Raw genomic sequence first — 144179 nt, 5'->3', positions numbered from 1 at the left:
GTAGAGTTCCTCGCCGAAGGAGAAAATGGTCCTGTCTTATCTCTTAACAAAATTCAAGTTGCCCCGGCCGAGCTCGAAGACAATCAGCCCTAAGTCAAGGACCCGTTGGACGAAATTAATGTTGGGACGGCCAATGACCCACGACCTTTATTTATTAGTGCTTTGCTCCCCCAACCTATGAAAGCTGAACTTCGTGCTTTGCTTAAGGAGTTCAAAGATTGTTTTGCTTGGAGCTACCATGAGATGCCTGGCTTAGATCGCACTCTCGTCGAGCATGAGTTACGTATTAAACCTGGGTGTAAACCTTTCCGTCAACCACCTCGACGATTCTCGACCGAAGTGCAACTCGGCATCAAGGATGAACTTGTTCGTCTCTTGAAAGCAAGATTCATTCGGACAGCTCGATACGTCGAATGGTTGGCAAATATCGTTCCTGTTTTAAAGAAAAGTGGTGCATTGCGCATTTACATCGACTTCAGAAATCTGAATCTGGCAACTCCTAAAGATGAGTATACAATGTCGATTTCAGATTTGTTAATCGATGCTGCAGTGAATCATGTGATCTTGTCTTTTATGGATGGACATGCCGGGTACAACCAAATTTTCATTGCTGAAGCCGATGTGCATAAGACCGCTTTTCGCTGCCCGGAGGCACTCGGTACATACGAATGGGTTGTCATGCCATTCAGCCTCAAGAACGCCGGTGCCACGTACCAACGAGCAATGAACACCATATTCCATGATTTAATTGGAACCATCGTCGAAGTCTACATCGACGATGTTGTAATCAAATCTAAATGCCGGCAGACACATCTGGATGATCTCCGACAGGCTTTCCTCCGCATGTGTCAACACAACCTCAAAATGAATCCTGCCAAATGTACCTTCGGTGTGTCAGCCGGTAATTTTCTCGGTTTCCTCGTGCACCACCGTGGGATTGAAGTGGATGAAAATAAAGCACGCACAATCATCAATGCCCCACCCCCGACGACGAAGAAACAATTACAGTCCTTACTTGGTAAGATAAATTTTCTCCGCCGATTTATAGCTAACTCGGTGGGTAAAATGAAAGTGTTCTCTACACTTTTGAAACTCAAGGACTCAGATAAATTTGAGTGGAAAAACGAGCATCAGGCGGCGTTTACGCAAATCAAAGTCTCCCTCACGACGCCACCTGTCCTTGTCCCACCTCGGTTTGATAAGCCTCTCAAGCTATATATCTCGGCGGCCGAAGAGTCCATTGGCTGCCTCCTCGCGCAAGACAACGACACCGGATGAGAGTAGGCTATTTTTTACCTAAGTCGAAATCTCAATCAACCGGAGATCAATTATTCCGCCGTCGAGAAGCTCTGTCTAGCCGTATTTTTCACCGCCTCTAAGCTTTGACATTACATGCTCCCATCGGTCACCCAAGTCATTGCCCAGACCGACGTCATCCGCTACATGCTCACCCAACCAATCGTAAAAGGCCGAATTGGGAAGTGGAAAATGGCGTTGTCCGAGTTTAGCTTGCAATACGTGCCCCAGAAAGCTGTCAAAGGTCAGGCACTGGCTGATTTCCTTGCTCAACACCCTTCCCCATATGGTTTTAGGGGCACCGACGTCGAAATCAGCATGGTTGAAACGCGCGATAACTACTGGACGATGTACTTTGACGGCTCAAGTACTTCATCCTCGGATGGCGTTGGAAATGTCATTCAATCCCCAAACCACGATTGTTGGTATTTTTCGCTCAAGCTGGATTTTGAATGCACAAATAATCACGCCGAATACGAAGCCCTTATCATCGGCCTTGGAATCCTTCATGACTTGCGGGCAACCCGTGCCCTCATCCTCGACGACTCCAAACTTGTGATTAACCAACTTAATGGTTCTTTTTGATGCATGAGTTGTACCCTGGCACCCTACCACATGGTCGCCAGCTATTTGGCCGAATCCTTCGACGGTATTACATTTGAACATATTTCCCGAATCCATAATACCGACGCAGACGAATTGGCTCAAATCGCCTCCGATGCATAACTTTTGGGGGGCAAGCTAGGCCGAGAAATACTCGTGTTACGACAGCTATACCCGGCCTTGGTTAACCAGCAAGTCCTCCGACGCGACAACGTGATACGCACAAGAGTCATGTCCTTACCTTCGTTGTTAGACCGACAAGACCTTATAGATGTTTGCGCTGTCGAGGCAATACCAGATGATTGGAGAAAGCCCATTATGCAGTATCTTGACAATCCCAATGGCAAACACAGTCGCAAGACAAAAGTTCACGCCACAAACTATGTCACGTATCAAAACAAGTTATACCGAAAGGGTGAGGATGGTCTATTACTGCTATGCCTCAGCCCCCAAGAGGGTGCTCAAGCAATCACAGAAGTCCATGAAAGGGTTTGCGGAGCTCATCAGTTCGGATGTAAAATGCGGTGGTTGCTTCGACGACACGGCTATTTTTGGCCAAGAATATTAAAGGATTGTATCGAGTTTGCATGATGGTGCATATAGTGTCAGATTCATGGTCCTATACAATGGGTCCCGGTCGAGTCATTACATTCGATCACTAAACCATGGCCGTTTAGAGGATGGGCCATGGACGTAATCGGCAAAATCACACCATCTTTCGGGGCTGCCAAGCACGCATGGATACTGGTAGCAACCAATTACTTCACTAAGTGGGGCAAAGCAAAATCGTATGTCAAGCTAACGTCTAAAGAAGTTTGCGACTTTGTGGAAGAACACATTGTGACCAGATTCGGCGTACCAGAAACGATCATAACTGACAATGGCACAATCTTTACAGCCGAGAGGTTTAAAGAATATATGGCAAGTTTGAATATTCAGCTTGAATAGTCTACACCGTATTATCCACAAGCAAATGGGCAGGCCGAGGCAAGTAACAAAATGTTGATCAGCATTCTCGAGATTGCTCCGATCGGAGACTGGGACAACCCCGTATGCACTAACCTACAGACACGATGCAATGTTACCAGTCGAGTTAAGCATAAATTCGTTACGAATAATTGAACAAAGTAGTCTGTTTAGCGCCGAATATAATCAGTCCATGAGACAGGAGTTAGAAGACTTAGAAGAAGCGCGACTTGATGCTTATAACTTGCTGGTGGCACAAAAATAGATTGCCGAGCAAGCCTATAATCAAAAGGTCCGACAAAAAACATTTGGCGAAGGAGAATTAGTTTGGAAAATGGTGTTGCCCATAGGAATTAAAGACCCCAAGTTCGGAAAATGGTCGCCAAATTGGGAAGGGCCGTTTGTCATACATAAGGTTCTCGGCAAAGGCACATATCATCTTAGAGACCGAACCGGTTTAGTTCACAGATTACCAATCAATGGGAAGTTTTTAAAGAAGTACTATCCGGTCACATGGGAAATGCGGGAATAGAAATTCATTTCATTAAGGTCGATAAAAGAATACACAAATTGAGTGGGTCGATCAGTTTACATTTAAATAAAGTCAGGGCGAAGAAGGAAGAAGAGTGCCGAGAAGGGCCTTCAGCTCTAACCACCGCACCTCGCCCATTATGACCTTGGCCTGCCGGTTCTTCTTGTCCATCTTCAACTGCTCGATTTGTTTCGCGCTCGCCGCATACTCGGTTAAACAATCTTTACCGCCCGACTCGAAGTCTTTCGCAAGCTCAGAAACAATAACCGACCTTCGTTTTGCCAATTCGGCTATTTGACAGTCGAGGTCGGCCAAGGCTTCCCCTTTCGCCTTTAAAGCATCAATCTTTGGACAAAGAGTGTCTTAGACGGCCATGGCAGCTTTCAGATCTTGTTCAGCCCGAAGAGCGTTCTCAAGGACACTAAAAGTTTTCCGAACTCGCTCTAAGGTGGACGACGGCTGAACGATGGCTTCGGCGCTCATTTGACAATCTGCGCCGAGGTCGTTTAGGCATGCACCCAATAAATCGAGGCTTTTACGTTCAAAAACTTGCGACGCAGAGAGGGACAAAACTTCTTGCACCCGAACCAGAGCAGTTGAATCAGCGGGGTCAGTTGTAGTGGCCGAAGGGCCAGCCGCTCCAGTAGTGCTTGACATGAGGGCTTTAAACTCGACTTCCTATGAGGGCTGCACACAAAAATTAGCTTAAGCTCAAGGATATCACGAAAGAACATAACAAGAAGGTTTTGTTTTAAACCTGCCTAGATGAGACTTCGGCCATGTCTTTAGGTTCATTGCTCGAACCTAAAGAACTTAATGGCCGAGCCCAGTGCCTTAGACTGCTCTTCAATTCACGCGGCCGATTAAGGTTATCTACGTTCGATGGCCACGGAGGCGGCCAAGAAATATAGATAACACTCTTCGACACATAGAATTTTCGATGAAAAGAATGGGTAGGCACCTAACATTTAGTATCTTCCTGGTTTAGAATTCTAAGGTAGAAAAGTAACCAAAAGAGAAGCAGTTGGGGTATTTACGAAAGCCGAAGAGGCTTCTTGGGGAGGAATGTTGAAGTCCTAGTCCTACGGGTAAACGGGCATTTTCGCCGTCGCTTCTAGCTCTACGGCAGGACGTTTGCCAAGGTCGGTTGCAGAAAGGCCGACTTGGACAGCTGCCTCGGACGCAGGGGAAGGTTGATTGCGGGGTTGAAGGTGACCCGCCAGCGGAATCTCATCGCTTCCATCACTCCTCTGGCTCTACGACAGGTCGTTTGCCACGGTCGGCCGCAGAAAGGCCGACTTGGACAGCCGCCTCGGATGCAGGGGGACCCGCCAGCGGAATCTCGTTGCTCCCGTCGCTCTCTTCTAGAATGACTGCCGCGTGTTTTGGATTTTTAGAAGGAGTTCTCTCGGCTAGGGGGACCACCTCTTCCACAACAGGTGCAGCGGTCGACCCTGAAACTACAGACGGTTTGACCAATGGAGCAGTCATTGGCCCAGTCACGACTAGAGGGTCAGGACGAGCTTTGGGCACCTGACTTATCGGAGCCGACTGCACGACCGTCGGGATGTGTACAGTTGGGGTGGAAGGAGAAACATCGGGAGTGGCTATTCCCGACGTTTGGCTAGAGATGACATGAATTTCTCGTTGCCTTTTGTTTGCCAATTTTTTGACGCGTTTTGTAGGACGGGGGACTGCAGCGACCGTCTCAGTCTTCTGTCGGGGTCGTTTGCTCGGCTTGGAAGAGGGGATTGTCTTTTTCTTGGCTGCAATTACAGCCACCGCTTTTACCTTTTTCGACACTCGGCTACCTGAAAATTGAGAGCCAAGTCAATAACAGTAAGGATATATATATATATATATATATATATATATATATCTCTCTCTAAATATGTAAAGGAAGCTATATACCATGGGTAGCCTCTTTAGGTTGGGGAGCAGGAGCCTTATGGGGACGATCGCCGAAGATTTTGTTAATGACGTCTTCAACCGGTGTGCTGAAGAAGCTATGAGTGTATTCTTCCCACCAATCGCCGAAGGTATCGGTGCTAAGAGATTCTAGAATGACCGGTCGAAGGCGGAATTTTTGGCATCGCTCCTGGAACTCCTTTTTAGCGTCATTACATTCCTTTTTTGAATAACCGAGTTCGCGTCCGCAGCTTAGGAAGGACCATGAGGAGAGAAGGGGGACCGGGCAACCTTAAAGGTAGCCAAGCTGCCGAGCGAGGAAGTTGGGATGATACACTTCCCAACCCGTTCGGTGACCATAACAGCCGAGAGGCAGGTCGTGGGTAAGCACGAAAGACCCCCAGGATTGACGAAGGTCAGCATCTTCATCCGCGCCCCACGCTGATGAAGGAAGCCTGATCGACGAAGGGTATTCTCGACGACGACAGATCAAGAACTCGTCATTAGAAAGATCGTCGAGAGCAAAAAAGTATCTGAACACCTCTTCAGCTTGGTGATGAGGTGTTGGCCGAGAAGCTAGCTGAGGGTCGAATGCTTCCATAGGCGAGAAATCGGCAATCTTTGGCCGAAGAGAGGCAAATTACACTTGCAACCAGAGTTGGAAGACCCAGAGGGGACCAATCTGGTACAAGTCAACCTTATCTAGGGTCGTTTCGGCCAATGAGCGTAGGAGATGGGCTAGAATGGCCGGGCTGAGTGCCAAAGTGTGACTGCTAGCTAGGGCTTCAGCCACTGGCATGTTCTCGACTAGACACTTGTTGGATTTGGCACAACAGATAAATTTGTTGTACCAATAAAAAAGGAAAGCCTCGTGTTCCCCTTCTCGCAGAGCATCTTCTCCTCAACCAGCAAAATGGAGATAGAGGGTGTTATAGTTGAAGAAGTTCTTGTAAAGTTTGTGAACCTCTTCTTTTGAGGGTGATTGGCCTTCACCGCTCAGCGTCTCAAGGGCCCGTTTGTCGAAAAGCACCTTCGGGTCAAGGTTCGACGGGTACCCAGAAAGGGCGGCGTCGATTGGGATTCCGGTCGGGGAAGTCCCCAAGATGGCAGTAATGTCAAGGATGGTGGGACCAATGGGGCCAAGAGGGAGGACCATGGTGTTGGTGGCCGAAAACCAGAAGCATAAGGCCGCTAAGAGGAGCTCATTGTCTAGGATGACTTCCATGGATGAGAGGTGAATGGCGTTGTAGATGCCTAGGGCTTTCTATTGCTCGCCGAAGATTTTTTCCATTCGTACGACCTAAGCTGCCCAGGTTGTAGTGGTCGAGGGCCATAAACCTTGAGGCCTTGCCAAGTCCCACTTCGACCATTCAAACCCTTGCAGCAAGGGTGATAGGCAGTGCTCCTTGAGAAGTCCAATGATGGTTGGTGGTACTACCGCTTTGAAGAGAGGACCCAGGATTTGATGAGGGGTGCTCATGTCGCTTTCAAAACGTATGGTTTTAATAGAACTTCGATCAATAATTTTCTGGCATTGGTCACATTCCTTGGAAAGCTTGGAGAAGAAGGAGGCCATTGTAAGTGGGTTGAAGATGCGACACGAGAGGAATTTTCTGGGTTAGGGGGTTTAAAGACGAAGATCTGGAAGAAGGGGATTCACTGGAGAGCGATGGCAAGAATTTCAGAGAATTTGAAAGCGTAAAGTACAAATAAGAGAATTTCGGTATTTATAAAATTGTGGAAGGAAGGGCAATCGTTCGAAATTCAAAATGAAGGGTAAAATCGACCGAGGAATTCGCTAATCATTATGAACATTCAGAAAATCCAGTTGAGATGATCAAGGGTTTCGTGTTTTGGGGGCGCACGATTACGTGTGGCGGCGAGATTTATGGTGAAAGACGTTTTGGCGTCTGCACGATGTTGAATGGTTCGCGGATTAAGGTGGCATGGGTTGTGCTCAGCAACAAGGTCATGATGGTATGACAGTTCAAGGAGCCGCACACTTTAAACGTCATTATTAGGGATTAGCCGTGTTAAAGGATGCCACGTGGTGTTTTGGTCAGCAGGATCAAGATCGTGCAATCGTGCTTAATAAGTGCGCCTTGGAAATAGAGTATTTGGATTCTGAGTATTAGTTTCGCTTCTTCAAGGTCGGAGCTCAACCAGAGAATTCAGGTCGAGGCCCTCAGAAGCGAGGGGGCAATGTTTGGGCCTAAAATATTAGTTTGGGCCGAGTATAGAATCATTCTCGGCTCGGAAGGCCTTACGACAAGGGCACCATGGATCGTTTAGTTCGTGGACTTCCGAACCTAGGTCGGTAAAGTCATGCTACAAGACGGGTTGAATCCTTGTGCAATAAGGAGTCTCGGCAAGATTAATAACTCGGAAGTGAATCCGGCTCGATGAAAGGATAGGTTCAAAATCCTGATAGGAGTAGGAGTACTTGAGATGGTGTTTGATTAGAAGAAGAAGTCCCAATCCGAGTAGGGTTTTAACTCGACCTAGAAGGTATCCGGTGCTATAAATAGAGGAGGCTGTGTATCGTTCAAACGCCCTCCAATTCAACACACAACTACCCTGCGCAAACTCTCTCAACAACTTTGAGATTTTTATTTTCTCTTTTCGCTGACACATCTTCCGTTGGCATCAACAGCACTGTGAAAGCAACCGGTGATATCTTCAGTCAGCATAGATAGCTCTGTCGTCGTAGAATCAGCCGATCTCACAGCATCTTCCATTAGCATCAACAGCACTGCGGCAAGGACGGTTGGTTACCTATCCAAGTCTCGGTCAAGAAGAGTTTCCGAATCCTTAGTGATTGAGGTCATCTCATTAGCCTTCTCGGCGAAGTGAGGTGTTACAGCTTACTGAGCTCGGCGTATTGCACGCCGAGTTATTTTATGATTGGATACTCTCAAGTGGGATTTAGAGTTCGGCATTCAAACGGCTGAACCACGTTCACTATTAAGACTTATATCCGCTTTGAGTATTTGTGCCCTTACACTTTGGTGTCGATTCGGCGTGAGTTTACTCTGACGAATACCATCACTGTGACCGAATCCGACGACGACGATTCGTGAACTTCGTAAGAATAGTAGCCTTGTCTTCAAATGAACCCAAGAGGCCCAGACGTGTTCCTTCCTCGATCGCAATCGCAAGACGCAAAAGTCAGCTGCACACCCAACGCAACATCAACAAATTTACTCCTTGACCAGGCTCGGCCGACGAGTTGGCACGCCCCGCATTCACCGAAGGACGTAGTTAGCTTATAGATTACTCGGCCTGCGCGCCACGTAGGCTGGGTAGTTTTTAGGGTCAACAACAACACTCAAGGGTGATCCTACATTTATGATGTTCTGTCAGAACCCCCGTCGAAATCCTCGTGATCCACCAAAGCACTTCTACCTAAACCCTGGAGGGGCGCAGAAAGTGTGAGTGGGCAAAAACAAAACTTTTCAAAATCATTTCATTTCTCAAAAGTTCTAACCCCTAGCCATAAAACCTATATAATTTCCCAGAAAATAATAATAATAATAATAATAATAATAATAAGCTGTATCAAAAATCATACTCAAGATGAAAATCCATAGAAGTATACCATGTCAAAGTATCTCAATGCAATGTTATAAGTAATCCAGGCAAAATATATCAATGTCAAATATCACATCAGCCAAATCCCTCTAACTCAATCTGCACAGCTGAGTATAAAGCTCATAACCAATCTCAATCATATCAAATCAAATCATGCACATGAGTCGGAACCACCTAAAGTGGTATGTATGACAAGACTAGGTGTAAAATAAATATGCTCTAGTGCTACGATCACGTGAAGGCTGTGCGAATAATCGCGGGTCACCTACGAGTCGGAACCACCTAAAGTGGTCAGCACGACAAGCTTGTGCACCTAACTTGTATCCAAGGTGAGCATATGGTGCGGGAGGTGAACATCACGTGAAGGATTGTGCCCTAACTCTGGGCGGGAGCACTAACACCGGGGTGCATGTTTATAAGCTCTCAAAACATCACATTATCTCTCGCATAATTGAAGCAATCTTAAATCTTTAATTTATGAACTTACCTGTGCGTCCGCAGCACCAATCATAAATATATGCAACTACTAATGCATAATTAAAATATGTAGATACTTTGCATGGCATTTCAAAACATATAATCATTCAAATTCATTTTCTGGGAAAAATCTCAAGTATATAGGTATATACGGAAAACCAAAAACCCACTCACTGATATGTCGAAGGGTCGTAGCCCCTGAGCCTCGATTAATGGCGCTCATCCTCAGGATAGGTCTCACCTATATGCAAAATAACTGAATAAACGTTATTTAAAGCACATACACAAAACTAGGAAATAACTTCTCATACATTGCTCAGATAGGGTATTTGAATATACCACCATGATCCATTCTACCTCAGGAACATCCCCATATTTTCAGAAAAAAATTTCATGACCCCACGCACCTTCACGCACCAGCCAAGGCACGGCCAAACGCGTGGCTCACGCGCAGGCACGTGCTTGGCACACCAAATGGATTCCCTAACGGCGTTATGGAATATTCCGTCAAAAATCAGAACATGTCGTTAAAGTTACCTGACGGCGTCAGAATATTTTGTCAACTTTGACGGAATATTCTCCTCCTTCTTCCTTCGTTTGCCGGTGTCCGGCGCTGGCCACCGCTGGGATCGTCGAAAATTGGGGAAGTTTAAAACTTCAATATCTCGCTCATTTTTCCACCAAAACTCATGAAATTTGTACCAAAATGAAGCTTAGGACTAGAAGAACAAAACCTTACCACTTTCAAGCCTTGAAATCCACAGGATTTCGCCGAAGAAACCTCGATATTCCGACCAAACTTGAAACTTGTCAAACTCAACTTCCCAATGTCCAAAACACTTCGTTTTTCTTCTCCGAGCTTCACGAAGACGTCCTAAAGATTCCTAGCAGCTTAAAATCTCCTAAAAACTTCGAAATCACGAGTGCAAGAACAGTAACCCAAAACTGGGTTCTCGGGAAAATAAGGTCTTCACGATCTAAAAACGATATAAATGTGCTCCTGAGCTCACAAGGAACACGAAGGTGACTTCAAAAACCTCGATCCATGAAGAAATTGCTTGGTTTGAGGTTTGTCCGTACATATTGTACGGAAAATGGAGAAAAACTGAGGAGAGAGAGAAAGGGTCAACAAGATTGGGTGTGTGGTCCTACTTGCCACCAACCAAAACTAGGAAAAATTTTAGTTCTAGTTGGGTCCAAAAATTTAGGAAAGAAAATAATTGGTCATCAACACAACACCACAAACGTTTAAGGGTAAATTATACACTTCAGACCAACAAAGAAAATCTTTCAGGACAGGCTATAACAACGTAAATTTACTTGTTCAAAGAAAAAAAAAATTAGTGTATTTTAACATCTTCAGCGAATGCTAAAGACCTATACATAACGTAAATTTACTTGTTCAAAGAAAAAAAAAAGTGAATTAAGTGTTTTAGACTTGAAAAGTACAAAAGCAAACGAGAACCATTGTGGAAGTGGGATTCCACTAGAAGAAATATGATAAATTAGGACGGCTGAAGCACTATATATATCCATCCTCCAGATCCAAACGTTACAAACCCATCAAAAGCTTGGACATACATATCAAAAATCAAAATCATGACAGGCAAATACAGCTTAGTATCCAAAAATGAATTGGACAAGGAAAAAAAAAAAGAGGAAAAAAAAAATTCTACGAGCAGAAAGAAAAATTGAATCGACAAATATATGATAAATGTTTTCAAGTAAGCCTTGAACCCATCCTCGTAATACTCGGGAAAGCTGTAAGAAGCTGATAGGAATGTAAACTTGTATGTACACACCCTCTCTCCTCGCCTAAAGGATATTCTACTAGAAAAATCATTAAGTGGGGCGGCGCCGCCCTCACCCACCAATAATGCATGCAAAGTAAAATATAAATCATCAATTAATATCAGTCTAGTAGCGCATCTAAAAGTATCTGCTGCCTGAAGAACCTGGCGGTGCAGGTGGCAACCGATTTGGAGTACGACGGCTACCAGAGTTTGGACCAGAGTTCACATCACCATTTTGTGCTGGATCACTATAATGTCGGCTGTGACCATTGGATGAAGATCTAGATAATGAAGAACTACGGTCAACTGGGCCATTAGCGGCGGCATCAAAGGCGGATCTCCAGTCATCACCTGATGCACCACTGGATGAAGATCTTGGGCTGCTTTCTGCAAAATTAACAACAGTGTCCATAAATTACCAAGCAAATAAAAGTCAAAAGAACAGAGGTAAAAGTTTAGATCAATTTTAAGGTCCCCCATTGTTGGGAAAAACAAGATGCATTTGCATAAGAATTCCCTGGCCGAACACCATCTGGGGTCTTCCCAAGTGACAAGAAAAGCAAAGAAATCTAAAATTACAAAGGTAATATTCGCAATATATGTTGCAAATTACAAGCACTTTCTATTATTTATATATTAATAAGCAAGTCTCGAGATTATATAATTTTATAATCACATCAAAACAAAACGATAACATTTCCTATTGCATACCTGGTGCACCACTACCACCATTGGACCAGCTGGATGCAGCAGCTGCTCGGTTGTCATGAATGCTCAGTTGGCGTGTTAGTTTGGAAAGGAGTGATGACTGTTTCTGGTAGCGCTCCCTCCTCCGCTTCACATTCTGATCCTCCTGAAGCAGCTCTTCAATCTTTGCTGTGCTTTGAGCACTACCCACAGAAAAATGAAAATACTTATCAAACATAATTATTGTTTGACACAAATAACATGAGAAAAGCAGCCTAACAAGTCCATATTTAAAAATAAATATATAGATGGAAAGAAGGAAAGAAAATATCAAGTTAACCTGACAGAGCTATATAGCTGATTTAACATGTCTTCCTTGGCCTTTTCAACTTGGCAAAGAACAACTGCCTGCTCAACCGATAACAAAATGCATTAAAGAATTTTCCAAGTGTCCAATCATAAGGACAACAAATACAAAGCTGATCTTCCAAGCTTACCTTAGGGACATTAGCAGCCAAACTATTCAAAACAGCTTCAACATAACCACGAACTTCTTGAGACATCCACCGGAGTTCTTCCTCAGGGTCAGCCGGTCTTCGAGTCATTGTATCCTAAAAAGAGGTTACATGACAACTTGACACTTCAGAAATACAAAGCTAAGGCTACACGTCTTAATAATTCGTTAAATTGCACGTTTTTTAAAACTCCAACGTATGATACACGTACTAACGTACTTTTCATGTTTAATACATGTTATTTAGACTCATATTTCAATAACACACATAAATTTTTCGTATTTTTAACATATTATTGAAAAAATAAATATTTTATATAAATAAATATTAAATTTTCAAAAAAAATGGCCGAATTTTTTGAAGTGCATTTCTAACAAAGTTGCCTAATAATACTCCCATTCCATATTTTACTATGTGCATAATTGTAGTGTGGCAAATTCATACATAGGCTATGTGTGAGCGAAAAAAAATTCCTAGCCCAAAGGAATTGAGGTCAAGTTACCAAGGAATGGATCACAAAAAATTAGATGAGAAGGATTAGAAACTCCCTCCACGAGCATTACAAAGGTTTGTTAGAAGGAAATGCAAAACCCTACTTGGAAGGTGTCATTTGCAAATCCCTCCTACATGCCTTTGTTATGCTGATGGAGGGCTTTTCTAATCCCTCCTATCTAATTTTTTGCGATCCATTGAGCTCTATCCCTTGGAACCTAGAGATCCCTCACCCACACATAGCCATAAAGAATCCCAACTACAAAGAAATAGGTAAGCCTCAGAAGATACTGAAAGAATAAATATCAAAATGCACAAAGGACACTCACACACATACACAAGCATCCATTCATAGTATCACAATTATAAAAGTTATCGAAGTCAACAACTCACAAGAGAACCATCAGAAAGACTTTGTCGCATTGTAGGACCGCCTTCAGTTGAAGCACCCCTCATTAGTCCTTTAGAAGGTTGAATAACCTTTCCAATCTTATTTATCCACTCTAGCTTGTCAGCCACAGTCTCTGCCTTTAGCACAACGGCACTGTGCGCTGCAAGGAAAAACAGATTTTAGAAAGATGATAATGAACTCATGTGGGAGACCGGGTGAAGCCACTGGCAGACAACTACAACAACCAAAAATGAGAATATACCTTTCAGAACAGTTTTATATGGAACTTTGCTAGTTATCTTAAACACAAGACTCGGTGATTTTTCTGGTCCATTTGACTTTTTGTCCTTTGAGCTCTTTGATGGAGGTGGTTCATCCTCATCTGAAGCCTCTTCAATATTACACTCCTGCAATACAATTATGGGCTTGGTCATTGACGCCACTGGCATAATTGCTGTTAACATGCACATACATGCTGTTTTGACATGTTTAATATGCTAATCTCAAGTCCAGTCAAAACAGTAGTATATAACATCATGGAAACACATTCACCCAAAAAAAAAACCATCAAAACATTACTTTCTAGTCATCAGGTTACACTATATATTCCTTCCAGGGGACATCCTATGCAAGTATAACAGATGGGTAGTATGATAATTAAATTATATGAATTTTAACGAGGTAAGGCATTGAAGGATTCCAATACCTCCAAAGTGATGACACCACGGAAGTGTCTCTCCTCTTGCTTTTTGGTGTAACCAAGCTGTGAAATAAAGGAAGGGTGGCCAAGATATATCAACATAACAATTTGCAAGTGTAAAAGCAGCATCAATAATATAAACACATTCATAATCTAGAGTTCAGAAGTGAAATAAAGATAAATAATGTAAGAAGCAAACAAAAGACACCATTTCCAACATCTTGCGACACGTATATAATCTGCAAGCTAGCAATTGCTGTCTAGCAATGAGAAAGTTGAAAGAGACGCAAGAACATTAAAGGCATAGAATAATTTATGATGGAGATCAAGACTCAAACAAATCACAACTCTTGTTATCTTCTTCATTAAGACGAGGCACACTCTTCACCCAAAAAAAGATGAGGCATGACTAACTCCTAAACTTTATTTTGCTCTTTATTTCTTTGAAAAAGATGTAAACTGGTACGGGGCATTTTAAAGATGATTGCTTATTTTTACAACGAATTCAACATATTGTCACGAAATTGTATATCTTTGATTTACAATGCACCAAACTTGTACAAACCACACACACCAACAAAAGAAAATAATAATAGTTTAAACAAACTCAAAATGATCACTGCCTTAAACTTCATGCATATCAAAATATACAAAGATCACACCACCATGTGTCACCTATTTGATGCGTCATATCCATCGGAACACAATAATCCATAAGCGTTATGTACACCTGGATTTCTCAGGCGTATGAGTAATTTTACAAACCTTTCCAGTCTTTTCATTCAAAACAAACCATCGCTTGCTCCATCCATTAGTTTTGGCACTTTTTTTATACAAGAAACCTGCAGATATTTGAAACTACAACATTAATACATGCAATTTATAAAACTTAGGAAATCTACATGGTTAAGCAAACCCCTGTTAAACCAACCCAAGATGGTTTCAAAATTAAAAGTTGTTTAAGTTGCCAGGTTCTTTCAAGAATTCAAAGTTCTCACGCCTAGCATACTAATGTAAAATTGTAAAAGAAAAAGCAATAACAAATAAATGACCAGAATCGCACATTACAGTTCCTTGATTAATTACACTGAGTTCAAAATCTCAGAGTTAATATCATCATCTTATTAATTACGAATCAGGGGACGGGTGATTGAATTAGAACATAAAAGACCTGCCATGTTTGTTTCAACATTTCTTGAGTGACCCTCAAAGGTCTCTAAAGAATATGTTCATGCATTTTTTGCAAAACTTTATACAAAAAATGACGTAATTGCCAAATATTTTTCAAGGATTCTAAGTTCAGGATAATGCACTAACAACATGCATACGAAAAGAAAAACCTCCATGGAATGTTGTTTAGGTAATTCTAAGTTACAAGATAAAATAGAACTGTTTCACATACAATAAGTATTGGTGTTTAGCTAAATGAAAAATTAAATACCACTTAAAGGGCATTCAATTAGGAAAACTAAAGAAAAAAATGGCAGCAGCAGACCTGTTTCCCAAATATATCAATAAAATAGAACTGTTTCACATAAACCCTGTTCCAAGAAGTCAATATTGCAAGCATTTGCATACAAACCTGCTGTTATTTCTCCTTCAGGACCTGCGGTCTTCAAACCAGTTGCCTCCTGTACTTCTTTGCCGTCCTTACCAGATTTATCCTTATCCTTCATTGATTTCATGCTTCCACCAGCTTGCTCCCCCCCTGTTTGAGGACTCGTTGCCTAAAAAAAAGCGGATAATGAACAGTAAGAACAAGCAGCTTAGATAATTAAAGGTCAAGAGAAATTAGCTCTGTATGCAAACGAAATTCATGTCTACATAATATTTTCATTTTCATTAATTTTGGTTAACATAACTACAAAGAGTCAGTCCATACCCGATTCATTATTGATTGCTCTGCCTCTTGTCCTTTCTTTGAAGATCGATTTTTCACTTCTTCCTCTCTACGCTGCCTCTCCATCCTGTAATAGACCAGGAATTAATATATTGTATAACAAGCTGCATAAACACACATCAGAATACTGACTCAAAACAAAGAATTTTAATAAACTAGCCCACAGGGACGAAATGTGTTGCGAGCATGAGCGGGCAGACATTCTATGAACTCTCATAAACCATATGACATTAAGGTATCCACTTCTTGATTATCCATCTGCACATGCAAAAATCAACTACACATGCCATAATGCTGCAATTAAAAGGAATTGACAGCACATGCAAGAAAAGCAGCTTAAACATTTTGTGCCTGGAACCGGTATTATGTGTCAACAGTCAAACAGAAAAATAGAGACTACCTCCTTTGCACCAAGCGAATGAAGTGTTGGGGAGGCACAAAAGCACGCTCCATATCTACCAGTGCAACCACCATTTTCTTTGCTTCATTCTTAAACGCATCCAATGCAGCACTTGCAATGGCCACAACCTTGAAAGAGTTGAAGAAATGAAATTAAGAAGTACAGAATCTATTCATTGGATTAACTGCTGTAAAATACAGAGCTAAATGCAAAAAGACTACAATATTTAAGGTATCTTACCTCCCTCTTGAAAGGAGGGTATCTTCCAAGACCTGACGTAGCATTTGCAGCAGCAGAAACTATATCTACCAGGACACGATGTACCTGTTTAATCAATCAACAAAAAAATGGGACTTCTTTATTACTTGATATTAGAATAAACCCAAGGAAGTTTAGAGCAAATAATGTCTAAAACAGAAAGCATACTGTAAATACAATCTTGAAGACTAAAAAAATAGATCAAAGTAAGCGATTTTCATCATTTCAATGGCTCCAGACACAGAAAATCAAATTATAATTAACTCAATAAGAAATGGAGGAAAGAATGAAAGGAAAGGTTAGCCTTCTGTAGAATCGAAAACGGAAAGGGTACATGGAATTCAAACAAGTGCAGATGCAAAGACATAGCTAGAATTACCTCATCCACACAGAGACGTGATGGCTCCTTTGCAAGCTCTAAGACCCCTTTTATTAAAGACCTCAACCCCTTTTCAGGGGATATGAGATAAGGTTGATAACCATCTGCTTCCAACACAATCTAAATAGAAAGATAGCAAAAGGTCATGCGAAGTTAAGAAATTTTAAACCTCAGAAAAACAAAACCAGGACAAAACATACCCTTTTCACATTATTGATATCAAAATGTCGGTCTAATGGGAGTTGTTTTATTCTATTTGGGAAATTTCCTTCAAAACTTCCAACAATTTTCCATCCAGAACCCTGCATAGAGTTTGAAAACCATATGAACTAATAATCCAAACAAATCCATGACAATCATGTACCAGAAACATTCTATTTCATCATAGGAAACTAAATAGTACTATATACCCTAAGAGATTCAACTATTCACAAAATCATAAAAAAATGTGATAAACCAGAGTACTAACAAACTGACCAGTTTAACTCCAGAAAAAAAAATTGAAGCTAATACGTTTACGATCCATTACAATGGAAAAAATAAATTGAATGTCCAACTGATAGAAGCTTGGGAATAGAACACAATATTATTCTTAGATACTTAAGACTAACTCTTCTATAAGTACAATATGGCCTACATCTATAAACCAAAAGCAAGGAGTGACTTATGAGATTGTAAGCCAACCTTCAAGAAGGTCTCAAAGTCCAACAATGATCGGACAAACTTCTTGATTAAAAAAGAAGGCCCAATACATTACAAGATTTTAAATTAAATATACACTTTTAAGGTGGGAAATTGACTTGGGAGGAATTTTATCTTGTTGCCACTCATCTACTTGTCATATATGAGGTTATGAACCATTCAATTTCCTGTTTTTTCACTTATAAAAAATTTAAAGGAAGTAAAAATATATATATACCAAAATACTTAGCACACACAAGTCGACCATTTAAAGAACTCACCTCACCAGTTGTAATGTGTTGGAGAAACTTATCCTCAAACTCACGGCAAAGCTCCAAAGCTAGTGATCTGGTACCCTCAGCACTCTGCACCATAGATGCACCAAGCTTTACTAACTCATCCTGAACTATTTGAGACTTCCCTTGTAACCTGGAAAAGAATAAAAATAACTATTAAGTTGAAACTGACCAATTAATGAAGGAAAAAAATTACCAAAGTTGAAGCAGGGATCGTATATTATTCAACGTAGCAGTTTGATCAGTAAGTTTTCATGTTCTACACTGACACTTACAGATATATTAAAGTGGTGATTGATCTAACTTTATTAGGTCAATGAAAGTGGAATGGCCAAGTGAGATCTGAGAAGCACTTAGAAATACATAACACTGTAAATTAATAAATTATCCTAAATCTTTTGAGGAATGTGTATCTCATAATTAGTAAAGGTACTAGAAAACAATCCCCCCACAAAACATCTGGGATGGAGTGGATCAATCCAGTAGAAAAACAAATCCACAACTCCAGATCTATCCCAAAAAGGAGAGCAAGGTAACAAGAAAAAAACCCTGACCAAACAGCAGCAAAAAGTCTCCAAACATAGAAATAATAGGAGGTATGATGTGACCATGACTGGGCCCATCTCCCTAGAAGCGGACAATGAAGGGAGCAGGTGGCAACTCATAGGTGGGCTAAGTTTTTCTTCATTTTTACTGAAGCCAAGGTTTTTTTCTTCTAGTGGAAGCTAGGTTCAAGGTTCAGATACTGGCACAATAGCCAGTTCATAAGGGACCATTTTGTGAAATGGCAACAAACATATTCTAAAGTTGAGTGTTTTGAATAATATGAGAAATGTATAAGAATATTATAAAACAAGTTAAACAGAATTCATGAAAAATTACCCAGAAAGGAGGTTTGGAAGTCGAACTTTCATACGGCTACGAATCTGCTGTGCCAGAGCATCCACCAACGCTATTCTTCCTAGCTTACTTTGAGGAGCTCCGGTCAAAATAGACTTCAGACTTTCACTTTCAGCCCTCCAGGCAGTTTCTAGAGAACTTTCAGAACCTCCAGACTGTGCAGAAGCAATTGAAACCGATTGACCTATTAAAGCAACCCAAGGGATATCAGATGCTCTTGATGGTCCTTGATTTAACAGAAGAGCCTGGACTGCAGCAAGTGCTTTCTGATCTGAAGCAGCTTGGTCTATCTTGCTAATAACACCAACAGTTCTGGTACCTGTCAACATTTGATTTGTCCTTTGAATCACTTCAAACAACACAACAACAACAAAACCTTTTCCCACTAAGTGGGGTGCAACAAAGCCTTTGTCCTTTGAATCACTTCAAACAACTAAACATAACACTAGAATAAAATAATGGGGGGATGAAGATGAATGATATTGGAGGGAGTCAATTAATCTACAGGAACTCTAACATGCAGCATTACTAACAGATCTGATAATTATTAAAACAATTAGAGATCAAAGAATAAGCAACCCACTCCCTAAAGTAGGGAAAGGGTCGTACAAACTAAATAGCAATGTTTTTACCATCTGCATCATACTCCTTGACGACTCTAAGGGCTCGATATGAAGCAACTTCAGGTGCTTGGGATGCAGGAACTATAACGAGCAAAATTGAATCATTGTGCTCAGCATATTCACTAATCTACAAAAGTTAAAGAATTTCATTTCAGTACCAAGTTGAAATTCAGTAATGGGAGTGGTGGCGCCACTGAGACATTAAATAGTCTAGAACTGCAAACAATCACATACCATAGACTCATCCATGATCCTTTGATCAAGCCCAGGTAAATCAATCAATTTGAGGGGTGGGGCTGCAATAAAAATCATGTTAGTAACCATAAAATTTCAATAACCACTTATCATTAATTACTCAGTGAAGATAGGTAATAACTAAACTAACCTGTACTTGTTCGTAGTTTCAAATTAATTTCATCACGGGTTTTTCCTGTGGCGTTTCCCAGCCTACCTTGCAGAGAATGCCGTAAAGCACCTGAACAGCAAGCACATTAAAGTTTAAAGTTGACACAATAAGAATGAGATTAGCATGGTTATGACACATTATGTATTCAATACATCATGAAGTATTTCTAGTATCACATAGGCTTCAGCTGAGTATAAGCCAGCATGAGTTAAAAGGCCATTCAAAAGGGGATTCCTAATGTTGACCAAAGATATCCAAACACAAGCAACAGTAAAACATGAACTTGAACTAATGTAAGAACACAAAAGTGTAGTGACTGACTTGCAGAAACTTGCTGAGATTTATTGTCAATCTGCAATATAATAGATTTGCTGCTCAAGGAGCCATCCCTCTGCAAATCAATGCTAATGGGAGCTCGAGTAGCACCATTTTCACCAGTTGGCTGAATGGAGAAGAGAAACATACTTTAGGACAAATTAGAGCTTTTATTAGGTCACATGCCACACAAACATTATATATTTTATCCTACTTACCAAAACAGGATGTCCAATCAAACTGTTCAAAACTGCTGATTTACCCGCACCCTAGCAATAACCATGAGAAAAGTAAATATATATCAGGATCTGCAAGTGAGCTCATTATGGATAAGTGGAAGATTAGTTCCAGACAAAGAAAAACAACATTCAAATTTAATATCTCAAAAGTAAATTCATCTCTTCGTTTCTTCTCAAAAAAGAAAATGTAAATTCATCTTCAAGCTGTTTATCGTGGCTTAAAAGAATAGATAACCATTGAATAAAACATATATAAACAATGAACAAACAAATGCACATATCCGGGCATGCCCGACAATGCACACTATAAGCACAGCTAGAGAACAAGTCAATTAAGAAAAAGTTTATTCCCTATATATAAGGAATTTATAAGAACAGAACCAGTGAAAACTGTTGAATGTAACTTTCTTCAGTTAATTCAGAGCAACAAAGTAAGGCGAATCGTGGAAGCAAAGTAGATGCAGATCGCCAAGAACTGCGCGAGACTGTGAAATCATTATCGCGTTTGGTGGTCATTCTCAAAGTTCGCAATTTCAAATCAAACTCCATTAACCGTTTAAATTTCAGATTCAACATATCTGTCTTCTGGGAGCTATGATTTTCAGTCATCAGTTAGTGAGACAAACGCACAGGGTATTCAGACTGTAACCCACATCGATTACGAAACATGAATTAGGAATCCAAAGACGCAGCGTGGATTCAAAGATCTCCGATTGAGACTGAGCAAGCCGATTCAAAGAGATCAAACTGCGAACGAATCGAATCGAAAGGGGATTGGTTGACTTACAACATTGCCGAGAGCGACGACGTTAAGGAAACTGGAAGCCCTGCGAGAGGAGGTTGTGTTCTCGTCAACATCTTCGTCGGCAAGGATAGCAGCGCCTTGCCGCATCGAGTCTGATAGCTGCAACAATTCCTCGATCGCCTCCATCGCAGCAGAGGGTTGAGGATCAAAGATCTGAGAGGGAGACCGACGGATCTGATTCAAACCCTAGGAATTGGGAATTCGGGAACCAAAACGATCTCGTTTGGTGTGGCTGGGTTTCTCGCTCGCTCTATCTCTCGTTTCTTTGGAGGAAACTGAAATTGAGGGATTAAGAGATATCGAGCGAACTGCGAGCGAACGAACGTAAGGAAAGGGGAAATGTGGGAGAAGCTCTCTCTCTCTCTCGACTCTCTCTCTCGACTCTCTCTCTCTATCTCTTTCTTTCTTCCCACTTTCTCTCTCTTGCGTTTTGAAATCTCATAGTCTTCTCGCCATTCTCTCTCTCCTCTCTCTCTCTCTCTCTCTCTCTCTCTCTGTCCTCTTTCTTTATTTTGAATCTTGTTTTCAAGTATTTAGCTCGGTTCCGGTTCCTTTTCAATGTTTTCAATTTGCTCCACTATTTTCTCTCTGTTGTTTCTTTCTTTTTCCCCTCAAATTCTCTCATCTTTTTCCTTTGTTTTTTTTGCAGATTTCTTTCGAGTAACACTAGCTAAATCTTGTTTTTATTATCACATTCACATTCACCGTATCATGTGAGATGTATTTATGACATTAATTATTACTAGCCTCTCCGCATGTGCATACGAGAATCATTTTTACTTCACGGGTGTTACGCGTCCTAAAAATGTGTTCTTTTATATATTCTTATATTTCTTAAGTTATTATTTTATAAATTGTGGGTGTGTGTCCATCACAATAATTTCTTATTATTTACAATTTCCTATTATTTTCAATCATCTAACTTAATCTTTTACACCCACTCATTATACAGAAAAAAATGAAATTTATTAATGGTACACTAACCATTCCACATTTTTTTTGCTTGCTGATTATTATGGTGTCATTTTTTTTTTTTTTTGAGAACATGAACATCAATGCATAAAGGGTGTTGTAATTTGAAGCTTTTGATGACAGGAGTAGGGGACCTTGGCCTTATACTTCTTCTAAAGCTTAATTTGCTGGGCCTTGATCCTTAATCTCACTTTCCTGAAATTCAAGACTGCTACTCAGCTGCAATGCAATAAATTTCTACTCCAATCCAAACAACAACAAACAAAATAACTCGAGTAAGGTTAAACCTAATAAGTTGCCACATTGCCTGTCGCATCCCAGTCTTGACTCCGCCATAGCACGATATTATCCACTTTGGGTCTCGGCCACGCCCTCACAATTTTGTTTTGTTTCTGGGAACTCACACAAGAATTTTCCAATGGGTCATCCATCCTAGGGATGCTTTTGCCCAAACTCGCTTAACTTCGAAGTTCTAATGGAATCCGAAGCCAGTGAGTTCCCAAAAGGCCTCGTGCTATATGGAGATGGGCATGTACATATAAGGAACATCACCCCCTCTCTGTTGGTCGATGTGAGATCTTACAATCCACCCCACTTAAGGGGAACCCAGCGTCATCGCCGGCACATTTGCACCGAACAGCAAAGTGTCTCTGATACTATTCGGTCACATCCCAGTCTTGACTCCGCCGTAGCATGATATTGTCTGCTTTGGGCTTACCATTCCCTCACGGTTTTGTTTTTGGAAACTCACGAGCAACTTCTGACTCCGCCGTAGCATGATATTGTCCGCTTTGAGCTTACCATTCCCTCACGATTTTGTTTATGGGAACTCATGAGCAACCTCACAGTGGGCCACCCATCCTAGGATTGCTCTCACCCAATCTCGCTTAACTTCGGAGTTCCTATAGAATCCGAAGCTAGTGAGTTCTCAAAAGGCCTCGTGTTATAGGAGGTGGGCATGTACATATAAGGCACATCACCCCATTTCCGTTGGTTGATGTAGGATGATCTACCCCCTTAGGGGCCCGACGTCCTCGTTGGCACACTCGCACCTAACGGCAGAGTGGCTCTGATACTATTCTGTCACATCCCAATCTCGACTCCGTCGTAGCACAATATTATCCGCTTTAGGCCTCGGCCATGCCCTCACGATTTTGTTTTGTTTTTGGGAACTTACATAAAAACTTCCCAGTGGGTCACCCATCCTGGGAATGCTCTTGCCCAAACTCGCTTAACTTCGGAGTTCCGATGAAATCTGAAGCCAATGAGTTCCCAAAAGACCTCGTGCTATATAAAGGTGGGCATGTACATATAAGGCACATCACCCCCTCTTCGTTGGTCGATGTGAGATCTTACAATCCACCCCACTTAAGGAGAACCTGGCGTCCTCACCAGCACATCCACACCAAACACCAGAGTGGCTCTAATACTATTCAGTCACATCCCAGTCTCAACTCCGTCGTAACACGATATTGTCCGTTTTGGGCTTACCATTCTCTCACGATTTTGTTTCTGGGAACTCACGAGCAACTTCCCAGTGGGTCACCCATTTTAAGATTGCTCTTGCTCAATCTCGCTTAACTTTGGAGTTCCTAAGGAATCTAAAGCCAGTGAGTTCCCAAAAGGCCTCGTGCTATAGAAGGTGGGCATGTACATATAAAGCACATCAACCCCTCTCCGTTGGTCAATGTGAGATGTTACATTGCCCATTCACTCTACTAAAGGATGAAATTTAAGGTATGAACATCATGAAGGTTGGACCCAATAAGTGAAAATTAAAGGAAAAACACAAAATGGAGAACATAATAAATCTCTCTTCTTCTCTCTCTGATGCAAAATGTCAAATATCTACCTATGTCCTTAAATCAAAATTTTCAGATTCATAAGTTTTCAGTCAAAGTTATAGGCTAGCTAGGGATGAACTCCTAATATATGAAGCAAAGCAAAATATGGACAACATGTACATATGTAAACATAACGTCTTCGTGTGAAATCAAAGGCATGATTGCCACTCATTTGCTTGCACTTGATGCTTTAGATTTTCATAGTTAATCTACAAGCAATAATGATAAAATAAGAAGTCTAACTATAATGCACAATCCCAAATATAAAGGTTATAAGCAATTTAACATAAATACCTTTAACTTTGACAATTTTCTCATGGCAATATTTTTACTCCAGTTACTTTTAGAATACTGAAAGATAAATAATTTGTCAAGTTTGAGGTAACAAACTGTAATCATGTTTACAAAATTGAATAATAAGAAAGGTTACCTTAATCTTGTACTTCAACCTTTGTACTTTGAGACGGGTGTGATGCTTGTAAAACTGACAAAAAATGCAATTTTATTTCTATTTGAAAATTGAATGCAATTTGAATTTATAGTATACTTCCGTATGAAAATAAGAGAAGACTTAACATATTTAGAAAAGTTGTTTGGTCACTATTAATCTTTTTCATGCACCCATAAATTATTATTTTTTAATAATTTGAGATAATTAATTTGTAGAATGATATAGAGAATTTAGAATACATACTGCTCATGTTTTTTCTTTTTCCACTCTTTGAGAATCAGTTGGCTTAGATAAGTAGTTTTTACTCCAACATATATCTCTAAACCATGTGTAAAAATAGAGACATGTTTGTTTGGGATCTTATCAATAGGTAGTTCCTTCTCCATTTTTTATCGGTATTCTTGTAAATATCATGAGAATGAAAACAAATAATTTTTTAAATTATCATAGCATACGTTTAGCACATTAAGATAATCAAAATTGAAACTCATAATCTGACCAAAATATAAAAAACGCACAATGAAGATTTCAAAGGAAGAAGTTAAAAAAAAACTAAAATTGACTTAGAAATACTAAATACAAACTCATATATACATCCTCAAAGTTGCAATAGAGCGTGTGGATGCAAATTTCCACCTCCTTCTTCTTGGACAAAATTGCACCTACAAAACAATTAACACCTTAGGGTTAAAGCCAAGAGCCTCACGCGCCCATGATGAATAGAAGGGCTTTGGCCGAAGAACCTCCGATGCCAAAGTTAGAATTTAGAGAGAAAAGTGTTTTGAGAGTTTTTGAGAGTTTTGCAAGAGTGTGGAACCTCCCTTTTTAGAGAAAAGTGAGTAATATTTATAGGGCATGACTGGTCCTTTATGTATATTTTGGGTGTTATTTGGTGATTTAATTAGTAATTAATATATTGATTAGGAATAAATATATTAATTGGCTAATTAACATAATAAAATGAATGTTTTTGGGAGGTTATGTAATTTATGTGGAAGGTTTTGAAGATTATGGAATGATTTCCTTGTAGAGGATATGGAGTTAAGATGGATGAGATAAATTTGAACTTGTTACCTATTTTGGGCACTCTTGACTCGGTTGATGGAAGATTCTCCAATGCTCGCGTGTAGAAAATCTAGTGTGTCTCGAGGGTAATTTTGTCCTCTTCACCTAAAAATCCACGTGTCGCCTCTTGATTATTTTTGGCTCCACAGAGCGCATCAAATTCATCATCTAAAAGATAAACCATAAAAAAAAACCTAAAATAACACACCCCGACCGAAGTTGAGGCGTGCTGGCCGTCACATAAGAGTCACGCAGCCATGTGCGCAAAGCGGAAGCGATAAAGAGTAAAGGAACACGAACAATTTAAAACCAAGCAACTAACAATCCCAATTAAGGAAGGATGCTAGTGAGAGTTTAAGTGTATAAATACACTTTCAGAGCCATAAGAAAGTCTAGTTGCAGTCAAGTAGGACAATTTCTAAAATACAACACTCGAAGGTGAATCCTACTTTTTCAAATTCTGTCAGAACACCGTTGGATTCCTCATGGCCACCAAACTCTGCTACCAAAGACTTGGAGGGGCAAAAAACAAAGTTGAGAGGGTTAGTAAAACACATTTACATGAAAACCTTATTTTCCTTTGAATATACTAACCCCTCGCCTTAAAACAAGTATATAGATGCTTTCCCAGAAAATAGAATACATAAATATGTATATATTTCAAATCATGCTCAAAAATCAAGATTCATATTTGAATGTATGTCATGCCTATATATAATAGAGTAAGCAATTCAGGTAAGAATAATTTCATAGAAATATAACATGTTAGTCAGAACCCTTGTGGTAGTCTGTACGGCTGAATTCATAGCTCAAAAGTCACTCTAGCCGGAGTCACTACAATGACCTATACAAACATACTGCACAATAGTCGGAACCAAATGCAAGGGTCTGTACGACGATAATGGGTGTAATATAATTATTCTCAATACTACTCTCACATAGTAGCCTGGTGATAAATCGTTAGTCACCTACGAGTCGAAACCATAAATAAGGTCTGTACGACAAGACTGTGCACCTAAATTGGATCCAATTTGAGCATATGGTGTGGGAGGTGACATAATAAACGGGCCTGTATCATATCTCTGGCTAAATCACAATCACCCTAAGTGCAGTTTTATGAGCTCAACATTTTTCAATCACCAATCGCATCATCGATGATTCACATAACCAAACATAACTCACCTGAGCTTACTTGGGCCTCCACAGCACCATGCAACAATATGCATAATTATGATAATGCATATACTAAAATAAAATATAGGCATTGGCATAGCATGACATTTAAATCACATTTCCTTTAAATACGTTTTCTGGGAAAAACATCAAGTATATATATATATACTGAAAATAACTACCCACTCACAGATATGCAGCTGGGTCATAACTCCCATGCCTAGTCTGGTTACGCTCGTCCTCCAGATAGGTCTCGCCTATGGGAGAAGTACTGAAATAACGTTCTTTAAGCACATAAACGAAACCTTGGAAATAACTTCTCAAATAAAGCTCAAATTGGGTATATGAATATACCACAATGATCTACACAACCTCAGGATCATCCCCAAATTTTCAGATTAATTTTTGGACCCCTCACGCGCCGCCACGCGCCAGCGAGTGCACGGCAAGACGCGCCGCCACGCTCAAGGAATCCTGATGGATTCTCTAACTGCCGTTTGGAATATTCCCCGAAATATTTCGTTAAAACCCAACGGTAACCGTTAACCTTAACTGATGGTGTTAGCATATTCCGTCAAAACTGACGGAATATTCCCCTTTCTTCTCCGATGAGTCGACGGTCGCCGGCGACTTCGTCGGTTTCTGGGTAAAACTTTAAAACCACTATTCTCCTTCGTTTCTTCACCATTTTTCATGAAATTGGTACCAAAATGAAGCTAATAACATGTAGAATCACGTTATACAAGTTTCAAGACTTAAATTCTTCTATAATTTCCTCGAGAAAGGTCGATAGCTCGGCTTACCTAGATAAACATCGATCTTAGCCCTCCGACGTCCAAATCCTTCCAACGAAGTACCCCGAGACTCGTGAGGACCTCCTTAAGCCTCTTATGTCCTTAGAATTCCTTGAAACGCAAGGTTTTACGTGTGCATGAACAATGCACAAAATCGGGGTTAGGGTTTCTCGGGTTTTTCGAAGCATTCACGTCCAAACAAGGGTACCAATAAACTCAGGAGGTTACACTGCACAAGAATCTTACCTTTAAAGCTTCGATTCGTGCCTGAAATGGGGAGTTCAAAGCTTGTCCGTACGAAGAAGGGAAAGAGAGAGAGTCTGAGAGAGAGAGAGAGAGAGAGCACGGGGAAGAAGAGATAAGAAGAGGTTGTGTGTGTGTGAGTGGTCCACGTGGTCACTAACCAAAACCACAAACCAAATTTCCAATTAAATTTTTGTTCCAAAAGTTAAGGAAATACCAGTTTGGAACAACGCTTACATACATAACACACCACAACGCTCATAACCGAGGGTAAAATAGTAAATTCACGTCCTCAATAATAAAATGATACATATCTTCGGGACGGGCTGTCGCATAAAAACTAAAAAGGTAAATTTAGATTGAGATTTACCCAAAGTTACTCAAACCTTTGAACTTTGGAGCCTAATAGAATCATCTTGACCCTATAACAAAAATGAGAGAGAAAGAATAAGAAAATTGAAATAAAAAGCACCAAGATTTCACAGAAGATGGATATGAATGGTTGGCAAAAGCCTTTTGAGTCAAGAATCTCACCAAATTATTTCAAATAGCATCGCATGCGAAGAAGGTGGAGCAAAAAAATGGGGAGCATAAGATTCGGCCACATAATCGGAGGAGATGGGGAGTACATATAATAATATTGTAGCCAAAACGAAAAAAATGGAAATGTACGTGGGAATTGGGAAGTTACTGCTTGGTAGTGGGAGAACTTCACCCTTTTTTAAAAACTAATGACAACCTTTACCCTTTTTCTCCCACGTTGTTTCTTATTTTTTTTAAAATATAATTTTGTTAGATATTAATATCTCCTTGTTCATGTTCCTTTCTTTTTCTTTTTTTCTTTTTTTTCCTTTTTTTCAATAAAAAAATTTTTAATTCTCTGCTTAATATATCTCTCCTAAAATGGAGAGCAATATAAAGTTCTTAGATATTTTTTAATATAATTTTGTTAGATTAATATTTTCTCTTAAAATGGAGGAGAGGTTATTCCGTTTGGGGCTCTCATTCCATATAGACTAACCTTTCTACACGCGCTTTGCACATACGAAAGTCCTTTTTTACATCACGGCGTGCTACGCGCTGCATTCAGAGTTTTTTTTTTCCTTTCACATCTATGCATACATAAGGACATCTTTACTACAACAACAATTCATACTTGTTCTTCATGCCTTGCGCGTGCAAAAGTCCTTTTTTTACATCACTCGCAGCTACGTACAGAGTTTCTTGCTCAAAGTCCCTCTATCTTTTACTTTAAATTAATCCATAATGTGTAATTTATCTATTGATTTCTTCCTTTGTTAGGCTTTTATTTATTAAGGGCATTGTGTGGCCCTAAAATCTTTTAAATATCCGATGTTTATATGTAATCTAGCTCTAGCTCTAGCTCATTCAATTTTTACTTTAGATTAATCCATAATGTGTAATTTCTCTGTTGATTTCTTCTTTTATTTTCTTCTGGTAGCAAATTTTCACATTTATCTTCCTGTCATATTATATTCTACACGTAAAAGCATAATTAAGATTTGTTTGTACCATACTTGAACAATCCCGAAACTACTGAGCACCGGTCAACGTTATACCGTTAAGGACCCAGAAGAGTTTCCCTCCAACCAGGAGGCCAATCATAGCCCGACACGTGTCGACATTAGAAGCCAATCATAGTGCAACACGTGTCAATGTCAAAAGAAAGCTAGAAACTTTCTTCTATAAAAGGAGATCATTCTCCTACAATATTTCCTAATGTCATTTGTACTAAATCATTCACTAGTACTCACTAAAGGAGAGCTTGAACCTATGTACTTGTGTAAACCCTTCACAATTAATGAGAACTCCTCTTGTTGATGCACAAAATCAGTGAGGACTTTGGTACAACAGAAAGTGTTAAGTTTGTGACCTTCGCTAGATTGCTCCGGTCACTAGTGTGGATAAGTATGCAAATGGATAGAGATAGGGAAGCAAACACAAGATGTACGTGGTTCACCCAGATTGGCTACATCCACGAAGTAGAGGAGTTCTCATTAATTGTGAAGGATTTACACAAGTACATAGGTTCAAGCTCTCCTTTAGTAAGTACTAGTGAATGATTTAGTACAAATGACATTAGGAAATATTGTGGGAGAATGATCTCCTTTTATAGAAGAGTTTCTAGCTTTGTTTTGAAAATGACACGTGTCGCGTGTTGTGATTAGCTTCTGATGTTGACACGTGTCGTGCTATGATTGGCTTCTGATGTCGACACGTGTCGTGTGTGATTGGCCTCCTGGTTGGAGGGAAACTCTTCTGGGTCCTTGACGGTATAACGTTGACAGGTGTTTAGTAGTTTCGGGATTAGTCAAGTATGGTATAAATAGTGCTCTCCTAAGTTTCCGAGTGAGGGAAGCTCCTCGGTTGGGGACTTGCAAGATCCAAGCCGTTGAGTAATAACGAAACTTCTAAGTACCGAAGTGTGGTATCATTTTCACTTGTCTTATCTGTTTCATAGGTAGATGTGGCATTTTCTATGTAAGTACTTTTCCTCCATCCAGGGGTGGTATCTTTAACCGGTGGAGATGCACAAGGTAATGTATCAATTTCAGTTGAAGCTTACTTGTAGTTTCAGGCTTGGTTAAGCGCGATACAAACCATGTAGTAGGAGTCCCCCAAGTCGCCGAGTTAGGAGATCTGCCGAAAGAGGTGACAGACAAGGTAAGCAATTAGAGCTCCCAGCAATCAGTCCCAGATCAGAAGTTTGATTTCGAGTTCAGGCTGATTGTTCTCATTTTCCTTGCAGGCAGCATGAAGGATAAAGAGAAGAAAAATGAGAAGAGATGATATGAGATACTTTTGCTTTTGAAGAAGTAACTTTCCACAGGCTTATTCTTGAACTGGGCTGGAGGGTTTTCTGGTTTCCTCCAGAGTATAAGGCCGACTCAAGAATTTGAGGGTCAAAACAAGTCCATCAAATCAAGAGTGCGTTCGACCTTGATAATATGAGATACTTTTGCTGTTGACGAAGTAATAGATGAATTGGCACGTGTTCTATTGCGCTTGTCTCCACATACTTCCTTGTATCCTTCTCACTTGCCCTATCTGTTCCTCGGGCAGATGTGGTATCTTTTCTAGAAGCATAAGATGTTGAAGATGAGTACTCAAGAGCAATGCCAGGTAAGTAATTAGGCAAGGGGTTCTAGGCAGTCAGTTCCTGACTGGAAGCTTGATTCCAAGTGCTGACTGATTGCTTTCTTTCTCCTTATATTGCAGGTAAGAACAAGCCTAAAGGAAAAGACAGAGAAAAAGCATGATATGAGATACTCTTGCTTTTAACCCTGATGATATGAGATACTCTTGCTCTGGTGTGGCTTGTTTGCAGAGGTATTATCGGGGGAAAGGAAGCTGAGTATTTCGAGAGGTTTCGTTGGGAGTTCCCTCTCAGATATGAGGAATGGTTGAGCATTTTTGCAGGTCTGCCTGTCTATGGAGGGTGGAGGTAGACATATATAGGAGTTTCCCAAACAACAAGTAGTAATGCTATTCCTTTACCTTTCTTGGTCATAGCAATGTAGTGGGAGCTGCAAGCTTCACGTGTTTTAACTTTGTCAGAGCACTTTGAAAAAGTGGTCTGTGGTATCTGCAAAGCTGATGTTGCATGTGAAGATTATAGACAAGCTTTATCCAAGGAAATCTGGCTTTCGAAGTTTGGAGAGCATGCCTTTTTGGTTTTCAAACAAGCAATCCTATCGAGGATCTGGCTCTCGAGATTCGGAGAACGGTGCCTCTTCGATTTTTGAGAAAGCAATCCTGTTGAGAGTTTGGCTCTTGAGATTCGGAGAGCGGTGTCTCTTCGATTTTTGAGAAAGTAATCCTGTTAGGAGTCTGCCTCTTGAGATTCGAAGAGCTGTGCTTTTTCGATTTTTGAGAAAGTAATCCTGTTAAGAGTTTGGCTCTCGAGATTCGAAGAGCGGTGCCTCTTCGATTTTTTAGCAAGTAATTCTGTTGGGAGTGTTTTCTCGAATGTGAGTAAAGGTTGGGCATTTTTGCCAGTCTGCCTTGCCACGGAGCACGGAGGTTGACACACACAGGGACTTTCCAGTTATCAAGCAGTGGTGCTGTACCTTTACCCTTGTGGGTAATAGTAGGGTATCTGGACCTTCAAAATTTATGTGTCTAAACTTTGTCAGAGATCTTTGGCAAAGTTATCTATGGTACCCGAGAAGCTGATGTTACGTGTGGAAAGTGGTGCCTCTTCGGAATCCAGAGAGTGGTGCTTCTTCGATTTTTGAACCAACGGCCCTGTTGCCCTTTCTTTTATAAAAGCACCAATTGTGTGAAAGAAATACATTAAGAGAGTTATTGCTTGTAGGAAATTTTCCCCTTACTTCAGAGATTTATTGTACCTCATTTCTCCTTCATTATTTCTGAGAATGTCTGGCCCATCCGACCGTTGTTTTGACTCGAACTTTGGTGAAGAGGCAGCCATGCCTTCTCAAGACAACATATGGTGCCCATCCTTCTTATCCCCTACTGGTCCTCTTACCGTTGAGGACTCTATGATGAAGAATGATATGACCACTGCGATGGTGGCCAGGAACCTTCTCACTCCCAAAGATAACAGACTACTTTCCAAACAGTCTGATGAGTTGGCTGTTAAGGATTATCTGGCTCTCAATGTTCAGTGTGCAGGTTTTGTGTCTAATATGGCTCAACGCCTATATGCTCGAACCCGCCAAGTTGAATCATTGGCGACTGAAGTAATAAGTCTCAAACAGGAGATCAGAGGGCTCAAGCATGAGAATAATTAGTTGCACAGGCTTGCACATGACTATACTACAAACATGAAGAGGAAGCTTGACCAGTTACAGGAATCTATTGGTCATATTTTACTTGATCATCAGAGGTTTGTGGGTTTGTTCCAAAGGCATTTATTGCTTTCGTCTTCTTGGGTTGTACCGCGTAATGAAGCTCCAAATGATCAACCTTCGATGCCTCATTCTTCTGGGGTTCTATCTAGTACTGAGGCTCCGAATAATCACCCTCTGGTGCCTCATTTTTCTGAGGCTCTACTGACTGCTGAGACTTCTCCTGAGCAACCTTTGTGATAGCTCCCTCTTGTTTGTTTATTTTGATTCATATATATGTAGATATTTGTAACTTATCGAAGATATCAATAAACAAGCTTTGCTTCATTTCAACATATTGTGTTAAATACACCAATGCCTTCTTCACTAAGTTCTTTGAATTTTTCCTTTTGTTGAAACTTGTATGTTGAAGCTTTGTGAGTGAAGCATGTAGGTTGAGGTAGTGCTTCCTTCATTTCCCGAGTGAGGAAAACTTCTCAATTTGAGACTTGAAAACATCCAAGTCACTGAGTTGTCCTGAGACTTCTGAGTATCAAGGTGCAGTAACATATGGTAGGAGTCCCCCAAGTCTCCGGTCGAGGGAGTTGACGAAGGAGGTGTCTTGCTAGTAGCCAAGTTTCCAAAGTAACAAAATTTCACCATTTTCCTTTCTAAGATAGTGTGAAGCTTTTGTAGGTGAAGCTTTTGTGGGTGAAGCTTTTATGGTGGGTGAAGCTTTTGTTGGGGAAGTTTTTGTGGGTGAAGCTTTTGTGGTGGGGGAAGCTTTTGTGGGTGAAGCTTTTATGGGTGAAGCTTTTGTGGGTGAAGCTTTTGTGGTGGGTGAAGCTTTTGTGGGTGAAGCTTTTGTTGGTGAAGCTTTTGTGGTGGGTAAAGCTTTTGTGGGTGAAGCTTTTGTGGTGGGTGAAGCTTTTGTTGGTGAGACTTTTATGGGTGAAGCTTTTGTGGTGGGTAAAGCTTTTGTGGGTGAAGCTTTTGTGGTGGGTGAAGCTTTTGTTGGTGAGACTTTTATGGGTGAAGCTTTTGTAGGTGAAGCATTGGAGTTAAAGCTTTGTAGGTGAAGCTTTGGAGTTAAAGCTTTTGTTGGGTACCATGAATTGATTTTGTTTCACACTATCTTAATCAAGATAGTGTGAAGCTTTTGAGAATTTGTAGTTGTCCTCCATTGATGAAGCTTTTGTGGTGAAGCTTTTTTGAATTTCCCAATTTCCTTTTTTTTATGGGAAAATTAGAAATTTGAAAATGTGGGAGAGACAACATATACAAATTTTGCTTCCACACTGTTGAGCAAGAGATTGTGATGCAAGCCACACCTTGTAGTAATCGAAGGTTTGGATGAACCATATAAATTGAATTTGCTTCGAACAGTCTTGATCAAGAGTGTGTGAAGCTTTCTACGAGTTGTAATTGCCCTTCGTTGATGAAGCTTTTATTGTCACCATAAATTGGTTTTGCTTCACACTGTCTTGATCAAGAGTGTGTGAAGCTTTTGAGAATTGTGGTTGAACTCCTTTGATGAGGCTTTTGTTGGCACCATAAATTGGTTTTGCTTCACATTGTCTTGATCAAGACTGTGTGAAGCTTTTGAGAATTGTGGTTGCCCTCTATTGATGAAGCTCTTATTGGCATTATCAATTGGTTTTGCTTCACACTGTCTTGATCAAGAGTGTGTGAAGTTTTTGAGAATTGTGGTTGCCCTCCATTGATGAAGCTCTTGTTAGCACCATAAATTGGTTTTGATTCACACTGTCTTGATCAAGAGTGTGTGAAGCTTTTGAGAATTGCGGTTGCCCTCTATTGATGAAGCTCTTGTTGGCACCATAAATTGATTTTGCTTCACACTGTCTTGATCAAGAGTGTGAAGCTTTTGAGAATTGTGTTTGCCCTCCATTGATGAAGCTCTTGTTGGCACCATAAATTGGTTTTGCTTCACACTGTCTTGATTAAAAGTGTGTGAAGCTTTTGAGAATTGTGGTTGCCCTCCATTGATGAAGCTCTTGTTGGCACTATAAATTGGTTTTGCTTCCCACTGTTTTGATCAAGATTGTGTGAAGCTTTTTATGAGTTATAGTGTTTGCATTGTTACAGAGGGGAAATGTCTGAAGCAGATGCAAAAGGGCTGAATAGCTTGATCTTCGTATGCCATGCACTGAAGTTATTGTTGGCTTGCAATAAGACTTTGTTGGTGACTATAACTCTTGTTGGGCATAAGTGCTCCCTAGTTGAGTTATCAAGCTTGAAGGTTTTTTATTATTTGTGAATGCTAGGAGTTCACATGTACAAGTTGTACCTCTCGTCTTCTGGTAGGTGGAATGAATGGTGAGTTGCTTTCATCACTTGGTTGGTGGTACGAAGGTGAGTTCCTTTATCACCTTTCATCACATTTCATCACTTGGTTGGTGGCACAAGGATGAGTTCCTTCTTCACCTGGTTGGTGGCATGAATGGCAAGTTGCCAAATGATATTAGAGTACGGGTTGTACATTTCATCACTTAGTTTGTGGCATGAAAGAGAGTTCGGGTTGTACATTTCATCACCTGGTTGGTGGCATGAAGATAAGTTCATTCTTCGCCTAGTTGGTGGCATGAGTGGCAAGTTGCCAAATGATATTAAAGTACGGGTTGTACATTTCATCACTTGGTTGGTGGCATGAATGAGAGTACGGGTTGTACATTTCATTACCTGGTTGGTGGCATAAAGATGAGTTCCATCTTCACTTGGTTGGTGGCATGAGTGGCAAGTTGCCAAATTATATTAGAGTACGGGTTGTACATTTCATCACCTGGTTGGTGGCATAAAGATGAGTTACTTCTTTACATTTCATCACCTGGTTGGTGAAAATAAGGCCAAGGGGCAAGCTAATCATCACTTGTAGTAAGGTCACAAACTTAACACTTTCTGTTGTACCAAAGTCTTCACTGATTTTATGCATCAGCATTTGGCACCGTTTGTGGGAACGACACTTATTCCCACTCTCTTCAGCTTTGTTAAGTTGGTTTCCACCATTCGTACACTCTCTTTTGACCAGGCATCCCTTTCGAACATGAGGAACGAAGGAAACCATAGCACATAGAATGACACCCCTCTTGCACCTGGTGCGAAGCAACGAAAGAAGGAACAAAAGAAGTTTGTTCTTCAGGCTAAAGTCGATGAGCTAGAGGCTCAGAACAACAAGATAACGATGAAGAATGAGATCCTCCAAGAGCAGTATGAGAAAGTCTTTAAGAGGCTCCACGAAATTAGGCGTACTCAAACACGCGAGCTCGTTGCTCCTGTGGACATCAACCATCATCTGGGTGCCCCACAACACGGAGGGTCACCTCCTTTCGACATAGGTATCCCTGATGAGGAGCGAGTTAATCATCAAAACATTGATCAACATGAGACTTCTCTCAACCTAGATGCTTCGACTTGAAGTAGGAGAAGTGGAGGAAGACACTTCCTTGCAGAAGGGTTGGAATGATCGAAAGCTGTTTATCGTGACTGCCAAGGCTTCCTAAAGCAACGTCGAGAGAATCCCCTCCACATATGCTCGAAGATCAACGACCCAAAGGTTTTTGAAAGACTCGATCCTATCCCACGACCCAGGCCAACTGCCAATCTAGGGAAGAAACGACAGGTCCCAAAGGAACATGAAGGTACAGGGGACTCTGAGGTATTTCGACAGACTCGTCCCAGAAGTCAGTACGGCGAGTCTAAGGAAAAACCACACGCCCTTGCTCAAACTTTCCTACTTCCAAGAGGCGATGGAGACTTAAAAAGAAAATTCCAATGGTACATGACTCCACTCAGAACCCCCTTGTTCTAGAACTCCTTGAGGAAGTAAACAAGTTGAAGGCCGAATGTTAGGCCGAGATACTTAACTGGAACCAACCCAGGCCTGGCCCTCTCATAAGGAGGATCCTCGACACCCCCTTCAAGCGAAGACAAAACAAAAGCTTGGTTTACAACTCTATACTGGAAGAGAGGACCCAATTGAACACCTTAACCTCTTTGAGTCCACCATGGCATATCGGATGCACACCGACGAATAATGATGTCTTCTCCTCCCCTCCATCCTCTCTAGCGGAGCTCTAAACTGGTATTGCCGTCTTCCACCTGAGACAGTAGACTTATTTGAGGAACTGAGGAAACTGTTTGTCTCTCAACACATCTTCCAGACCAATCGCTTACATTCTGCAGATGACTTGTACACTATTCGCCAGAAGCCGGACGAGTCACTACCAGAGTATGCTGGGCGCTTCAGCCATGAGTATTCTCGCTGCGTTGAGGCAGATTACAAGACCACCCTCAAGGCCTTCATGGTAGGCCTACGTGATTGTTTCTGCAAGTACATGATCAATGCCAACACTTGGAAGACTTATTTTGAGGTGATGGCATAAGCTTACAACCACGCCTCCGCCGAAGCAAGGACATACCAAGGGAACCCCCATATGGTTAACCCTTATCAACAAGTGGGAAGTGGAAGTCAAGTTCTACCAAGTGAGGAGATCTTAGCCATTCAGACACCCATTGCATCATCTCCTGCCTCATTTAGCTACTCGCTAAGTCACCAAACGTATCTGTCTCTTGGTAAGAGGAAGAATTTTTACTCTCAGCGAGCCCATTACAACAAGAGGGATAAAAGTTCGTATTAAGACAACCAGGGGTGAACATACCGTCGACTATTATGACTATGGGGCCAAGCCTCACTCTTTCAAAGTGGAGGACTAGGTACTAAAGGAAATGCTATTATAAGAAGGCATACACATTACAAATGTTTTGACTCTCAACCGCTTGAGATCTTTTGTCACACAAGCCATTCAGCAAATATTTAAAGAAAAAGGAATTCAGACAACTTCTTCTAAGTCTTTTGCGTTCCTAGCATTGGAACACTTGGTCTACACTGACCTATCCTTATACTCCAACTCAAAGCTTCAACATGCGTACTTTGACACAAAGTATGTGATACTAAGTGTTACAACCAACATGGTTCACATATCAAAAGCATGGATCCCTTCATGTATAGTAAAACATTCATAAGCATCAATCATATCAATCAACATAAACATCACACATTAGAACACATTCATACATAAACGTCATACATTCCAACACATTTATACACAAACATTATACATTCCAACACATCCATACATAAGCTAACTGTGCTTTGAAAGGGTTCAACATACTTTGTGTCATTCGACACTTGCTATAATGTGCCTCGACACCTTGCCCTTATTCTCACCAACCAGGTGATGAAATGTGAAGAAGGAACTCATCTTCATGCCACCAACCAGGTGATGAAATGTACAACCCGTACTTTCTTCAAGCCACAAACCAGGTGATGAAATGTACAACCCGTACTCTCATATCATTTGGCAACTAGCCACTCATGCCACCAATTAGGTGAAGAAAGAACTCATCTTCATGCCACCAACTAAGTGATGAAATGTACAACCCGTACTCTCCTTCATGCCACCAACCAGGTGATGAAATGTAAAACCCGTACTCTCCTTCATTCCACCAACCAGCTGATGAAATGTACAACCCGTACTCCAATATTATTTGGCAACTTGCCACTCATGCCACCAACCAGGTGATGAAATGTACAACTCGTACTCTCCTTCATGCCACCAACCTGGTGATGAAATGTACAACCCGTACTCTAATATCATTTGACAACTTGCCACTCATGCCACCAACCAGGTGAAGAAGGAACTCATCTTCATGCCACCAACTAGGTGATGAAATGTACAACCCGTACTCTAATATCATTTGGCAACTTGCCATTCATGCCACCAAACAGGTGAAGAAAGAACTCATCCTCGTGCTACCAACCAGTTGATGAAATGTGATGAAAGGTGATGAAGGAACTCACTTTCGTACCACCAACCAAGTGATGAAAGCAACTCACCATTCATTCCACCTACCAGAAGAAGAGTCGTACAACTTGTACATGTGAACTCCTAGCATTCATAAATAATAAAAAACCCTCAAGCTTAACAACTCAACTAGGGGAGCACTTATGCCCAACAAAAGCTATAGTCACCAACAAAGTCTTATTGCAAGCCAATAACAACTTCAGTGCATGGCATAAGAAGATCAAGCTATTCAGCCCTCTTGCATCTGCTTCAGACATTTCCCCTCTGTAACAATGCGAACACTATAACTCATAGAAAGCTTCACACATTCTTGATTAAGACAGTGTGAAGCAAAACCAATTTATAGTGCCAACAAGAGCTTCATCAATAGAGGGCAACCATAATTCTTAAAAGCTTCACACACTCTTGATTAAGACAGTGTGAAGCAAAACCAATTTATGGTGTCAACAAGAGCTTCATCAATGGAGGGCAACCACAATTCTCAAAAGCTTCACACACTCTTGATCAAGACAGTGTGAAGCAAAACCAATTTATGGTGCCAACAAGAGCTTCATCAATGGAGGGCAACCACAATTCTCAAAAGCTTAACACACTCTTGATCAAGACAGTGTGAAGCAAAACTAATTTATGGTGCCAACAAAAGCTTCATCTAAAGAGTTCAACCATAATTCTCAAAAGCTTCACACATTCTTGATCAAGACAGTGTGAAGCAAAACCAATTTATGGTGCCAACAAGAGCTTCATCAAAGGAGTTCAACCACAATTTTCAAAACCTTTACACACTCTTGATCACTCTTGATCAAGACAGTGTGAAGCAAAACTAATTTATGGTGCCAACAAGAACTTCATCAATGGAGGGCAACCACAATTCTCAAAAGCTTCACACACTCTTGATCAAGACAGTGTGAAGCAAAACCAATTTATGGTGCCAACAAAAGCTTCATCAATATAGGGCAACTACAATTCTCAAACCTTCGAAGAAAATTCAAGACTGTTCGAAACAAATTCAATTTATATGGTTCATCCAAACCTTCGACTACTACAAGGTGTGGCTTGCTTCACAATCTCTTTCTCAACAGTGGGGAAGCAAAATTTGTATATGTTGTCTCTCTCACATTTTCAAATTTCTAGTTTCCAAAAAAAAAAAAAAAAAAATTTAGAAATTCAACAAAGCTTCATCAATGGAGGACAACTATAAATTCTCAAAAGCTTCACCTTATCTTGATCAAGATAGTGTGAATCAAAATCAATTCGTGGTACCCAACAAAGCTTTACCACAGAAGCTTCACCAACAAAAGCTTCACCAACAAAAGCTTCATCAATGAAGGATAACTACAAATTCTCAAAAACATCACATTATCTTGATCAAGATAGTGTGAAGCAAAATCAATTCATGGTACCCAACAAAAGCTTCAACTCCAAAGCTTCACCTACAAAGCTTCACCTACAGAAGCTTCACCTATAAAAGCTTCACCCACAAAAGCTTCACCCACCACAAAAGCTTCACCCATAAAAGCTTCACCAACAAAAACTTCACCCACAAAAGCTTCACCCATAAAAGCTTCACCAACAAAAGCTTCACCCACAAAAGCAAGCTTCACCAACAAAAACTTCATCCACAAAAACTTCACCCACCACAAAAGCTTCACCCATAACAGCTTCACCCATAAAAGCTTCAGCAACAAAAGCTTCACCCACAAAAGCTTCACCCACAAAAGCTTCCCCCACCACAAAAGCTTCACCCACAAAAGCTTCACCTACAAAGCCTCAACACAAAAGCTTCACCTACAAAAGCTTCACACTATCTTGATCAAGATAGTGTAAAGCAAAATCAATTCATGGTACCTAACAAAACTTCAACCTCAAAGCTTCACCTACAAAGCTTCACCTATAAAGCTTAATATATATATATATTTTCGGAAATTCAAAAATTCAGAAATTTGAAAATTCGAAAATTCAAAAATTCATAAAAAAAAAAAAAAAAAATCGAACATTAAAAAAAAAAAAACAAAATTGCCTAGGTCTCATCTTCTTTGAGCCTAACAACTTTCATAACAAATATATATGAAGGAAGAGTTTTGGGCTACTACTTAGAAAGGAAAATGGTGAAGTTTTGTTACTTTGGAAACTTGGCTACTAGCAAGACAGCTCATTCGTCAACTCCCTCGACCAGAGACTTGGGGGACTCCTACCATATGTTACTGCACCTTGAATCTCGGAAGTCTCACGACCACTCAGTGAGTTAGATTTTTTTAAGTCTCCAATCGAGAAGTTTTCCTCACTCGGGAAATTAAGGGAGCACTACCTCAACCTACATGCTTCACTCACAAAGCTTCAACATACAAGCTTCAACAAAAGGAAAAATTCAAAGAACTTAGTGAAGAAGGCCTTGGTGTATTTAACACAATACGTTGAAATGAAGCAAAACTTATTTATTGATATCTCCGATAAGTTACAAATATGTACATATACATGAATCAAAATAAACAAACCAAGAGGGAGGTTTCACAAAGGTTGCTCAGGAGAAGTCTCAGCAGTCGCAGAGCCTCAGAAAGAGGAGGCACCAGAGGGTGATTATTCGAAGCCTCAGTACTAGGCAGAACCCTAGAAGGAGGAGGCATCGAAGGTTGATCATTTGGAGCTTCATTACGCGGTACAACCTCAAAAGACGAAGGCAATAAATGCCTTTGGAACAAACCTACAAACCTCTGATGATCAAGTAAAATTTGACCATCAGATTCCTGCAACTGGTCGAGTTTCCTCTTCATCTTTGTAGCATAGTCATGTGCGAGCCTGTGCAACTGTTTATTCTCATGCTTGAGACTTATCACTTCAGCCGCCAATGATTCAACTTGGTGGGTTCGAGCAAATAGGCGTTGGGCCATATTAGACACAGAACTTGCACACTGAACACTAAGAGGCAGATAATCCTTAACAGCCAACTCATCAGACCGTTTGGAAAGTAGTCTGTTATCTTTGGGAGTGAGAAGGTTCCTGGCCACCACCGCAGCGGTCATATCATTCTTCATCACAGAGTCCTCAACAGTAAGAGGACCAGTAGAGGATAAGAAGGATGGGTGCCATATGTTTTCTTGAGAAGGCATGGCTGCCTCTTCACCAAAGTTCAAGTCAAAACGACGGTCAGATGAGCCAGACATTCTCAGAAATGATGAAGGAGAAATGAGGTGCAATAAATCTCTGAAGTAAGGGGAAAATTCCTACAAGCAATAACTCTCTGAATGTACTTCTTGCACATAATTGGTGCCCTTATAAAAGAAAGGGCAACAGGGCCGTTGGTTCAAAAATCGAAGAGGCACTACTCTTCGGATTCCAAAGAGGCACCACTTTCCACACGCAACATCAGCTCCTCGGGTACCACATATAACTTTGCCAAAGATCTCTGACATAGTTTAGACACATAAATTTTAAAGGTCCAGCTACCCTACTATTACCAACAAGGGTAAAGGAACAGCACCACTGCTTGATAACTAAAAAGTCCCTATGTGTGTCAACCTCCGTGCTTCGTGACAAGGCAGACTGGCAAAAATGCCCAACCTTTACTCACATTCGAGAAAACACTCCCAACAAGATTGTTTGCTAAAAAATTGAAGAGGCACCTGATAGGAGCATATTTATGCGACTTAGTTGGCTTGTTCTTGTGCATTTATGTCGTGTTTCCTTAGTTATTTTAATGTTTAAAGTCATTTTCGTGTGTTTTCAGATTTTATGGACAAAGTAGGCAAGAAGATGCATTTTGGAGCAAAATGGAGCTTGGAATGCATGTCACATATTTGGGCCAAAGTGGATGGACGAATTTGAGAACTAAAGAGGCCAAGAATGTGAAGAATTATGGTCCAAAAGATGAAGAACTCAGCCCAAAAATTTGTCACCCCAACTTGCCTTCATTGCCATGCAAAACAACATAGAATTCCCTTTGGATTCCCATGCCATGCTTGATCACTCTTGTCCCCTACATAATTTCTGATTTCATGCTTCAATTCATTTAATTATTACACTTAATTGCTTGATACCTCTTGTTCCCTTCACCCACAAAAATTTATATAACTTTCACAACCATAACATGCACCAATTGATGCTCCATCATTCACATTTGGAATCCCATGCCTTGTGTACCACATGTTGCTGCACCTTTGACCCATTTATTGACACATTTTCACCTCCATTTCCATCTCTATGCAATGTACACAATCATTCATGCTCCCTAGCTACAAGACCACTCCATTTTACCCTTCACACTTTGCATCATCACTTCATTTTCACCCTTGGACCATTGCACACCACATACACTCTTTGCCTTGCATTCTCCCTAGCCTAACCTGATTCTCTAAGGTTTTTGGGGCCTATATATACATGTTTACACCCCTTGGCAAAGGGTTCACACTCTCATATTCACCATTCATCACAGAAATTCGTCCATACTCACCCTAGGTAGCAAAACACCCCAAAAACACCATTCTAGTGCCTAGAAAACATAACAGCCACTCCACCTTCTTCCACCCTCTTTGCCTAGTTCTCCACCACCCTCCAACCCTCAAACACTCATCCACACTTACCCTAAACCTTTCCATACCATTCCCCATCCATTCTACATCATAAAACTACCCAAAAACCCGTCCACAAAGCAATCTGCCGCAAGCAAGCAAAGGAGAATTCTTGGATGCACTTGCTCCCCAAGTTGGAGCATTTTAGGTGTTTTCTTTCCTTTGATTTTAATGTCTAATTTTATGTATCTTTGCTTTGTGAGTATGAGGAACTAAACCCCTCTTAGTTAGGGGGTGATTCGAAACCATGTTCATACTTGCAATATGATTTGATTACATCCAGTTGTGATTCATAAGTTGTGAATTCAATTTACTTATCCGATCGTATAAAAAATGATTTGTGTATGTTGGTTGAGAGTGCACGCTTAATTTTCATGCATGAATTTAACGCTAGAATATAAGGGAGTTTCACCTAATCGTTATGAACTTATATTCACAAGTAGTGAAGGTTGCTAGTCACAATCACGTTAAGTAAATTCTTGGCATAAGTTTCATGCAAATCATAGTAACGAGTGCCTCGTCAATGCTTATGTTTTTCATAGAACTTAATGATTCTTGCTTGTATCTCTATTATGCAATTCATGTAGGGAACTTGTAGGGAATGTTTTGGGTTGTCATATGCAATCATCCAACCCAATAACCTGTGGAAAAACTGAGGGTTAATTAGTGCAATTCACGGTTAATTTGGGGCGTTGAGTATTCATAGCTTATCGAAAAGCAACTGGAAATCGTTTTGTATGCAAGTGTGACATGTGTAGAGAAGAACCTCCTAGCTAGCCTTCCATCCATAAGTTTCATTCAAATTCATTTTACAATCTGTTTTGATTCACTTAAATTTGTCTAAGAATTTGTTTACTTTGTTCTTGTCTTAATTTAATTATTTTCGTCCAAAATCAACCCCATCTTATTTCTTTGAGTCATATTAATTAGAACTTGTCTTAGATTATGTTTTTAAGTGTTTTAGTTCATTAGAAAACCAAAATTCGTCCAAGTTTGTGTTAGAGTCCCAAAACTGCCCAGATTGTGTGTTTAAGGTAGTTTTGAGTGTTTAGGGGCTGTTTTGAGTCTTTTGGTTTGTTTTAGTGTTTTAAAGTATAGTTTTGCATTCTTTGAGTCTAGTTAGTGTTTTAAACTTTGTTTTTACGTTTTCAAGTCAGTTTCCAAGTGATTTAGCAATCCCTCCTAATCCCCGGCCTAGAACGATCCCTACTTACATACTTTACTACAATTGATAAAAAGAGGGTTTAATTTTGTGTGTTTATATATTTCGCATCAAATTTTTGGTGCCGTTGCCGGGGATTAGCAACTTTGCTAATCTCTTGGATTGTTTTCTTTCGAATTATTGTATTTTGTTTAAGTTTCTGTTTAAGTTGCTGATTTGTTTTGTTTTCTTTGTTTTTAGGTACTAGTTTATGACCCGTAGCTCACAACCTGTTCGTGAGCATATCTCCGACTTTGACGGTGATTTTGAGAGGACTTTGAGAAGGAAAAAGAAATTGTAAGAGTCTAATCCTCCTAGTCCCGAGCCTGAATTAGAAGAGCAAGAAGTTGAGGTTGAAGAGAAGGCCACGGCACAAGTGGGTGGAGAAGAGCAAGATATAGCCATGGACAACCGTACGCTCAAGGAGCTTGCCGCCTCGGGTTTGGATAATGCCGCACCATTGTGTATCCAATATCCCATGGCTGCTCAAGGTAAAATTGAAGAGTTCGAGTTAAAGTCAAGTTTGCTCCACCACATTCCAAAGTTCCATGGGCTGTCCATGGAGGATCCGAACAAACATTTGAAAGAATTTGAAGTGGTGTGCTCAAGTATGACTCCGATTACCGTTGACGGAAGTATTTTAAAGATGAAGGCTTTTCCATTCTCTTTAATGGACAAAGCCAAGGATTGGTTATACGAGTTGGCTCCCGGTACAGTTACATCTTGGGAGAGTATGAAGAGGGCGTTTCTGGAGAAGTTTTTCCCAACTTCTCGCATCATTCTTCTTCGTATAAAAATAAGTGGAATTCAACAAGATGAAGGTGAGTCTTTTCCTACATATTATGAACGATTTAAATCACTTGTTGCTTCTTGTCCACAACATCAGATGAAGGAGGAATTGCTTTTGCAATACTTCTACGAAGGGCTCATACCACTAGAACGTCAAATGCTCGATGCCTCGGCGGGTGGAGCATTGGTAGACAAAACGCCCATGGCTGTAAAAATCTTGATTGCTAATCGAGCGTTGAACGCTCAACAATACGAAGGTGTAGGCCAAAGAGGACCCCCACGGCAACAAGTGCATGAGGTAAGTTCCACTTCCAATATTCAATCTCAGTTAGCTAATCTTACTTCTCTTGTTTCACAGATGGCCGAGGGAATGAAGATTCAAGGACCCATGGTGTGTGGCGTATGTTCTATCCAAGGACATGCATCCGAAAAGTGTCCTCAACTCATTGAGAATGGTGGATGGGAGAGCGCTAATGCCATTGGGTTTCAAAGCCAAAATCAGCCAAGACATGATCCATATTCCAACACGTATAATTCGGGGTGGAGAGACCATTCAAACTTCAAATGGAGAGAGCCACAACAAGCCCAACCACAAGGAGGCTTTAGGCAACAACCCCCGGGCTTCTACAACAAACCATACGCACCCCCTCAAGTCCAACCACAATCTGCCCCAAATACTTCAGGTAATGCTTTGGATAATGATACACTTGTTAAGTTACTAACCACTTTGACTAATGGGCAGGAAAATCAAAATAAAAGAGTGGACCAACTAGAGAAACAAATGGGGCAGATTGCCGAGGTTGTTGGGCAGATTAGAGACCAAGGAAGGCTTCCTAGTTCTACCATTCCAAACCCGAAGGGAGGCTTTGAAAGTGCAAAGGCCATACTCTTGAGAAGTGGAAAAGAGATCGGGGCAGGTTCTTCATCAAAAACAGGTCACAAAGAGGATGAAAAACTTCAATTTGAAGAGGAGGAAGCAAGCCCACTCACGGCAAAGGTGGGAGCACCTTTGCCGCAAGTTTCTAATGTCCCAAATCTGTCCAAATCGGCCAATAAAGGTAAGAATGTGTCAAATTCGGTTCCTACTAATGTTTTTCCTTCGAATGCTCCTTTTCCTAGTAGGTTTATGCAAACAAAGAAGGAGGAAGCTGAAAAGGACATCCTTGAGACATTTAGGAAAGTTCAAGTAAACATACCTTTGTTGGATGCAATCAAGCAAGTCCCAAGGTACGCCAAGTTTTTGAAGGAGTTGTGCACCACTAAGAAGAGGATGGCGACTAAGGAAGTGGTAAAGGTAGGTGAGAATGTCTCCGCCATCTTGCAACGCAAACTACCCCCCAAATGCAAAGATCCGGGTAGCTTTACAATTCCGTGCGTCATTGGTAACACTCGTTTCAAATCTGCCATGCTAGATTTAGGAGCCTCTATAAATGTTATGCCATACTCCATTTATGTATCTATGAACTTAGGTGAGTTGAAACATGATGGTGTAATCATACAATTGGCCGATAGATCTAACGCTTATCCAAAATGAGTGTTGGAAGACGTTTTGGTGCAGGTTGATCATTTAGTCTTTCCAGCAGATTTTTATGTGCTTGATCGGATCATATTTATATATATTTTTACTTCGAATTCATTCGTCTTTTCTTAGTTAGTTCCTTATATTTTTGAGCTATTTACGTTATTTTTGTATTTATAGGATTTGTTATGCAAAGAAAATAAAAATAGAACAAGTGAAATTTTATGTAATAAATTCGTCAAAAGCAAATTTAAATTACAATATTGCTAACCCATTGTGACGCTAAATGATAAACCAATATTTAAACTATATATTTCATCCTTTTTCTTTTCTTGTCTAATTTAGTTGGAAGCTTTAAGTATTTATGATACTTTTGATATTTTGTGTTTGTAAGAGTAACATGATCGAAAGAACTTATTTTTCTGCTATGTGGGGCTGCTAGAAAATAAATGAAAATAAAAGGAAAGACAGCGAGAATCCAAGGGAAAGAAGTGTGGAAGCTGTGTTGCAGCTGGAGGTGAAGAAAAGAATAAAGAAAGAGAGCAGTGGGGGTCAGCCGAGAAGATAAGCAGAAGAGGCTGGCAGCGAGAGAAGAATGGAATAAAAAGATAGGTGGAAGGCTGAACGAGGAGGTGCGGATGGAACAAGAAATATATAAAAGAAATGGGCAGGAAAGGGGGGGGATTGGTGGACGGAAGAGGCGCTGCCTTTGGGCAGCTCGCAGAGAATTAAACTCGGAAAGGGCTGCCTTTGGGCAGCTCGCAGAGAGAGCAGGAGGCGCAGAAAAGACGCGGGAGTGAGAGGCGAGGAAATAAGGCTGAAGAGGAACAGCTGCCATTTGGCAGCTGTGAGCACGGACAGAGAACACGAGGGCTGCCATTGGGCAGCGGTAGTGAGAGAAGTGAGGCAGTGCAGTCCAGGTGATAAACAGAAAGCAAGTCAGCGAGGGAGAGGGCAAGCATGGGCACGAACGCAGCAGATCCTCTTTCGGTTTAATCTTTCCAAACTTCTATTTTATTTCTGTTTCAATAATGTGTAATTAAACTTATTTTGGCTAGAGGTTAATTCAAAGCCATGCATATATTTGTAATATGAATTGATTACCTTCAGTTGTGATTTCTGAGTTGTGATTTAATTTGCTTAACTGCTTGATTGATAACTAATTTGTGTATGTCGATTAAGAGTGCACGCTTAATTTTCATGCATGAATTTGATGCTAGAATATAAGTGAATTTCACCTAATCGTTATGAACTTATATTCACAAGTAGTAAAGGTTGCTAGTCACAATCACGTTAAGTAAATTCTTGGCATAAGTTTCATGCAAATCATAGTAACGAGTGCCTCGTCAATGCTTATGTTTTTCATAGAACTTAATGATTCTTGCTTGTATCTCTATTATGCAATTCATGTAGGGAACTTGTAGGGAATGTTTTGGGTTGTCGTATGCAATCATCCAACCCAATAACTTGTGGAAAAACTGAGGGTTAATTAGTGCAATTCACGGTTAATTTGGGGCGTTGAGATTTACAATTTATTGAAAGAACAACTGAAAATCAATTTAGGTTGCATATGTGTCATGTGTGGAGAAAAACCCTCTAGCTAGTCCGTCATTTATCATTTTACCTTAATTTTATGTTTTTGTCAATTCTGTAATTTAATTAAGTTTAATTTACTTTTCATCAAAACCAAACACCCATCCATTATTAAATTATATTATTTAGTTAGTTTTCTTTATTGTTAGTCTTTTAATTTAATTTCCGTCCATTTCAGTTCCTAGTGTTTAAATTGAGTGTTTCCATTATTTTGAGTCATTTTAAGAGTGTTTCGAGTTATTAGAATTTTTAGCCTAGTTTTGTGTCCTTGAGTCTTGTTTAATATTTTTAAATTAATTTAGAATAGATTAGCAATCCCTCCTAATCCCCGGCCTAGAACGATACCCTACTTACATCTATACTACAATTGTCAAAAAGAGGGTTTAATTTGTGTGTCAAGTAATTCTCGCATCAAATTTTGGCGCCGTTGCCGGGGATTAGCAACTTTGCTAATCCCTTTATTTTTGTTTTTGTTTATGTTTATATTGGTGTTTGTGTATTTTACTTTTGATATTTGATTTATTTTTCTTTCTTTGATTTTAGGTACAAATGGAGCGAGACATGGCACTTGCGACCATTCAAGCTCAATTGGCACAGCTCACTGCTCAATTAACTCATAATGCCGAACGGACCACAATGCCAAGTGTCCCTACATTTGATGTGCCCTATGGGCAAGGTTATCAAAGTCCTCAATTTTATGCAAATGAAGATGTTTGGGGATATCAAGGCCATAACCAATCAAGGGGCAACATATTTTCCAACGCTTACAATTCAGATTGGAGAGGTAATTCAGATTATATGTGGGATGAACCTCAACAAGGTGGATATTGGCAGCAAGACGAGTTCTATTCAAGACCTATGCAGCCACCACAACATTCCCCACAACAATTCCAATCAAATCAAAATATGCCCATGAATTATAATGAAATTCTGGAAGGACTAATTTCTGTGGCGCAGGGTTTACGAAAAGAAGAACAATTGCCGCCATCGGAAGAGTTCTATCAGTGGCCATATGAACCGTCACAGCCACCACAACAATCAACCCAATTCAATTCAGGTACATCCTTGGATAATGATACACTTAATAAGTTACTCACCTCTTTGAATCAGGGAGTAGAAAATCAAAACCAGGAGATGCAAGACCGAGTCAAAAGAGTGGACGAATTGGAGATGCAAGTTGGGCAAATTGTGGAATTCATGGCACAGATTCGAGATCAAAGTGAACTTTCCAACTCAAACATTGCAAATTCAAAAGCAGAAAGTGAAATCGATGAAGCCATCACTTTGGAAGGTGACATGAAGGATGAAGCTGTCCCAGAACCATCCAAACACAGCCCGAACATGGATGAATTGCTGCTGCAAGCAGAAGAGGAGGAGGACGACCTGGGCAGTTTAGAAGAATTCTTGCTGCAAGCTCCTCAAATCCCTATGTCATCCAACTCAGGTGAGGAAGTTCTAAATTCACTTCATTCTAACATTATTCCTCCGAATGTCCTTTGTCCTTGCAGGTTTTTTATTCCAAATATCAAAGAGAGTGAAAAAGACATTGTGGAAGCTCTTCCAAAGGTGCAAAGTGATATCCCAATTCTTGGTGCACCAAAACAAGTTCCCGATGGTATTGAAACGTTCGAAGAACCTTGCACACCAAGAAAAGGGATTCAAGAGAATGAAGTGGTTGAAGCAGATCAAGAATTCATCCAAGGGGCTGTGCATGAGACAATCAAGCCCAAAGCAGTTGAGTTTGATGACACGGGACAAACCACAACCATCATAGTAAACCTGGCCAAGTTCAAAGTCCCGGAAATGTTCACAGATGTGGTGTTTGTCATTGAGTTTGTGTCGGAAAAAGAAAATAAGCCATCTTCTCCAATTTTAATTTTAATTTATACTAACATGTTTCTTATTTTGATGATTCAGGCACCCACTCTTGAATTTAAACCATTGCCGAATCATTTCAAGTATCACCTCCCATTAAAAGATAAATTCCATGCTTTGGAGCCGAGGGGAGGTTAAAGGAAAGATTCGTCCGGCTAAAGACGTTAAATCAAGCGCTTCTTGGGAGGCAACCCAAGCATTCAACGAAGGGAGACTTTGGAATCGCTAACCAAATCAGATTTGAATTCTTACACCCTTATCTTTACTGCTTTCATTTTGTTTTGTTTAGTTAGTTGTGTTATTTGGTTGATTTCTGTGAGTTTGTGTTATTTAGTTTAAGTGTTGGGGAAGGTTAACCAAAGTCTTTTTGACATTGATTTACATATTTTACATTGATTTAAAAAAAAACAAAAAAAAACAAAAAACAAAAAAAAAAAAAAAAAAAAAAAAAAATAGAAATAAACATTTTTTTACAATGATGTGTAAACTAATAGCATTCATTGGTCAGGTGGTGCTTCAGTAGTTGGCGGAGCTTCAGCAGTCGGCGGGGCCACGGAAGGAGGAGGTATCGGAGGTTGATCAGTTGGAGCTTCATTACGCGGTGCTGCCCCAGAAGACGAAGGAAGATGCGGTTGGAACAAACCCACAAACCTCCGATGATCAAGTAAAATTTGACCATCAGTGTCTTGCAGCTGGTCAATTTTCCTCTTCATGTTTGTGGCATAATTGTGTGCAAGCTTGTGCAATTGTTTATTTTCATGCTTGAGTCCTCTAATCTCCTCTTTGAGACTCTGTATTTCAGCCACCAACGATTCAACGTGACGGGTTCGAGCAAATAGGCGTTGGGCCATGTTGGATACAGAACCCGCACACTGCACGCTAAGAGCCAGAGACTCCTTAACCGCCAATTCATCAGACCGTCTAGCAAGCAGTCTGTTATCTCTGGGGGTGACAAGGTTCCGGGCCACCACCGCAGCGGTCATGTCATTTTTCATCACCGAATCCCCCACGGTAAGAGGACCAGTAGGAGATATGAAGGATGGGCGCCATATGTTGTCTGGTGAAGGCGGAGCTGCCTCTTCACCAATGTTCAAGTCAAAACGACGATCAGAAGGGCCAGACATTTTTCAGAGGTGGTGAAGAAAGAAGAGAGTCGGAATGATCAAGATTAAACAAGTGCAAGAAGGGAGTGTTTACAAGAGGGAGCTCAAGTGTGTTGTGGAACAAAATTAACACCTCTATAAAAAGAAGAAATCAAAGAGGCGCTCCTCAGAAATTGTTGAAGCGTCCTCTCGCAAATCGAAGAGTCGGGGCTCCTTTCTCAAACGCCTGATTCTTTTCTCAAAAGAGGAGTTTCCTTTCTCAAAAGCCGAATTCTTTTCTCAAAAGAGGCGTTGCAATTCTCAAAAGCTGAGCTTGCTCAGAAACCACGAGCCGAACCCCGGATTTCGCAAGATCAATTTGTCCAGACGTGTTGTCACTCGTCACATGCAACTGGCAGCTTTGCGGAAATTACGGGCAGCTTTGTCAGAAAGCGCGTAATTTATACTATTCATCCATCCACCGGCTGCCGACAATGAGTGAGAGAATAGTTCCGGTTGTGAAGAAAAGTCCCATAAGTATCTACCTTCGTCTTTCACAGCAAAGGCACACCCTCTCAACACTTCTTCATCTCCGAGAATGCATTCCCAAAGAATCCTCCTAAGTTACTCAGTGTTCCTCATTCCTTGGGATACTCCTGCGAACAACCCATTCAAAGCAAAAGTATTTCATATCATAAAGGTTGAAAGCAAGAGTATCTCATATCATGCTTTCTCCCTGTCCTTCTCCTTGTCTTTGTTTTACGACAAGGAGAAAGAGAGCAATCAGCCAGCACTTGGTATCAATCTTCCAATCTGGAGCCAACTGCCTGGAACCCCTTCCTGATTGCTTACCTAGCCTTGCTCTCGAGTACTCATCTTCTTCATCTTATGCTTCCGTTTTGTCTACCACATCTACTTGGGGGACAAGTAAGGGAGGTGAAAATGATACCTCGAAGCATGTGGAGACAATTCAGCTAGGGACAAGGAGAAAGAAAGCAAGAGGTGGGCACTTGGAAAGATTGAAGAAAGAAACAGACCAACACCTCTACCTTGTGCCTGCCCGCCGTGCAGAGGAAACAAGCAGAGAAGAATGCAGACTGTGCAATTCTCGCTCAGAATTCCAAATCAGTTCGAGATCAAAGCTGTGGAAAGTCAACAAGCACGACCAATGATCACTTATTAGTTCTATGCATTGTCTTTTATTGTGATTTTCAATTTTTCGTTTGCATTTTTTTTACAATTTTCTTGCATTACTTAACTGAATTATTTCTTTTCTTTGCAGGAACTTTTGGTTCTTTCCACCCTTGAAGTTGATTGCAGAATTTTAGCTTGGGGTCATCGCTTGATTTTACTGCAAATTAGGGAAGTTTTCAGTCCCATTGTGTTATTTTGTTTCTTATTATTTATTTATTTTATTTTTATTTGCATTATAGTGTTTTCTGACATTGGGGACAATGTCCGGTTTAAGTTTGGGGGTAAAGAGTATAAAAAATGACCAAATTAAAATTTTTTTGTACCTTCGACTACGAACTGGTTTCATTTGTTTCTATGTTGTTGTTTTTTGTTTTCTTAATTAGTTTTGTTTTCTTAAAAAAAAAAAAAAAAAAAAAATTTAAAAATTAAAAAAAAAAAAAAAATCGGAAAATTTAAAAATCCAAAAATATTGTCTTGTTTCCCTTATTGTTTTGAATTAGATTTTTGTTAGTTTCCCGACCCAACGATATAATTGGATAAAATTTGAATCATGATTATCAAGAACTTAGTTAACATGTGTTTTGTGAAATTCCTAATTCTCTTGTTAGTTTTGTACATGTTTGATCATCTTTGAAAAACCAAATGCACATAGCCTTGTTGATGTGAAACTAAAGTATGAATTAAAGCTTCATATGTGAATTTAGTGACCATATATATCCTATGTGAGTTTTTGAGCCTATTGAAAGTGTGTGCATTTTTCATACACTCCTATTCTTTCATGTGTGATGAACTTATGTGAGATACATCTCTAGAACTTGCGTAACGATCTTTCGAAATGTTTGTCATTGATTGCATGAACTTGGAAATGATAGAGGCATTAGATTTACCACTATGGCCCAAATAACCATGTTTCCCAAAGAAAAAATGATATCATTAGATTGCCAATTTGAGCCGTGTATGTTGAGCCTTTTATTTCTTATCACCAGATATGTCTACCCTTATACCTGAAACATTTTTCCTTACCCTTTCCAAGCAAGCTAGTGAGCAATGTGAGATTGTCTTATGAGAAATGTTTGTGAAGTACTTTGAAGGTGTTTGGCAAAAGAATAAGTGTGGGGGTATTTCATGTTTGTATTTAAGAAAAAAAAAAAAAAAAAAGAGAAAAGAGAAGAAAAGAAAAAGAAAAAGAAAGATTGTATACAAATGAAATAAAAAGTTTTTAAAGTTTCAGTTTAAGGGTGTGGTTGGAGGTGCTAGAAGAATCGCTGGAAAGATTGAGTTCTTATAAATCTAAACAAAAGAATTGCTTGCAATGTAGCTTGGAACTTGTGTTTTCCTATTCTTTCATTTCAATAACCCTATCCCTAAGCCTCATTACATCCAATAAAAGTCCTCTTGATTTAAGTTTTGCAATTATGACTGTGGAGAAGTGATCTTTATGCAAGCTTATGGTAGAAATTTCACATTTGATTCTTTGAGCGAAACACATTAAAACTAAACACATGTGTGATTGAGTGCATATCTAGTGAGAAGGTCGCTAGTTTGCATATGATGATTTTAAAAATAAAAACTTGAAATTGCATTAGCATGGCTATCTCACACACTACACTTCAAGGATGATTCAAAGATTACTGCTAATATTTGAATAAGGAAGATGAACTTGGATTAGTTTGTTTGGTGCTAGCTATGGTTCTTGACGATTTGTTTTCTCGAATGAAATTCTATGAGGGTCACATAGGGGGAAACTAATGTTTTTCATGTTAGTACTTTTTCATGTTTTCTTTGTTTTGCTCGAGGACTAGCAAAAGCTAAGTATGGGGGTATTTGATCGGATCATATTTATATATATTTTTACTTCGAATTCATTCGTCTTTTCTTAGTTAGTTCCTTATATTTTTGAGCTATTTACGTTATTTTTGTATTTATAGGATTTGTTATGCAAAGAAAATAAAAATAGAACAAGTGAAATTTTATGTAATAAATTCGTCAAAAGCAAATTTAAATTACAATATTGCTAACCCATTGTGACGCTAAATGATAAACCAATATTTAAACTATATATTTCATCCTTTTTCTTTTCTTGTCTAATTTAGTTGGAAGCTTTAAGTATTTATGATACTTTTGATATTTTGTGTTTGTAAGAGTAACATGATCGAAAGAACTTATTTTTCTGCTATGTGGGGCTGCTAGAAAATAAATGAAAATAAAAGGAAAGACAGCGAGAATCCAAGGGAAAGAAGTGTGGAAGCTGTGTTGCAGCTGGAGGTGAAGAAAAGAATAAAGAAAGAGAGCAGTGGGGGTCAGCCGAGAAGATAAGCAGAAGAGGCTGGCAGCGAGAGAAGAATGGAATAAAAAGATAGGTGGAAGGCTGAACGAGGAGGTGCGGATGGAACAAGAAATATATAAAAGAAATGGGCAGGAAAGGGGGGGGATTGGTGGACGGAAGAGGCGCTGCCTTTGGGCAGCTCGCAGAGAATTAAACTCGGAAAGGGCTGCCTTTGGGCAGCTCGCAGAGAGAGCAGGAGGCGCAGAAAAGACGCGGGAGTGAGAGGCGAGGAAATAAGGCTGAAGAGGAACAGCTGCCATTTGGCAGCTGTGAGCACGGACAGAGAACACGAGGGCTGCCATTGGGCAGCGGTAGTGAGAGAAGTGAGGCAGTGCAGTCCAGGTGATAAACAGAAAGCAAGTCAGCGAGGGAGAGGGCAAGCATGGGCACGAACGCAGCAGATCCTCTTTCGGTTTAATCTTTCCAAACTTCTATTTTATTTCTGTTTCAATAATGTGTAATTAAACTTATTTTGGCTAGAGGTTAATTCAAAGCCATGAATATATTTGTAATATGAATTGATTACCTTCAGTTGTGATTTCTGAGTTGTGATTTAATTTGCTTAACTGCTTGATTGATAACTAATTTGTGTATGTCGATTAAGAGTGCACGCTTAATTTTCATGCATGAATTTGATGCTAGAATATAAGTGAATTTCACCTAATCGTTATGAACTTATATTCACAAGTAGTAAAGGTTGCTAGTCACAATCACGTTAAGTAAATTCTTGGCATAAGTTTCATGCAAATCATAGTAACGAGTGCCTCGTCAATGCTTATGTTTTTCATAGAACTTAATGATTCTTGCTTGTATCTCTATTATGCAATTCATGTAGGGAACTTGTAGGGAATGTTTTGGGTTGTCGTATGCAATCATCCAACCCAATAACTTGTGGAAAAACTGAGGGTTAATTAGTGCAATTCACGGTTAATTTGGGGCGTTGAGATTTACAATTTATTGAAAGAACAACTGAAAATCAATTTAGGTTGCATATGTGTCATGTGTGGAGAAAAACCCTCTAGCTAGTCCGTCATTTATCATTTTACCTTAATTTTATGTTTTTGTCAATTCTGTAATTTAATTAAGTTTAATTTACTTTTCATCAAAACCAAACACCCATCCATTATTAAATTATATTATTTAGTTAGTTTTCTTTATTGTTAGTCTTTTAATTTAATTTCCGTCCATTTCAGTTCCTAGTGTTTAAATTGAGTGTTTCCATTATTTTGAGTCATTTTAAGAGTGTTTCGAGTTATTAGAATTTTTAGCCTAGTTTTGTGTCCTTGAGTCTTGTTTAATATTTTAAAATTAATTTAGAATAGATTAGCAATCCCTCCTAATCCCCGGCCTAGAACGATACCCTACTTACATCTATACTACAATTGTCAAAAAGAGGGTTTAATTTGTGTGTCAAGTAATTCTCGCATCAGTGCTCGAAATGGATGAATCGGATCATGCGTCTTCATTTCCCATCCTCCTTGGAAGGCCATTCATGAAGACGGCCTGGACGAAGATTGACGTGTATAGTGGAACGTTGTCCATGGAATTTGATGGGGAAGTTGTTAATTTTAATCTTTCTGATTCCATTAAGTACCCTAGTGAGGACCATTCATGTTTCTCTATTGATATAATTGACTCTTTGGCGTAGGGATATCTTGAAGATTTGAATGACGATGCGCTTGAAAAAGTCATTACACGAGGAATGGAACTCACAACCAAGGGGGCAGATTCTAGTGTAACCCACGGCATACATGGACTAGGCCATGTCATGCCTCCTAGTGATGAAATTTTTGAGTTGGTTGCTGCCCTTGAGTCACTACCTAAGCATGGTGGTAAGTCTCCTAACTTTGATTCCATTCCAATTTCGACTAACAAGTTGCTTCCATCCATCGTTCAGGCACCCATACTTGATCTCAAACCCCTACCAAGCCATTTGAAGTACATCTTTTTGGGGGAAAACGAGACACTACCTGCCATCATCTCCTCATCCCTCACGGCACAAGAAGAGGAGAAACTAGTTCGAGTTTTGAAGGAGTTCAAATCTTCCCTAGGTTGGACATTGGCCGATATTAAAGGTATAAGCCCTACGACTTGTATGCATCACATATTTCTTGAGGAGGGGGCCAAACCAACTAGAGAGGCTCAACGCCGTCTTAACCCTCCGATGATGGAAGTTGTGAAAAAAGAGATAATCAAACTTCTAGATTGTGGGGTGATTTATCCCATCTCCGATAGCCGTTGGGTTTCACCTATCCAATGTGTGCCCAAGAAATCTGGAGTGACGGTTGTCGAGAATGCAGAGAATGAGCTTGTGCCCACCCGAATTCAAACCGGTTGGCGAGTGTGCATTGATTATAGGAAGCTAAATGCAACCACAAGGAAAGATCACTTCCCATTGCCATTCCTAGATCAAATGCTAGAAAGGTTAGCCGGTCATTCCTTTTATTGCTTTCTTGATGGATACTCCGGTTATAATCAAATTGTTATTGCCCCGGATGATCAAGAAAATACCACTTTTACTTGTCCCTTTGGAACGTTTGCATATCGACGCATGCCATTCGGTTTGTGCAATGCTCCTGCCACGTTTCAAAGGTGTATGGTTAGCATCTTTTCTGATTATGTTGAGAGGATTATTGAGATATTCATGGATGATTTTAGTGTGTTTGGTAATTCCTTTGATAATTGCTTGGATAATCGCACTTTAATCTTGAAACGTTGTGTTGAAACAAACCTTGTGTTAAATTGGGAGAAATGCCATTTTATGGTTAAACAAGGTATTGTTTTGGGTCATATTATCTCTGAACGTGGAATTGAAGTTGATAAGTCTAAAATAGATCTTGTACGCTACTTACCCTCTCCCACTTCGGTGAGAGAGGTTCGTTCTTTCCTTGGTCATGCAGGATTCTATAGACGATTTATCAAGGATTTTTCCAAGATTGCACAACCCCTATGCCGTCTCCTACAAAAGGAAGTGCCTTTCGAGTTCAACGAGGCGTGTGAGCAAGCATTCAAGCATCTTAAGGACCTCCTCACCACGGCACCCATCATAACTCCCCCGGATTGGTCTATTCCCTTTGAATTGATGTGTGATGCATCGGATTATGCACTTGGAGCTGTTTTGTGTCAAAGAAAGAATAAACAGCCACATGTTATTTATTATGCTTCACGCACTTTGAATGATGCTCAGTTGAATTATTCTACAACCGAAAAAGAACTCTTGGCGGTTGTATTTGCTTTAGATAAATTTAGATCATATCTAATTGGTACTAAAGTTATTGTTTTCACTGACCATGTAGCCTTGAAGTACTTGTTCACCAAGAAAGAAGCTAAACCTAGACTCATTCGTTGGATGCTTCTACTTCAAGAGTTTGACATCGAAATCAAGGACAAGAAGGGGAGTGATAATGTTGTTGCCGACCACCTAAGCAGGTTGGTGCGTGAAGAAGAGGATCTTCCCATCTCTGAAACATTTCCGGATGAACAACTCTTGTCCGTTCAGGTAAGTGCTCCTTGGTACGCAGATTTGGTGAATTATTTGGTGACTAAACAAGTTCCTAGCACCCTAAACAAATTCCAACGTGATAAACTTAAAAAGGATGCTAGATTGTATGTTTGGGATGACCCATACTTGTGGAAATATTGTTCAGATCAGATTATAAGAAGATGTGTGCATGAATCAGATTTTCACTCAATTTTAAGTTTTTGTCACACATGCATGTGGGGGTCACTTTGGCACCCAAAGGACAGCTTTTAAGGTTCTTGAATGTGGTTTTTATTGGCCTACTTTGTTTAAAGATGCTAGAACCTTTTGTTTAACATGTGATCGATGCCAAAGGACAGGTAATATTGGCCAAAAAGATCAAATGCCGCAGGTACCCATCTTTGTTGTTGAAATCTTTGATGTTTGGGGTATCGATTTTATGGGTCATTTTCCTTCATCTTTTGGTTTCACTTACATATTACTTGCCGTTGATTATGTTTCCAAGTGGGTGGAAGCGAAAGCCACTCGAACTAACGATTCTAAAGTTGTGGCAGATTTTGTGAAAACTAATATCTTTTCTAGGTTTGGGATGCCTAGGGTGCTAATCAGTGATGGTGGGTCTCATTTTTGCAACCGTACCATTGAGGCATTACTCAAGAAGTACCATGTGACGCATAAGGTCTCCACACCTTACCACCCCCAAACCAATGGCCAAGCCGAGGTGTCGAATCGTGAGATCAAACAGATTTTGGAGAAGACCGTTGGGCCAAATAGAAAAGATTGGAGCTTACGGTTGGATGATGCATTATGGGCGTATCGAACGGCTTACAAAACCCCTATTGGTATGTCTCCTTTTCGGCTTGTGTATGGCAAGCCATGTCATCTTCCCGTGGAATTAGAACATAGAGCACATTGGGCCATCAAGACCTTCAATTTGAATGTGGACCAAGCCGGAATTCATCGAAAGCTTCAATTGAGTGAACTTGATGAGATAAGGCATGGAGCTTATGAGAATGCTAGAATTTACAAAGAGAAGACCACGGCATTCCATGATAAGATGCTTCGAGGCAAGACTTTCGAAATTGGGCAGAAAGTGTTGTTGTTCAACTCCCGCCTTCGTCTATTCCCTGGTAAGTTACGTTCCAAGTGGGTTGGCCCGTTTGTTGTTACTAATCTTTTTGTGCATGGTGCAGTCCAAATTAAAAGCTTGAGAACCGGGCAAGAATTCAAGGTGAATGGACATCGCTTGAAGCCATACTACGAGCACTTTATGGAGCATGTTGTGGAGGAGATCCCACTGCATGCCATGGGTTCCAAGGAGAAGTGAAGGTGTTCATCGTCCGGCTGGAAGACGTTAAAGCAAGCGCTTTAAGGGAGGCAACCCATTTATTCTGCTTGATTGTCAATTTTATTACTTGTTTAATTATTTTTGGTTGTGACTTTCTATTTTGAAACATTAACAAATATGCAAAGGATTTTAACATTAAATTTCGTGGAAATGAATAGCAAACTGGGAAATAAAGAAACATAGCATAATACAAGATGGAGCCTTCACAAAGGCTGCTTGGGAGAGGTCGCAGTAGTCGGCGGAGTTGCAGTAGTCGGCGGAGTCTCAGCAGTCGGTGGGGCCACTGAAAGAGGAGGTATCGGAGGTTGATCAGTTGGAGCTTCACTACGCGGTGCCGCCCCAGAAGACGAAGGCAGATGCTGTTGGAACAAACCCACAAACCTCCGGTGATCAAGTAAAATCTGACCATCAGTTTCCTGCAGCTGGTCAATTTTCCTCTTCATGTTTGTGGCATAATTGTGTGCAAGCTTATGCAATTGTTTATTTTCATGGTTGAGTCCTCTAATCTCCTCTTTGAGACTCTGTATTTCAGCCACAAACGATTCAACGTGACGGGTTCGAGCAAATAGGCGTTGGGCCATGTTGGACACAGAACCCGCACACTGCACGCTAAGAGCCAGAGACTCCTTAACCGCCAATTCATCAGACCGTCTAACGAGCAATCTGTTATCTCTGGGGGTGACAAGGTTCTGGGCCACCACCGCAGCGGTCATGTCATTTTTCTCACCGAATCCCCAACGGTGAGAGGACCAGTAGGGGATATGAGGGACGAGCGCCATATGTTGTCTGGAGAAGGAGGGGCCGCTTCTTCACCAAGGTTCAAGTCAAAACGACGGTCGGAAGGACCAGACATTTTTCAGAGGTGTTAAAGAAAGAGGAGATCGGACAAGTCAAGATCGTAAAAGTGCAAAACGAGAGTTTTTACAGACAGAAATTCAAGAGTGCTTTGAACGTCCTGCATACTTCTATAAAAATCAGCACGCGATGGGATTTCAGAGATTGAAGAGGTGAGCTCAGAAATCGAAGAAGTCATTCAGAGATAGAAGAGGCGCCAGCTTTCTCAAAAGCTGGGCGTGCTCACAAACCACCAATTCCAGATATCCAAGAGTGTCAACTGTCTCAGCCTCGTCAGCACCCATCACACGCAACTCAGCTTTGTGAAAATCACGGGCAGTCTGTCGAAGCACCGATTCCAACCATCTGTCTCTCTCAGCCTCGTCAGCACTTGTCACATGCAATCTCTGCCCTCAACGAAGCTCAGAACTTGAAGCGTAAATTCCAGATATTAAAGAGGCCTCTGCTTTATCGAGACGTGTCAGCATCTGTCAATTTGCACATCTGCGTTGCGTAAATCACGCGCAATCTGTCGAAAATTTTTGGAGAAGCAGAATGCACGTGAAAACTACTGTTAAATTATCCCAGGCTTGCCGACACGAGTAATGAAACAATGCCTTCCCAGCCATTAAGAAAATTCTATAAATGTTGAACTTCAAAGTGAAGCAGTCTCACCCAACTTTCAGCCTCACTTAACCCTTCATCCTCTCTGAAATGGCTTTCCAACAAACCCTCTCGAGTCACTCTGTATTTTTCATCCCTTGGGATACCCCTGCAAACAACCCATCCAGAGCACAAGTATTTCATATCATAAGGGTTGAGAGTAAGAGTATCTCATATCATGCTTTCTCCCTGTCCTTTCTCCCTGTCCTTTCTCCAGCCAGCTCTTGCTCTCGAGTACTCATCATCTTATGGTTTCTCTTTGTCTCTCACTTATAAGGGAAGTGAAGATGATACCTCGAAGCATGTGGAGACAACGTGCTGATTCATCCTCAACTAAGGACAAGGAGAAAGAGAGCAAGAGGTGGGCACTTGGAAAGATTGAAGAAAGAAACAGACCAACACCTTTACCTCGTGCCTGCCCGCCGTGCAGAAGAAACAAGCAGAGAAGAATGCAGACTGCACTCTGATATTCCCTGCTCAGAATTCCAAACCAGTTCAAGATCAAAGTTGTGGAAAGTCAACAAGATCAACTATCTCTAAAACCAGATTTGCGTTCTTAAACTCTACTCTGTCTGGTTTTTACTTTGCCATATTTGTCATGTTTATTTGTCGTTTTTTATTTGCTTGTTTTTGGTGTGAGTATATGCTTGAAACATTGAGGACAATGTTTGATTTAATTGTGGGGGGGTAACCATTGTTTTGCATGAAATTTGTAGAAATTTATCACCCATTACTTCTAGTGTTGTTCCTTGTTGTTTTAAGTATTTTTAAGCTGTTTTTGGAGTGTTTCAGTGTGTTTTGACATAAAAATCCGAAAATTCATAAAAATTTGAAAAATTGTTTTGAAAATCCCAAAAAGAGTTGTTTTTGTGTGCTTATTTGTGTCTTAGGGTACCTTCCAACACAATGATGAGGATTCGGTTTGTAATTGCATGACTGTTAAAGAGAGTTATAAACATGGATGAAAGTTTGATTTACTCTTTATTTATGCGTGGTTGTGGTTATAACTTATGAAATCACATGTAATCATAAAAGAAAAAATTAGTTTTTGTAACATGCTTGAAGGAAAGAACTCAAACTAACGCTACAACCTTGTGAGACTTGAGCTTAAACGTTTATTTGGAGAGTTAAAATCTGTGCATTCTTGTTTTCTAAAAGTCGTTGCATGATCTCATTATTCTTTGCTTGGTTATTACTTAGAAGGCGTTTCATCATTTAGTTCCAAATGCTAGAACTCATGCCTATTTCATTCAAAGCATGCTATTGATTTGCATAAAACATATTCAAGATGAAGTTGTGTAGTTACCACCACCAAAGCCAAACTGCCATGTATCCCATATCGTTATATGTTTAAGTTAACCCCATTGAGCTTTGATAGCCTACACTCTTTGTTAAACCACATTATCCTTACCTAGCCTAGTTTAGGACCATCCATACCCTTGTTCTTGAAGCATAGTAAAGCATGATTCAAATTGAATTTCTTTTGATTAATGTATGGCAGAAAACAAGTGTGGGGGAAGCGTGAGTTATTATGCTTGTTGAAAAGAAAAGAAGAGTTGAGAAAAAAAAAAAAAGGAGTTGAAAAATATGCGAAAAAGAGTTTTAAAGTGCTGCTTGTTGAAGAAAGGGTCCAAAACATAGAATTCGGCCCTAAATATTGCTTGAATTTTCCCTTCGTGTCTAAAAGCTGATTTCTGCAATCTAAGTGAATTCTAAGTTTCAATTTCATTACTTTACTTGCTATTGCTTTAAGAACAATTGTTATCCTTATCCTTCATTTGTTAGCCATCACCCCAAGCCCCGTTACAACCCTTAACTTCATCTTGAGTGTCATGCGTTTCAATATGTGGAGTTTGAAATTGATATGAGAATATGGTGTCATTGGTTCTCGCATCTAAGTAGTAGCATTCCATTCATGAGATCATATCTAAACATGCTTATTAACTCCAGAAATTGCTTTCTTTGTGATACATATATGTGAGCGTTCGTTTTCATATCTACATCAATCTTCTCACATATAACTAGTATATGGTGTGTAGTTAGAAAATCTGAGTGAAAATTGAGTGCATATCTTGTAAAGAATTGAGTGATTTCTCTAAGGCATGTTACTACATCAAAAACATTATTTTAATCGATTAATTGTGAACAAGTAAGTAGTGACTATGATTAAGTACGTGCTTAAGTGTGAAGATGACTCAAATATGTGGGGATAATGATTTTTAACATGTCATGTGCATTGGAAATCCCTGAGGCAAATGTTGGAAGGTTTAGGTTGTGTTTTATTTACTTTGTTTCGTTTTATCTCTTTGTTTTGCTCGAGGACTAGCAAAAGCTAAGTGTGGGGGAATTTGATAGGAGCATATTTATGCGACTTAGTTGGCTTGTTCTTGTGCATTTATGTCGTGTTTCCTTAGTTATTTTAATGTTTAAAGTCATTTTCGTGTGTTTTCAGATTTTATGGACAAAGTAGGCAAGAAGATGCATTTTGGAGCAAAATGGAGCTTGGAATGCATGTCACATATTTGGGCCAAAGTGGATGGACGAATTTGAGAACTAAAGAGGCCAAGAATGTGAAGAATTATGGTCCAAAAGATGAAGAACTCAGCCCAAAAATTTGTCACCCCAACTTGCCTTCATTGCCATGCAAAACAACATAGAATTCCCTTTGGATTCCCATGCCATGCTTGATCACTCTTGTCCCCTACATAATTTCTGATTTCATGCTTCAATTCATTTAATTATTACACTTAATTGCTTGATACCTCTTGTTCCCTTCACCCACAAAAATTTATACAACTTTCACAACCATAACATGCACCAATTGATGCTCCATCATTCACATTTGGAATCCCATGCCTTGTGTACCACATGTTGCTGCACCTTTGACCCATTTATTGACACATTTTCACCTCCCTTTCCATCTCTATGCAATGTACACAATCATTCATGCTCCCTAGCTACAAGACCACTCCATTTTACCCTTCACACTTTGCATCATCACTTCATTTTCACCCTTGGACCATTGCACACCACATACACTCTTTGCCTTGCATTCTCCCTAGCCTAACCTGATTCTCTAAGGTTTTTGGGGCCTATATATACATGTTTACACCCCTTGGCAAAGGGTTCACACTCTCATATTCACCATTCATCACAGAAATTCGTCCATACTCACCCTAGGTAGCAAAACACCCCAAAAACACCATTCTAGTGCCTAGAAAACATAACCGCCACTCCACCTTCTTCCACCCTCTTTGCCTAGTTCTCCACCACCCTCCAACCCTCAAACACTCCTCCACACTTACCCTAAACCTTTCCATACCATTCCCCATCCATTCTACATCATAAAACTACCCAAAAACCCGTCCACAAAGCAATCTGCCGCAAGCAAGCAAAGGAGAATTCTTGGATGCACTTGCTACCCAAGTTGGAGCATTTTAGGTGTTTTCTTTCCTTTGATTTTAATGTCTAATTTTATGTATCTTTGCTTTGTGAGTATGAGGAACTAAACCCCTCTTAGTTAGGGGGTGATTCGAAACCATGTTCATACTTGCAATATGATTTGATTACATCCAGTTGTGATTCATAAGTTGTGAATTCAATTTACTTATCCGATCATATAAAAAATGATTTGTGTATGTTGGTTGAGAGTGCACGCTTAATTTTCATGCATGAATTTAACGCTAGAATATAAGGGAGTTTCACCTAATCGTTATGAACTTATATTCACAAGTAGTGAAGGTTGCTAGTCACAATCACGTTAAGTAAATTTTTGGCATAAGTTTCATGCAAATCATAGTAACGAGTGCCTCGTCAATGCTTATGTTTTTCATAGAACTTAATGATTCTTGCTTGTATCTTTATTATGCAATTCATGTAGGGAACTTGTAGGGAATGTTTTGGGTTGTCGTATGCAATCATCCAACCCAATAACCTGTGGAAAAACTGAGGGTTAATTAGTGCAATTCACGGTTAATTTGGGGCGTTGAGTATTCATAGCTTATCGAAAAGCAACTGGAAATCGTTTTGTATGCAAGTGTGACATGTGTGGAGAAGAACCTCCTAGCTAGCCTTCCATCCATATGTTTCATTCAAATTCATTTTACAATCTGTTTTGATTCACTTAAATTTGTCTAAGAATTTGTTTACTTTGTTCTTGTCTTAATTTAATTATTTTCGTCCAAAATCAACCCCATCTTATTTCTTTGAGTCATATTAATTAGAACTTGTCTTAGATTATGTTTTTAAGTGTTTTAGTTCATTAGAAAACCAAAATTCGTCCAAGTTTGTGTTAGAGTCCCAAAACTGCCCAGATTGTGTGTTTAAGGTAGTTTTGAGTGTTTAGGGGCTGTTTTGAGTCTTTTGGTTTGTTTTAGTGTTTTAAAGTATAGTTTTGCATTCTTTGAGTCTAGTTAGTGTTTTAAACTTTGTTTTTACGTTTTCAAGTCAGTTTCCAAGTGATTTAGCAATCCCTCCTAATCCCCGGCCTAGAACGATCCCTACTTACATACTTTACTACAATTGATAAAAAGAGGGTTTAATTTTGTGTGTTTATATATTTCGGATCAGCACCATTCTCCGGATTCCGAAAAGGCACCACTTTCCGCACGTAACATCAGCTTCTCGGGTACCACATATAACTTTGCCAAAGATCTCTGACAAAGTTTAGCCACATAAATTTTGAAGGTCCAGCTGCCCTACTATTACCCACAAGGGTAAAGGAACAACACCACTGCTTGATATCTAAAAAGTCCCTATGTGTGTCAACCTCCGTGCTCCGTGACGAGGCAGACTGGCAAAAATGCCAACCTTTACTCACATTCGAGAAAACACTCCCAACAAGATTGCTTGCTCAAAAATCGAAGAGACACAGCTTTCCAAATCTCGAAAGCTAGACTCCCAACAGGATTACTTGCTCAAAAATCAAATAGGCATCGCCCTCCGAATCTCAAGAGCCAAACTCCCAACAGGATTACTTGCTCAAAAATTGAAGAGGCTCATATCTCCGAATCTCGAGAGCTAGATTTCCAAGAGGATTACTTGCTCAAATATCGAAGAGGCACCGCTCTCCAAATCTTAAGAGCCAGACTCCCAATAGAATTGCTTTCTCAAAAATCGAAGAGGCACCGTTCTCCGAATCTCGAGAGCCAGATCCCCGACTGGATTACTTGTTCAAAAACCGAAGAGGCACCACTCTCCGAACTTCAAGAGCTAGATTTCCTTGGATAAAGCTTGTCTGCAATCTTCACACGCAACATCAACTTTCCAAATACCACAGACCATTTTTTTAAAGTGCTCTGACAAAGTTAAAACACGTGAATCTTGGAGCTCCCACTACATTGCTATGACCGAGAAGGGTAAAGGAACAGCGTTACCACTCGCTGTTGGGACAATTCCTATATATGTTGACCTTCATCCTCCACAGCCAAGCAGACCTGCAAATAAAAAAAATGCTCAACTTTTTTTTCACATCCAAGAGGGCATTCTCAGCAGAGTCTCTCGAAATACTCAGCTTCTTTTCCCCTGATAATACCTCTGCAAACAAGCCACACCAGAGCAAGAGTATCTCACATCATCAGGGTTAAAAGCAAGAGTATCCCATATGATGCTTTTTCCCTGTATTTTCCTTTGACCTTGTTCTTACCTGTAAGACAAAAGGAAAAAGAGCAATCAGTCAGCATTTGGAATCAAGCTTCCAATCAGGAACTGACTGCCTGGAACCTCTTGCCTGATTACTTACCTGACATTGCTCTCGAGTACTCATCTTCAACATCTTATGCTTCCAGAGAAGATACCACATCTACCTAAGGAACATATAGGGCAAGTGAGAAAGATATAAGGAAGCATGTGGAGACAAGCGTAAGAGAACACGTGCCGATACATCCACTACTTTGTCAACAGCAAAAGTATCCCATATCATCAGGGTCGAACGTACTCTAGATTTGATGGACTTGTTTTGACCCTCAAATTCTTGTGTCGGCCTTATACTCTAGAGGAAACCAGAAAACCCTCCAGCCTAGTTCAAGAATAAGCTTGTGGAAAGTTACTTCTTCAAAAGCAAAAGTATCTCATATCATCTCTTCTCCATTTGCTTCTCCTTATCCTTGTTGCTGTTTACGACACAAGGAGAAGGATAACAATCAACCGGAAGCCGAAGTCTAACCTCTGATCCATGTTGTTTGCTTGGAAGTTTGATTGCTTACCTTGTCTGTTACCTTCTTCAGCAAATCTCCTAGCTCGGCGACTTGGGGGACTCCTACTACATAGTTTGTATCACGCTTGACCAAACTTAAAACTACAAGTAAGCTTCAAGCGAAATTGATACATTACCTTGTGCATCTCCACCTGTTAAAGATACCACCCCTAGATGGAGGAAGAATACTTCTAGAGAAGATGCCACATCTACCTATGAGACAAATAAGGCAAGTGAAGACGATACCACACTTCGGTACTTAGAAGTTTCATGATTACTCAGCGGCTTGGATCTTGCAAGTCCCCAACCGAGGAGCTTCCCTTATTCGGGAACTTAGGGGAGCACTGTTTGTATCATACTTGACCAATCCCGAAACTACTGAGCATCGGTCAACGTTATACTGTTAAGGACTCAGAAGAGTTTCCCTCTAACTAGGAGGCCAATCACAGTGCGACACGTATCAACATCAGAAGTCAATCATAGCGCGACACGTGTCAATGTAAAAAAAAAAGCTAGAAACTCTCTTCTATAAAAGGAGATCATGCTCCCACAATATTTCCTCATGTCATTTGTACTAAATCATTCACTAGTACTCACTAAATGAGTGCTTGAACCTATGTACTTGTGTAAACCCTTCACAATTAATGAGAACTCCTCTACTCCGTGGACATAGCCAATCTGGGTGAACCACGTACATCTTGTGTTTGCTTCCCTGTCCATATCCATTGACATACTTATCCACACTAGTGACCGGAGCAATCTAGCGAAGGTCACAAACTTAACACTTTCTGTTGTACCAAAGTCCTCACTGATTTTGTGCATCAACAAGATTATTAAAAAAAAAAAAGAGGTAAAACGCCATTTATAGGTCTCTTGTGCCTAATAAAACAAACAATGATACAAACCAAATCAAATAGTCTGGAAAGAATAGGAAAAACCACCCTAATTGAATACATTGAACAACAAAATTACATGAAAAAGCTAGCATATAAAAAATAACACACATTAACGAACGAAGAAAGGCTCACATTGTTTACAAAAAAAGTCCTCGAGATGCTTTGGTGCATTGCGTATCATTTTTTGCTGCTTCAAATCCTTGGTGAATTAATGGTTCCTCATGAAACTACAAATTCTTTTTTGTTGCTTCACAATGTTTGCAATCAAACTACAAATTCTTTTTCAAATATAATTACATATGTTAGTCTATTCAAGAATTGCTTTGTGCTTCATTAACATTTTCTTTTTAAACCATGCTTTTTTTTGAATCACGGGTGCTACGCGCCTCTTAAGATGTTTTACATGTGTTTAAAAAAAGAAAATATAATATTTTAATAAACAGCTGATTGTATTATGATTTGATACAGTCATTGTAACTTTACATATTGACACACCCCAACCCGTAATGTCCACTAGGACTTCGAATCAAGCCGTGCTGGCCGACAACTGGAAGTTGACGAAGCCATAAAGTATAGTGATGTGGAAAATGTGAATAAATTTAAACCTAAAAATACATAAATACCTAAATACCAGAGTGCGCTGTGAATGGGCATGAACTCATTTCACACGCGATGTCAGAGCATTGATAAGCTCATATTTATATATATTTTACATCAAATTCACTTGTCTTTTCTTAGTTAGTTCCTTATATTTTTGAGCTATTTACTTTGTTTTTGTGTTTTGTGGGATTTGTCAAGCAAATAAAAGAAAAATAGCACAAGTTGGATATTAAGTGACAAATTCGTCAAAACTGCCTGTGCAGGTCAGCTGACTTTGGAAGCAAGTTGCGAACAGCTCAGAATGAATTAGAGAATGATCCTTATATGCTTAGAAAGCTACGGATGTCTATTTTCTGAAGCATTTCACGGATTGTTAATAGCATTTTTGTAGAAGAAGTTATGGCCATTTTAACACGGAAAGGTTTCCAAGACGTTGTGCAGTTTGTAACTGCATTGAAGGCAATAAATCCAATAAAACTTGCAGCCAAGAACAAGCCAGCTGACATCTCCTCAAATATCAGATGAAATGGAATTAAAGATGAGGATTGAGTGGGAGTAATTGGCATAAAGGTTGCCCAAAGAGTTACAATTGTTTTACAATTTCCTCTCACTTATTGTCATCACTAAATGGCTGTTAGTGGGGTGAGTTATGGAGTAGAAATGGGGCAGCAAGCATGGGCATAAAGGCTGCAGGTTGCAGCAGCAAAGGAGAGTTCTTGAGAGAAAAAAAAAGATAGAAAAAAAAGCAAGGCTGCTGCGTTGAGAAAGGAAGGAAATGAAGGAGGAAATCTTGGCATTCTCTTCTCTCGGTTTTATCTTCTCAAACTCATGTCTTTCTTTTGGTTTATTTTGAGAACTATGTGTAACTAATTTTTTAGAGGTTAGGGGCTGTTTTGAAGCCCCGAATATGATTGCAATTTTGTTATGACATTTCGTTGAATTACTTTTATGAATGGATGAAAATTGGTTCACTACTTGTCTCATTGATGAATTCTTTATTTGTTTTCTATGAATGCATACGTAGTAAGTATATAGAGGATTCTAATGCTATGAATATGTGTGTGCCTGCCCTTGTCGAATGAGGACCTAGATATATTCTAGAGTAGTACTTGTTAATTGCGATTAACATGTGAATCAATTTCTAGGATAAGTAAGACAACGCCAGTACTTACGATGCCTTGTGATGACTCAAACTCTTTTCATTCTTAATGATTTCTACTTGTTAAATCTATGAACACGCCATTCTAGATTGCATGCTAGGGACTAAGTTAAGTTGAAAACGCCATTCTCTTAACATACTACGTAAGAAAGAGTAATAGGTTGAGTTCTAACATTGAGCCAACTTGAGCATCTTCATCCGGAAATAAAAGGAATTTGAATGAAACATAACATGTTTGCATGATTATTTGGTGGTGGATAGCAATACCCCTAACTCGTTTTTCTTAATTTATGAATTACTTAATATCTGTTTCTGTCCTGTTTTTGTTTGATTTAATTTAAATAGCAAATCAACTCCAAAAATCCCAAAAATTTGTAGAAGTGTAGCTCTGTGTGTCTAGTGTTTGCTTATAAACTTTCGTAGACTTTAGATTAGTGTAAGTCAGTCTAATAATTATTTTTCGGTGGCTGGTCAGTAGGGACAACAACCAGTTTTTGTGACATTTTAAGTAGTTAGATAAAACAATCTTATGTGGGAAAGACCCTTATTTTCATATGCTACAATTGATAAATCTTAGCTTTAATAAGGAAAATCAATAGGATATTTGTGTGCTACTTTGTGGTGTGCTTTTAATCCTATCAAATTTTTGGCGCCGTGTCGCCGGGGATTGTTATTTCTAATTACTTATTTCTCTATTGTTTTCTTTTCTTGTCTAATTAGTGTTTTTGTTTTTGTTTTTATGTCAGGTACTCTTCGTAGTATATGCATACTCGAAGGTCCAAGAACCAGCCCCCCTTGGATGATTACTCTCGGAAAGTTTGATCATGTCCACCCTTGAAGTTGATTGTAAAATTGGAGTTTGGGGGTCATCGCTTGATTTAAATACAAATTGGGGAAGTTTTCAATCAAAATGCTTTATTTTGTTTCTTACTATTTTATTTTATTTTTATTTTTATTTTATGCATTATTGTGTTTTCTGACATTGGGGACAATGTCCAGTTTAGGTTTGGGGGTAAGGATTGAAAAACTGACGAAATTGAAAATTTTCATACCTTCGACTAAGAACTGGTTTGATTTGTTTCCGTGTTGTTTCTTTTTGTTTTCTTAATTAGTTTTGTTTACTTTAAAAAAACCAAAAAAAAAAAAAACATTCAGAAAATGTGAAAATTCAAAAAAATATTGTCTTATTTTCTTTGTCGTTTTGAACTATATTTTTGTTAGTTTCCCGACCCAATGATATAATTGGAGTGAATTTGAACCACGGTGATCAAGAACTTAGTAAGCATGTGTTGTGTGAAATTCCTTATTCTCTTGTTAGCCTTACACATGTTTAATCATCTTTGAAAAACCAAACGTACATAGCCTTGTTGATGTGAAACTAAAGCATGACTTAAAGCTTCGCATGTGAACATAGTGACCATATACAGCCTATGTGAGTTTTTGAGCCAATTGAAAGTGTGTGCATTTTTCATACACTCATATTCTTTCATGTGTGATGAACTTATGTGACTTACATCTCTAGAACTTGCGTAACGATCTTTTGAAATGTTTGTCATTGATTGCATGAACTTGAAAAGGATAGAGGCATTAGGTTTATCACCATGGCCCAAATAAGCATGTTTCCTAAAGAAAAATGATATCATTAGATTGCCAATTTGAGCCGTATATGTTGAGCCTTTTATTTCTTATCACCAGATATGTCTACACTTATACCTTAAACATTTTTCCTTACCCTTTCCAAGCTAGCTAGTGAGCAATGTGAGATTGTCTTATGAGAAATATTTGTGAAGTACTTTGAAGGAGTTTGGAAAAAGAATAAGTGTGGGGGTATTTCATGTTTGTATTTAGTTATGTGCAAAATTGGTTCAAAAAAAAAAAAAAACAAAAAAAAAAGAAGAAAAAGAAAAGAAAAATTGTATACAAAGCAAATAAAAAGTTTTTTTTTTTCTTCTAAGTTTCAGTATAGGGGTGTGGTTGGAGGTATTAGCAGAGTGGTTGGAGAGCTTGAGTTCTTATAAATCTCAACAAGAGAATTGCTTGCAATGTAGCTTGGAACTTGTGTTTACCTATCCCTTCATTTCTATAACCCTCTCCCTAAGCCTCATTACAACCAATAAAAGTCCTCTTGATTTAAGTTTTGCAATTATGATTGTGGAGATAGATCTTTATGCAAGCTTATGGTAGATCTTTCACATTTGATTTTTGAGTGAAACACGTTAAACTAAACATATGTGTGATTGAGTGTATGTCCCATGAGAAGATCACTAGTTAGCATGTGGTGTTTTAAAAAAAAAACTGAAATTGCATTAGCATGGCTATTACACACACTACACTTCATGGATGATTAAAAGGTTACTGCTAACATTTGAATAAGAAAGATGAGCTTGTTTGGTGCTAGCTAAGGTTTTTGATGATTTGTTTTCTTGAATGAAATTCTATGAGGGTCACATAGGGGGAAGCTAATGTTTTTCATGTTTTCTTTGTTTTGCTCGAGGACTAGCAAAAGCTAAGTGCGGGAGTATTTGATAAGCTCATATTTATATATATATTTTACATCAAATTCACTTGTCTTTTCTTAGTTAGTTGCTTATATTTTTGAGCTATTTACTTTGTTTTTGTGTTTTGTGGGATTTGTCAAGCAAATAAAAGAAAAATAGCACAAGTTGGATATTAAGTGACAAATTCGTCAAAACTGCCTGTGCAGGTCAGCTGACTTTGGAAGCAAGTTTCGAAAAGCTCAGAATGAATTAGAGAATGAACCTTATATTCTTAGAAATCTACGGATGTCTATTTTCTGGAGCATTTCGCGGATTGTTAATAGCATTTTTGTAGAAGAAGTTATGGCCGTTTTAACACTGAAAGGTTTCCAAGACGCTGTGCAGTTTGTAACTGCATTGAAGGCAATAAATCCAATAAAACTTGCAGCCAAGAACAAGCCAGCTGACATCTCCTCAAATATCAGATGAAATGGAATTAAAGATGAGGATTAAATGGGAGTAATTGGCATAAAGGTTGCCCAAAGAGTTACAATTGTTTTACAATTTCCTCTCACTTATTGTCATCACTAAATGGCTGTTAGTGGGGTGAGTTATGGAGCAGAAATGGGGCAGCAAGCATGGGCATAAAGGTTGCAGGTTGCAGCAGCAAAGGAGAGTTCTTGAGAGAAAAAAAAGATAGAAAAAAAAGCAAGGCTGCTGCGTTGAGAAAGGAAGGAAAGGAAGGAGGAAATCTTGGCATTCTCTTATCTTGGTTTTATCTTCTCAAACTCATGTCTTTCTTTTGGTTTATTTTGAGAACTATGTGTAACTAATTTTTTAGAGGTTAGGGGCTGTTTTGAAGCCTCGAATATGATTGCAATTTTGTTATGACATTTCGTTGAATTACTTTTATGAATGGATAAAAATTGGTTCACTACTTGTCTCATTGATGAATTCTTTATTTGTTTTCTATGGATGCATACGTAGTAAGCATATATTGGATTCTAATGCTATGAATATGTGTGTGCCTGCCCTTGTCGAATGAGGACCTAGATATATTCTAGAGTAGTACTTGTTAATTGCGATTAACATGTGAATCAATTTCTAGGATAAGTAAGACAACGCCAGTACTTACGATGCCTTGTGATGACTCAAACTCTTTTCATTCTTAATGATTTATACTTGTTAAATCTATGAACATGCCATTCTAGATTGCATGCTAGGGATTAAGTTAAGTTGAAAACGCCATTCTCTTAACATACTACGTAAGAAAGAGTAATAGGTTGAGTTCTAACATTGAGCCAACTTGAGCATCTTCATCCGGAAATAAAAGGAATTTGAATGAAACATAACATGTTTGCATGATTATTTGGTGGTGGATAGCAATACCACTAACTCGTTTTTCTTAATTTATGAATTACTTAATATCTGTTTCTGTCCTGTTTTTGTTCGATTTAATTTAAATAGCAAATCAACTCCAAAAATCCCAAAAATTTGTAGAAGTGTAGCTCTGTGTGTCTAGTGTTTGCTTATAAAATTTCGTAGACTTTAGATTAGTGTAAGTCAGTCTAATAATTATTTTTCGGTGGCTGGTCAGTAGGGACAACAACCAGTTTTTGTGACATTTTAAGTAGTTAGATAAAACAATCTTATGTGGGAAAGACCCTTATTTTCATATGCTACAATTGACAAATCTTAGCTTTAATAAGGAAAATCAATAGGATATATGTGTGCTACTTTGTGGTGTGCTTTTAATCCTATCAAGCATAAGTAAAGTACAGTAGTGTGGGTAATGATCATACCCTTAGAGGTAGCCACCTATACTGAGATTTTCCAAGAATCCTCGTCGATACGAACTTTCAGCAACTAAAACCTGGAGGGGCGCAAAACCGAAAACGTTAGTGGGCAAAAACAAAGATTTTTGAAACCATTTCTCTTTCCAAAATAATAATAACCCCGCCTCGGGTGGAGCACCAACACCGGGGTGCAAGATAATGAGCACTAATGCATCTAAACATAACCATACATAATGCAATCACTATCATCAACATGCACTCACTTGAAGCTTACCTTGGCGTCCACATCGTCATTCAAAATTTTTCAAAATTATACTAATGCAATACTAAAACATAATGCATCCTTGGCATGGCATTTAAATCGTAAATTCATTTAAAAGCATTTTCTGGAAATCGTAAAGCGTATATACGTATATATAGAAAACAAAAGCGCACACACCTGGAGTCCACGCTACAACTCCCTAGCACGAATATCAAAGAGCCACGAACGATTGGCGCCTAGAACAATTATTAGACCACATCTTAGAATCCTTATCAATAGAACACATAACTTACATAAAACACATCCTTAATGAAGTTCTAGAATGATTTGAGACCCATTGACCAAAAGTCAATCGTCGGTCAAAGATCGACAGTAGGGTCCACAACCCTACGTAACTCAATCTGGAAGATTCGCATCTCAGATTTCCAATCAGTAACTTTCAAAGATCCACATTATGCTTCTAAAATATTATAATAAAGTTTCTTTATGATCCAACGGTTAGATCTCCATCAGTTGCCAAAACCAAGTGGCGATTAACGTTTTATTTTATGAATTTACAAATCCAATTTGGGAAGATCCGTAAGATGGATTCTCGATCCGTAAGTTCCTATGATCCTCAAATATTACATACTATAACATATTAAAGTTTGGTGACAATCTATTGGTCAGATTGTCGATTCATTTACTAACAAAGTGGCGGCCCTTAATGGAACTAGGTTCAAACGACGGAAATTCATCAATCAGACTTCACATATGGAATTGGAGTATCAAATTTAGCCTAGAAAGGTCAAGGGATACCTTGGCCCACGTCCCGTCGTACATGGCGGTCGGCCACCCCGTCTTGCCGGAAAATTCAACTATTTCTAAAAATTCTCAAATTTTACAAGAATGAAGACCTCAATGAGCAGAGCAACTTTTATACCTGTGACTAAGGCCAATTTGGTCGGGAAAGCCCTAATTTCACGAAAATCCGCCAGAACCCTAGATTTGGGTGTCCTTCAACATTTGATGGTCTTGGATCTTCAGCTTTCTAGCTGAAAAGTGGCGCATTTGGGCATTCAGTAACAAAGATGGTCTTGGTTTTTCAGCTTTCCAGCTGAAAAGTGAAGAAGTAGGGATGGCAACGTCCTCCAATTCGAAAGCGAAAGGAGAAAAGAAAAAGCAAAAGCAGACACAGAGACAGAGAGATATAGGCGCAATGAAAAGAGAATATTTCAGAAAAAAGCATTAAAGGAAGATGATAAAAAAGAAAAAGTAGGTATGGAGGTGGAAAGAGACAGAGAGCGTGCAACAAAAAAGAGAAAAGAAAAAACCAAGATTATACCTTGCTCTTGTCGACCACCAAAGCAGAAGATGCCATCAACTCTTGAAAAAGAAAACTTTCATCATGCATGTTCCCACTTTTCTGAAGAGGCCACTGGAAGACGCACATGGAAAAAGATCTACAACAACCCAGTACGCAGTAGGTGCAGTACGCACCAACTACTGCTTTATTTATTTTTGAATGATGTAATTTATTCTTCTTATATTTCGGAGACATCTGTATAAACCCCATTAGAGGGTAGTAAAAAAAAAAAACAGGCAAAGCCCAAAATAAATGGGTTGTAATGTTATGTGGAGGGCAAAGGCCCATAAGCCCAAAATAACACCAACCAGGTGATCAAAAGTACGCCCAGTACTCCACAATTATTCGACAACTTGCCGCTATTAGCACCAACCAGGTGATCAAAAGTACGCCCAGTACTCCACAATTATTCGGCAACCTGCCGCTATTACCACCAACCAGGTGATCAAAAGTACGCCCAGTACTCCAAAATTATTCGGCAACCTGCTACTATTACCACCAACCAGGTGATCAAAAGTACGTCTAGTACTCCCAAATTATACATGAGCATTACTCATGTCAATCATACATAAACATTCATGAGCATTACTCATATTAATCATACATAAACATTCATGAGCATCACTCATATCAACATCCATGAGCATCACTCATGTCAACATCCATGAGCATCACTCATGTCAACATCCATGAGCATCACTCATATCAATCAACATAAACATTCATGAGCATCACTCATGTCAATCAGCTTCAAAAAGCTTCATTTACAGAGCTTTAGCTTCAAAATCTTCATTTACAAAAGCTCTAGCTTCAAAAGCTTCATTTACAGAGCTCTAGCTTCAAAAGCTTCATTTACAAAATCTCTAGCTTCAACTCTAGCTTCAAAAGCTTCATTTACAAAAGCTCTAGCTTCAAAAGCTTCATTTACAGAGCTCCAACTTCAAAGATTCACTTATAAAGCTTCACTTACAAAGCTTCAATGCAGGGTATACAAATACCGCCTCCGAACAACCGCCATTTCGGCCCATACATGGATTGAATTTGAAGTCTCCAGCCAACAGCCTCTATTGACCGAAGACTTGGGGGACTACATTATGTACCATATATTGAGCCTCAACTGGGCCTCATAAAAATACTTGGGGGACTTAGCCCATCACTTATGTATTGAGGAGCGAGCACTTATTTTATAAAAGGGACTCCCGCACCTTCATTAGAGAGCATTGCCACCAGCTGAACAACCACCTTGTCGCAAGCATCACTCCTAACCCATCACTTATGTATTGAGGAACGAGCCCTTATTCTATAAAAGGGACTCCCTCACTATCATTAGAGAGCATCGCCGCCTACTGAGCAGTCGCCTCGCTGCAAGCATCAACTCTAGACCATTATTTATGTATTGAGGAGCGAGCCCTTATTCTATAAAAAGGACCCCCTCACCTTCAACGCCACAAGCCGAGCCAACCAAGACAACATAAGCCACAAACCTCGCAACCTCGCAACATGTGCTACTTCTAATTGAGCATCATTTCAGATTGGGCACCGTCGCATACCGAGCATCAGTTCAAGACGACATCTAGTTACTTCGGCCCACACATGGACTGAATTTCAAGTCTCCAGCCAAAAGACTCTCTTGACTGAAGACTTGGGGGACTACTGTTTATACCATACTTAGAGCCTCCGTATTTAGACCTCGTATAAATACTCGGGGGACTCCAATGTAATTATGTAATAAATGGAGGGGCAAATATGTAATAAGTGAGGAGCCCGTATTCTATAAAAGGACCCCTCACCCTCACAATTAGAGGAGGCCATTTTCTTAAGCCATGGGAAGAGTTCTCTCACTCTCAGAAGCTCTCTTCCTCACTCCCCTCACCTCTTAGAGAAATACAATAATCAGTGTGGACGTAGCCCAAACCTTGGGGTGAACCACGATACATCTTATGTTATTTACATTTCTTGCAGATTCACGGTCGGATTTATGTTGTTCCAAGACCTCCGGTTTTGTGCATCAACAAAAACTAAATGGTGTTTCTTTGTGGAGAAATATGTCCAAAATCTTTATTAACCTTAGAACTTCCCAATTGCACTTACTTTTGGAAAGATCTAAGCTTCTGACAACAGCATTGGAAAAATTAAATCAACATCTATGATTGCACTATTGTGGATCATCTCGGTTGTGCAAACGTAAATATTTAGCACCGTAGTAAGAGTTGTTTCTACCCCTAAGCATTTTTAGTCTTCCTTATCCCATTCTAGTTAAAGTTCACGAGTATCGATATTGCATTATCTCTAACCTATCAAGAAATCGTTTGAATGGTTATAATCACTTTTTGTATCCAAATGCAAATGGGAAATATCCCCATAAGCTCCTAGTACGAGGTATTCTTGTACATGTGGAGATTATGACGATGTTTTGATGTTTATAGATTGATTTGACAAGTCAACCTATTTTTTTATTGGTCCAAGGGGACTACATTTTAGACTACTCGATAAAATTACCCATTCTTGAAGTTATCGAATTTTCTGGCATTTTGATCAGCATCTTTTCTGATTGTGACTTCATATTCACTCCTTTGTGCTGGAAAGATATTCTAGTCAACTTTGAGTATGTGTCTACTCTACTGCAGTTCTCATTATTTCGAAGACAGGTAGACTGATCAAAAGATAGTTGTGATTATTAATTCTTCAATCACCTGTCAAATACTCCGTTGAATGAATTGTTACAGTTGGTGATTGAATATTTAGGAAGTCATTTGTAGTGTAATGGCAGGCAATCATTTAGATCTCTTGTACTTTAACTTTGATGAACTTGTTTTGACTCTCAAATTCTTGAGTGTTCTTTTAGCCTTCTTGACATGGTTTCTCGCTCAATCAGTGAGGAATTCACGATAGGTCAACTCGACGGATGCGTGCGCCAGTTTCATATCGATGCTAACAGGAACCATTGGAATATAATCTTTTTGCGAGTTTACCAGACTTACCAAGAAAAAATTCCAAGCTGCTTTGAGGATTAAACAATACTTTAGCATGATATTGGAAAAGGTAAGAACGTAGGTTAAGAGCTTGGCGATTGTGGCATTAATTTTCAAGTGTGGCTTGAAACGGTAGCTGTCATTCAAAGAATGTCGTCAGAGATATGGCTTCTCTAATTCAGGATTTCAGAGGTTATACCTTTTTGATTTGGATAACAACTCTAGTGATTAGTCATGAAGGAAATATTTTACGATATGTGTTCGTCTCTGCGTATATTTCCACTGCTTCACTCCAGGGTCTTATTGTTGTGGGAGCGTAGACGTCGAAACACTTCTAACAGTTGGTTTGGTGCGCTATAGGATAGTAAGGTATAGTGATCAAGGCCTGAATCGGACGATCTAGGCATATTCACACATGAGAAGCAAAACGATATTTTTGCATCCTCGGGAACTTTCCACTAGCTTATGGAGACAACAGTGAGTTATCAACATTACAGGTTGCAGACTGTAATATCAATGGCTTAATTGTTGGGTTCACCAAGCAAGTGGGCAAGACGGCCCATCTACGGCAACACTTACTAGTTAGCTATGGTTCAGACTCATTTTCAAAGTTCATGACATGACGAATGTTTGGCAAGGTCCATTTTCATTTTGAGTTTTGATTTTTCATGGAAACATTTTTCTACTTAGTTATTTTAATTATATGGGTATCTCTGCCATTACAAATTTTGGGTGAGTTATTTCCACTCTTGGTTTTAAACTCTTTACAAGTATTTTAATCGTACATTTTATATCTATTTCTTGTCGTCATCTTATTATATGCATATATTTTTGACCTTATGTTGTTATGTAGTATTACATATTTTTTACTCTATATTTTATACGGGTATCATACTACTATACTATCGAGGAAGGAAGAAGGTATAAGCTTAGAGGCATGAAAGAGGAATAATTGCAATCAGATCGCGACGGAATGACATTCTTTTTCATGCAGTTGCTCTAACTCGATTTCTTCCTTGTGTATGTATTTATATAAATGCTTCCTATATTAAAGTATTTTACATTTAGCAAGTTACTTTAAATTTCGGGGACGAAATTTTTTAAGGGGGGTAGATTGTAACGACCCATCCCTAAAAATTATGATTTTTATAATTTTTAAATGTGAATTTATGAAAATGCCCTTTGAGGCAAATACGTTGATTTTATTAACCACTTTGTCATGTCACGTAAGATTCATTTTCTTGGCATATCCTTGTAGTACTTGTCGCTACGAACACATGGGCGCAAACTGATAGGAGCATATTTATGCGACTTAGTTAGCTTGTTTCTTGGCATTTATGTTGTTAGTTCGTAGTTATTTTAGTATTTTAAGCTATTTTCATGTCTTTGTAGGTCCAAAGGGTTAATGTGGCAAAGAAGTGCATTTTGGGAGCATTTTGGAGCATTTTTGGGCATGGAATGGATAGCATATGCTTGGAGCAAAAGGAATGGACGAAATTTGAAGTTTGTGCATCATCCTCTCCCTATAAATAACCATTTTAGCACACTCATTTCACCCAACACATACATTCACCTACCACTACATCCACTCATTTCACCCAACACATCCATTCTCCAAACATCCATCCACTACACCCATTACATCCACTCATTACCAAACACTCATCCACTACACCCATTACATCCACTCATTACCACAACCCACTCCACCCATTACATCCACTCATTACCAAACACTCATCCACTACACTCATTACATCCACTCATTACCACAACACTCACCCACTACACCCATTACATCCACTCATTACAACTCCATACACTCCTCTCCCTAGCCTATAAATACATCCACCCTTCACCATAATTTGGGGGCCATCATCTAAAGACACTACATTTCACATCTCACAACTTCATTCACAAACACAATTTCCTTGCCGTGACCTCCATCCATTCATCTAGCCATACTACATCTCACCAATCCATACACTTTCATCTCTTAGCCGTGCAAATCCATTCCATCCATATATCCATACACATCCTAGACACTTGTGCTACAACAAGGTGGTGAAAACAAAGGTCCTTGACGTTTCAAGCTTGGAACTTTGGAGCGTTTTAGGTGTACTCCGTTCTTGCTTTCAATGTCTACTTTGTTATTTTCTAATTTTGTTGCAATTATGAGTGGCTAAACCCCTATTTAGTTAGGGTGAAGTTTGAAGCCATGAACATGCTTGAGATTTGAATTGATTTCTTCCAATTGTGATTTGATAAGTTGTGATTGCAATTCAATTATCTATTTTATTCATAACTGATTCTTGTATGTTTATCAAGGATGCATACTTAGTTTTCATGCATGAATTAGATGCTAGAATATAAATGAGTTTCACCTAATCGTTACAAGTTTATATTCATGAGTAGTGAAGGTTGTCTATCACAATCGCGTTAATTGAATTCTTGGCAATTGTATCATGCATTCATAGTTATAATTGCCTCGTCAACACTTATGATTTTTATTGAACGTAATGATCTCTGATTGTATCTCTATTATGCATTCATATAGGGGACTTTTACAGAATGATTTGGGTTGTCGCATGTATTCGTCCAATTTAATGAGTAAAGGAAAATCTGAGGGTTAATTTGTGCATCACGGTTAATCTGGGGTGTTGAGTATCATAGTTTATTGAAAAGCAATTAGAAATCGATTCATGTATAAGTGTGTCATGTGTGAAGAACGGGCCTCTAACTAATCCATCCATCATTTTATTTCTCAAATTCATTTTATAATCTGCCTAGTTTTATAACTTGCTTGTTTATTTCAAATTCATCCAAATCAAAACCACCATTTTACTTTCTTGTTCCAAAGTGTTTAAAATTTGTTTTGTTTGTGTTTTAGAGTGTTTTGATTTAAGTCAAAACACTAAATTCATCCAAAGTTGTGCTAGAGTCAAATCTGCACAGTTTGTGTGTTTTAGGTAGTTTTTGAGTGTTTTTAAGTTGTTTTAAGTCTTTAGAATCTGTTTTGAGTCCCTTGAGTCTATTCAAACATTTTTAACTTTGTTTTTATGTTTTTGAGTAAGTTTAGAGGTTTTAGCAAGCCCTCCTAATCCCCGGTTTAGAACGATCCCTACTTGCATTTATACTACAATTTGACAACAAGAGGGTTTAATTTGAGTGCTTAACTTCCATCGCATCACAAACGAAACATGATTTGGAGTTACAACGAAGGAGATATTAACGTTTAAAGTCAGAGGCATTTTAGTAAATTGATTATTTCTAGAAGGCTCCAGATTTTGGAGCAAAATCTGATTGAATACGTGTGTGGCCCAGATTTAAGGAAAGAAATATGAGCAATAGAGATGGAAGATAAAGGAGAGGAAGAAGGATGGGCACTACCCAATCGGAAGAAGAGAAGAGTGTGTGAACCAATAAGGAGAGTGAGAAAGGAGGGAAAGGAGAAGGAAAAAGAAGCAGCAAAACTCTGGTTATCCAATTTGACTCGGTTCTCGACCTCGATTTCTGTGCATACCCGATGCCGATTTCAACATTTCTCTGGCAAGTTGAACGTCGCCACCACCACTCCTGTACTCCCTTCAATGTCACGAACATCATCCTCCAAATTTTGGCCGACTTTGAACACAGTTTTAGGAGAAAGAAGAAGAGGATTGGACCGTGAGGGTTTCGTGGTTCCAATGACGAATCTGTCGTCTCCGGTCACCTGCGTTCCCACCACCATGACCAATTGGCTTTCCATGAACCCCAGGAATAAGGCCCAAACAATAGTAGAGGCATCGAAGCATCCATAAAGTCGAATCGAAAGACACCCAAATCTAGGGTTCTGGTGGATTTTCGTGAAATTAGGGTTTGCCCGACCAAATTGGCCTTAGTCACAGGTATGAAAGTTGCTCCACTCATTAAGGTCTTCATTCTTGTAAAATTTGAGAATTTTTAGAAATAGTTGAATTTTCCGGCGGGACGTGGGCCAAGGTATCCCTTGACCTTTCTAGGCTAAATTTGATACTCCAATTCCATATGTGAAGTCTGATTGATGAATTTCCGTCGTTTGAACCTAGTTCCATTAAGGGCCGCCACTTTGTTAGTAAATGAATCGACAATCTGACCAATAGATTGTCACCAAACTTTAATACGTTATAGTATGTAATATTTGAGGATCATAGGAACTTACGGATCGAGAATCCGTCTTACGGATCTTCCCAAATTAGATTTGTAAATTCCTAAAATAAAACGTTAACCGCCACTTGGTTTTGGCAACTGATGGAGATCTAACTGTTGGATCATAAAGAAACTTTATTATGATATTTTAGAAGCATAATGTGGATCTTTGAAAGTTATTGATTGGAAATCTGAGATGCAGATCTTCTAGATCGAGTTATATAGGGTTGTGGACCCTATTGTCGATCTTTAACCGACGATTGACTTTTGGTCAATAGGTCTCAAATCATTCTAGAACTTCATTAAGGATGTGTTTTATGTAAGTTATGTGTTCTATTGATAAGGATTCTAAGATGTGGTTTGATAATTGTTCTAGGCGCCGATCGTTCGTGGCTCTTTGATATTCGTGCTAGGGAGTTGTAGCGTGGACTCCAGTTGTGTGCGCTTTTGTTTTCTATATATACGTATATACGCTTTACAATTTCCAGAAAATGATTTTAAATGAATTTACGATTTAAATGCCATGTCAAGGATGCATTATGTTTTAGTATTGCATTAGTATAATTTTGAAAAATTTTGAATGACGATGCAGACGCCAAGGTAAGCTTCAGGTGAGTGCATGTTGATGATAGTGATTGCATTTTGTATGGTTAAGTTTAGATGCATTAGTGCTCATTATCTTGCACCCCGGTGTTGGTGCTCCACCCTAAACCCTAGCTCGAGAAGAAACTCGATTTCGATTCCGTTTGCATCGCTGAGGTGGGTAAATATTCAAAGTTAGAGGCCTCATTCCAGACGACGAGTTATTTTGATGAGGATGTCGTTGGTCTTGATGATGAACATGATTAACTAAAGGGTTGTGATGGTCCTGTGACTGTCCATCAAGGTAGAGAAAAAGAGCTTGATCCAATTCCCCCAAATCATAAGCATGACCATACTTCTGATATAACGGCCAGCCAATATTGACATGCAAGTCCTCCAAATCAATCTCCAAAGTCTCACCCACATGGCACATGATGGAGTGGACGAGCTTGCTCTTGTTGTACCTCTCCTCACAGGTTTGGATATCCTCCTCGGAAACCCTCTGCTTGCTCATATCAATGTATCCCTTCTCCTTGTCGACCCTGAGGACCATTACGGGCTCGATGCGGTCGACCTTGATGAGGCTGCTGACACTACGAATCCGGTGGTGGGAAAGCTCAGAGAAAAGAATCATGCCCTTGATGTTGCACTCGAGGAGGGAGACGTAGGCGCCCATGTCGACGATGTTCTTGACCTGAATCATCACCGCCATGTCCACCTCCGGGTACCTCGCTTCGTACATCCGGCACTCCAAGTTAGGCGTTTGGGAAGCTATGGTTACTGCTGGTCGGTAGATTTATTTGCATAGGGTTAGGGCTTAGAGAGAGAGAGTGAGAGAGAGAGAGAGAGAGAGAGAGAAAGAGAGAGAGTTTCTGGTTTGCTTGGCGCGTCGAAAAAAAGAGGGTTAGGGTTTTGAGAGCACAGAAAGAGAGGGCTTAACTATGATGAAGGGTTTTAGAGAAGGCAACAAGGCGAAGAAATTAGAGAGGAATGGGGTTATGAGGGAGGGTAGTTAAGCAAAATCTTTTTCTTTAAAAAATTTATCCTTTTTCTGGGGAGAGAGAAGGTGACGACACTTCGAGAAAGGAGAGAGAAAAGGGGTCACTGCAATCCGCAAAGGTCAAAGAGAGAGAAGGGCTCTCTAAGATTTTGTTAGAGAGTGAGATTGTGTCTCTGTGTGGGTTTTGCAGATCTATGGTGGACAGTGGTGAGGTTGTGAAGGTTTCACGGTGGTGAGATGAAAAATTGAGAGAGAACCGACATAGCTTTTCATGTCGATTCCCATAGACGGCGCCAAATGTTGATGTACAAAACCGGAGGTCTTGGAACAACGTAAATCCGACCGTGAATCTGCAAGAAATGTAAATAACACAAGATGTATCGTGGTTCATCCCAAGGTTTGGGCTACGTCCACACTGATTATTGTATTTCTCTGAGAGGTGAGGGGAGTGAGGGAGAGAGCTTCTGAGAGTGAGAGAACTTTTCCCATGGCCTAAGAAAATGGCCTCCTCTAATTGTGAGGGTGAGGGGTCCTTTTATAGAATAAGGGCTCCTCACTTATTACATATTTGCCCCTCCATTTATTACATAATTACATTGGAGTCCCCCGAGTATTTATACGAAGTCTAAATACGGAGGCCCTAAGTATGGTATAAACAGTTTTCATATGCAAATGACAATTGTTGACTCTAGGCCATACATATGATGGTTCATTTTGAACGGTTCTACCGTTGAGAAATGTAAATGATACTCCATCATACTACCTCTACACAATTGAAATATCCAAGAAACACGTCCTCATGGATTTTCAAAATGATCAACATCATCGAAAAGTGTAAAGCGATGGTGAGGTGAGAACAACAGTTCGGTTGTCAGAAACTTTATCCATAATCAACACCCCAAGCTTAACTAACTTTCCTTGGCCAATAAGGGAGGAAAACATTATAGCTGAAAATCGCTAACCAATTGTCGATAAACTCGACAAGATTAAGGATATCTCAAATCTTACAACACTTTGTGAGAATTTCAACCTTCTTCCTCCAAACTCTTTTTGGAGAAAGGAAAGAATATTGTCCGCGAAGATCACGTCTCCCAGGATAAGTACCAATTTAACCAAAGTTAACAGTTTGAGAAATTTGGTATAAAGTTAATTATCGAGGTTTAGAGAATTGATCTTGCTACCAAGGTAGATGAGAAGGTCGTTGATAAAACCACTGTGAATGTGTAAAGCTATGAAAGAAAACTCAAGTTACAAAGGTTGGTCAGCTAGATCATCAGTTTGAAGTAGGGGATAACGATTCTTAATCGTTTCCTGAGGAAGTTGCTAAAATCTAGGTATGACCCTAAGGTTCGAAGTTCCCTAGCTAAGGGGCTTGGTTGAATAAATCCCTAATCGGTAAGCTTGAGTAACTAAGTTCTTCCAAATGGTAGAAGTTGCTCGAAAAGGCGCAAGGAACTAGTGTAATATGAGAAAGTGGATCGATGATAAAATCTCAAGTAAAACTTTGGAATATGATGCCTGAAAGTATGTCATCAAAATGTACCATAATACTTCCTTTCACTATGCCATGTGCTGATAGGTCTTCACCGCTTTCTCGATACTTAGTTTACTTTAACAGTGAGGCATTAACTTGTACTTCGATTCTTTTGTCCACCTGTAGATGTGATCGAAAAGGTGACTAGTTGGAGAGATTTTGTTTACCTAGATAGGTGATAAGGTATGAACAACTATGAGTTTGCTGTTCTAATACAAGGCTTGCTCCTAATTCTCCAAGATTTAGTTTATTCAGCTTCAGCAGTCATTGTTAATCAGTCTATTAATCGCACGCTAATTAACAAATTTATGACATTTTGATATTGTTCGTTATCCTAAAACTGTGAACCGACATTCTAGTATAAAGGTATCACTCCTAGATACTAGTACATATGTCCAGTATCAGAAATCATACCGCCTGAATATTGGTTGACAGTTCCATGATATCGAACAACATCGTTAATTAGTAGCGCCACCATATGTTGATTACAAACTAGAGCCTGCTCGAGTGGTGGTTTTGGAAGACTAATAAGGAACTGGTCCCGTGAGGTGGTTTCATAATTCTAGGGAAAATACTCACTGCCACAGAGATTTTATACTAATCATAAGTATAACAACTCGTACTTCGGTGTCTATACTCATCGAAATGACGAGTACATCACCAAAAGAGATTTAGAAACTAGTACTGGTTAAGATGTCTCAAAACCGGAAAGAGGAATTTACTAATAATCTACTTTAGAACAGGCTTAAATGGAAGTCGAACTTTCTCCTGAAGATCCGAAATGCTAACTAGTGCATTTAAGAAGATTAGTACCATCGAGAACCAAAGTGACTGCCCCCAGATGTCTCTATCGTCGAGTGCTACCATTTTAGCACCAGGTTGTTGCTCAAGACAATTTTGGAATCTTGACGAAGTAAACTTCGTAGGAATCCTAATGAATGGTATGCTAACAGGTACTGCCAAGGAATCAAAATCAGTTTTGGTTTCTTATCTCGAAACGGCTGATAATGATGGTGTGAAAATAATGATAGGATTAATTTATACTTCCCTGGTGATACACCTTTATCCATACATTAGCCCTGCTTTAAAGCCATCAACTTGTCTTAAATCTACATCTTTCCTTGGTAGGGAAGTTCTTCACTTTAAGTCTAAAAGCGTTCGCCAAAATGATCTTCTAAAATGTTGACAAGTCGACAAAACTACCCGAAAGCTAACATATTTTTCGTATTCGATGAGGTGGCAAGCTTCGAACATTAGGCTCAAGAACCAAGAATGCTTTCATCACACGTGTGATGAACGCAATATTGCCCAACTTATGCTCTGATACTAAACTGACACACCCCGACCCGGAATGTCCACTACGACTCTGAATAGAGCTGTGTTGGCCGACACCTGGAAGGTGACGAAGCCATAAAGTATAGTGATGTGGAAAATGTGAATAAATTTAAACCTAAAAATACCTAAATACCAGAGTGCGTTGTGAGCGGGAATGAACCCATTTCACATGCGGCGTCAGAGCATAAGTAAAGTATAGTGGTGTGGGTAAGGATCATACCCTTAGAGGTAGCCACCTATACTGAGATTTGCCAAGAATCCTTGTCGATACGAACTTTGAGTAACTAAAACTTGGAGGGGCACAAAACCGAAAATGTGAGTGGGCAAAAACAAAGCTTTTTGAAACCATTTCTCTTTCCAAAATAATAATAACCCCTCACCGTAAAACCCGTATAATTTCCCAGAAAATAATAATACATACGTATATAAAAATCATGCTCGACAGTACTGAAAACCAAGTATATACCATGTCAAGTATCTCAGGAATGAAAAAAGTAAGCCAGGTGAAATAAATCAATGTAAAATAATATATTAGCCGGAGTCACCTAACATGACCTGTACGGCTTAGCCTATAGCTCATAAACCAACTCCTGCACACGAGTCGGAACCACCTAATATGGTCTGTACGACAAGCTGGGTGTAAATAAATACGCTCAAGTGCTACAATCACGTGAAGGCTGTGTGAAGTATTGCAAGTCACCTACGAGTCGGAACCACCTAATGTGGTATGTACGATAGGCTGGCACCTGCCTTGGATTTAAGGTGAGCGTGTGGTGCGAGAGGTGAATGTTCACGTGAAGGCTAGGCCCTGGCCTCGGGCGGAGCACTAACATTGGGGTGCAGGATAATGAGCACTAATGCATCTAACCATAACCATACATAATGCAATCATTATCATCAACATGCACTCACCTGAAGCTTACCTAGGCATTCGCATCGTCATTCAATATTATGCAAAATTATACTAATGCAATACTAAAACATAATGCATCCTTGACATGGAATTTAAATCGTAAATTCATTTAAAAGCATTTTTTGGAAATCGTAAAGCGTATATACGTATATATAGAAAACAAAAGCCCACTCACGTGGAGTCCGCGCTACAACTCTTTAGCACAAATATCAAGGCGTCAAGAACGATCAACGCTTAGAACAATTATCAAACCACATCTCATAATCCTTATCAATAGAACACATAACTTACATAAAACACATCCTCAAGGACGTTCTAGAATGATTTGAGACCCATTGACCAAAAGTCAATTGTCGGTTAAAGATCGACAGTAGGGTCCATAACCCTACGTAACTCAATCCGGAGGATCTGCATCTTAAATTTCTGATCAGTAACTTCCAAAGATCGACATTATACTTCTAAAATATCATAATAAAGTTTCTTTACGATCTAACGATTAGATCTCCGCCAATTGCCAAAACCAAGTGGCGGTTAACGTTTTATTTTATGTATTTACAAATCCAATTCGGGAAGAACCGTGCGACGGATTCCCAATCCGTAAGTTCCTATGATCCTCAAATATTACATACTAAAACATATTAAAGTTTGGTGACAATCCATCGGTCGGATTGTCGATTCATTTACTAACCAAGTGGCGGCCCTTAATGGAACTAGGTTCGAACGACGGAAATTCGTCAATCGGACTTCACATATGGAATTGGAGTATCAAATATAGCTTGGAAGGGTCAAGACGTACCCCAGCCCACGCACCCACGCGCCGCCGTACACGGCGGTCGGCTGCCCCGACTTGTCGAAAAAATCAACTATTTCTAAAAATACTCAAATTTTACAGGAATGAAGACCTCAATGAGTGGAACAACTTTTATACATGTGACTAAGGCCAATTTGGTCGGGAAAAGCCCCAATTTCACGAAAATCCGTGTAAACCCTAGATTTGGGTGTCCTTCGATTCGACTCCATGGATGCTCCGACGCCCCCATTATTATTTGGGCCTTGTTCCTGGGTTCATGGAAAGCCAATTGGTCATGGTGGTGGGAATGCAAGTGACCGGAGACGACAGATTCGTCGTTGGAACCACGAAACCCTCACGGTCCAATCCTCTTCTTCTTTCTCCTAAAACCGTGTTTAAAGCCGGCCAAACTTTGGAGAATGATGTGTGTGATGTTGAGGGGAGTACAAGAGTGGTGGTGGTGACGTTCAACTTGTCGAAGAAACGCCGAAATCGGCATCAGGTATGCACAGAAATTGGGGTCGGGAACCGAGTCAAATTAGATAACCCGAGTTTCGCTGCTTCTCTCTCCCTCTCCTTTCTCTCCTTTTTCACTCTCCCCATTGGTTCACACACTCTTCTCTTCTTACGATTGGGCAGCGCCCATCCTTCTTCCTCTCCTTTATCTTCCATCTCCATCGCTATCTTTCTTTCCTTAAATCTGGGCCACACACGTATTTCAATCAGATTTTGCTCCAAAATCTGGAGCCTTCTAGAAATAATAAATTTACTAAAATGCCCATGACTTTAAACGTTAATATCTCATTCGTTATAACTCCAAATCACTTTCCGTTTGTGCCCACGCGGTCGTAGTGACGAGTACTATGATGATATGCCAAGAAAACGAGTCTTACGTGACATGACAAAGTGGTTAATAAAATCAACATATTTGCCTCAAAGGGCATTTTCATAAATTCACATTTAAAAATAATAAAAATCATAATTTTTAGGGAGGGATCATTACACATATAGCTCTTATAAGTTCAAAGAGTTGTACATGGCATCATTAATGAATCTATTATTGTGTAATAAAAAGGAAAAAAGAATTTAAAGAGTTAGACTATAAGAATTGTACATGATCCATTGAATCGGTCACAGAGTTATTGTAATGAGAAGTAATTGTCTCTACTTTCCTCTTTGAAGCACTATATAATAAGTCAAATAAGACAGTAATTGTAGCAGCTCTTTCTTGATCAAAACACTCATATGTCCTGCACCTATTTTTCAAACACTCAAGCCTCAGTGTCTTAATAATTTCGACCCACAATCCAAAATAGAAAGAACCTTATCTGATGAAAATGCCATTTTTTTCTAAAAATGGAGTCCAAAAATTTATTACATCAACCTCATGTTGGGACTTCTCCACCAAGATGTGCCATTTTATACGGAATATCATCGTTGTTGCTGTAGACATTTTCCATAAACAAAGACAATAAAATTGATTAATTAGCAAACAAAAAAACTCCATAGCGGAGAACATGAAATAGCTATACAAAATTACTAAATATTAATAGACCAAATTCCAGATTCGAGAACACATAATGACGAAGAAAAAGTTAGGGAGAAAGTGAATATCTTTATCTGTGGCTCTGTTTCCATTCAAATCTTTATCCTTCTACACATTCAAAGAAACAAAAAAAATGAAAATACTGACTTGACAGAGAATTTGATGAATCGACAAACATAAATGTGTAATTTACCAGATTGCATCGTTTATACATGAACCCTGGTCATGTTATGTGTGACATCCTATCCCAAATTTTACGTTTTTATAAATTTTAAAAGCGTGAATTGACAAAAATGCCCTAGAGGTAAGGACTTTGAATTCCGTTGACCCTCGTTTAGAGAAACGTATAACCTATTCTTTTAGCATATTTAAGTAATCAGATTTAAGCAATCAGATTTAAAGTTATGGACGTTCGAAATTGGTTATTTAAAGTTTAGTTATAAATTAATTCAAACTCCCACCATGTGGGAGTGGTAACCAATCAGATTTAAGCAAGAAAATAAGGGACCAATCAGAAAAAGAAAGGGAGGACCAATCAGAAATTGAGGAGAGGAGAGAGATAAGCTCCCAGCTCCCCCAAAACCGCACCCACACCCATTGCGACCACCCATCTTTCAAGGTTGATTCCGGCCAACTCCGATGGAGTTTTTCGATGCCACCACCGCCATCTTGAGGCTCTCATTCCCCTCTACAAAACCCAGCCAAGAACCACCTTGATAACCACGGTCTGTGGCGGTTTGAGGCCACGAAAGTCGAAAAAAAATCAACGGTGCTCCAGCTACGCTTTTCAATAGTTCGGCGAATCGGCAAAGCGATGGCCAATGCCACCACTTGGGCTTTGTAGCCCATCACCCCAGGAGAAAATCCCAACCAACCTTGATCCCGTTGGACCACCGTAGATGACGAATCGACGCCGGGAATCTTTAGGCACCCGTTGGCTTTGTGGACAAAATTGACCACCTTCCGTCCACTTTTGGACTTCGTGGCAGGTATGAAAGTTGCTCTACTCATTGAGATCTTCATTTCTGTGAAGTTTGAGAATTTTTGGAAATAGTTGGATTTTCAGGCGAGTCCGAGCGGTCGGCCGCCACCCGCGGCGGCGCATGACCCAGGGACCGTCAATGTTATTCTTAGGCTAAATTAGATGCCTTGAGTTCAGTTTTGGTAATTGTATAACGTAGGTTGATCATTTAGACCTAAATTCATTAAGATATGTTACTTGGTAAAAACATGAATCGACGATCCGACCGTTGGATTGTCACCAAACTTTAATATGTTATAATACGTAATATTTGAGGACCATAGGAACTTATGGATCGGGAATCTGATATATGGATCTTCCCGAATTGGATTCGTAAGTTCATAAAATAAAAGGTTAACTGCCACTTGGTTTTGACAATTGCCGGAAATCCAACCATTGGATCGTAATAGGACTTTAGGATGTTGCTCTAAAAGTATAATGTGGATCTTTGGAAGCAATGGATCGGAAATCTGTGATGCAGATCTTCTGAATTGAATTACATAGAGATGCATTTTATGTAAATTGTCTATTTTATCGGTATGAATTCTGAGATGTGATTTGATAATTGGTCATAGGCGATGATGGTTCATGATGTCTCGATATGCATGATAGGAAGTCGTAGCGCGGATCTCAGGTGAGTGGGTCTTTTCCTTTCTATCGTATATTATATATACGATTGACAATTCCACAAACGTTTATAAATTGATTATTGCATATAACTACTATGAATGCTTTGAAGTACTAATGTGAACTATGAATGGCTTGATCCCTGTTTAGGGTACGTAGGCAGTCTAATGAGACGTTAGATGCAACCATACAATAATTGAGACAATAGCCTTGTTTAGCGAATTGAGTAATGTGAGGGACATTGGTGGAAAATGTGAGATTTAACCTTATGATTTGGTAGTTAAATGTTGGTCATAAATCAATATGTGAAGAATCAAGAATTTGAAGTAAGGAAACATACGTAATGATAGTTAATTAAACTAGTGTCTAGTTGGGCTTATCACCGATAATTATTCCCGAAAATAAATAGTTTGGGAGCAGGGTGTTACAACTTATGCATTTTTATGCCATATATATATAATTGAAAATGCTATAACATGGTTGAGTATCAGATTGCATCATGGTTTATCTACATGTATATTACCTGCACACAATTATTATGAACGCTTGAAGTGCAAAGGTGAACACAAGACACCTAGGTAAGTTCAGGTGAGTTTACAGTATTAGTTGAAATGATGGGGTTATGGTATGACTACTTGTATGTTTAAGCAACTCCGACCTTGTCGTATAGGTTGCAATGATAGGCAACTCCGACACTGTCGCAGGTTGCCCATGAATTGTATATGTTACAATAGATATAGTTAGAGCTCATAAACCTGCACCCCGGTGTTAGTGCTCCTGCCCGTGGCCAAGGCACAGTCCTTCACGTGATGTTCACCTTCCGCACTTTACGCTCACCTTAGATCCAAGGTTGGTGCACAATCCTATCGTACAGACCACTATAGGTGGTTCCAACTCGTAGGTGACCCGTGATCATTCGCACAGTCTTCACGTGATCATAGCACTCGAGCGTATTTATTTACATCCAGTCTTGCCGTACAGACCACTTTAAGTGGTTTCGACTCGTGTGCAGGTATACTTATTGAGCTATGGATAAGTCGTACAGGTCACTAGAGGTGACTTCGACTTATGATCATTCGCACAGTCTTCACGTGAACGTAGCACTCGAGCGTATTTATTTACATCCAGTCTTGTCGTACAAACCACTTTAAGTGGTTTCAACTCGTGTGCAGGTATACTTATTGAGCTATGGATAAGTCGTACAGGTCACTAGAGGTGACTTCGACTTATGAGCTAGCATATGTGATGAGATATGTGATGAGCTAGCATATGTGATGAGATATGTGATGAGCTAGCATATGTGATGAAATATATGATGAGCTAGTATATGTGATGAAATATGTGATGAGCTAGCATATGTGATGAAATATGTTATGAGCTAGCATATTTGATGAGATATGTGATGAGCTAGCATATGTGATGAGATATGTGATGAGCTAGCATATGTGATGAGATATGTGATGAGCTAGCATATGTGATGAGATATGTGATGAGCTATGAATAAGTCGTATAGGTCACTATAGGTGACTCCAACTTATATGCTAGCATTGATTGACGAGATATGGATAAGTCGTACAGGTCACGTGTGGTGACTCCGGCTAGTATGATTGATGAGCTATTGATTTAGCCGTACAGGTCACGTGAGGTGACTCCAGCTGGCATACCATTTCATATTGATTTATTTCACATGGATTACTTATTCTTGTTGAGATATTTGACATGGCATAACCGTGAGACTGTTATTTTGGTTATGGTTTTGAGTTATAGTCACGCCTGTTATTTTCTTGAAAATTATATAGGTGTTATGGCGAGTGGCTACTGCCTTTGGTAATTGAAATTGGTTTGAAAAGTTTTGTTTCACTCACTCACATTTTCTATTTTTGCACCCCTCCAGGTTCTAGCAGCAGAGTTCTGTATTAACAAGGATTCGTGATACTTTTCAGTACAGATATCTTTTTATGATGGTATAACCATTATCTTACTTTACTGTACTTTAACTATGCTCTGTATCACCCGTGAAATGGGTTCATTTCCACTCACAGTGCACTCTGGTATTTAGGCACTCTTAGGTTCAAATTTATTCATATTTTTCCACATCATCACACTTTATGGCTTTGTCACCTTCCATGTGTCAGCCAGCACAGCTCGATTCAGAGTTCTTATGGACATTCCGGATCGGGGTGTGTCATTATGCCTTGTGAGGATCCCATGTTTTCTTATCATGAACTGATTACGTATGAAGTTAATCCACTAAGAACCGCAACACCTTACCATATCAAAACCAACCAATCCAACAATTAGTCAACTAAAAATAATTAATCCAAAATAAATGAACAAATTGAGATAATTAAACTCCAAATAGATCACACTGAATTAAGGGAACCAATAGAATTGAACAAATTAAATAAGACAAATGTGCAGATGAGACATTTGGTTCCTTCTTCTTGCTTATAACAAAAAGAAAACATGAACCCAATTTTTAAAAGTTTATAACAAATAGAAAAGGTTCAAACTTTAATTACCAACGAACAAAAAATGAACATTTTGTTTATATTAGTTAAAACCAAAATCATGGACGAAAGGCAAAATGAAAGGGGATGAAACTATGTTACCCAACACAGAAAAGGATGACTTAAAACTATTTCGATTCCCTCTTCTTCTGTTGTTTCTCTTCCTTCTTCCATATTTTCCTTCTGAAACAAACTTCAAAACTGATTACACAAATAAAAAGGTGCAAACTTTTATTTTCCCATAAACCATAAGTGAGCATTTATAGTAAATTAATTAAAATTAATTCATGGACAGGAGGAAAAAAAATTAAACGAAGTTACCCAAAAGAATGAAACTATTTGTTGCCCCTCTTCTGTATTTTTCCTGTGAAACCACCAACTCATAAATTGAGAACGCATCATTCACTGGGGGTTCACCAATCACCCCTATATATTTGATCAAATCTGGAGTTAATGATAAAAAGGGAAATTAAAAATAAATCAAACATCAAAGTAACATACGATTTAGTTTTGGCGGGAAAAGAATAAAACCAATTGCAACTATTAATTGCAGTTTCAAATTTGCATGTTAAAATTATAACTACTCAGTTTAGGAGGATAATTATCTTTTATTTTTTAAAATAGGAAGATAATTATCCAACTTTTTTTACCCCTCTTCCCATGTTGGTTTTTTATTTTCTTATTCTCTCCTAAAATGGAGGAGGAGTTTGATCACGTTCCCTTTTTCTCTCTTTATTATCTTTTATTAACAAATTTTAATTTTTCTGATAAAATTGCCCTTGCGCTTTTATATGTATCAAATTCTATTAGTTTTAGATTTTTTTTTTGTTTTAGGGGGTGTTTTAGTCCACAATTTTTTGGTGAAGCATTGAGATACCAAAGTAGTCTTCTGGTTTTCTAATATTAGAGATTAGAGATATACATATGTACGTACATACATACATACATTTAACCCACGTTAATTAACAAATGAATCACATCATAATTACAATTTATACTTTAATTCTTCTTTAATTTATGCAATGAGACAAGGCATTAGTGTGACTCTGTGATTAGCACATTCATACCTGCAGGCTGGAAGGGTCCCGCAACACATGGAGCGATCGTTGGCGTGCTCAACTTCAAGCCTACTGAACCAAGAACCCAATGATACATCCTCATTGGTATACCTATGTAAGATGGGCTTGCAAACATCCAAGAACATATGTATATAGTAATTAGTAGCCCAAGCCCACCCATTTGACCCAAGAACAAAAAAAATCACACACACATACACATTGTTAGAGAGTATATATGTGTAATGGTGCGTTTGTTAGGGGTTTAATTAGTTAGTTATGAAGCTTGTAATATGTAAGGGTACGTTTGTTGCATCGGACTATCTTGGACTGGATTAGCTTCAAGGATTAAGTTGGATTGGCTTAGACTAGACTAAGTTGGACTAGCTTAGTGAAGTGTTTGGTGTAGTGTACTACGAAGCAGGATATGAAATAGTACTATCACCAGTTTGGTGTTTGCTCAGATTGGGACTAAGTTACTGTTCTATTTTAATTTTCTTTTTGATTAAAAATATTATCACAATTAATAATATTAGCTGAGAGTAAGACTCATAAAAACATGTTGATTTATTGTAATATTACTCCATTTCAATTGACCTTTTTCACATTACACTATTTTGCTTGCTTATTTGTTTCTTGGAAACGCTAGTTTTTCACCATCATCAAACTAGGTAAAACTCTCAGAGGAATTCAGCATTTAATTAGGCACTTACAAGGCCGTTCCATTGTTACAACTAGCAGTTAAAGCTTGGCCATGGCGAAGGGGGCATCCCTTTTAGTTTTCGGCTGACAACAAGCTCTAATGAAGCAAATCGAAAGCTTTAATTTTGCTGACAGTTTACATCAGACCAGCAGATCTAGGTGCTCACACATGAACAAACTCAGTACAAGATAGAACCAAGGCTGCCCGCTAATCAAATTTTAGGGAAAAATATTAAACCCATCTCATAACAAAATAAAATAAAAATCTTACTGAACAATAATCAACTTCTTGATTTTCAAGCCCTGAAGAATTACACAGAGTGAAAACTTTGTTACTTGTCATTCAAGTTAAAGAGCAATGCTCTATACAATCTTTAAGGCGAAATCCAATTCTCAAAAGTACCAAAGAGAAAAAAATGCAGCTGGAAATGGGATGAACTAATCCCAAATGCGAAGGAGTGTCACTTAGTTGGAAGCCAGAAAAAGATAGGATTTATATATACTAGGTCCAGCTGACGAGTATTACCATACATTAGGAATCTGGGAAAAGAACTCCTCCAGCTGATTTTATGTTACGACCACACCAAGTTTTTGAGTAAAACTGCATCAGTCACTTCAACTCATGTTCCTATCCCCGCATCTTTAGCATGGATCTAAAAGTAACCATCCAAATTGTGTACAGTCCCATCTGCACAAGTTTAAGAAACCCAGGAAAAAATAAATTCATGTAAATTGCTTAATTCTAAAGCCAAGAGAGTGCGAACGAAAGAATTTCAATACTTGTTTCTGTCAACTGACACACTTTCTTAAACAGTCTCTACAATCTTTGGTTCTCATGGACCCCTCCCTCATCATATATGTTCAAATAATCTATGTGTCTTTTAAAAACCTTTACAATTTAACTCACACACGCACACATAATCTGCTCACAAATACACATAGAGACAGTACATAAACACATAGCACAAACACACAATCTCCATACATCGACACACACACACACGCACACACACAATCTGCATACATTGACACACACACACACACACAGAGTACATACATACACAGTGCGCACACAAATAAAATCAGCATACATGACACACACAGAGTACATACATACACGGTACACACACACAAACAATCTGCATAGATGTACACACACACATTTAGAGGAAATGCACACCTTGTTCATTTCCATTCCTCTGCTTACTACGACATAATTTGTTGAATCATATTGCAGGGACCATTTAGGGCATTGTCTATTTTCTGGAAATCTATTAAGATTAGCTAGATATAGTGTAACCAGTTTTAAAACTGATAGGGTGTAGGCAAGTCAGGCAAATTTGCTTGTGGTGAGTTTGGTTTTGCGGTGACCTTGCACAAGTTTCTGATGAATCATTTCAGCTAAGGTTCACCACTAAGAAACTATTGCATGTGGACTATTCTATTAATCATTACAACATGAATGTACAGAAAACTCAAAACAGGGGAATACACTGCATACAATAATTGTATTAACATGAATCTACAGCTAAGGTTCTCCAATGATAGCTTCACAGCAGACAAGCTTGGAGTGTGCAAAATTGCATTAACAAATAGTATTTAAAATAATGCATGGAAATAAAGAAGCACAAATTAAACAAGATGGGGCATGTTCCCTTGGGTCAGGGAGATCTCAGGCAGGATCTCATAGGCTTTAGAGAAAAAAAAAGTCATGGAAATAATGCATATTAATATTCCAACATTTTAGTTCGGCCTTTCACTCCCTCATTTTTCTGCATATTAATATTCCAACATTTTAGTTCGGCCTTTCACTCCCTCATTTTTCTGTACTCTGATCAGACTGCCCATCACCCATTACACATTTACATCTTCCCGTCTGGATCTTCATATGCATTTTAAGCCCTAAATTTTTTAAGAGATAACAAGTATACGATTATTAAGCATGCATGGATGGAGCATTTGTCTGTACTCTAGGGACATCAAGGTTCACTGACACACCCATACACACAGAGTATATGCATACACACACATAAACATACACTCAAGGACTATATACGTATCAATTATTAAATAAAATTCAACAGTGGCAGAACAAATATTAGATGAAATCCATATATATATATCAAATCCACTTCCGTAAGCACTGAGGACTAGCAGATGAAATTTATATCAAATCCACTTTATGACAAATACTAGAGATCAGGAGGTGTCATATGAAGAAACACAGTGAGAATGTAGAAAAGTTGTAATTTGAAAACCCCAAATTTTGATCTCAATTTGAACCTCAAAATCAAAACTCTAATTATTTCAACTGCACAGGTCTATTATTGAAAATTTTTGAACCCAAAACAACGAAATCGTTCATAACCCAGTAATAATTTACCAGACAAAATCGAAGTCGTTTGTGATCAGCAAAACAAAATCGAAAAATAAAATCGTCAGATTCGAAAATTATGATAAAAACCAAGCCAATACCTAGCTACAACCTTGATTGTGTGGTAATGGTGGGTACTGAGGAGAGGAATTTCGCAGCAAGAAGAAGGAAATTCTAATTGTTTTTCATATATGCTTTTTAAATCCACTAGCTAAGACTTTTAAACCACAAGACAACCATTACATTCACGTGAGTGCCATTTGGCATAACAAACAACTCAATTAAAACTAAAACCCACAATTAACAAGACTATTGCAATCTAATCCTTACTTTAATACAATCTAACCCCATTATTTAACTACTACTTTAGAGTGATCCAAGGATTCACTAATAGGCCAAATGCAAGATCATAACATTTACTCCATCCTTCGAGAAAACCTTGTCCACAAGGTTTAAGAGAGAAAGCAGGGAATCGAGCTTGGAAGTTTTTAAAGTTCTCCCCTGTTGCAGAACTGGCATCTTGATCCTGCCACTGAACAAGCAATTGAACTCCGGCAGAATTACCCTTCTTATACATGCGCCTGGTAAGAATGGAGGCAGGAACCAACTGTTGAAGACCATCTTTTGTAACTTGGGGCAACAGGTTGTTGGCTACCACATTCGGACCTAAGTGCTTCTTAAGACTACTTACATGAAAAACAGGGTGGACTTTAGAAGTGGCAGGAAGTTCAAGTTTGTAAGCCACATCACCTACTCGGCTGAGAACCTTATAGGGCCCATAGAACCTGGGTAACAGTTTGTGATAACTATGTAGCCAAGGATTGGAGTTGATAAGGAATAAGTTTTATATAAACCATATCGCTAACTTCAAAACTCCGTTCCAATCTCTTTTGATCAGCTTGTGACTTCATCCTTGTCTGAGCTAATTCAAGGTTCCTTTTCAGAATCTCCAAAACATTGTCCCTCTCAACCAAACATTGCTCCACAGAAGCGAACTTTGTAGAACCAGGTTCATACTGTGTGATATGAGGTGGGGAATAACCATACACTAATTCGAAGGGTGTGAACTTAGAAGAAGTGTGGTATGAGGTATTAAAACACCATTCAGCCCACGATAACCATTGCACCCATTTTTTAGGTTGGCCCCCAACAAAACAGCGCAGGTAGGTTTCCAAGCATCGGTTCATAACCTCAATTTAACCGTCAGTTTAAGGATGGTAGCCCGAACTTATACACAACTTGGCATTGTGCAGTTTGAATAACTCTTTCCAGAAGGCACTTATGATGATTGGATTGCGGTCACTGACTATAGAGTTAGGCATGCCATGGAGTTTGAAAATATGCTCAAGAAAAAGTTGTGCTACACTAGCCACTGTATATGGATGTGACACAGGAACAAAATGGCTATATTTGGACAGCCAATCAACCACCACCATGATAATAGTCTTACCCTTGCAATTAGGAAGTCAGACGATAAAGTCCATGCTTATATCAGCCCAAATTCGTTCAGGAATTGGAAGAGGCATCAATTTTCCAGGAGGTGCCACTGTTTCATACTTATGTTGTTGGCAGACTCCAAAACAAAGAGTTTGACATCATCCTTCATACTCGGCCAATAAAAGTCCTTCTTAAGCTTGTGGTAGGTTTTAATCACACCTTGATGACTTGCAGCAGGTATGGAATGATAAGCTTCTACAAGCTTGGTGCGCTAAGGAGAGGAAGAGCTTAACAATATCTATGCCTTGTACCGTAAAAACCCAATCTGGAAAGAGTAATTAGAAGATGTAGGGGTGGTGGCATTAGTCTCCTGTGCTTGGAAATACTCCTTAGCTTTACTCTGAATCCAAGAATCTTGTTCATTATATTGTTGAAGTTCATCAAACCAACCAAAATGAGGATATAATATTGCTGCACATTCAGGAAGTAGAGGAGAGCCATGTACGCGAGAGAGAGCATCAACTACATGGTTGTCACTGCCACTATGAAACTGGATCTCATAGTCATAGCCGAGAAGCTTAGAGACCCATTTTTGTTGGAAATAAGTATTGGCTTTCTGACTCAAGAAGTATTTAAGGTTGTAATGATCAGTTTTAATGGTGAAGTGCCTGCCTTGTAAGTAAGAGTGCCATTTCTTCACGGCATACATGATGGCAATAAGCTCTTGTTCATAAGTTGAGAGAGATTGATTTTTTGGACCAAGTGCTTGACTGGTAAAGGCAATAGGTCTTCCCCCTTGTTGCAACACGGCTCCAATGCCATTACCTGAGACATCACACTCCAGTTTGAAGGGTTTGGAGAAGTTAGGTAACGCTAAAACTGGTAGGGATGTCATATTGTCTTTGAGCTGATTGAAAGTTGTTGTAGCTTATTGAGTCTAATAGAAATTGTCCTTCTTGGTCAATTGATATAAGGGCTGGCAAATCTGACCATATCCAGCGATGAACTTACGATAATATCTCGTGAGACCCAAGAAACCCCTCAATTCTTTAAGAGTCTTAGGAATCGGCCAATTGCGGATGGCTTGTAATTTGGAAGGATATGTAGCAACCCCTTCTCGGGACACGATATGGCCTAAGTACTCAACACACTGTTGACCAAAAGAGCACTTAGATTTCTTAAAGAACAAGCTATGTTGCTGTAAGATTTGGAAAACAGCCAACAAGTGGGACATGTGATCCTCCCAAGAGTGACTGTATATAAGGATATCATCAAAAAATATGAGCACACACTTCCTTAAGAAAGGCCGGAAAATGTCGTTCATGAGTTGTTGAAATGTTGCCGGGGCATTAGTAAGCCCAAAGGCATTACCAATAACTCATAATGGCCTGAATGAGTTTTGAATGCCATTTTTTCAACATCAGCAGGTTGCATCAAGATTTGGTGATAACCGGAGCAAAGATCTAACATGGAAAAATAGGTGGCACCACAAAGTTCATCCAAGAGATCATCAATCAGAGGAATTGGATATTTTTTTTATTGTGAGAGCATTAAGTTCCCTATAATCAATACACATACGGCAAGTGCCATCTTTCTTCTGGACAAGAAGTACATGGAAGGAAAAAGGACTATGACTGTGTCGGATAAAACCGGCATCTAATAAGTCCTTGACAACTCGTTCAAACTCATTCTTTGTAAGAGGCCCATAGTGATAGGGCCATATATTAGGTGGTTTGGCACCGGGCAACAATGGAATGTGGTGATCATGTGAGCGGGAGGGTGGAAGTTGAGATGGCAGCACAAAGAGGGACTCAAAGTCGGCCAATAACGTATTCAGTTGTGTAGATTAAGCCGGGGACAACTCAAAGTCACTAACAAACACCAGTTGTGTCTCCATAGAATACAACAAAAGGCCCAAGTTGGAATTAGCAACTTCCTTCTCAAGATGCTGTAAGGAGACTTCTTGGATAATAGAAGGTGGAGTTGCAAAATGAAACAATTTGTAGTGCTGATTGTTCTTCGTGAATTCCAGAGTCAATTGATGGAAATCCCATAATACAGGGCTAATAGAAGAGAGCCACTGAACCCCCAAGACTAAATCACAACCCCTGAGAGGCAATGAATACAAATCAACACTGCAAGTATAACCCCCTAAGGACAATGCATCGGACCGCCAACAACCTGAACTTTTGACTTTACCACCATTGGCAATCATGACCTCAAATGACTTAGTAGGATGAAATGGTTGGCCCCATTGTTTTAACAATCAAGTGTCGACAAAGTTGTGAGTGCTACTAGAGTTTAACAAAATCCGCACAGAATGACCTTGGAGAGTGCCCTGCACTTTCATAGTTTAAGCTTTCGGGATGGTGGTTGTCCCATAGAACGCACACTCACTGAGTTCCATGTGATGAACTTCAGGAGGTAAGTTTGGGGTGAACACATCAAGCTCCGCTTGGTCAGCAACATCGAGCATAAGCAATTGCTTTAATCCACATTTATAACCGGGAACCCATTTGTCAGTGCAAAACCAACATTCGCCCTTGTCCCATTTTAATTGAATGTCAGCTGGAGAAGGCTTCTTAACAGGGTAATTTTGGACCCGAGGAACATATGGAGTGATGACAGTGGTAGTGTTTGGTTGGTGTTTGGGGATTGTGGGTGATGGTTTAGTGATACCGCCTTTGAGCTCTTAAAACTTAGTATCTAACTGAACCGCTATGGTAATAGCATCATGAACAGAATGAGGCTTCAACAATTTCACATCATACTTTAATTCCTGTTTAAGGCCACCAAGGAAACAACTCTTTAACAAGAGAGGACTAACATCACAAGTATGATTAGCAAGTTTTTGAAATTCAATAATATAATCATGCAGGGTACTTGTTTGGCGAAGTTTGAAAAGTGTCTCACTACTATCTTCAAACTCGAAAGGACCAAACTCCTTACACAGTGCTTGAGTGAAGTCCTCCCAATAGGGAGTAGTATTGGAACAATCCATCCATCTATACCATTGAAGTATCTCCCCCTCGAGGTGGAATGAAGTTGTGACCACGCGCTGAGAAGCGGGAATGCCATAATAAACAAAATATTGTTCAGCCTTATAGATCTAGGCTAATAAATCGTCACCATCTCTAAATCGGGGAAAGTCGATGCGCGGAGACCACGGTGGCTTGACCGTAGCACTGCCAGGGGTGACTGGACTGTACGGCGCTTGGATGCGGTCCATGTCACGAGGTGGAGGAAGATTCGTGAAAGGAGGAGCAGAAGACCCCTCGCCGCAACCACGAACAGCTTGCTCACGAAGAAATTGCTCGAAATATACAGGCAATCGTGTTTCAAAAGGATGATCAATGGCTTCAGCGAACTGATTGGGAAGGTTGGCTAAGATGGTTTCAATAGCGGTAACACGAGATTCCATGGCAGAGATGTTGGTCGTGGTGGTGGGACGGGGCATATACTGAAGGTATACCAGAATCGGAGGGTGATACCAATGATAAAACCCAAGCCAATACCTAGCTACAACCTTGACTGTGTGGTAATGGTGGGTACTGAAGAGAGGAATTTCACAGCAAGAAGAAGGAAATTCTAATTGTTTTTCATAGACGCTTTTTAAATCCACTAGTTGAGGCTTTTAAACCACAAAACAACCATTACATTCGCGTGAGTGCCATCTAGCATAACAAACAACTCAATTAAAACTTAAACCCATAATTAACAAGACTATTACAATCTAATCCTTACTCTAATACAATTTGACCCCATTATTTAACTACTACTTCAGAGTGATCCCAGGATTCACTAATAGGCCAAATGCAAGATCATAACAAATTACCAAGCAAGGAGTAGATGAGAACGAGTAGGACCAGATGAGGGAGAGCAGGATGAGGGTGAAGGAGTAGGACGTCTGTCTCTCGCAGGACGTGCGACATTGGTCTCTTGCAGGATGAACGACGAATCCCTCTCGGTCTTAGGAGTACCGTGAAATTTGGGGGTCCTCGCTAAGAACTCTTAGCGAAGGAGTTTGTCCAAGCTAGTCTGGCTTTGTCCTATTAAACCTAATTCCTTAACCTACCAAACATGCGACTACACTAAAAATTAGTCTAGTCCAATGAAATTTAAAGAGGTCAAACAAACACGAGAGTATAAATTCTATTTCTTTGTATCTTCCCTCTTGTTTCTCTTTCTCTCTCTCTCTCTCATATGTTCTCACATCTTCTGCAAAGATTATAGATTACATATTGATTCAATTCATATAGCTTAACATGGTATCAGATTGCTGACTCGTGATTTTCAATCCTTTTTTGCTTCCATTTCTATTACTTTAGAGTTCGATTCTTTTGAATAATCTTCATGTTGTTTGCCTGATGACTTCTATTCTTTTTCTTTAGCTTCTTAATTCTTGTGCGCAGAAGGTGTTTGCTGCAATTCCTAGCTGAGATTTATTCTCTAAATTCAAGAATTTACGATCTTTGATCTAGCAAAGATGGTGTATGCATCTCAACTTCAGCTTTCCTAATCTCTGATCACAGCTCTCATTTCTTCGATTTCCACATCTGTTAATGCCAAGCTTGATGACTCCAATTACCTCAATTGGCACTTTTAGATGCAACTGTTGCTGGAAAGTAATGGAATTATGTGCTTTGTGGATGGCTTCACTCCGTGTCCTCCTCAATATGCGTCTTAATATGGTGAATCTAGTATTAATTCTCAAAACTCCTCTACTTTTACTGAGAATGATGATTTCATTGTTTGGAAAATGCATGATTGAGCTATAATGCAGTTGATTACTGCCACATTAAGTCCTATTGCTATGTCATGTGTTATTAGTAGTACAAGTTCCAAAGATCTGTGGATTCGGTTAAAGGAACAATGTTCTACAGTGTCTAGGACTAGTATTTTTCAAATGAACTCTAATTTGCAGACAATTAAAAAGGGCTCAAACTTTTTATCTCAGCATATTCATAGAATCAAGGAGGCTAAAGAGTACTTGTCTACTGTTGGAGTATATTTTGCTGATGATGATATAGTAATTCTAACTCTAAATGGGTTACTTGTGGAGTATCGCACATTTAGGTGTTTGGTGAAGGGAAAAGAGAATGTCATATCACTAAAAGTCTTTAGATCACAATTACTTGCTGAATAAGTAATTGTGGAAAGTTTTTCCAATGCACCATTTTTAACTACTATGGTTGCTAATAATAATCAATCTGGGTCCAAAGGACAAATTTTCCTTCTCAGCAGCTCCCCGCTACCATTGGTCAGTCTCAGTTTTCTTTAAGAGGTTTTAAACCTTATAATAAGAAGAAGAATAAAGGTAAAGGTAGATTTAATCAGGTCTTTAGAAATTACAATCCTAGACCAATGTATCCTAATCAGACACATGTCTTTCCTACTCCTAACCCTAGAGTGCTCGATCAATAACCAATGAAATATTTTGGAAGTTGTTTTGCCCTTCTAGTGCCTACTTGCTAGCTGTGCCACAATATGTTGGTCTGCCTGAAACCCATTGCCACCCAACTATTTTTGGCGTTATAGTTGATTACTGGGTATGTTTTTACCATACTTAGGGCCTCCGTATTTAGACCTCGTATAAATACTCGGGAGACTTAAATGTAATTATGTAATAAAGGAAGGGGGAAATATGTAAAAAGGGGAGGAGCCTTTATTCTATAAAAGGGCCTCATCACCCTCACAAACCCTAAGCCTATCCTATCTAGAGCAAAGCTCTCACACTCTCTCCCTCACAAATACTCTCAAAGAAATACAATCAGTGTGGCGTAGCCCAAACCTTGGGGTGAACCGCGATACATCTTGTGTTATTTACATTTCTTGCAGATTCACGGTCGGATTTACGTTGTTCCAAGATCTCCGATTTGGTGCATCAACATTTGGCACCGTCTGTGGGAACGATACAAAAAGTTGTGCTGGTTCTCTTTCATTTTTCACCTTCACCATGAATCTGCAAAACCCACACAGAAACACAAACTTTGCACACTCTATTACTCTACTTTGCACACCCATTTGATTCGACCATTTCTTCCATCTGTAACAACTTCCTTCGATCATTCAATCTTTTTAGATACCTACAAAGAGAGAGAAAGAGATGAGCAGAGTTTCAACAGCAGCGCACGTAGCTCGTCGAGCAGCTCAGAAGGAGAAGGTTCAGATCCTCTACAGGAAAGCCCTCAGAGACACTCTCAACTGCGCCGTCCACCGCCACCTCTTCTACCCAGATGCTGATGCCCTCCGCGAGAGGTTTGAAACCAACAAGCATGTGGAAGATCCTGACACCATTGATAGACTCATAGCGAATGCCGAAGCCACTTACAATATGTGGCGCCATCCTGATCTTTACATTGTTCCTTGGGCCTCTGGTGGTTCTAAGTTTCACCGAAATCCTATTCCACCTGCTGGGATTGAGATAGTATACGACTATGGAAAAGAGGATAACGACTAAAAACTCAAATGTTTTTCTGCACAATAAATAAAGCCTTAAGGCAACTGCAAAATCAGAACGAGGAGTAGAGCAAGTAATAACGAAGCAAGAAAAAGTAGAGGAATTGGGGGTGAAGATGGCGTTGCAGTGGATGATATTGACGTACGTGGTGGTGGCAGAGGCGGCGTTGGCCTTCCTCCTAACCATCCCGGTGCCCAAGCTGTTGAAACAAAAAAGATCCAAATCTCAAATCTTAATGGTTACTGTGATTTTGGTTCAGATGCTTGAAGGGAGAGTAGGAACAAAATCGGAGTTTCGATCATGTCCCTTAACAAAGCAATCCTCTGTCTCGCGCATACTTCTCTGTCGCCAAAGATTCAATCTTTTTCTAAGGTTAGGGTTTCTTTGTTCCCAATTTCTTTGATTCCGTCGACGATTCTCAGAAAATGAGTGCGAAAGAAAGAGCGTTGACTAAGGAAGGCAGAGGTAAACCGAAGGCCTCGAAGTCTGTGTCCAGGTCGCATAAGGCCGATCTTCAGTTTTCGGTTGGTAGGATCGCCTAGTTCCTCCGTATTGAGCCTCTGCCCCAATTGAAAAGCTCAGGCATATCGATATCAGACAAGAAATATATAAATTGGATATGCTCAATCACATTGAAAAGCTCTTTGTGATTAGAAGTGACATATTCTGCTAAAAGCAAGCTGTCAAAACTCAATCTCTCACTGGATCTGCTATATCTTTAGTTTCAGTTGTGCAGGCAAGAAACAATGCTTGGGTTTTGATCTTTGGTTCATTGAGCTTGTTCAGCGACAGGTTTTTAAGATCTAAGGTGCAAAAGGCTAGGAGCTCAAAGAAGTGAGTGATGCTGGGAGCTCAAAAGACGATGAGAGAGAAAGAAAGAAGATGAGAGAGAAAATAAGAAAGCAAAGATACTTGATGATATGAGGGTCCTCACGGTCAGGGCAGTCGCCGACCCAGATCCCATCTCCTGCGAATACCACGGGAAAAGCAAAAACGGAGATAAGATTCTTTTCTTATTATTAATTCTACTATTCTCTGTCTATCATCTGCCTAAAGAAAGAAAAATAAAGAGAAAGCAAAAAGGAGGCACATGGGGACACTGCAAAAGCAAGGAATAAACACCCCACCAAAATGATGTAATTTATTTTTCTTATATTTCAGAGACATCTGTATAAACCCCATCAGAGGGTAAAAAAAAAAAACGACAAAGCCCAAAATAAATGGGCTGGAATGTTGTGTGGAGGGTGAAGGCCCATAAGCCTAAAATAGCACTAACCAGGTGACCAAAAGTACGCCCAGTACTACAAAAAATTATTCGGCACCCCGTCGCTATTATTGCCAACCAGGTGATCAAAAGTACGCCCAGTACTCCAAATTATTCGGCAACCTGCCGCTATTACCACCAACCAGGTGATCAAAAGTACGCCTAGTACTTCAAATTATACATGAGCATTACTCATATCAATCATACATAAACATTCATGAGCATTACTCATGTCAATCATACATAAACATTCATGAGCATCACTCATGTCAACATCCATGAGCATCACTCATGTCAATCAACATAAACATTCATGAGCATCACTCATGTCAATCAGCTTCAAAAGCTTCATTTACAAAAGCTCTAGCTTCAAAAGCTTCATTTACAGAGCTCCAGCTTCAAAAAGCTTCATTTACAGAGTTCCAGCTTCAAAAGCTTCATTTACAAAAGCTCTAGCTTCAAAAGCTTCATTTACAGAGCTCCAGCTTAAAAAAGCTTCATTTACAAAAGCTCTAGCTTCAAAAGCTTCATTTACAGAGCTCTAGCTTCAAAAGCTTCATTTACAAAACCTCTAGCTTCAAAAGCTTCATTTACAGAGCTCCAGCTTCAAAACTTCACTTGCAAAGCTTCACCTACAAAGCTTCAGTGCAGGGTATACAAATACTGCCTCCAAACAACCGCCACTTCGGCCCATACACGGATTCAATTTGAAGTCTCCAGCCAACAGACTCTATTGACCGAAAACTTGGGGGACTACACTATACACCATATATTGGGCTTTAACTGGGCCTCATGAGAAATACTTGGGGGACTTAGCCCATTATTTTTGTATTGAAAAGCGAGCCCTTATTCTATAAAAGGGACTCCCTTACTTTCATTAGAGAGCACCCATCACTTATGTATTGAAGAGCAAGCCCATATTCTATAAAAAGGACTCCCTCACCATCATTAGAGAGCATCGCCACCAGCTGAGCAACCGCCTCGCCGCGAGCACCAACTCTAGCCCATATTTATGTATTGAGGAGCGAGCCCTTACTCTATAAAAGGGACTCCCTCACCTCCAAACGCCACAAGTCGAGCCAACCAAGGCAACATAAGCCACAAGCCGAGCAGCCTCGCAACATGTGATAGTTGAGCATCATTTCACTTTGAGCACCGTCTCATATCAAGTATCAGTTCAAAACGACATCTAGTTACTTCGGCCCACACATGGACTGAATTTCAAGTCTCCAGCTAAAAGACTCTCTTGACTGAAGATTGGGGGACTACTGTTTATACCATACTTAGGGCCTCTGTATTTAGACCTCGTATAAATACTCAGGGGACTCAAATGTAATTATGTAATAAAGGAAAGGGCAAATATGTAAAAAGGGGAGGAGCCTTTATTCTATAAAAGGGCCTCCTCACCCTCACAAACCCTAAGCCTCTCCTATCTAGAGCAAAGCTCTCACACTCTCTCCCTCACAAATACTCTTAGAGAAATATAATCAGTGACGAGATCATATACTAGCTAAAGTGACGAGATCATATACTAGCAGTAAACATGATTGTGAGGATAGATATACCTATCAGACATCAAGTTAAAATCCCTGAAGGGTGTGCTGCCTCTAAAGAATGATTGGTCACCCCTATCGGATGGTTCAGTACACCAGCAGATAGCCAATCAATATGCCTTTGGCTAAAATCATAACATATCACTTGTCGTTGGATTTACTTCCTCAGAATAGGAAGGATATGACACAAAAAATGAATTCATACTCAATTGTTGTCTTAATCATTTCCATCTCATAAGATTAATCCAGATTAGTCCCGAGACATGAAGTTCTTGGTCCAATATACTAGTTTGAGTGAGATATTGAATTAGAATGAGATTATCGTTGATGATTTTTCATAGCTACCGACATAAATGAAAAGTAATGATATCAAACCACTTTCATTTGATTAGTGACAACGCAAAACTAATTGGACAACTCATATTACAATCTAGGTTAAATTAGATTCCTCACCAAAAAGTGTTTGAACCTTTTGTTCCTACACCACCAAAGGTAACTCTATCGTGTTATAAGTGGGAAAGGAAACGTAATTTGATGAATGAAATAGTGTGATATGATGCACGGCTTATGACGTAAGTTTTCTCTCAAACGCCCTGCGAGTGATTGCAGCATTATGAATGTTGTTGGTACCAAACTCGCGCACCTCCATGACCAGTAGTTGAGCACAAATTTGAGCAACCTACAAAACATTGAAACAATCGTGAGCAAGCCTAAGGGGTGTGCAGGTCAAAGGCTTTTCGAAAATCAAGTTAATGAATGATTTTAGACTAGAGAAGTGGGTAAGAGAATTCAAATTTTACACTAAAGGAGTTTGATCAGCACATTCCCTTTTTCTCCCTTTATTATCTTTTATTAACAAATTTTAATTTTTCTGACAAAATTGCCCTTGCGCTTTTATATGTATCAAATTCTATCAGTTTTAGATTTTTTTGTTTTAGGGGTGTTTTAATCCAAAAATTTTTGGTGATGCCTTGAGACACCAAAGTAGTCTTCTAGCTTTCTAATATTAGAGACTTTTAAAATAGGAAGATAAATTATCCAACTTTTTCTCTACCCCTCTTCCCACGTTGGTTTTTTATTTTCTTATTCTCTCCTAAAATGGAGGAGGAGTTTGATCAGCATGTTTCCTTTTTCTCTCTTTATATTATATTTTATTAACAAATTTTAATTTTTCTAACAAAATTGCCCTTGCGCTTTTATATGTATCAAATTCTATCAGTTTTAGATTTTTTTTTTTTTTTTTTAGGGGTGTTTTAGTTCAAAATTTTTTGGTGAAACCTTGAGACACCAAAGTAGTATTTTGGCTTTCTAATATTTGAGATATATAGATATAGATGACAAATTGGTCACGTCCCCTTTTTTATCTTTTTACATTCCCCCTTTTTTTTTGTTTTTTCAATAAAACAAATTTTCAGTTTTTTTTAACAATATTTCTATGAGATATTATCCCCCCCCCCCTCCTCTGAAAATGGAGGAGTGGAGTTGGTCATGTTCCCTTTTTTTATCTCGTTACGTTCCTTTTTTTTTCTTTTCATTTTTCAATAAAACAAATTTTAAGTTTTTTTTTTGTTTTTTGTTTTTAACAATATTTCTATGAGATATTAGTCCCACTCTCTCTCTGAAAATGGAGGAGTGGAGTTGGTCACGTCCCATTTTTTATCTCAGTTTTTTTCTAATAAAATGAAATATAAATTTATGTTTCTAACAGAATTACTGTCATAGCCCGTCCTGAGATATTTTTCTTGATGGTGTGAAATGTTGATTCTACCATTGAAAGTTGAGTTGTGGGTTGTGTAAATAAGCTAAGGAATTAAACAATTGAGTTTACTTATTTTCTTCCTAACCTTTTGGACCCAATTAGAACTAAAGGTTCTAATTGTTTTGGTTGGTTGTATGAAAAATCAGGACCACACACACACTCTCTCTCTCTTCCCTCTCGGTTTTCTTCCATTTTCCGTACAAGGATACGGACAAACTTCAAACTCTCCCTTCCAGTCATGGATCAAGGCTTTGAAGGTAATCTTTGAACTCCTAATAAGCTCAAGGGTTGTTCTATACCTTTGGTTGGACGTGAAACCCTCGAAAACCCGAAAACCCGAGAAACCTGATTTTGTGTATTGTTTATGCACTCGTGATTTTGAATTTTTCATGGATTTTTAAGGTTATAGGAAGCCTTAAAAAATCTTCGTGAAGCTCGGAGAAGAAAAACGAAGTGTTTTGGACGTCGGGAAGTCGAGTTTGACAAGTTTCAAATTTTGGCCAGATTATCGAGGGTTCTCCGGCGAAATCCCGTGGATTTCAAGGCTTGAAAGTGGTAAGGTTTTGTTCCTCTCATCCTAAACTTCAATTTGTTTCAAATTTTGTGAGTTTTGGTTGAGAATTGAAGGAGATATGAAGATTTTAAAATTTCCCAGTTTTCGGCGATCGCAGCGGTGACCGGCGCCGGACTCCAGCGAACTAAGGAAGATGAGGAGAATATTCCGTCAAAGTTGATGGAATATTCTGACGCCATCAGGTAACTTTAACGGCATATTCTGATTTTAACGGAATATTCCCTAACGTCGTTAGGGATCCGTTTGGTGTGCCAGGCACGTGCCTGTGCATGAGCCGTGTGTCTGGCCGTGCCTTGGCCGGCGCATGAGGGTGTGTGGGATCATGAAAATTTGTTCTAAAAATATGGGGATGTTTCTAAGGTTAAGCAGGTCATGGTGGTATATTCAAATACCCCATTTGAGCTTTGTATGAGAAGTTATTTCCTAGTTTTGTGTATGTCCTTTAAATAACGTTTATTCAGCTATTTCGCATATTGGTGAGACCTATCATGAGGACGAGCACCATCAATCGAGGCTTGGGGGCTACGACCCTTCGACATATCAGTGAATGGGCTTTTGGTTTTCCGTATATACCTATATATTTGAGATTTTTCCCAAAAAATGAATTTGAATGATTATACGTTTTGAAATGTCATGCAAAGTATTTGTCTATTTTATTATACATTAGTAGTTGCATATAATTATGATTGGTGCTGCGAACGCACATGAAGTGCCAGGTAAGTTCATAAATTAAATGTCATTCACGTGATGTTCACCTCCCGCACCATACGCTCACCTTGGATCCAAGTTAGGTGCACATGCTTGTCATACATACCACTTTAGGTGGTTTCGGCTCGTAGGTGACCCGCGATTATTCGCACAGCCTTCACGTGATCGTAACACTAGAGCATATTTACTTTACACCTAGTCTTGTTGTACATACCACTTTAGGTGGTTCTGACTCGTGTGCAGGATTTCATTTGATATGATTGAGATTGGTTATGAGCTATATATATATATTCAACCGTGCAGATTGAGTTAGAGGGATTTGGCTAATGCGATATCTGGCATTGATATATTTGTCTGGATTACTTATGGCATTGCATTGAGATACTTTGGCATGGTATACTTTTATAGATTTTCATCTTGAGTATGATTTCTGATACAACTTATTTTCACTATTATTTTCTAGGAAGTTATACAGGTTTTACGCCGAGGGGTTAGAACTTTTGATAAATGAAATGATTTTGAAAAGCTTTGTGTTTGTACCATACTTAGGGCCTCCGTATTTAGACCTCGTATAAATACTCAGGGGACTCAAATGTAATTATGTAATAAATGAAGGGGCAAATATGCAATAAGTGAGGAGCCCTTATTCTATAAAAGGACTTCTCACTCTCCTCATTAGAGGGGTAAAGGTTTAGGCCATGGGAAGAGAGAAAATATGCTAGAGAGCACACTGCCTCTAGCCTTCTTGTATATTCACCATTCAGAGTGAAATAATATCAACATCAGTGTGGACGAAGCCCAAACATTGGGGTGAACCACGATACGTCTTGTGTTCTTTACTTTCTTGCAGATTCATGGTCGGATTTACGTTGTTCCAAGACCCCTCCGGTTTTGTGCATCAACATTTGGCGCCTTCTGTGGGAAATGACATGAAAAGCTATGTCGGTTCTCTTTCATTTTTTCATCTCACCACACTCCACAGTGAATCTGCATAAACCTAAGAACAAAAAACACTATTTTTTGGAACACCATCAATCACACAGCTTATCACAAAAATACAGTAAACATCACAAGAAAAAAAGGAAGCTCATTCCAGAATGTCAACAGCTGGTCAGGTTATCAAGTGCAAGGCCGCGGTGGCATGGGAAGTGGGGAAGCCGCTATCAATTGAGGAAGTGGAGGTGGCACCACCGAAGAAACAAAAAGTCCTTTCTCTCTCTCAATCTCTTTGTCCACCACGACCCAAGAAACCCTAGCGCTGACACGCAAACCCTTTCAGCCTTCATTTCCTCATGCACAGAGCATTTCTGCCTTCATCCCTATCTTTCTCATCTCAGATCCGAGACCGATGCATCCTTCAATCTTCTTTCAGCTCTCAAATCACAAATTCCATCAAGTTTATCCACCTCCGAGTTCTGCATGTCACATCTTCGTGCATGTTTATGTTATGTGGTAAAAGCCTCTAATAGAGAAAAAGGTGGAGTAGAAAACCAAATGGGATGATGAGAAACCTCAGATCCGATAAACTAAAGTATGGCGGAGCTTTCAAAGATATCATATCCAAGAAAGGAAGATGCAGCCATGGCTTCCTCCACCGACGTGAAGAAAATAACACCAGCAGCAGCATTGAACACAAGCAGCCATGGCTGACAGAGCTCTGAGACTAACTCAGCTGAAAAGCAAGGTAGAGACATAGACACAGAGCTCTCTCTCTCTCTCTACTTTCTTTCTCTGAGTTCATCAGTTGTATTAGAACCTGAGTTAACACACTGATCAAGCGTTGCCAACACCAGCTGCGCAGAGTATCCTTCCCACTCCCAATTCGTTAACTAACAGTTTTATCTTCTTCCCATTTTGCTCCTCTCATCTTCTTCAATTCACTTCCAAATGCCATCCCACCTCCACCAGATCTGAACATCGAAAGTGCCAGTAATAATTAAGCACCGCTCGTTTCACTCACGCGCACTCCCAACAGTCTTGACGGCAGTGGTGCCGCTGTACGTGGCCATGATCTTAGCCTACGGCTCCGTTCGGTGGTGGAAGATCTTCTCCCCCGACTAGTGCTCTGACATCAACCGGTTTGTCGCGATATTCGTCGTCCCCTTGCTTTCCTTATTCCTCAGCAATGGTTGTCGACAGCGCGTAAACTGAGGAAGACGGTAATACTTATCGTCACTTCTCGGAGCTGACTTCGACGAACGAGAATGACATCCCGGCAATGAAAATAAACCCCGAAGACATCGTTACGATGCCGTATTCTTCCAAGACGACGGGGCTAGCTAAAGGGGTTATGCTGATGCACAAAGGGTTGGGTTACCAGAAAATGATTCTTCCGTGATTGCAGATAAGATTTTTTTTTCTTTATTATTATACTTTATCATTATTACTTCCCTAGCTACCAGAGAATGATGAAACTTTCATGATACAACCCACTACTCGATCAGTCTCGGAGATTATTGCAAGCATCCAATGCAGTCTCCTCAGATTCCATGGGCATCGACCACCAGTAAAGCAAAAGCAGAAAGCAGAAAGTAAAAGTAGAAAAAGGGAGGAAAATAATGAAAAAGGAAAAGATGTCTGGAGATGGAGAAAAGCCGAGCAGGAAGTGGAAAGCATGGCACACCCATACCCACTGTCATTCATGAATATTTTATTAAGTTGTCTTCTGCAAACTAGAGCAATTATTGTATAGTTATACTGATGTGTAAAGAATGAAGCATGCCAAAAAAAAAAGGCAAAATGTCGGCAAGCCTAAAATAGTGGGCTGGAATGTTATGTGGAGGGCGAAGGCCCATATGCCTAAAAGAGCCAGGCCCTATGGCTTCAAACTCTAACCTCCGTCCCTCCACTTAAGGTTTACCCTTTATTATCACCAACCAGGTGATCAAAAGTACGTCCAGTACTCCAAAATTATTGGGCAGTCTGCCGCTATTATTACCAACCAGTTGATCAAAAGTACGTCCAGTACTCCAAAATTATTCGGCAGCCTGCCGCTATTATCACCAACTAGGTGATCAAAAGTACGTCCAGTACTCCAAAATTATACATGAGCATCACTCATGTCAATTATACATAAACATTCATGACCATCACTCATGTCAATCATACATAAACATTCATGAGCATCACTCATGTCAACATCTATAAGCATCACTCTTGTCAATCAACATAAACATTCATGAGCATCACTCATGTCAATCAACTTCGAAAGCTTCATTTACAGAGCTCCAGCTTCGAAAGCTTCATTTACAAGAGCTCCAGCTTCGAAAGCTGCATTTACAAAGCTTCGACTTCAAAAGCTTTATTTACGAAAGCTCCATCTTCAAAGCTTCACTTTCAAAGCTTTACCTACAAAGCTTCAGTGCATGGTATACAAAGACCGCCTCCAAACAACCGCCACTTCGGCCTATACATGGATTGAATTTGAAGTCTCCAGCCAACAACCTCTATTGACTGAAAACTTGGGAGACTACACTATGTACCTTATATTGGGCTTCCACAACTGGGCCTCATGAAAAATACTTGGGGGACTTAGCCCATTATTTATGTACTGAGGAGCGAACCCTTATTCTATAAAAGGGACTCCCTCACTTTCATTAGAGAGCACACATTATTCATGTATTAAAGAGCGAACCCTTATTTTATAAAAGGGACTCCCTCACCTTTATTAGAGAGAGAATCTTAGCCCATCACTTAGGTATTGAGGAGCAAACCCTTATTCTATAAAAGGGACTCTCTCACCTTCATTAGAGAGCATCGTCGCCAGCTGAGCAACCGCCTCGTCGCGAGCATCAACTCTAGCCCATCATTTATGTATTGAGGAACGAACCCTTATTCTATAAAAGAGACTCTCTCACCTTCATTAGAGAGCATCGCCGCCAGCTGAGCAACCGCCTCGCCCAAGCATCACTCCTAACCTATCACTTACGTATTGAGGAGCGAGCCCTTATTCTATAAAAAAGACTCCCTCACCATCATTAGAGAGTATCGCCGTCTGCTGAGCAACCACCTCGCCGCGAGCATCAACTCTAGCCCATCATTCATGTATTGAGGAGCGAGCCCTTATTCTATAAAAGGGACTCTCTCACCTTAAACACCACAAGTCGAGCCAACCAAGGCAACATAAGCCACAAACCTAGCAACCTCGCAACATGTGCTACTTCTAGTTAAGCATCATTTCAGATTGAGCACCGCCTCATATCAAGTATCAGTTCTAGACAACATCTTGTTACTTCGGCCCACACATGGACTGAATTTCAAGTCTCCAGCCAAAAGACTCTCTTGACTGAAAACTTGGGGGACTACTGTTTGTACCATACTTAGGGCCTCCGTATTTAGACCTCGTATAAATACTCGGAGGACTCAAATGTAATTATGTAATAAATGAAGGGGTAAATATGTAATAAGTGAGGAGCCCTTATTCTATAAAAGGACTCCTCACTCTCCTCATTAGGGGGAAAAGGTTTAGGCCATGGGAAGAGAGAAAATAGGCTAGAAAGCACACTGCCTCTAGCCTTCTTGTATATTCACCATTCAGAGTGAAACAATATCAACATCAGTGTGGACGTAGCCCAAACATTGGGGTGAACCACGATACGTCTTGTGTTCTTTACTTTCTTACAGATTCACGGTCGGATTTATGTTGTTCCAAGAACCCTCCGGTTTTGTGCATCAACACTTTGTTTTTGCCCACTCACACTTTCTGTTTTGCACCCCTTTAGGTTTTATGTAGAAGTGCTTGGTGGATCATGAGGATTTCAACGGGGGTTCTGACAGAATATCTTTTATGTAGGATCACCTTTGGGTGTTGAATAATTAGTACTTGTCCTGCTTGACTGCGCTTAGGATATTTATGCTCTGGTTGTGTAATTCACACTTAATCTCTTAGCTAGTACTCTAGTTGATTTGGTTTTTGTTATCCGTAATTCCTTATACCTCTATTGCTTCCGCACTGTGCACTTGGCTATTTCACCCTCACGTGATAGCCAGCACGCCCTGATTTAGGTCGGGGTGTGTCAATTACCCTTCGCGAGATCCCTCGAAATCGAGCAGACTACTAAGGCCATCTTTGCTCCGCTTCGCCCAGGCTTTCATTCTTTCTGGATCTTCATGGGGCTTGCTTCGAATATTACAGATCGCTGGAAAGAAAAGGGTGTCATGGTTTGCTTTAGATGTCGTGGTGGCAGTTTGCAGAGTGTGGTATGGTCCGCCTCTTCAGCTTCAAAACCCACCAATATCTCTCTCTTATAGCGGTTGTTGTATAGCTTGCTTTCTTTATGGGTTTTTGTCCATGAGAGTTATGGATTCAGCAAAATTCGATTGGAAAAGTTTAGAGAGGATATTCGTATAGAACAAATACTAAAAGCAAATAAACACGCCCAAGTGGTTCGATTTCTTGAATCCAATGACAATTTTGTCGACAAACAAGCATGATTTTGTTGAAAAATAAGAAGGAAAGTATTTTAGGGATATGATTTAATTAGTGATTTTATATGATTTAATTAAGGTTTTGTTATGATTTGATTTGGTCTAGATTTCCTTGTCTTGTAGACAAAGGATTGTATTGATTTATTTCCTAGAATTGCTCCTTTGCAATCTTATAAATACCTTCTTATGGAGAAGAACAAAGGAATTGAAGTTGTATTTGAGAATTGTGAGATTATAGAGAATTCAAAATTTATCCTTAAACCCTTTATTTTCAACTTGATATCAGAGAAGAGTTTGACTCTTGGTTGAACTTTGCTATGAGCATTTCCCTATGGGTGCACGAAGCTAATTTTCTTTGTGCACCCACATACCATGAACCTGAGGGTGAAGATTGTCTACGATTTTAAAATCTATCTACTAGTCTTCCTTTTCAAAAATACCCATAACTTAGGATTTTGAATGCTGGTTCTCTCAAGTTAGTCTCATCGCTCTCTTGATGGCATCTTGACAAGACCACGAAAGCCTCTCGACGCTCTTTTGATGACATCTCGAGTGAATCTTAATGACATCTCAATGCTCTCTTGACGACATCTGAACTAAATCCTAATGACATCTCGATGAAATATCAATTTCTCATCGGTATCTTTATCATTTAACATATAAATTTTTATTAAAAAAAGCTAGATAAAATAAAACCCCTTCAAAAATCTTTTTTTTTCAACTAAAAACTCATTTTGATCCAATAAAAGGATCGATCTCCCCAAATCGGGTTTCAATTAGATTCAGTCGATGCAACAAGAAAAAGGTTGGCCTCGTTGATCTCGAGATGTTCAAAAGAAGAGAGATTTCTTGTGATACAAATCTCGATGACTAGATCGTGCTTGGCTTTGAGATCAACGCCATTGATGGAGATGATGAAGAAGCTCTAGTCTTCTCACTTTCCTCCATCTTAACTCTTATCTATCTTTAAAGATGAAGAAAAAGGTTACTAAATGAGTTCTAAAACTTAAAAGGTCTAATTTCTAAGGACAGTACTTGTGTCCACTCTATAAATGCATCTATTTGGCCCACCCACTTATAATTGGCAAATGAAGGAAGGTAATGCCATGAAGGGCATGTGTCCCTTCTCACCCATTTATTTAATTTAAATATTTTGAATTAATCCTATTAAATAGTGAAGAGTTTCTAGTTCTTAAGTCCCCTCATTTCTTCTTTGTCACTCACTCAATCTCATGTCTAATCTTGTTAACTTTCATAAATTTTGTTCATTACGATTGAGTATCAAATTATTAATACAACAATTAAAGAGAAAATTAGAGATTATTGTCTACATTTGAAAAAATCCTATATTTGTTAGAAAAAAAATGAGATTTTTTAAACAAACGATATTATCTACGCTAAGGGAGTGGAGGAGTGGACTAAGCCTCACAATGGGCTAACAATAATGTGGTTCAAATTCATCTTTGGCGAGAATCGAACTTAATATCTCTCACTTATTAGTGAAAAGGAATACACTAGACCGTAATACTAAGTGACAAATGAGCTTTAATTTTAAAGTACTTCATTTTAATTGAGTTCCTTAGGTTTGTTTTTAAATAAAGGGAGTTTTAACGAAAAGGGTCTGGCACTATTCATTCTTAATCAAAAGGACATTTTGTGTATGAAAAGTCCATAATGGATCAAGCTCTTTGCTTTATTTACTCTTATGCTATTATTTTATTATTGTAGCAGGGTCCACAATGATGTTTACATTTTTGTCTAGAAATACATTATTTTACATGATGTCATTCAACTTATGCTAATCTGCTGCCAGCTCTTCATGCTTCCATCATGTTGTCGATGTTATGCAGCTCTTCTTCTGTCAAATTATTCCAGTACTGTTCATCGTTTTCTATTAATTCTGCATCTCTTTCTTTATCTTCTTTCACCTTGTAGTACATTTCTGCTGTTTCTTCTTTGAAATTTTGAGGCTTCCAATAGGGCTGATGACTGATCCTTGTCTTGCTATAACTATACATTTCTTCTTATTCTGCTACTAATATCATATCATACCTAAAATCTTCAAACTCATCTAAGGCAAGCATTTGGATCCCTCGAAATTTTAGAATATTTTTGTATGAAGGAGTCCACCTATGTGAGGAGATAAGGGATAGTTTAAAAGACTCTTCACTAATCATGGCTATATGCCTAGCTTTCTCCTTATGCATATGTACATACCAATCTGGAGGGCTACTGATAAAACTTATACAAATTTCTTTCCATATTTCCAGATAATCTTCTACTACTTTTTAAGTTTTTCAGGAAATGATTCTAGTTTGGTAATTTGGTTAATGAATATTTTATCAAGATAGCCAAACTTTAATAGTAAGGCAGGGTTAACTTCTACCACATTATGCTTTTCCTGATGCTCATAACTAAAATGCTATGGTTTAAAATCTCTCACGTTAATCCTGGCCACAACTATGCTGACATCTGGTTAACAAATACAATTCTCTGTACTATCACAAAGACATGGTGGATACATCTTTGTAATAATATCTATCCCTGATTTTGGATCAAAGATGGATTGATACAAAGCACATTGTAATTGTAATTGTAACTCTTTCATGGACTGTGATGCTTTGCTCAGGATCTCATTTTACATATTTGGTGGCATTATTCTTAATTTTTCTTTTGAAATTTCTTCTAATAGGATATCATCTATTATTACGTCTAAAGATATATTCCTAAGAAAACTTTCATATCTTTCTTGTTTTTCTTTGTCACTCAGATGTTGATGCTGCTCCGTTTCAATGGCTTCTTCTAAAAGCTTATCTCTTCTATGGGCTCATTAGCATCTTGTTCTATGGGTTCAATAACCTCTTTTTCTTTATTCTTATGTTAATCAGTTTTCAAGCCTATTTTCAATTCTCTTTTCAGGGTGTCACCTGCCTTATGCTGCATTCTAAGATATTAGAGTTCTTGGTTCATTTTGGTAAACTTACTAAGTAATGACTCATGGTCCCTAGGAATGACTTGAAGGTTGTGCTCAAGAGAATAAATATGCTGCTGGTTTTGATGGAAATTAAAATTGAAACTATCAAACTCTTGTTCTAAGGCTCTAATTAATTTTTCGTGACCTAACCTCATGTTTGGTTGTTTGATTTGGATTTTCCAAAAATTATCTAAGAGAACATGTTGCCTATCAGAAAATCCTGGTACTCTTAGCCTATATCTCAGAGTTGGATTTTTGATTCCTTCAACAATATTGTCATTAAAGTTGAAAGTAGGTATTGATGGTGATGTTGGTCTGCTTGTGCTACCTTGAAATCCATTGAATGATGGAGGTCCATGGTGCATCATTATGCTATTGAAGGATGCTCTTCTTCCTTGTGGTCTTATGCTATTTGATGATGATGGTCCACGATATTCCATTCATGTTCAACAAATTAATCTTAATAAGATATCAGCTAATGTATTGTCATTACCTTTTATATGTTCAAAAATTGGTTTAAAACCATTTCTTGTAATTGAATAAAAAAAAATTAACTCATCTTCAAGCTGCCTATTTATTAGCTTTAGCTTGTATCTTGTTATAATGAGAAACTATATTTTGACAATTTGTTTTAATCGTAAATACTTCATTATGTAAAAATAAAGAGAATGCTTCAAATGAGTTAATTATTCCTAAAATTTCTAAATCTGTTGATGGTAATCTTGACTGTGCATCACTAAATTTTCCTGATGAATATCTATAAACTTGTTCATCAAACTTTGGTGACTCCTTATGCTTTTTCTAGTATAGTATACCTGCCCATCCTAATGATGAAGCATCTGTTTCAACTATTTTGTAACTATCATCTAATGGTAATGTTAATGGCTTAAGTTTAGTAATTTCTTCCTTTATATTTTGAACTAATTTAATATCTTCACTTTTAAAATACTTTTGTCCAGTTTTGCTAGTTTTACTGTGTAATACTGCTATTTTTCTTCCTAAATCAGGGATAAAATTTCTTTCATAATTTAACAATCCTAAAAATGCTTGTAACTATTTTTTATCTTCTAATTTATCTGGAAATTCTAAAACCTTTTTAGCTATATAATATTGTAATTGTATTGTACCTTACTTGATATACATTCCTAAAAATTTTATATCTTGCTTTTCTAATGCAATTTTATTTTTGCTAATCACAATTCCATTATTGATAAATTCTTATAAAACTATCTCTAAGTGCTTTCTATGTTCATTTCTATTTATACTATGTACTAAAATACCATCTCCATAAACACTACAAAAATTATAATATTTCTTGAAAATTTGATCCATCTTTCTTTGAAAGATCGATGGAGCGTTTTTAAGTCCAAATGACATAACAAGCCACTCAAAATGTCATTCTGGACAAGTAAAAGCTGTCCACTCAATTGATTCTTCTGCTAATCATATTTGCCAAAATCCTGATTTACAATCAAATTTACTAAAATATTTACTTTCTTGAATTTTATTTATGAGCTCATCCTTATTTGGTAACTTATAACTATCTTCATATGTATTATCATTTAATCTCTTGTAATTATAAACTATTCTAGCCTTACCTCTCTTAAGCTCTGAATGTTTTCTCATAATAAATACTGCTGATCTATGTCTAGACTTAGAGGGTCTAATTACTTTTAAATTTAACAATTCTTTTATTTGCTGCTCAAATTCTTGTTTGTCTGTTAAACTACAAGGCATATCAGTTGTCTTAATGGTTAAATCTAGATTAATTATATCTAATTTTGCTAATATTTTATTTTTACTCGAATGTAATTGTCGGTGTTCTCCTATGATTCTAGTTTGTTCTGCTAATTGTAATAATTCTTCTAAACTCTTTGGTTTATCTAACTGTAATATTTCTATACGGGTTCCTTCTTTTAAAATCGGATATTCATGTTCAAATATTTCTTCATCAAACTCTCTTATGTTATTATGCTCATCATTTTCTTTTGAGTTTTCTAAATGATAACTATCTTGGCCACTAGACTCTTCTATACTTATACTTTTGTATTCTTCTACATTATTACTTTGGTCAGTTATTGTAATCCCTCTTTTGAAAAAATGTTATGTTAGGATTCATAAATAAAAAACCTTGTAAACTTTTTGTTGATACACAAAATCAGTGAGGACTTTGGTACATCAGAAAGTGTTAAGTTTGTAATGCGTATACCTTCTTGTAAAAGCATTTCCTTTAGCACCCATTCTCCCATTTTGAAAGAGTGAGGCTTGACCCCATGGTCATAATAGTTGAAGGTACGTTCACTTCTGGTTGTCTTGATACGAACCTTTATCCTTCTTGTTGTAATGAGCTCGTTGAGGGTAAAAATCTTTTCTCTTGCCAAAAGACAAATACGTTTGGTGACTTAGTGGGTAGCTAAGTGAGGCAGGAGAGGATGCAATGGGTGTCTGGATAGTTAAAACATTTTCACTTAGTAGAACTTGACTTCCATTCCCTACTTGTTGATAGAGGTTATTCATAGGAGGGTTCCCTTGGTATGTATTTGCCTCGGCAAAGGCATGATTGTAAGCTTGTATCATCACCTCAGAGTAAGTCTTCCAAGTGTTAACATTGATCATGTACTTGAAGAAGCATTCACACATGTCTACCATGAAGGCTCTGAGTGCTGTTTTATCATCTGCTTCAGTGCAACGAGAGTATTCCTAAAGCGACCAACATATTCACATAATGACTCGTCCGACTTTTGACGAATGGTGTATAACTCATCAGCGGAGTGTAAACGATCAGCTTGGAAGATGTGTTGAGCCATGAAGAGTCTTCTTAGCTCAGCGAATGAATCCAAAATATTAGGTTGAAGACGATAATACCAATTGACAGCTCCACCAAAGAAAGTTTAGGGGAATATAAGACATTGTTCCTTATCATTGTGTATTTGGTATGCCATGGTAAATTCAAAGACGCGAATATGCTCAATTGGATTTTTCCTCCCAGTATACGATTGTAAGCCAAGCTTATGTTTAGTTTTTCCTTGTAGAGGGGTCAAATAATCCTCCTTGTTAGAGGGCATGGCCTTGGCTGACTCCAGCCAGGTATTTTGGCTTTACACTTGGCCTTCAGCCTGTTCACTTCTTCGAGAAGCTGCAAGATAAGGGGGTATTCAGTGGAGTTGGGCCCCATTAGAACGCTTATTCGTAAGTTTTCCTCATCATTTGGAAGTAGGGAAGTTTGGTTAAAAGCATCTGACCTTTCTTCAGATTCACCGTACTTGTTTCCGGAACATGCCCATTGGAAATCCTCCGAGTCTCCTACATCTTCTTGTCCCTCTAAGGCTTGTGGTTCCTTTCCTGGAATGAGGGCTAGCCTACGTTGTGGTAGAGGACTGAGCCCTTCGATGACCTTTGGGTCTTCGATCCTTAAGCTTATGTGGATGTGGTTTTCTCAACGCTGCCTCAAGAAGTCTCGACAATTGCCATAAATAGCCTTTGATCCTTCCATTCCTTTTGTGAGGAGGTGCCTCTCTCCACTTCTCATGCCTCAGGTGGAAGCATTTTGGTTAAGAGAAGTCTCACGTTGATCAACACATTAATGGGTAATTCGCTCGTCATTAGGAGTATCCATGTTGAAGACCGGTGACTCTCTATGTTGGGGGGCACAAAAGTGATGGTTACCATCCACATGGGCGATAGGCTTGTGAAATTGAGTCTGCCTAGCCTCATGGAGCATCTCGAAGAGTTTCTCATACTGTTCTTGGAGGATCTTATTCTTCATTGCTATCTTATTGTTCTGAGCCTCAAGCTCTTCGACCTTAGCCTGAAAAACAAACTTCTTTCTTTCCTTTCTTCTCTGTCTCACACTAGGCAAGAAAGAGGTGTTGTTCTGTGTGATGTTGCTTCCTTAGCTTCACATGTTGGAGAAGGATGCATGATCAAAGGAGAGTGTACGAACGATGAAAACCAGTTTGACAAAGCTGGCGAGAGTAGGAATAAGTGTCATTCCCACAGAAAGCGCCAAATGTTAATGCACAAAATCTATGAAGACTTTAGAACAACATAAAGTGTCAAGTTTGTGACATTGGCTCGGTTGCTTGGGTCACTAGTGAGAATAAATATGTAAAGATATAAAGATAGGGAAGCAAACACAAGATGTACGTGGTTCACCATAAGTTTGGCTACGTCCATGGAGTAGAGGAGTTCTCATTAATAGAAAAGAGTTTACACAAATACATAGGTTCAAGCATAATCATCATTAGTGAGTTCTAATGACTAGTTTAAGTACAATAATGACATTTTTCCTTGATTGTAGGAGAATGGTCTTCTTTTATAGTTAAGGAGAGTTTCCGGCTTTCGTCCACAGTTGATGTGGGACTCTAGGAGCTTTATTCTGACGTTGACATATGACGTATTGTGATTGACCTCCTGGGTGGAAGGAAACTCTTGTGCTTCGGCAGTAGACCTGGCATTCATGTCGTGTTTTTCGTGTTCGTGTCGTTTTCATGTCATACCCGATATCTTAACAGGTCGTGTCGTGTAACACCCGTTAAAATAAACGGGTAAAATGACCCGACCTGAAATTGACCCGATTATATTAACAGGTAATATGACCCGACCCGTTACCTGTTAAGAAAAATATATTTTAAACCAATAAATAATCAAATGAAAAACATAATACTAAATAAGTATATACATACTACATTGTCACATCCAAAACATAAAAACACATTTTTCTTTTAAGTATATTTTCACTTACCTAAAGTCTTTAATAGTTTATAATTAATGTAGAAGTGTAAAAAAATATGGGAACTTTAACGAAAAGCACCCGGTACTGTTCACTTTAACGAAAAACCACATTTTTACACTAAAAAGTCAATCATGGTACTATTCACTTTACCCTTTATTTTGTCCTTATCATTAAAACTCAAAGTTTTCAAGCCCTTTTCATTAGTTTTCTAAAAATATAGAAAAATATATATAAACGCTCGTAATGACAAGCTTTACAACTTTCATGAAGAGCTTAACTTCGAAATTCGCCATTATAATCATATTAATCATATAAATCATAGATCAAAATTTAACCGTTGATTGTTGTTTACATTTACTCTTCATTGTTATCATCAAATTTTGTTTTTTTTTTTTTTTTTCAGATTTTCTTTTTTTGAAAACTTGATCTATTAGAGGATGTAGGAAGATGAACGGTTTGGATCGTTGATATTATATTCAGAGTTTTACGGTTAGTGAAAATATTGCTTGATGTTTATAAAGTTTCTACAAACTATATGACATCGACTCATATTTCAGTTAATCATAAATATCGAAACGTGATATCAAAGACCATTCATCTTCTTACATCCGCCAGATGATCATGTTTTCAAAAAAGAAAATTTTAAAAATGAAATTCAGTAAGAAGATTAAAGCGTAAATGACAATCGATGGTTAAATATAAACTTAAGGTTTATGAATTATAGTGTTGGATTTCGAAGCTGACCCCTTCATGAAAGTTGTAAAGTTTGTCACTATGAGTGATTGTATATTTTTTTTTACATTTTTTTACACTTCTACAATAATTATTATTAATTTTGCCCTCAAATTAAAAACATTATTCATGAAGGTTTGGAGGATTTTAAAAATCTAAACGATAATGTAAATGTAACCATTATCTACTCGTGGAGGAATAATGATGAATCACGAGTGTTTATATATTCTTTCACAATTTTCATACTTGTATGTATGTCTTCTTAGTTCTTGCCTATACAAATACTATATTAGTTTATTTTAATTTTGGACGACATGTTAAGTAAAATTTATCCTAGTAATGATAACAAGGAACTCTCATAATAAAAATAAATAATGACTAAAACTTTTTTTTTTTAAACTTATATAGAATAATAATACAAAACTATATATTTAATATAGAATATATTGTATATATTAATATGGCTATTGTATTTTATAATAAATCTTTTAGTAATTAAACTTTAAAATTATCAAAATAATTTTTTTCTTAATGGGTCGAAACGGGTTACCCACGTGTTACCCGCGTGTATACCCCGGGTTCTTAATGGGTCACCCGATAATGACCCAATAAGTTATCGTGTTGACCCAAAACCAGTTATTTTCGTGTCATGTCACCGTGTCGTGTCAGAAACTGCCATGTCTATTCGGCAGGGTGCCTCAACATGAATTCTTCAGTGGGTCCTTGAAGGTATGAAGTTGATCGGTGCTTGGTAGTTTCGAGATTGGTTAAGTATGATACAAACAACATTTTTGTTTTAGCTCTTTTAATAGGAACTTCTATTAGAACTTGGAAGAGATGTTGGATTTATCCAATATAAATCAACCTTTAAGTGGTCTACTACATGTAATAGGAATGTAATATTGGAGAATAATGTTAATTGTGATTTGATCTCTTAAAGATATCAGTCCTATATAAGGTGTCTTATATTGGAAATAGGATTGATGGAATCCTTAATTAAATATGATTATGATACTTGACTTGGAGGCTAATAAAGTAAGTTTAGGTTTCCTTTATGGATGGAAACCCTAGCTTTTAGCCTATATAAAAACACTGGTCCCTATAAGCCCTAGAACACACAACATAATGCTTCCCATAGAGTAGTTGTATTCGGCTAGGAGTTTATAGAAGATCTTGGTGTTGCCGTGCCCTGCCTGTTTTCGTGTTCGACTTCCATGGCCGCCGTTGGAATCAGGTCAGTGACTCCTTCGATTGTGTTTTAATTGTATAACCTTATAAGGCTAACAATTGGTATTAGAGCCACTGGTTATATAATTAAAACCTATTAGGTTTAATGTTATATAATATTCTCTTGAACTGCGCGTTTAATCCAAATTCTTATTGCATATACTCGGCAACATCACCATGCGATTTGAATAAGTTCAATTGTTAATTATGATCAGGTTGCTTAATTATTCAGTTTTAATCAAGAATATTTTTCACTAATATTATGGTTGCAGTCAAGGGAAATTTATTAAGAACTATGCTAATTGATACCTTGATTATTATCAGCAAGACAAGTTGCCTGATTATAGCACGAATCCATAATATTGTATGCGGTGTATTATATATAACCACATAGCTTTGCTTGCCAATTGGAAATTGAACTACGCTTAGAGGTGCTTTTGATCAAGCATGAATTAAATTATGGAATTGAAGCATAGAATTTATATAATATTCTTATAGTATTGAAGCATGAAATTTAAAAACCATATAGGAATTGGAATCCTATAATCAAATAGGAACGTAAAGAAGCATATATGTAAGGCGTGGTATTATATTATGTATTTTACAGTGGAAACCATGGCACTAAGAAGAATAACAGTTTTGTTCTATTTCAATCTTCATGCTAGTGTTTTGGTTGAATTGATTTACCATGTGCCACTGATGATCTCAATTTTTGTAAGCATGCTATATTTGTTCTGACCTTACTGAAGAGGTCCCTCCGATTAGCAAGCAGAACGAAGTCATCTACCAAAGCAAAATGGTTTGTTTCATTGACTTTGATTTCCATAATGGTTTATGGTATTTTGGTTGATATATATTTGGGTTGATCCCTGAAAGCTTAAATTGGTAATAAGATAAGATATAATTGCATGAGTGATGTACTAATTATTGTAGAGTATGTACATACATTGATTACCATGTATCGGTTAAGTATGTCATGAATATGGATCCAATTATTATATATTTTGGCAATACGTATCTAAATGGGCATATGCTTATTGAATAAGAACTAATATTATTTTCCATGAATTGCATTCTATATGAATTGCTACGAGTGATACGTTAATGTGACAAGAAACAATTGTATAAGTGCCAGCAATTGTTGGATCAAGCAAGTATATATAATTTTCTAAAGCCAATTATGTATCTACAGTTCGCATAGCATGTATATGTATTTACATTTGTTCTAACCTTGCATTGGAGAATTTCTTAAGATTCCTCAGTGGAACAAGTCCAATGAAGAGGTTCGTATTACATCGGTATATGAAATTCTGGTATGATCTTTCCTTTTGGTCTTCCTGATAAATTATATAAGGAATGGTTATGTTGGATTCATGAAGTGTTATATTGTTCTTGCAAAATCCAACCATCTCGTGATGTCTTTCTGATTGTAGGAGACATAATTAGTCATATCCTATAATTTATCAATACTATTGGGATATGTTATGCCTATGATTGTAACAACATATATTACAATAGTGTTGCAGGGAAGCATACGCTAAGTTTTATACATGCCAACTATATACATGTATGTTAATGAATTTGATAAAATTCCCATACATGAAAGTAAGTCATACAGATTTTGGCAACATTTGTTAAGCAAATGGCGTGTATAGTGTTGCTTGTATGGCTAATTTGGTTCGAGCATGAGATTACATATTTTCAATTTTGTCGTGGGTTTTGGACTATAGTGAATTGTAGTTTTGTTTCCACTAATTTTCACAAGATGAGAATGAACTTTTATGCCATTAATAGCACAAGAAATATGCATGACTAATCAATCAGGTTTGTCTACAATTTGCTTTCTTATCTCAATAGTCATTTAAATTATACATGACTAGTTAACTATAAAAATTGATGTATAATTTGTGGATTGACTGAGAATGACAGAAAGCATCCAGTGACAAGAACAAGGGTATTATACAAATGAATAAGGTTTGTAGTAGTTATGTGACAGTTCTCATTTGTATTTTTATTCTTATATGAGAATTTTGGTTGGTCATGTGATTATATATATGTTTACAAAGAAGTGGTGAACATATGAAGGCATGAGGTATGTAATCCATTCAAAGTATGTGGCTTAATTGACAAGCATGAATTTTCAAACATGTATTATTATTTGTGGTTTTTCCTATGCCTAAAGAATTTAAACAGTGCTTTGATTAGTAGTTTTTATATGCCATAAGGGGAGAAGAAAAGAAACTTTTCAAGGCTAATGTAGGGCATTTATTGGAAATGTTTTCTATGGAAGAAAATAATTTTGGTTCCTTTTATTTAATTTGGTATTTACAAGGCTAATGCACGATTTTGATGCTAATGTTTTAGGAGCCTTGTACTATAGAAAGAAAGGTACAAAAGAAAAGGAACCTGTTTTGACTTAAGCAAACATTTGAGTGATTTAGCTTTTAAATTAAAGGAATGTATTGTTCTCTCACATTACATAAAGTATTTCTAATTGACTCTGTAATGATAAGTATTGACATTCTTGTGGTGAAAACTTGTTCTATATGTGATTAATCTCCTTCAAGTTTGTTGTCAGGTTTTTGGGATTAATTTAATATCAAAGGGAGTCATGAAGGAATTAGTGTCATTTGTTGGCAAGACTCGAAGCTCGAATCATGTTATCATAATTTTGTCACTTACAGTTAATTAATCCATGTGACTTCTTGTATTGTTTCAGGGCGGAGTTGACCAATGCCTTTTCAACTAAGCGAGATGCAACGGTTTAGTTGACAATGGGACTATGTTTTTGAGTTACTTCGGTCAACTTTGCATCTTAATTAGAATAAAAGGGATAATCTTCTTGCCTACAGGTGTGGATTACTTCTTTTAGTTTAATTCAGATGGCATAGTATGGGTTTTATTTCACCGAAGTTGTGAAAATCTTCATCTTGCCTACAGGTGTTGAAGTTTTTTTCATGAAGGTACTTTTGTGACATAAAATCTAGTACTAGAAACTAGTTAATTTTCTTGCCTACAGGTGTAAATTAATTTAGTTTCATGAAGTTTATTGGGATAAAGTTCCATGCCATTAGTGACAAATATTTCCACAATGAGCCCCATAAAAGGTTATGGGTTGAAGGGATGGAACTCGGTTGCATCATGACGTATTTTGTGTCTCTTCATGAGACTTGTTGATGCAAAGTATTGGACCCATGAAGGTTAATCAAGGATTGCTAAGGTACTCATTGTTTAAATCTTATGCTTGTAAATCTTTTCAATTTGAACTATGATGTCGGTTTAGAGGATGAAATTTGACTACTAAAGTTTCCTTTGGACATTGAAATTGAAATGATATGCAATTGAATTTGTTATGGATGCATAAATTCATGATAGATACACATAATTGTTTCTGGCAGATTATGTGTCTTGATTTAAATTGGGTAAATTACACGTCTAATGGTCACCAAATGACATGAATTTTGCATATGTTCAACATATAGATGTCTACTATGTGTCTGAAAATTTTCGTAATTTTTTGCCATGTATTTTAATTATGGTGAATTTACTAGTAACCCATGCTCGTATAGGCAGTCTTACTGGCAGATTGTGTTGGTCTTTTTGAGACGTGACTTTAGACTACTATTTTGACCCAAAACGGCTCTATATTTTATTTTTTGAAGATTAGTATGTCTATTTTGATCAGTATAACTTTGGTAGCAATGAAGCTTGTAAATTAATTATGATAAATTATAAAGTAAGTGTAACTCATTGCTGAAATTCTGTTTGAGAACTTTATGTTGGTTGAGATGTCTATTTTATTATGTCTAAAATATAGAGAAATTTTCTTTAGGTACATCTCTGAAAGAATATATTAATGAGTGTTTGCCCAAGTGGGAGAATTAGTGAACGAAAATTGGGTTTCACACTCATTAACTTATTTGCAAGTATAAACTTTGAAAACTTAGTGGGAGTTTTTGAGCATTAAGCAGATTTGCATGAATTTATTAAAGCATTATTCTATCTTCCATGTATTTGTGTTACTCGAATAATAATAATATGTTTAAGTTGCACAAATGGCTACTTAGTATATGCGTACATTTTTCTGTTACTTGCAATCATTTGGATTTCTTGGTTGATCATTCGTTTTGAGGCTCATAAGGACTTAGCATAAATGTGGACTTATTAATACATATAAGATGGTTGGTGGATGCATGTTTTTGTGTAACAGTGATGAATGCTTTCATGCTTAATTGTAACTTTCATTGAGGTAATATGCATTCATTGACTAAGTAAGGCTATTCCCAAAGGCATATTTTCAAAAATATGATTAAAGTATTGATTTGCAAATTAAGTGATGATGTTGCAGATCAGTGGGAGTATGAGTTTCGTGTTAGTAATGCCTTACATTTGCAGATGACCTATAAGGTATGTATAGAATCCATGTATTCATTTTAATCTCCAGTTGGATTCATTAAGTCACATTTTTCGTGTGTTAGTCAATTATCTGATGAAATATATATCAGATGTCAAGTTGTTATCAAATTGCATATTAATTGTCATGACATGGTTTATGTACTACCTCAGTTGTGAGGATTTCCATCTTGCCTGCAGGTGTTGGAAAACACTATGAAAGTAACTGGTTTGGTGCATAGATCAGTGTCAAAAACATATTAATTCATCTTGCTCACAAGTGTTGAATTAATTTGTTTTATGAAGTTTTTGGGATATTTTACTTGGACATGTGCCTATTTGGTATTTTCAGTTGTGTCCGTTGGCTACAAACATTGTTTGTATTATTACTGATCTAATGAAAGTGATGCATGATTGTTTTTGAGATGTATTCAGACCTACAGGTTATGGGGGCTTCATTAGATGAAGGATATCTGCATTGGCAGATTTAAGGCTTCGAAGAAGCTTAAAGTGTAACTTGTGAGTTACAATAAGGTGGACCTGAGATGATATAAAGTAAGACATTTTGGTTAATTTAAAGTTTAATTTGAAGTTTCATCTCTTGATCATAATTTGTGTTTCATGTGAATGAGGATCTTAGCATGTGTGATTATGAAGGTTCTGGGTTGTGTCAACCCTACAACCTTGTTAGTTCCATGTTAAGAAATGCATTTGACAGAAATTGCATTAAGGACGAGTTGTAATCACTCTTACATGGCCACTAAAGTGACATTAGTCTCCAATCTCAAGTATAAACATGAATATTACATTTTGTAGACCAAGTGGGAAAATGTTGGATTTAACCAATATAAATCAACCTTTAAGTGGTCTACTACATGTAATAGGAATGTAATATTGGAGAATAATGCTAATTGTGATTTGATCTCTTAAAGATATCAATCCTATATAAGGTGTCTTATATTGGAAATATGATTGATGAAATCCTTAATTGAATATGATTATGATACTTGACTTGGAGGCTAATAAAGTAAGTTTAGGTTTCCTTTATGGATGGAAACCCTAGCTTTTAGCCTATATAAAAACACCGGTCCCTATAAGCCCTAGAACACACAACATAATGCTTCCCATAGAGTAGTTGTATTCCGCTAGGAGTTTATAGAAGATCTTGGTGTTGCCATGCCCTGCCTGTTTTTGTGTTCGACTTCCATGGCCGCCGTTGGAATCAGGTCAGTGACTCCTTTGATTGTGTTTTAATTGTATAATCTTATAAGGCTAACAAGAGAGGCTTATATTTTGGTCCTAGGTTTCTATGAGCTCTCGGCAAAATCAATACACAATTAGGATAGAAGAAAAACCTGAGTTTCAAGAAATCAGTCATATTGTATGGTGATTGCTCTCAGTTTTGTTCTGTTTCTATTTCAATTGCTGCATACAGTGTGTAGGTGGGCAATATACTCCTTTGGTGTGTGAAAAAAAATAGAAAGAATTCTGCTTATGAAAAAAACCAGAAATTTTGGTTCATTCGAAAATAGGATATAACCTTGTTTGTAGGAAATTTAAAACAACCAAGTGCTTGAATTTTGATGCTCTTGTACTCTATACTTTTTAACACTTCAACTTTCTGAGATTAATCTGCATTCTCTTTTGCTTGCACTATGTTGGCTCCAAAGCATGCAGATTTCAGTAAAAGAAGATAAATAGAAAAAGGAGTCTGTATTGTTATCGGTTAACCGCAAGCATTCAGATTACTCATCCTTTAAGCCTGAGAAACGACAAGTGGAGAAAACTGTTCAAACTGTTTTAGCAACTGTCAGTGAAAGTTGGTCACTGCAAATGCTTGAAGTGGCTGAGATCTATAAATCAAGTGTACATGTCAATCTCATATTATAGCTTCTGTTGGGGTTGACACAGGAAAGCTTTATTGTGCTTCAGATGCCACGATATTGTGTTTACATATGTTGAAAAAGAGAACCTGGTTAAGCCGACAGATAAATCCATTGTGGTGTTGGATCCAATATTATGTGATGTACTATTCAAGGGAGCCATAAAAAAAAAGGTACAACGTACGCAACATAAATTCATAAGGGAGACTTAGGAGCAGCAATTGTAAACAGGATGCATGCCATCACGTTTTGACAAACTTTCTTCAATAGTGATAAATTCACGTTGCCAATTTTTGTTGTCTGGAAATAGTTTGTGATGTTTCAAGAATTCTTTCCTAGGTTTTCTTATGAACGAATGTTTCTCTTTTCCAGTAAGAAGGGGCATGAGGTTCAAGTTCAAGGTGGCGTGATTGTTGATCTCGCATAGCATATGAATGAACAATATGAGATCCCAAAGAAATACATAGAGGTTCTTGAGAAAACCAGGAGATGAGAGGTTGAGAGAGGTTAGTTATACTTGATTCTTCTTGATGGTAGTAAGAGATGTAGGGCAAAGCATTCTTATTAATATCTTGATTCAGTCTCTAGAAGCCTGTTAGTTATGCTTGTGCTTTTGTTATAATTAGGAGATAGTGGAAAGGAAAATGGAGATGGTAACAAAAAGAGGAGAAAATATAATAATACAAAAAAGTAGTTTTTAATGTAAAAAAATAAAAAGGAATTGTAGATTTTAAATTTAATTTTATCTATTCTTCTTCCTTCTCATTTTATCTATTTTCTTCCCTTTTCGTCCTCACTTCTTTGTGTCTACTTTCATCTTTCTCACATTTCCCCTTGATTAATAAGTAATTTATTGATGCGCCCTTTGAATTGTGATCGGTAGACCCATCTCCCCTTTGCCTTTATTGCTTTGTTGGTATAACCTATATATCATACGTGATGTGTGATTTGGTCTTTTGTTTTTCTGTTGTATGATTATTTGGAGTATGTGTTGTCCATCTAAATGTGATGCCACCTACGGTTTAGTACACGTATAAATTTGATATGCATTATCCTATGATAATGATGAAGTGCTCAATCAGTGATCCTTGTTATTACACGAACCAAAAACAGTTGACAATGATTTGTATTGGTACTGGTCAGCTATCATTTGTCCTAGGCATTGAATGAACTCATGGGTCTTGTAGTCTTCTATAGATAGATCTGCAACCATTGGTATTTAACTTCAACAGAAGACGTTTGATCGAAAATTTCATTTTTGTCCTATTCAGTTAAGTTCAAACTGAGCCATTGCATATGTTATACTTTTCTGAAGTTTGTGTTTAAGAAAAACCAAGTTCAAAGCTGTTTTTGAAATTACGGATGTGATTTATTATCCAAGATTCAATGAGTTGTAAATTTCGAAATTTAATTCAGCAATCAAAATTGTAGTTGTTGTAGTTATCTTTTTCTTTTCTGAAAGAACCTAGGAGAAGTAGCACCAGGAATTGTACTAAAATCTTGCTCTTTCAGGTACTATTCTGAAGGGAAGGGGATTCACATTGGAAGCCTTGTGCAAAGCAATGTCCCATCCCATAGATGATAACCAGTTACCTGAGGGTTTAATTTCTTTATCGAAATTATATGTGGAAAGATAGGAGGAGGTATCATCCAACTTTCAACTTTGACAACCTTGTGCAATACTTAAGTTATTTGTTTTCTTGTTGTCGAGACCTGAGAGCACATACTTTTAGCTTAATAACCGTAGCATAGTGTTTCGAAAACGACCTTTGGAGTTGTATATACCCTCCAAAAACGAACCAATAGAAGAAAGCTATAATTTTTGGTAATTTCATCTCTCATATCATATGTTTGCACTTTTATCAGGTGTTGGAATTAAAATTTAGAAGGTGAGACGGTTTTCTGTTATTAACTTACTCTACATGTTTGCATGACTACTGCTGCTTAATCAAGATATATAGTTGTTGACCCTAAAAACTACCAAGCCTAGGTGGCCCGCAGGCCGAGTAATCTATGAGCTAACTACGTCCTTCTGTTGAATGCGGGGCGTGCCAACAAGTCGGCCGAGCTCAGCCGAGGAGTAAAATATGTTGATGTTGCGTTGGGTGCGCGGCCAATTTCTGCGTTTTGCGATTGTGACCGAGGAAGGAACACGTCTCGGCCTCTTAGGTTCTCGAACCTAAAGACAAGGCTACTATTCTTACGAAGTTCACAAATCGTCGTCGTCGAATTCGGTCACAGTGATAGTATTCGTCAGAGTAAACTCACGCCGAATCGACACCAAAGTGTAAGGGCATAAATACTCAAAGCGAATATAAGTCTTAACAGTAAACGTGGTTCGGTCGTTGGAATGCAGAACTCTAAATCCCACTTATGAGTATCCAATCATAAAATAACTCGGCGTGCAATGTGCCGAGCCGAATAAACTGTAACACCTCACTTCGCCGAGAAGACTGATGAGATGATCTCAACCAACAAGGACTCGGAAATCCTTCTCGATCGAGACTTGGATAGATAACCAGTCACCCTCGACGCAATGTTGTTTATCCAAATTGAAGATGCTGCGAGGTCGGCTGATTCTATGGCGACAGTGCTATCTATGCCGACTGAAGATATCACCGGTTGCCTTCACAGTGCTGTTTATCCAAACTGAAGGTGTGTCGGCGAAAAGAGAAAAGGAAAAATCCTCAAGGTTGTTGACAAAATTTGCGCAAGGCAGTTGTGTGTTGAATTGAAGGGGCTTGTTTCGATGTCTTCCCTCCCTATTTATAGCGGCCAACCTGTATTGAATCCTAATCACTCCCGGATTAAAACTCCTTCTCATTATCCAATTTCATTTCAGCCAATCCTATTCCTACGAGGACTCCAAACGTAACTCGTTATCAGACCGTATTCAATCTTAGCATCCTGATCCCATCGAGACTCCCTCTCACAACAGGACCCGTCCACATTCCACTTTCCGATTGGATATGGCCAATTTCGACCATGCGGCCTATGGGCTAAATATCTCCCATCGACACCTGTACACAACTTCTGGGCCGAGAGAGGATTTAAACCCGGCCTATCCAACACTGAGCCGAGTTAACTTTAACTCGGCCCAAACAATATTTTGGGCCCAAACAATAGCTCTCTTGGCTCTCTCCAATGATCCTTGACAACTGCTGCTTAATCAATTGAAACTGCACGAAATTAATCCCTGAGTTGCTCAGTCAACGCGAAACACTCTTCCAACTCCAGATGGGAGTAGATGTGTGAATTGCATTTATATAAATAAAACAGCAACTCAGCTTCTTTCCCACTTTTCTTCAACCCCTCGTAGTACCTCTTTTGTCACTTTTGCAACGGATCAAATCCTCCAACGAAAACCGTTGTCGCGGGCTGGTCATGGTGCCATCCCATAGGCAAAAACAACCTCCACATCCAGTCCAAACGCTCCACGTTCACCACTGGCATCCCCGTCGGGTTCTGTTTGTTCTTCTCAAACAGTTGTATCGATAACATCCCAATCACCTTCGGACTTTCAAACATGTGTTCACTCGCTCTAAGGTGCGCTATGTTTGCTCCAGCGCTGTCTCCCACGAGAAAGCACTGCTTTAGATCCACGCCCTCAAAGTCTTGATTGTGGTCATCCACAAATTCAAAGGCATCAAAAGCGTTTTCGTATTGGCTTGGATACAGATGCTCGGGTGCGAGGCGGTAGTTAACGGATACGATGCTGAGAAGATCATGGGCGAGCCGTTGGAAGAATTAGTCGTAGTTCATTCAGTTGGCAGCCATGAACGCAAACGCGCCCCGTGGAAGAAGAGTGGCAAGGAATGACAGCGGGGGATCCAGAGTGCAGAGGTTGAACCAGAGGTTGCAGGAAGAGTCGACGATTATTATGTCAGATCTTTCGAGAGGTGTTTTCAAAGGAGGGGATTTGAAGTCTAGGAGGTTCATGAAATGGCGGTGATGGTGCCGTTTGAGCGGCGAGAGGGGTTTGGGGCCATGGAAGTGTTGGAAGTTTTGAGACTCTTGTCCCACATTGGTGAAAACAAGATTCCCAAGTACCTTTATATATGTTTTGTCTTCTACAATATTAGTTAGGTGTTGGACCATTGGGAATGAGGATTGAGGCTTGGGCCGGCCACCAATTCTTGGATTGGGCTTGATGATTATACCATAATATTAATATAAATTAATATAAATTAATCTGATCAATTAGTTTTAATTTCGAATTAAGTTTTTAATTAAATTAATTAAAAACGTTTTGATTAAAGATACAACCTTTTGTAGAGAGTTGTAAAGCTTCAGATACATCCAAAAGGTATTTGAAGAGGTATGAAAGAGCCTATATAACTGGAGTCCTCAGTTCATCATCAATCATCTTTTCTTCTTCCTTTTCTTCCATACAAACTTTCCAGAGAGAGTAAACACACAAAGCAATTCGCTAGAATTCTATAACCTAGTGCAGGTTGTAGGATTAGGTAGTTGTATCCTCGTCTAGCAGACGTTATAAAACCACAAGCACAAGAGTGGGACGGAATTACTGTTCGAAGGACATAGCTTTTACGCTAGTCTCTACCTTCTGTAATCAAGTTAGTACTGTTGATATTCTTATATTGATTTCTGTATTTATTGTATACTTTTCATTCTGTACAGCAAGTACTTTTTGTGAAATAAAATTGTGAATTTCAAGTTCTGTTTATTTCTGTTATTTTGTTTATTTCTGAACTGTTCTCCAACAGGAAGTACTATTTCTCTAGCTTCTAGCTTTGACACTCTTACTAGTTACTGGAAAAGCAATGATTGAAATGAAATACATGCATACATACACAATAAAGATGGCTATATTTATATATAATCTGATCTTAAGTTTTAGCAAACTAACTACTTTGTAAGTCAAATTTTGTAATTTGTCGGCTGAGTTGCAATTGCATTAATTATCTTGGTATGGTCCTGATGGAAGTTAATACCTAACACTTCTCATGAGTCATGACCTGGAGATGATCCATACCAGGTTTAATCCCACATCCTTCAAAAAAGGAACTCATAAATTCATTGACATATCATTCTCTATAATTTGGCAACCAAGTGTTTTGAGGAAGACTTCCTTCAAAGCTTTGAGTTACTGAGTATTGTTTTTTTTTTTTTATCCTTATTATAGGGTAAAATAATGTCACCTTAGTGAGCAAAAGAAAAGTGATTCCTCATTCTCGAAAAGTAGAGATGTAGTATTATTATTTTGTTTTTTCAAACTATTCGAGTTTTTCCTTTTCAAGTTATTCGAGTGGGGTGGGTGCATGCACCAACTACTATGAGGTAGGTGGGTCGGTCGGTCGGTCTCCAAACAACCTATCCATGTGCGCACATGGTTGCCAATTCCTATTTCCTGTAATTGTTGCCTCAAAATTATACATCAACAAATAATTAACAAAAACCGAACTCCTCAAATCACAGATTAACAGACGTCAACTTCTTCTCCTTGTTCCCCATCAATCGTGATCCCCCCCCTCCCCCCATCTCAGATTCTGAAAGCCTTAGCCATGATGATTTTGTCTGTAACAAAAGCAGCAGCAGCCATTGCCACATTCATATTCCTGTCGTTCTTGGCATCTTTGTGGATCCTCCTCCCTTTCTACAACTACAACGACCAGATCGCATCCTTTTCTCTCATGCCAGTTTTCGGAGTTTTTCTAGTATCCGCACTGGTTGTTGTCGTGGCACGTGCCACCATGATGGCGTGGATCACGGTGCTCGTGCTGCTCACCTTTGCCGGAAATCGTCGTCTGGTTTTGGTGCGACGTGGAAGGCTGATCACCTACGACGTAGCAATCTACTTGTTCCAGATTGTCGTCAAAGAGAGAGGCCTCCTGGCCGTGGTTTGTGCAACCATTTTGAGTCTCATGGCCATGCTTGGCCTAACATTTTGAACATCACATCTTAGTTAATTTTTTTTCACTCTTTTTTCTCTTCGTGCACACTTCATTCATTTCTAACATGTTGATGTAAGTTAAAATCTCAAGGGATATAAATAAATAGGATGTACATTAAAACAAAAAGAGAGTGTCTAAATCATTTCTCTTTTTCTTTAACAATTTTGTAACTAGTATGTAAATAACTTTTTCAAGGGATGAATCGAGAGTGAGTTTTACTTTTTGGCTATGCTATAATATTAGAACACTTTAATTGAAATTTAATTTAATTTTGCTTAATCATTGCATGAAAATGCTAATAATTAAATGCATATGAGTGTAGCCAATCTACATGAAGTACTAGATAATATCTGGGTAAAAAAACTTCTTGGTCGCTCTATGTATACCCTAAATTTCTTTTGTTCATTAACTTCCACAATATTTGCAATCTAGGAGACTAGCTTATTAGACGGATGATGCTTGTGTTCTTCCAATAATGGAAGCTACTTTGTTTCCCAACTTACGATTAACGAATCTTTACAGTTTGAACATTATAATCAAAACTGTTCATTCTCTTTATCATCATTTAAAGACCATATATCCATAAAACAAAAGGAAAACTAATGAAAAAAACTTTAAAACTTTAAGTATTAACGAAAAGTCACCTAATAACTGTATTTAATGATAACACTACTAAATTAAACAGTTTGCGCGACAAGGAATATTTTGTTGCGCAAATCATTATTAGGTCTCACAAAAACTATGGCGACTAGAAAATCGTCGCGCATATTTTGCCGCGCAAAGGTCGTGAAAAAAGACATTGCGCGTGAAAAAAGACATTGCGCGACGAACAATTTCAAACTTGTTGCGCAAAAAAAAAAATGGTGTGAAGCTTTACTACTCGTCACACGAAAGTTATACTGACGAAGGTTTTCGTCGTACAATATAAAATGGTACAAGTGCGCTTTGTGACTAGTTCGTCTCTAAAAGTTTGCGCGATGAAAAATGTTAGAGGCGCGTGGTAATGCACGACAAAGTTATAAGATGTGCTTAATTTTGCGTGACGACTGGTAGGCATCACACAACTGTAATTTAAAAAAAAATAGAATAAAAGGAAAATTAAAAAAAAATATTCATACTAATGACAAAAAAAGGCAAATTAATGAATAACAAACAATTTTTAGTTATAATATTGTTTGGACCCAAATTTACACCATCGGTCCGTGCAATCAAGGCTGTTGAGTAAGCGTAGCTCCTAACCGTTGGATAGAAAAGTGAAGATAATTTTGTTATTGTTAAAGGATATGTTGTGGTTTTAATCATGATATTATCTTTTAATAATATATCAATTTATCTAAACTAAATATGATCGATATCATGGTGTTTGTTTGGAAATGGGTTTCTCTGCATGGGATATTATTAAATGAGAATGGTTATATAATAATCATTAGTCAGAAGAAGAATTGCCATTCATTTGCAATTCTTCAGTGGGACATGCATACACGTGGAAGGAAAACAACGTGATCAAGGTAGTTTTTTGGTAGTGCCTCCTTTATTGCCAAGTCTAAGAGATAATGATGGCATCTAAAAGATAGGATGTTGCTTATCTGGAGAAATCTTTGATTGAGACTCTAACTGACCAATTTGAATTGAAATCAAATCCTACATTAGTGTGAAGTTGCACCACACATTTGTTTCTATAAATACAAGGCTACAAACAACAAGAAGGACCCCTTCAATTCAACACCCAACTGCCCTGCGCAAATTCTCTCAACAACCTTGAGACTTTTTGCTTTTCTTTTTTTCGCCGACACACCTTTAGTTTGGATAAATAGCACTGTGAAGGCAATCGGTGATATCTTCAGTCGGCATAGATAGCACTGTCACCGTAGAACTAGCCGGTCTCGCAGCATCTTCAGTCGGCATACATAGCACTGCGTCGAGGGTGACTGGTTATCTATCCAAGTCTCGGTCGAAAAGGATTTCAGAATCCTTATTGGTCGAGGTTATCTCATTAGCCTTCTTGGCAAAGTGAGGTGTTACAAGTTATTACATTCGGCACATTGAAAGCCGAATTTGATATTGAACTTCGCAGAACAAGTAGCCTTGTCTTCAGGCTCTAGAACCGGAAGGCCGATACTGTTCCTTCCTCGGCCACAATCGTGAGATTTAGAAGTCAGCAGCGCACCCAACGCAACATCAACAAATTTTACTTCTCGGCCGAGCTCGGCCGACAAGTTGGCACGCCCCGCACACAACCGAATGATGTAGTTAGCTCATAGATTACTCGGCCTGCGCGCCACGTAGGCTTGGTAGTTTTTAGGGTCAACATTTTGGCACGCCCAGTGGGACCCAGTGCTAATACTAGGAAGTTCATATGATATATCAAGATTCCAATCTAGCTCAATGTAGCCGATTGTATGAGCTCCTAGAGGAATTGAAAAAACACAATGAGGAATGTAAAAGATCTTTGGAAGTGGAAAAAGTTCTTCGTGGCCATAGAGAGATGCAAAAGTCATTTGCTTACATGTTGAGAATAAAAGCTCCTGTTACCCTGCAAGGGCAATGGGTAAATGAAGACAGGGCTCGATTTAATGCCTGGCTAGATGATGACCATTTTCCTTACGTTTCTGATTATAGATCAATTACATTGGAAAAATGGTTAAGTCCAAAGGCTGGGGGGCAATTTTTCGCTCTGGCCACAAACAACATTCGGCCTAAGAAGATTGTCAAGACGGCCGAAGAAGAACCTAGGCCACCTGTTTTGTCGGTCGAGACTGAAAATGTGGTAGGCCTAGAAGAAAACGTTCAAGTTTCTGAGCCAAAAATTGACTTAGAAAATGATCCGTCAGAGGAGTGTTCCAAAGACGAACAAGGCCAAGACATGGTCTTAGACGCCGAAACTACATTAATCGATATGATTATCGGTGATAAAGCCGATATGGGGAAATCCCATTCGGCTGAGTTATTTGAGTTAAAAGCTTAAATTAATGAAGTAATTATGCCTGGGGGGCATAATAGTTATTTAGCACATTCAGTGGCCAAAGATGTCAAATATTTTGCTTTGAAAATATTTGGAGACCATTTCTTATTCGGCTTGGTGCAAAATCTGATTGGAAGTTTTGATAAACAAAGATCCTGACTCCGAATCAAGCATCGTTGGCCTCCTCCTGATTATGGTTCGACCACTTTTATTTTCGTCTGCTAAAAAAAAAAGATGAATAAAATATTTTCTTAACCATTCGGTTTCTCAGCCGATACTTAAGAAATTAGGGGGCCAACACAAGATGGTGTGGTAATCCGAAAGATGGTGTGCTCTGGTTAAAAGCTGTTTCTTTATTCAAGCTAAGAAAAGACGGACGTTTGTAGTTAGGCCTTCGTGTAACCTGATCTTCACTAGACGAGATCAACTTGGGAGTTGGCCGAATGAAACAGCCACATAACATGGCCGAGGAAAGTTGGACGAACACAAAATTGTTTAAAGCTCCAGAGGTCGTGCCAACGTTTGCCGAGCTCGGCGAGCACGAGTTGGTGCTCGGCAGTGAACTTGATGTCGTTCGGCTGATCTCTGCGTGGCCAATATGTGAGTCAAGGTTGGCTTTTCAAAGATTGGTTTTGGTAAAAGGATGAGTAATGTGTGGTTTTGTTGATCCTAAAAACTACCAAGTCTACGTGGCGCGCAGACGGAGTAATCTATAAGTTAACTACGTCCTTCGGTTGAATGCAGGGCATACCAACTCATCGGCCGAGCTTGGTCGAGGAGTAAAATTTGTTGATGTTGCGTTGGGTCACGCTATTGACTTCTGCGTCTTGCGATTGTGGCCGAGAAAGGAACACGTCTCGGCCTCTTGGGTTCTCGAACCTGAAGACAAGGCTACTATTCTTACGAAGTTCATGAATCGTCGTCGTTGGATTCGGTCACAGTGATGGTATTCGTCAGAGTAAACTCATGCCGAATCGACACCAAAGTGTAAGGGCACAAATACTCAAACCGGATATAAGTCTTAATATTGAACATAGTTTGGCAGTCGGAATGCCGAACTCTAAATCCCACTTGAGAGTATCCAATCATAAAATAACTAGGCGTGCAATGCGCAGAGCTCAGTTAGCTGTAACACCTCACTTCGCCGAGAAGGCTAATGAGATGACCTTGATCAATAAGGATTCGGAAATCCTTCTCGACCGAGACTTGGATAGGTAACCAACCGTCCTCACCGCAGTGTTGTTGATGCCAATAGAAGATGCTATGAGATCGGCTGATTCTACGGCGACAGAGCTATCTATGCCGACTGAAGATATCACCGGTTGCTTTCACAGTGCTGTTGATGCCAACAAAAGATGTGTTAGCGAAAAAAGAAAATAAAAAATCTCAAAGTTGTTGAGAGAGTTTGCGCAGGGTAATTGTGTGTTGAATTGGAGGGGGTTGAACAATGCACAGCCTCATCT

At 38.8% G+C, this 144179-nt stretch overlaps 4 protein-coding genes and 1 long non-coding RNA gene across 5 annotated transcripts; 3 read left to right on the top strand and 2 right to left on the bottom strand.

The window, feature by feature from the left end:
* Positions 1–11059: 11059 nt before the first annotated feature.
* Positions 11060–21684, bottom strand: LOC126621492 (dynamin-2A-like). The gene is made up of 22 exons (XM_050289996.1): positions 21136–21684; positions 20328–20378; positions 20116–20236; positions 19774–19863; positions 19623–19684; positions 19398–19515; positions 18748–19084; positions 17851–17998; positions 17089–17190; positions 16889–17008; positions 16492–16575; positions 16252–16379; positions 15834–15918; positions 15534–15678; positions 14717–14793; positions 13958–14014; positions 13514–13658; positions 13254–13411; positions 12351–12464; positions 12194–12261; positions 11878–12056; positions 11060–11553 (listed from the first exon to the last, which is right to left on the bottom strand). Exons 1-22 carry the CDS (start codon positions 21277–21279, stop codon positions 11303–11305), a joined length of 2784 nt encoding a protein of 927 aa, XP_050145953.1. The 5' UTR covers positions 21280–21684; the 3' UTR covers positions 11060–11302.
* Positions 21685–48885: 27201 nt separating this feature from the next.
* LOC126621490 (uncharacterized) lies at positions 48886–50393 on the top strand. The gene is made up of 2 exons (XM_050289992.1): positions 48886–49499; positions 49564–50393. Exons 1-2 carry the CDS (start codon positions 48914–48916, stop codon positions 49827–49829), a joined length of 852 nt encoding a protein of 283 aa, XP_050145949.1. The 5' UTR covers positions 48886–48913; the 3' UTR covers positions 49830–50393.
* Positions 50394–83431: 33038 nt separating this feature from the next.
* LOC126621282 (eukaryotic translation initiation factor 2 subunit alpha homolog) lies at positions 83432–84103 on the bottom strand (the record flags this gene model as incomplete). Its single annotated transcript, XM_050289683.1, has 1 exon — positions 83432–84103. A coding segment is annotated over one exon (672 nt), but the record flags the coding sequence as incomplete, so codon positions are not given.
* A 22146-nt stretch (positions 84104–106249) lies between these two features.
* On the top strand, positions 106250–106660 carry LOC126621489 (NADH dehydrogenase [ubiquinone] 1 beta subcomplex subunit 9-like). The gene has a single exon (XM_050289990.1). The coding sequence runs from the start codon at positions 106258–106260 to the stop codon at positions 106609–106611; it is 354 nt and encodes a 117-aa protein (XP_050145947.1). The 5' UTR covers positions 106250–106257; the 3' UTR covers positions 106612–106660.
* Positions 106661–127188: 20528 nt separating this feature from the next.
* Positions 127189–135730, top strand: LOC126621488 (uncharacterized). Its single transcript, XR_007622993.1, has 4 exons — positions 127189–127295; positions 132907–134012; positions 134212–134345; positions 135352–135730. It is a non-coding gene; the product is annotated as an uncharacterized LOC126621488 (long non-coding RNA).
* Positions 135731–144179: the final 8449 nt, after the last annotated feature.

Source organism: Malus sylvestris, chromosome 5 (assembly GCF_916048215.2).
Source record: "Malus sylvestris chromosome 5, drMalSylv7.2, whole genome shotgun sequence".
Lineage (NCBI taxonomy): Eukaryota > Viridiplantae > Streptophyta > Magnoliopsida > Rosales > Rosaceae > Malus > Malus sylvestris.
Note: the sequence above shows the minus strand (reverse complement) of the source record. Positions and strands in the feature narration are given on the sequence as shown.

What these genes read in the sequence shown, in the direction of transcription:
- LOC126621492 (XM_050289996.1), bottom strand. Translation starts at nt 21,279, where the DNA reads ATGGAGGCGATCGAGGAATTGTTGCAGCTATCAGACTCGATGCGGCAA. An exon ending in CTTCCAAACCTCCTTTCTGG is followed by an intron (nt 17,999 to 18,747) that starts GTAATTTTTCAT and finishes ATTCTTTTCCAG; the next exon opens with GTTACAAGGGAAGTCTCAAA. An exon ending in GTGGTGTCATCACTTTGGAG is followed by an intron (nt 13,659 to 13,957) that starts GTATTGGAATCC and finishes ATTGTATTGCAG; the next exon opens with GAGTGTAATATTGAAGAGGC.
- LOC126621490 (XM_050289992.1), top strand. Translation starts at nt 48,914, where the DNA reads ATGCAGCCACCACAACATTCCCCACAACAATTCCAATCAAATCAAAAT. An exon ending in CCCTATGTCATCCAACTCAG is followed by an intron (nt 49,500 to 49,563) that starts GTGAGGAAGTTC and finishes TTGTCCTTGCAG; the next exon opens with GTTTTTTATTCCAAATATCA.
- LOC126621489 (XM_050289990.1), top strand. Translation starts at nt 106,258, where the DNA reads ATGAGCAGAGTTTCAACAGCAGCGCACGTAGCTCGTCGAGCAGCTCAG.